The 144,179-nt window shown below is 37.7% G+C and overlaps 1 protein-coding gene, 1 long non-coding RNA gene and 1 other non-coding gene across 3 annotated transcripts; 2 read left to right on the forward strand and 1 right to left on the reverse strand.

Moving 5' to 3' along the window:
* The first annotated feature begins 14,548 nt into the window (after window positions 1-14,548).
* Window positions 14,549-119,685, forward strand: CYYR1 (cysteine and tyrosine rich 1). Its single transcript, XM_004757447.3, has 4 exons — window positions 14,549-14,942; window positions 19,887-19,989; window positions 101,990-102,147; window positions 113,335-119,685. Exons 1-4 carry the CDS (start codon window positions 14,870-14,872, stop codon window positions 113,517-113,519), a joined length of 519 nt encoding a protein of 172 aa, XP_004757504.3. The 5' UTR covers window positions 14,549-14,869; the 3' UTR covers window positions 113,520-119,685.
* LOC123393402 lies at window positions 34,650-34,756 on the forward strand. Its single transcript, XR_006608167.1, has one exon. It is a non-coding gene; the product is annotated as a U6 spliceosomal RNA (small nuclear RNA).
* On the reverse strand, window positions 73,473-78,627 carry LOC123393390. The gene is made up of 3 exons (XR_006608161.1): window positions 76,261-78,627; window positions 75,556-75,692; window positions 73,473-73,668 (listed from the first exon to the last, which is right to left on the reverse strand). It is a non-coding gene; the product is annotated as an uncharacterized LOC123393390 (long non-coding RNA).
* Window positions 119,686-144,179: the final 24,494 nt, after the last annotated feature.

The raw sequence follows: 144,179 nt of genomic DNA on the forward strand, positions 1-144,179 counted from the left end.
GGTTGCAAGGAGACTGAGAGTGCACCCTCTTTTATATACCCTCTTCACCCAATCCTTCTTGTTTCACTCCTGCTTCTGCTTCCTGCTCTCAGTTTCTCAAGTTCTGAGCTTTGCAATTGGGTTACCTTTTACAGATACTTCAGCTGAGGTGTCTTTTCTCTCTGCTAGGTCAGGTACTTCTTTAACTGACTTTCTAACTTCCAAAATTCATAGCAATCTCTTCCACAGATGTCTTCTTTCCTATTATGTTTGACCTTATGAACTGATACACTTTTAAGGTGTAACTGACACATAACATTATGTGTCAGTTTTTTCTTTAATGAAGTTTGGGAGTGTGGGTAGACGCATGCATGTAATCAATCTGCCTGATTTATGGAACACATACCCACCATTTACTTGATTTCCCTTTTCCAACTCTTCCATTGTAAATGGCAGAAAACCCATGGATTTGAAACAAAGAAAACATGATGTCATCTGTGTAAGAACAATGAATGGGGTAATAGGCTAGAGTAGGATTTCTCAACCTCAGCAATATTGGCATTTGGGGCTGGATAACTCTTTGTTGTGGGGAACTGTCCTGCACATTGTAGAATGTTTAACAGCATCTCCAGTCATAACCCACACTCCTAGTCATGACAAACAAAATGTCTCCAGATGTTACTAGATTTCTCCTAGAGTGGTAGTGTGGGGAAGATGTCCCCTGATGGAGAACCACTTATTTAGAGAAAAATTAGAGCACTGTTACCAGGCTAAGGAAGAGAAGGTGACAAACATAAGAAAGATCCTCTGCTCTTTGATTTAATCAACAAAAACAAGACTAGGAAAACCTTCCAGCAAGATACATCCTCATTCTTTTCACCCTACCAAAAGAAGATAAACTTCTAGTTATAAAATAATTAAGTCATGGGGATATATTATTGTACAACACAGTGACTATAGTTAATAATACTGTGTTGTATATTTGGAAGTTGCTAAGAGAGTAGATCTTAAAAGTTCTCATCACAAGAAAAAACATTTTGTAACTACATGTGATGGTGGATGTCATTAGACACAGTGGTGATCATTTTGAAATGTCTGCAAATATCGAATCATCAGGTCATACACTGGAAACTAACATAATGTTATGTGTCAGTTACACCTCAACAAAAAATCTTTTGATTCTAAATTATTGTATGATTATTTAAGACATAAATAAGGAAAAAGAAATCAGACCCCAGAAAAAGCAGGAATGGAAGATGCGTAGGTGGCTCTGAGGAACTCAGCAGTAGGATCCTTTGATTGTCACACAAATATTTCATTATTTACATCGTTCAGTATCTCTGCAGCACAAACTGTCTCTTTTCTACCAACATTCCAGTATATATCATATATAAATTTATATTTACCACACGTTCTTTCAATGAATATTTGTTTCCCACCCTCAGTATGTCAGAGACCACTGGGGGCATTGTACATACAGCCCTGTGTGTGACATTCAGGGCCTTACCCTTGTGGTGCTTATATTCATGCTAGGCAACTGATAAGAAATAGCAAACTGACCAGTAAATAATTAACTCGGGTGGTGATAAATGCTGCATGGAAAATAAGAGAGCATAATGTGTTAGAAAAGAATGCAGGGGCCAAGATTAGACTGGTAAATTGGAGAAGACCCACTAAAGAGAGAACAACTCATTCAAAACTCAAAAGATAATTGCAGGAGATAATTAAAGGTTTCCCATAGGAAGTTCCAGAAAGAGAAATCTAGAATTAAAGAGTCAGTGCCATATGTATGTGGTGTGGATGCGTGTATATGTGTGTGCATATCTGTGCCATGATCTGAATGTTTGGGTCCCCCCAGTATTCATATGTTAAAATCCTAACCCTCCAAAGGTAATGGCATTAGGAGGAGGGGCTTTTGGGAGATGACTGAGTCATGAGTATGAAAGCTTCATGAATGAGATTAGTGCTCTTACAAAAAAGACCCTCCAAAGTTCTCCAGCCCCTTCCACCATGTGAGGACATGGTGAAAAGACAGCCAACTAGGAAGTGTGTTCTCCCCAGACACTGAATCTACCATCATCTCTATCTTGGACTTCCCAGCCTCCAGAACCATGAGAAATGAATGTCTATTGTTAATAAACCACCCAGTCTGAGGTATTTTTTTTTTTTAATAGCAGCCTAAGCAGATGAAAGCCATTGCACAAATACATACATTTAAATGAACTCCTCTACTTCCTCGCTGCTGTTCTTTCGTAGGAACTCCTCCCTCATTGACATAGGCCAGCAAATGGTCACCAGAGATGCCAGCTCCCTCCTCATATCACCTCCTCTATCTTCAGTTCCCACCCTTATCTGCCTCATTTTTGTGGTATTTCCAAATTTGAAATTATCTAATGGGCTGAATTTATCTTTTTGTTCCAAAGAATGCCATAAACTGCTTGCCAGTCCAGGGATTGACTTGTAGATTGGATACCCTCCCCTAATCTTATCAAGTTCATGACCGAAAAAGACCAGGTAGCCGCGGAATACCTTCCTGCCATTTTCCAAGAGCCGAAATGTAGTCAAGTCAGCTTCTCTTTAAAGAGCCTGTGGGTAAGCAAGCTTCCTGACTGACATATCTCCTGAAATCACCAGCTGAATCGTCCTTCGCTGTGTAGTCAAGGCCACTCTGCCCTTCAGCTCTGCTATCATTCATGTTCCATTTTTAATTTATCACCCGGAGAAATCCCTGGAAGATATCAGAAAAATCATCCTGGAAGGAGCAGAGGTTAAAAGCAAAAGATAAGTATATGTCTTCCTCACAACAGTCCAAGATTGAAACTTATTTTCTGTGGACACTGAAATGAACATATATTTTCTGTTTCCTAGTTCACATTCTATGGTGTGAATCATAAACTCATGTATTAAATAAAAAATTGTTGCACAGCTATTTGAGCCAAACTATGGCTCACAAACATAATAGATTCAATTCCTACCTTTAAGAGTTTATATTGGAGTGGGGACATTCAATGGCTATTTACAACATCTCTGTGACTGCTCAGAACTCTTTTGAGTAGCCTTCTGGTGTTTTTCAAAATTTTCACTTAAGTCGTCTGGTTCCCCAAGGAAGATGCCAAAAACTTGATATCCCAGCCTCTCTTGCAACTAAAGCACAGAAGCACAGGCATATGAGTGTGCCCTTCTGGTCACATACATTGATAAGATAGAAAATAGAAGGTACCATGATGATGAAGACCTAAATTTTTTTTTTTTTTTTTGGTGAGGGTGGCATGGCTTTGCAAAGTCATCCAGCCCAGAGAGGGATGACTTATTAGGATTTTCACAATAGTATTTAGTGCCCAAGATGTGGTGTCCCTAGTTAAGAAGCCTTATGGTATAATTTTGCCATTTCCTAGATTTGTACCATTCAATATGGTAGCTAATAGCCAGGTGTATTTATTGGGCTCTCACAATGTGGCTCATAGAACTAATAGTAAATTTTAAAATTAATTTAAATTAGTATTTTATTTTATTTTTTAAGGATTTATATTTATTTATTTGACAGACAGAGATCACAGGTAGGCAGAGAGGCAGGCAGAGAGAGAGGAAGGGAAACAGCCTCCCTGCTGAGCAGAGAGCCCGATATAGGGCTCAATTGATCCCAGGACCCAAGGATCATGACCGGAGCCAAAGGAAGAGTCTTTAACCCACTGAGCCACCCAGGCGCCCCAATTAGTATTTTAAAACAGCTGCTTCATTTAGTTATTGGAAAACTTTTAAGTACATTTGGAAAAAACTGTGTAATATCTACTTTTTCAACTGTAAATTTTATGAAGCCAAAATCCAGATTTTCTGATAGAAATTTACCAAAATATCAGATTTTCTGATAGAAATTTACTATGCAAATTGAAACAAATTGTTGAGGATAAAATATACACAGGATTTTAAAAGTTTCATAAGAGATAATGTAAAATACTCCATTAATATTATAACTGATAATTAGTTGAGCAGTAGTACCATGCATTGATGACATATTTTAATAATATTTTGGATTGAGCAAGGTAAATAAAATATGTCTTTAAATTAACTTCACCTCTTTCATTTTACTCTTAACATGACTACAGAAAACTCTCAGTTACATATGTGGTTCATGTTATGTTTTTATTGGACAGAGATTTCCTAGACAAATGGCTCTCAGATTTTAATATAGAACAGAATTATCTGGAAGGCATGGTAAATATAACGTTTTAACTGAGAGTGACAGGAGGAAGTCAAGGACGGAATCTGAAGAAGTGACCTTTCTGGAGAGGTCTGAAGGTGAAGATTTGGGAAGAAGACTGCTACAAAGAGACAGAACAGCGTGAAATGGGATCTGAGGCAAGAAAATGATTGGTATTTCTGAGAAACTCCTAGAGGTCTTGTGGCAGAAGGAAGAAAATACGGGGAGAAATCAGAAAAGCACGTGGGAACCAAATTCCATGGCTCTGTAGGTCTTGTTAGAGAGTCTGAATTTTATTCAAAGTGCGAGGAAAATACATGAAAGACTATCAACCTGTGGAATATGGAGAACTGATAATATCTCTAAAAGAATCCTCAATACCTGGAAAATGGATTGAACATGAGCAAAGTGGAAATAGGCAGGACACAAAAATGCTATTGCAAGGATAAAGGGAAGGTGAAGTAAAATAGGCTGAAACAATCCAATGGAATTTTAAGCAACTACTGACAAAAACAATTATGAAAACTGTCCAAATACTGAAAATGTTTGGAATTTGATGTCAACTGATACAAACGCTGAACACAAAATTGAGCAGACACTACCCTTCAACTATGTGAACTTATGTGTTTATACAAAAACTAAATGATCACATAGCCCACGCACCTCAAAGAAGAAGAAACTGGCAGGAACATGGATGACAATTTTCTTTTTCCAAAAAATAATTTAATGTATTATTACCTCAGAGTAACATAAATTGGGAAACTTCCTTCAGTTAATTGAAAGATTTCTTCTGCCTACCCTCTTAGTAAGGTGAGATCTTTTTATCAGCCCAGAAGATAAAATTGTTGCTAATATGAACCACATCTGCATCTGTGCTTAACCCTCCAGAGTGAGTTTCCATTTATGTTTTTACTACAGAGACATTACGTTAGTTTTCCCATATCAGTCTCAGCACTACACCACAAAGAACATATTATCCACTTAAAAAATTCCAAGTTCCATTAAAAATAAATGCACCAGATTTCCAACTGCAAGACAATGGTGGCCATCTGATTTCAAATCTCCACATACAACCTCACACCAACAAAGACAACTGTAATATTTTCTAGCTGGTTATGATTTGTGTATTAAATGCTTAATGATTGTTGCATGCTAATTTTTTATCCTGTTACCCTTGTGAAATATGCACCTAATAACAAAAGGACCTAAATGTATAAAATGAAAGCATTCGAGGATGATTACTGAAGGTGCTCTCCTCTATAACCTGGGAGTAGGAAAATGTTTCCCAATCATGACTTTGAAAGTCAGATACTAAAAAAAAAAAGAAAAAAAATTTGACCTCTTACAAATTAAAATAATTTTCATGGCATAAGCAACACAGACAAAGTCAAAAGACAAAAATCTGGCAGGAAAAAATTGCAAAATGTATCACTTTAAAAGATCTAACATAAAAAACTTTCTAATTGATGAAAAAAACCACCAAACTCCTATAGAAAAATGGGCAAAGGTTTGAGTATATAATTTACAAAATGATTAAAAATAGCCTATGGAATGATGTTCATTTTCACTCATAATAACAGAAATACAAGAGATCACACCTATCTCATCAAACTGACAAAGCAGACAAACTTGAAGGCTTAACAATGCATTATACTGGAAAAGGTGGGGAAAAACAGGCACTCACATGTACTTCTGGTAGAAATGGAAAAATGCGCATTCTCTCTTTGAGAGAATTTAGCAATATTTAACAAAAGTACATATGCATTTACCCTTCAACTCAACAATTGCACTTCTGTGAACTTAACCTGCAAATACAGTAATAAGAAGATACATATTTTCAAGGTTATTTATTGCAGCATCATTGGAAATTGTGAAATATTGGACACTGTAATGCCCCAACATATTAGAAAACTATGGTACACACCTACAACAGAATACTACACAGCAATAAAAGATGATGGAGGGTATTTGTGCTGGTTGTTGCGGGTAGCCATGTATCTAAGCTGGGGGCAGGGGTAGGGAGGAATGGTACCCACCAGCTCTTCTGTTCTTGGAGAATTTTCCTAAAGATCCCCTTCCCTCCAGGATTTGTTCTGAGTTTAGTAAATAAATCTCCTTCCTTATACCCCAGGACCTTTCAAATTGCTGTCTCTGTGTAGTTCCTGGGAGGTTGTTTGTTATACTGAATCTTTAAGGGGGGTGGGGGGGACTGTTTTCTACCATCCTCCCTCTCTCCCAGGCTGTTCTCCTGTGCACTGATTTCTAAAGTTCCTGGTGGTAAGGCCCACTGGTTATAAAAACTTGTAAAGTTAAGGCTCACTGGTGTTCAACGCCAAATGTTTTGAAGACTTTGTCTTCTGGTGCAGGTCCCCAGTGCCTGAGGTGCTGGGTGTGGGTCTGCTTTTGTCCCCTCCCTGTGATTGTGGGGTTCCCCACATTTGTGATTAGTCTCCCTAGGAATTTAGTTCCTGACCATGTCTCCACCCTTCTCATCCTTTTGATGTGGCCTCTTCTCTGTGATTAACTGTGGAGGGTCTGTGTCGCCAGTCTTCATGTCATTTTCTGAGTTGGGTGCACTGATGTTGTTGTTGTCTAGGTGTGTCCAAGGGATGAGATGAGTTTATGATCTTCCTACTCTGCCATCTTCCCAGAAATCCTGGATCAATAAAAAATGAATAAAAACAATACCTATAAACTCATATGGAGTGATTTCCAAGATGTATTATTCAGTAACTTACTTCCCTATAGACAGACTTTTTAAACTAAAATAATATTTCAAAGCATATGGTTCTTACATGAACTCTCTCCCAAATTTCCTTTGAATAGCTAATATGGCCATACTGAGGGGCACCTCCACAAACTCAAAACTCACTTTTGATTTTGAGACATCCATAAAATATCCTCGGGAGACATACAATGAGGACTTTTTAAAATATATATATATTTATTTATTTATTTATTTATTTATTTATTTATTTATTGGAGAGGGGTGTGGGCAGGAGGAGGGAGAGGGAGAAGCAGACTACCTGCTGAGCAGGGAGCCCAATGCAGGGCTCGACCCCTAGACTCCAGGATCATGACCTGAGCTGAAGGCAAATGCTTAACTGGTCAGACCACCCAGGTGTCCGCAAATGAGGATTTTTAAAGGGCAATTTGCCTAAACCTAGTGAATCAGAGGTAGGTCTGGAGATTTGTGTTTTAACAGATGTTGCACGTCTTTCTGAAACCCACGAAGCTTTCAGAACTATACTTCTAAACTATAACATAGTTATAGTAATACAAAACAAAAAGAAAATAATAATAATAGACACACAGTCCATTTTAGGATTGTTAGGTTGACTAAATGAGATCATACACACGTGGGAATGATTTTCCAAAACATAAGGAACATGTCATCATAATGAAGATTATTATGGTGTGACATAGAATTGAGGGAGAAGTCCTACAACCAATAGTACTTTGAGCTTTTGTCAAACTGCTCTTCCAAAAAGCTTGAAAGAAGGCTCTTTCTTTAAGCCTTCTCACAGTTGGTACTAGGTCTTGCACACTAGAGATGGTCAGTAAGCTTTACTGAAACTAATGCAAACAGTTGCCATTGAGAAAGTTCATCGGCCAAGTACTCTATCTCTTGTTTCTGACATGGTCAAACTGGGAATCTTAAAGTTCATCAAATCTAAACAAGCTCTTAGTTTTGAAAGATAACTTAGCCTCTATGGTTAAGGGTACAGGCTCAGCTCTGAAGTTACATTATCAGGACACCACTTATTTCTGTGTGACCTAGGGCCAAGTTATTTATCGATGCTTGGTCTCAATGACTCTGCTCATACAACAAGGGTCATAAGGATAGTATCCCCTTCAGAGGGATGTTGAAAATACTAATTAAAATCTTAGAGAACCTAGAATGGTTCTGGCATAAAATAAGCCAACAATATTCTTTCTATGCCACAAATGCCATATTTTAGGGCATCTCCCTTTTTTTTCTTCATGCTGTTGTTTTGGTGGTGGTGGTGGTGGTGGTTCTGCTTGCTTCCAGATTTTTTGCCTTTGTCTGCATCTTACTTTTCTTGGCATCCAGACATCTTCTAATGAGGATAAAGACCAGACACAACTAGAAGATTTTCATGTACACAGAATGTTAGACTTTTTTTTTAACTTATTAATAAGTAACTAATTGTGAGAAGTTATACTAGTTGGACTATATAGCGAAATAAATTATTTGAAGAAAGAAAGTGTGGATCAGAAGAACTTAAAGGGAATTATTATCAAAATCAGGCATTCTCTATTATGTCATATCAAAATCTGATATGTGATCTCTCCACAGGGGAACTTGCTGAGCCTCTAACTGACTTGGTAATTTATCTGTAGTTTTCTCATCTATGAGACAGGGAAAATGACCTGGACAATCTGTGAAATCCTGTTCTGTTCTCTCTAGTTCTAAAATAAGCCTATAGGTTAAAATGACTCACCTCTCATATATCACTTACAACTTTTTAATCATCTTCAGATATTTAAAATGTTGGTTTATACGTCACCCTAAGGCAGAACTATAATATAAATGCAGCACCAAATTACACATGATATACTAATAAATGCTCATTGATGAATATGTTTCTTAAAGTTTCAGAACTGCAGCAGAAATTAAAATATCTTTGGAGATAAAACTGTTCAATTTTCAAAATGCACTACTATCTACTTTCATATTAGTTGTTAGGAAATATCCACTCTAATTGACATGATCAGACTAAAAGTATGTTTAAAAACCCATTGTTCTCATTATAAAAGAATACATATTTATTATAAAGTATTTTCAAAACACATAAACAAAAATAAAGAAGTACATATCTATGTAGTCACTAAATAGGTTTCTAAAGGAAATGCAGTTTTGTTTCTTCCTTAGACCTTGAGATTTTTCTGTATTATTAAATCTTCTCCACAGATATGAGTTTAATGATGAAAATAATATTGCAAAAGATGGATAGTTCTTTTTAAAGCCAGCATTTATTGTATGTTTAGAGCCATGTAGAGCTGTAGTAAAAATTTGGGGAAACTATTAAATAATGATTAGAACTCCAGGAGTCAAAAAATAGCTATTTTTTACAAATTTATCTGTACTCTTATCTCCCATATATATACACTAGTGATAGCTTTTAAAAAATCAACTTCCTTGGGGTGCCTGGGTGGCTTAATAACCTGAGCAGCTGACTTGGTTTAGACTCAGGTCACGATCTCAATGTCCTCGGGTCAAGCCCCATGTTGGGCTCTGTGCTCAGTGGGGAGTCTGCTTGGGATTCTCTCTCCCTCTGTCCCTCCCCTAGCTCTCTCTCTCTCTCTCAAATAAATCTTTAAGAAAAAATCTCTGCTTCCTTGAGGTATAATTTACATACACTGAAGCATGTATTTTAAGTGCACTTCTCCATGACTTCATTTGTCATGTACATTTCCATGCCTTCAGCACATGCATACACCAGGGTAAGGGCCACCATTACCAAGATATAGAATATTACCATCACCCCACAAAAGTTCCCTCATGTCCCTCTGCCATCAAATTTATATCCCTACCACCATTCCCAGGCAACCACTAATCTGCTTTCTGTCGTTATAAATTAATTTTGCCTTTTCTAGAATTTCATGTAAACAGTATTAGGCAGTGATTTGTTTGTGTCTGGCTTCTTTGCTCCGCATACTCTTCCACAGATTCACTCGTGTTGTTGCAAATTCTTCAAACTTGTTTTCACTGTCAAGCAGTGTTTCACTGCATGGATATACAGCACAATATGTTTATCCATGGGTTATTTCCCTTGGATATTTTCCTCTCCCATTTTTCCTCCTAACTATATATCATAAAGACTTTCCTCATTATTTTGAAGTATTGGATATTAATTCATAATTTGCATGTATCATAATTCACTTTACTGTTCTACTTCTGTAGGATATGTAAGCTCTTTATCATGTCTTAAAATTATAACAAATAATGTTATAAACATATTGGAATCTGATTTGGAAATAAGATTCTTGGTCTATAGTCTTTATCTTCAGAAGGTGTAGAAATATTTTCACTCTCTTAAATTCTAAGGTTCCAAATGAGAAATCTGATGTCTGTCTAATTCTCTTCCTAAGAAAAAATTTTGTATTATATAGAAAAAATTATGTGATTTTAAATTTATACTAGTGCAAATAGGTGTCTAGGATATGTATATATGTATGTCTCTTTTGAAATTTTTTATTTTTAATTTGTTTTTTCATTAAAACTTTATTTCATTAATATACAGTGCAATATCATTTCTAGAGTGGAATTCAGTGATTCATCACTAACATACAATACCCAGTGCCCATCACCCATCTAGCCCATCCCCCCAGCATGCCTCTTTAAAAAAAAAAAAAAAAAAAGTTTTCTTGGAACTAACTCACCATTTTAAATTTGAAAATTCAAATGTTATTATAGCTTAGAATTTAAAAAAATAATCTTTTAAATGTTTACTTCTTCACTTGCTGTTTCTTTGAGAACTGTTTCTAGCTTGCATATTATTTCTATATTTGGTCTCTTCTGTGTGCCTTAGCACTTCTTATATTTTTATTCATCATCTATTTCATTGTATATTTTTCTGTTATGAAATATGCTCTCTATTTAATCTAACAGCTTAAGTGGTTTTTTCTTTCATCTGTGACAATTTTATAACTTTTTCTGTGATATTTTTAAAATTTCAAACCAAGTTTTATTTCAACTTCCAGAAACTCTTTTCTGACCTCTGTTTTAAGGTCTTTCATTTCATTTTTTGTTTATACATGTCCATCCATATATACATATGTATTCTTTCTTTTTTTTTTTTTGAAAAAAAAATTTTCAAAAAGAATTTTTTCAAATTCTTTTTTTAAGCTACCACATTTCCTTAATTTCCTTAAATGGCTTGATATCTTTCTTTGTCTTTGGATGTCAATTGAATCAGGTCTTCTTAGCACCTGACTACTTTAAGGTGGAATTTCTTTTGCAATGGTGAACCAGCAAGTAAGCTTGCTTGGTCGCTCCATTGAAGAGTATGAGGAGAAGGCTGTCTGTTCTCAAAAGCAAGCTGGAAGAGGCCGCTCTGATCAACACTTCAACTTCCTTCTGGCAGCAGTGGCATTGGGCAGTGTCTCCCAGAGCTGTGTGCAACAGTTTGGCAGGTGTAGTCCTGTCCTTCATCACTAGATGCCTGCTCCTCCATCCAGGACTGGGATTCCACAGCCGGTTTCATCTGCAGAGGCAAGCATCTTTCTATTCCAAAAGCCTTCAGTATCATTCTCCAGCTCTGCAAACACTGACTGACAACTGCATCTTCTCTTATAACTCGCAATCCAGTCTCTCGAAGACTTCCTCCAGTTACTCTCCCAGTTCTTTAGACATTCTCCCAGGTATTCAGAAATCGTACTCCTCTGCAGAATGTCGGGATTAGGATAAGAGCAACAGGACCTAGTGATAAAGTTTCTGAAAACCAGGGATTAAATGTCTGGATTTTAACCCAACACTGAGAAGAATGAACTGGGTGTTAAACAGGTGAGTGAATATGATAAAATCCGTAGTTTAAGAATAAATATTCTAGCTCGGGTCTAGAGAATTATCCTCAGAGGCAGGGAGACTGGTTGTAATGGAGACTCTAAGAGCCTAGATTAAAGTGGAGATAGATCCAGAATGCAAACATATGTGAGTGTTGTTCAGGTGCACAATGAGTAAAACTTGGTGATAGATCAGCTTTCCAGATTGAGAGAGAGAAGGAGCTGACCAGGCTGCTGCTGCTGCTGCTGCTGCTGCTTCTTCTTCTTCTTCTTCTTCTTCTTCTTCTTCTTCTTCTTTTAAGATTTTATTTATTTATTTGACAGAGAGAGAAATCACAAGTAGGCAGAGAGGTAGGCAGAGAAAGCAGCTCCCCACTGAGCAGAGAGCCCAATGCAGGGTTCGATCCCATAACCCTGAGATCATGACCTGAGCAGAAGGCAGAGGCTTAACCTACTGAGTCACCCAGGCACCCCACTGACCAGGCTTCTTATTGGGCTGGTGGGTGGCTAAGACTTCAGTGAGGCTTAGAACACACTAAGGATCTCAGGTATATATATTTTGAAGGCCATTTTTCCTCCCATCTTCTTACATTCATGCAACAGCAAATTTATAGGACTAAATTCCTAGAGGAGGACTGATTACATTGTAAGTGTATTTGAATCTTGATGCATATTGCTACATTTCTCCCTTAAAAGTTGGGTTTTTTTTTTTTTTGGTTGATCTGACATATGAAAAATGATGTCTCACTATCAATTTGATTTTTACTTTTTTTCTTTGGGGGTAGATAGGATGTTTAGAAGACTAGAGATAGGTAGGTAGGTAGATATAGATAGATTTATTAATATCCCTGGTCAGTTTTCTACTGGCTTTCTTTTCCTTATTGATTCTTTAAGTTCTTTATATATTAAGGAGATCAGGACTTTGTCTATCCTATGCATTATAAATATTTTTACCAGTTAACATTTGGCTTATCATATATACAAAGTTTTAATTCTTATGGAGTCAGATTGGTCAATTTGTTTCTTATGGAGTCAGATTGGTCAATTTGTTTCTTTTATAACATCTGAGATTTTTATAGTGCCTAGACAAGACTTCCATAATTGTTCCATAATTATTTACATGTCATCCTCTTATTTTTTATCTAATGCTTATAATTGCATCTTAAGCTTAAATTTTTAATTCATATGAAATTGATATTGATGAAAGGACATAAGAATCCACAGATGCCTACTTAAATCCCCAACACAATTCACTGAATACCCCATCATTTCTTCTTCTGCTTTAAAACTATCTTTTTTAAAAACAAATTTCCATATATAAATATCTCTATTTTTATATTCTCTATTCTGTTCCATTGAGCCTATCTATTCTTGTATCAGTCAAAACTTTTTCGGGGCGCCTGGGTGGCTCAGTGGGTTAAGCCGCTGCCTTCGGCTCAGGTCATGATCTCAGGGTCCTGGGATCGAGTCCCACATCGGGCTCTCTGCTCAGCAGGGAGCCTGCTTCTCTCTCTCTCTCTCTCTCTCTGCCTGCCTCTCCATCTACTTGTGATCTCTCTCTGTCAAATAAATAAATAAAAAATCTTTAAAAAAAAAAAAAAAAAAAAAAAAAAAAAAAAAAAAAAAAACTTTTTCAATTATTGTGATATTACATTTATTTTCTGTTGATGCCTATCCCATTCCAATCACTCTCATTTTTAAGAGATTTTATTTTATTTTATTAAGATAATAATAATAAATAATAAATAAAATAAATCTCAGGCTCTCTGCCTGAGAGCCAAGGGTGGAGACAAAGAGAAAATCAAGTAATTGATTTATTTTATTTATTTGAGAGAGAGAAAGGGAAGAACAGACTCCCCACTGAACAGAGAGCCTGAGGTGGGGCTTGATCCCAGGACACTGAGATCATGGTCTGAGCCTAAGGCAAATGCTTAGCCAACTGAGCTACCCAGGCACCCCTACTCTTATTTTTAATAGATATGCTTACAGGTTTTATTTTCTACATAATCTTTAGAATAAGATTGGTTTGAAAAAAGTTCATGTTGATATTTTTATTAAGTTCAGTTTAACTCCCAGACTTCTAGATGAATTTAGAAAAATCTGTTATCTTTTGGTATTGGATTTTCTTTAATAAACAATTATCTTTATTCACCTATTCATTTCTTTTTTTCTTTCATGCATAAAACTGAGAACTTTCTAAATTTTTTTTTTGCATGAATGAAAATGATTCTTTATTCACTTAATTCTAGTTAAGAGTAGTAGAGCTGTTCTCTTGCTTTTCCACATACACAAGCATATCATTTGCAAATGACAATTTTGTTCCCAATTTTTATACCTCTCTTTTTCTTTCTCTTGTCTAATTGCATAGGCCAGTAACTCCAGAACAGTGTCAAATAACAGTGATGACAGTGTACATTATTTTTTTGTTTTCCATGACTTTACTGACAATGTTTTAGATGTTTAACAAATAAACATTTTTTTTTTTTTTTTTTTTTTTTTTACCTTTCAGGAGAAACATCTTACACCATTTCTGTACTTGCCAGTTCTCCTTGGCTTTCTTTATTGACTTTCTTTGTCCAGTACCTTCCATCCTGAAAATTCCCTACATTTGTTCAAAGATAAAAAACTAAATTCTTCTTCACCTATTTTTGCTTCTAAAGGAAAAACTGGAGTCGAGGGCAGGAAGAAAAAGGGAGCTTTTTAAAATGCACAGCAATGGTCAAAACATAGGGTTAGAAAAAGTTCCATCTAGCTAAGGGAGTCCCTCTCTACAGAAGCAAAAACAGGAGGGTAGGGAGGAGTCGGGGCCCCCCCCCCCCCCCCCCCCCCCCCGCCCCACGGCGGTGCCACCCGCGGAGATGAAATGTGAGCCCGGGTGGCCCAGGACGCAGGAGCGGGCTGCCTGGTCTGCCGCCTGAGAGCCGCGGGCGGAGACAAAGAGACCTCGGTCCCAGCGCAGCCCTGCGCGGGCCGACCCGGGCTCCCCTCGAAGGCTTCCAGGGCAATGGCCCGGTCTCCCCGCGAACCCCCTCTCGGGAGTGTTGCCCTCTTCCTCTGAACGTCCTCCAGCCGCTCCGTGTCTGGGGTTCTCCCTTCGCTCCCAGCGCCCTTTCCAGTGTCTGTCCGTCGGTCCTGGCGCGCAACCTCCGGCCACCGGCTTGGATGGACGCGCGGAGGCTGCCCGGGTGTCCAGGGATCTTGCTTCCGAAGTTGGTCCTGCTTTTTGTCTACGCAGGTCAGTGGCTTGGGGTGGCGGGAGAAGGGAAGGGGACTTGGGACTGAGCCTGGATCACCCTCGGGGCAACGCGGGTTGGGCGGGACGCACAGGGACCTTTGTGGGAGGGCGAAACTGTGTGGTCCCCGCGGGGCAGCCACCGAGGCCGGCGCGCCGGGACCCTGGGCTCGACCTCCACGCTGTTTTGTTCTGTTCCTTTTCTTTAACTTTCCCTTTTTCCTTTTCGCTCCCTTTCCCTCTCCGCAAGCAACTTAAAAACCCCAGCCCCACATTTACAGGATTTTACTCTCTGGAGAGCATAAAAATTTATCCCACCCCATCCACGACTCGGGAATCTGAGGGTTGAAGCCAGAGGCTGAGAGTGAGAGAAAAGCATCTTGAAAAAGTACCTGAGCTTAGATGTATTTGTTGAAGTTTTAAAACAAGGTAATGTGGTGACTTTTCCACGCTCCTGCTGCCCCCGCAATCTAAATATTTCAAAATAAAAAGCTTTAGATCTTTGGGGTTTTTGTTTTTTTGTTTTTTCTTTAGATCATTCTCAAGTGTAGTAGTCTGGGCAGTTGGATGCTTTGAGTTCAAATATAAGGCTTTTGAGGGGTGAAAATTCACCCAGAGACTCATCTGTTTTCATTGATTTCGTTAAGCACTGTTGATAGGTGAGAGGAGTTTCATTTCTCTCCTCCTAATTATTCTTCTTGAGAATTGCTAATAATTGATGGAGCAAAGCGGTTTTCTTGTTTTGTGACTGAGAGGGAGCTCAAAATGGCCTTTCATTGGTTATTTATATATAAAATTAATTATACATTTGGCCTTGCATCTGTTTTGTATTCATAAAACAAGCTAAAAGCAAAGTTGTTTGCAAAATGTTTTTATGTCTCCCGCTTCCTAGGACACAAATCACAGGCACTAGTAAGTTTAGGTAGCACTGATTTAGCTTCTGATACAAAAATATTGCAACTGAAATGAACAGGTTCTTCAACATTGTTATTGGAACATCAGAAGAATCGAACCCATTCAACCATGCCAGAAATGACTCCCCAGACTACTATAGAAATTTTCCATTTGTACATTAAAATGTAAATTAGTGATACTTTATTGCAAGGAAAATATTGACTTTCAAACACAAACATTTATAAAAGTAGGAAAAGTACTTCCTATTCAAGGAGGAGAAGCCACATTCTAACCTGCTTACAATGGTTATTTCTTTTACTTATAGTGTGTGTGAGGTTTCCAGAATTTGAGAGACTGAAAGAAACAATTGCATTAATATTAGTTTTATATTAAAGTCTTACTGGTTCATTCGAAGCAATGATTCTTTCTACATCCTCTGTTTATCCAAAGAAAACAAAAATAAGAAAATAGAACACGACCTCACTCATCTTTACTCAGTCACACCCATGAACAACAACTTATTCTTTTGTCTTTTTTATTCCCAGGGGTAAACCGAAAGCTTCTAATGTGCACACTTTTCCTTCCTTTCTCCTGTGCCCCCAGTGCTAGGTGCACAGTCCCTGGGGTTCAGGAAATCTGCAGGGCTGGCTGGTAACAAGTTTGGTTAGTTTAGAAAAAGTTTTCCTCCATTCATTTCTTCTATCTTCCTCCCTCCCTAGTAAGTTACAAAGTAATCACAAGCCAGTAATACTGAATTGAGTTATTGTCTTTGATAAGAAATGTTTAGTGTGTTCTTTTCTGTTAATTCCTGAACTCGTTTCTTCAGAAGCCCTTTTATGTGTGCCATATTTATTTACCCAGTATTTGTTGAGTGAAACATTTTGTGTGATGTATAAGACAGAAACCATGCTCTGAGTCTTGTCTGGGAGACGAGGTGTGTCTACTTTAAAATATAGAAGGCTGTGCCTAGAAGAATGGTCGTGCACTATAGGTGTTCCCAGGAGGGGACCTCATTTCTGGCTCAGGAGTGTAAGCTCTATGAAGATGATGTCTGTCTGTTTTGTTCAGTGTAATATCCAGAGACTAGCAAAATACCTGACCCATAAGAAGAGTTCAGTAAACTTGCTCAGAAAAATTGAATTAAGGAGGAATTTGAGGAACTAGACCTTTGATAGGGAAGCTTTGGATGTAAGGGAATGAAGTAGGATATAATGTGGAGGTATCCATGAGATACCTATTTGCAAAACTAGATAATTGCAGAACTAGATAATTCATTTTGGTTGGAACTAAGAGATGTGGCTGGAAATCAGGACTGGAGTTAGGTGGGGAGAAAATGCAGCTGTACTAGCTGAGACACTTTGTTAAATGAACTGCCAGCTTTCATGGGACCAAAACCTAAGTAGATATATTACCCCTAGCCTGAATTATTTTCCTCCAAAACAAATGTATTAAATTCATGTTGCATTCATTAATGAGGTAAGAGCAGAGTTTCTTTACCTAAAGCATCATGTTTTGCCATGGAACCACCTTTGGAAAGAGACCCCGTAAAGTTTATATTATTATCCAACTCCCACTGCAGGCGACAAAGACAGGATCTGGCCAAGGTTTTACCTTCCCGGCCTCAGCCAGTGGCTTCTGTCCCCTCCTGTTCCTTCCTCTCTTATCCTCAACTGTAGCTTACAAGAACCATTTCTGAACAAGTGCTTGAGGCCAGATGTTGCTTTTCCTGTGCTACACATTCCTTAAGGCGGGGTGAGGGTTGGAGAAACTTCTTCCAGATCATGCCTTTAATTAAAGTCACTGAAGAAAGTTTCAACTGGCTATTTTTCAAGGATATTAACTTTAATATTAGAAGTAATATCATTTATCTTCTGAAACAATTGGAATGTTCCATTCTTTACAGGAAAATGCTCTGGCATCTTCCAAATCTGATCTTCATAGAATTATTCTCAAATAAACTGGAGAAAGTAACTAACAGATTAAGATTTGAGGTCTGATCAAAACCTCAATTTGGAAATGCGATTGTGAATGTATTTACCGTACTATTAAATCTGCCCTTTTCAGTTGTTCAGTTATGGGAAGTGGACAGGAGTGTTGGAAAATGCCATTAAACATAATGAACAATGTGTGACATGATCTTGATGTTTGCTGCAGGTATAATCCAGCTTCTTGGCTACAAGATAGTGGGCTTGGTTTCCTGTAACATTGGTTCAAAATATTTTGATAACACTGTGTCCTTATAATAGTAGTAATTGGAATACAATAATAGTAATTGGATCTTTGATATTCACGGAGGGCTGAGTAAGACATCACTAACAAGGGCATCATTCATGTCCATGAAGCTACTTACACAGGGGTTGTCTTGCTCAGACAGAAGTGGGGACCTTAGCTTTCCCACTCTCTAAATGGCCTTAAAGAACATGGAGCAAAACATACCTATGAAACCTCTTGAGACTACGAACTCTCTTGAGACTACAAACTAGTCTAAATATTTGAATTCACTAAACAGCACTGAAAATGAGAGCTATAGAAATGGTAAAATAAATAACCTTAAAAAGTGTGATGTACTCTGCAAAAAGCATACACTGTCGTGACATTATTAGATTGTGTTTCTGTCTTGAAAATTTAACACTGGTTTTAAGTAGAGTTACTGAATCTACAAGTGTAATTATTTTTTTCCTCTTATCTCTTCTTATGACATCTCAGAAGAAAATATTAGAGTAGAAATAAAATTGAGGGGGAAAAATAGGAATGTTTTCACTTACTCTATAAAAGCCATGCGGTATTGACAAAGATGAAGGAACTTTTGATCACATCCATTTGTCAAAAATCATCCTGCCAGGGAGGTGATTTAAAAACAAAATATGAATTTTCCTTTCTAGATAAATCAATCACGTGGACATACAGACACAGTATAACATTGTGCACCTTTCAGTTATGATCTGACAGTAAAGCAAAAGTGTTATATAATTTAGAACATAGTTGATGTTACCATTAGAGAATGAGCTGGAAAGGAATTATGTTGTGGTTCTTAAACATATAATTTAAATTACCAGCTTATAATTTAATGTTTTCCTACTCATGTACATGAAACTCACCTATCCATTATAATTTATACCACTGAGTATACTTAACTGACAATCTTAACATAAATCATTGAGGTGGCACAAAGAATTTTTAAAAACTAGGTAACTTTTATTCAGCATTTTGGGTCTAATTTTCATTACCAAAAAAAAAAAAAAAAAAAAAAAAAAAAAAAAAAAGGAGAGGGAAAGGGAAAAAAAGACAGTAATTTGGTTATATCAGTTCCAACATGTCCTTTTTACTCAGAAAATACCTTTCCCCCTTTTCCACAGTGCTTCTTCATAACTTATTGATTCTTAAATCTGGCACTAAATAAATTCTTAATTATTTACAATTTAGTTACATACAGGAATGTCTTTGTACAACTAACTCATTATCTTCCAGTCCAGATGGATTGACAGGTTGTGCAGACTCATTCGTGTTACCTTATGTGTGCAAACTGTAATTATTAAGATAAGAAATGTAGAGAAAGGATAACACATAGTACACTGTCATGAAAATATATATTATTTTAAAATTATCTCCAGTTGACTTTATAATGTCAATAACACTTTCTATAAAATGAAGCTAATTGTGGGTACTACTCTCAAGTCAAAACTTGATCATTTCAAAATTATTATAAGACTTCTATTGAGTAAAAAAAGAATTCTATTGAAAAATTGAATGGCTGATTCGCTGGATCATTCATTTCTCCTTTCAGTGTCTCGTTCAACAATTCTGACTACCAGTTATGGTGCTTGATCAGGAAATTCAAAAACAAATGATCTTTGCGACTTCTAGATTGATGGCCAGGAGGGAAGGAAGACTAGTTTTGATGCTTACACGTGTCTTAGAATTCTGATGACATAAAATGAATATCTAAACGCACTGAAGAGTGGTCGTTGACTGAGTGAGATGTGAAATAGAAGACTTTTTCATGAAGCTGTGATTTCAGAACCATAAAGGACTTATGAGGTGTTTATCTTGCAGAGGATTGCCTTGCTCAGTGTGGGAAAGACTGCAGATCTTACTGCTGTGATGGGACCACACCTTACTGTTGCTCCTACTATGCTTATATCGGGAATATCCTCTCGTGAGTACTGGTCAGATTTGGCAATACTGATGCTCTTTCATGGCTTGGTTGGGCTTTCACAAAATACTACGTTATATGTAGGGGCAAGAAATTTTGAGAGTCATTATTGACATAAAATCTTCATGGAGATAGTAATGCTCATCACTATCTCATGTGTTATATTATTGACAAAAGGTACGAACTGATATGCAAAATTAGCTGCTTTTATTAGAAGGGAGTTTAAAAGTATTCTTTTACTGCTCAATTTGTGTTCCAGAATACTAATGGTTTTAGTCATCTGCATTCATATTGTTGATCATTTTTTAATATTATAAACCTGTCTGCCGAAGGTTTTTTAAGTTGAATTGGTCATTTAACCATGGATAGTTTATTTTGCCGTATATTTGTCTAACCCATTCAGTAGATACCAGGGAAAAGAGATATTATGAATAAAAAAACAGTTGGGATATAAAATGTCAATTTTCTACATAATGCATATTAAACAACTTCAGGAAAAAGTTTAGAGCCCAAGAATGACCATCAACAGTATAAAGGGGTAGCCAACTATAAACATCAATGAAACATATACACCTGGGATGTGTTGAGCATTTCCCCAAAACAAATTAAGAATGTATTTTGGAGGGGTGCCTGGGTGGCTCGGTTGATTGATTAAGTGTCTGACTGTTGATCTCAGTTTAGGTCCACATCTTGTGTCATGGGTTCAAGTCCCATGTTGGGCTTCCCACTGAGTGTGGACTCCACTCAAAAAAAAAAAAAAAAAAAAAAAAAAGAATGAATTTATTTTGGAATTGCTTCTGGGGAAAGGGAAATGAAGAAGCAAGAACTGCTTTCAGGGTTGTATGTCTGAAGGGTGTACAAGTCTCAGTTCTTGTATACAGATCTAGAAATCAATCAGAAAATTAGAAAGATTAAGAATTTCCAAATTCTTAATGTCAAAAATCTTAATGTCAAATTCTAATGTCAAAAATTCTTAATGTCAAAAATCACCCATGGATTTCCAGGAACAGTAAGAGTCTAGCCTCTTGGACTAGCTCCTTGGTTTTTACTTTTCAGGTGGATATCAGGGTGATTTGGGAGATGATCTGTTGTGGCTTAACCCCTGTCCCATGAAGGCGTTAGTAGAAACAGGAAAGATTAGACATGAAGGGAAGTGTTCCTGGCTATTTTAGGCACATGTCCACTGATAGGGCTTATAACTCATCCTCCATTCTGAGGATAGAAAAGCTGGCACCAGTAAACTTTCAAGAATCAAAGTTGGAGCTGATATTAGAGATCATGTCTCTCTGAATAAGCCCATAAAGAATCATATTTCAGGATAGTCTTGAAATCTATCATGGCTATATAAGAAATGTCAGGCAGTAATAAAGATTGATGAGTGGAATTTTAAGCATTCTTTGATGCAAAATAAACTCTAAATAAAATGTTTGAATTTTTTCTCATGGGAATCTTGTTGAAAAGGGATTAAGTCCCTTTCTTACATTAGACATCAATCAGAATGTTATTTATAGGAACTAATCAGCTCAGAATATTCTGAATATAAATATATAATGGTATTTCACATTTGTATATCACTTCCCACTTTTAAAGCCATTTAAAATACATTATTACTGAATCCCAGTTTTATTTTTGAGTGAATTCCACATGCTAACTATTGCTGTTTTGAGTTGATGTATATGTGGGCTGAGTAGGTGGTATAGATTTAAGGAAAGTGGCTTCAGAGGGATCTGTGATTCTCTGGTCCCCCGGCTCCTGGTCTCATCTGCTAATGTCCACCATGGTATATGTTGTGCCCTTACTTCTCAACTCATAGCTACCTCTACCCTGGTAAATACACAGAGAAGACAAAATTACTTAATTAGAACTTAAGAAATTTAAATATATAGGTGCGCCTTGTATATATTGTATTTGCACTCACATTTACATTTTTATGGCACATACTCTACTCCTCTTTAATTGTACCCTTAGTTAAAGTAAGGAATCAGTTGAATTGATGTATTTATCTGGGTTATTTGGGCCATGTACTTGTTACATTTGAAAAAGAGAGATGAAGAAACACAGATGGCATTATATTTCAGGCTGTTAAAACTGAATTTTCAGTTCAAAATAGAAGCCACTAAGTAAATCCTTTGCTAAACAATTCTTAGGAGGAAAAAAAAAAAAAAGAGAGAGAGAGAAGCTTTAAAGTGTTTTCCCCACTGAATAAAGGAGAATACATTTTCAGGATTTCCACTTATTGTTTAAGATTTGAAAAGAGTTCTTAACTCCACCCATGGTTTTTTTTTGTTGTTGTTGTTTTTTTAAGTTGTGGTGAGGGGGAGTAGATAGGGGAAAAAGTCATTCCAAGAATGCTTACAGAAGTTCTTTCATGTACATGTTTTCAAATGTTACTATTTTGGAACTCAGAAACTACACTTCCTCTCTTCCAAGTATCCAGGCACAATCTTACTAAAACCATTTTAATCATCTTAACAGAAAATTAAATCTTTGTAGTTATTAGAACAGTAATAAGGAAGAGAGCAATAAACATGATGGAATGTTACGTATCCTAAATGACTAATTTTATAAATTGTTTATAATGTGGTTTCTATTTTTGTTTGTTTTCAAAATAGAAGCTATCTTGGCTCTGTGTAAAAGCGGTAAAAGTGTGCAAAATGCAATTTGGGTCATTCTAGACTGTTCACAAATCGGTAAGGTAAGGTACAGTCAATCCTCATTGCTGAAGCCCTTCTACATTGATCAGAGTAGAGATGTTCTGACCTTGACTCTGCTTACTTCAACCAACCTTTCTGTTCCACAAATTAAGGACATTAGCTCATTTTATAAAGAGATCACAAGAGCTAACTTTCAACCTACCTTTTATTTTTTTTTTGCAACCTAACTTTTAGTTGCAAAGGCTTATTTTACTCAGGTCCCTCCTTTGTAGACATTTTGTATTCTAAATATGGTTTAATTTTGGCAAATAAATTCAGATTGTACACCCCCCACATGTTTTTTTCCTTTTTTCAATTAGGGATTCTTAATTTTACGTATGCCTCATGAAAAACTTTAAAAATTCAACTTTTAAAACAGCATATCAACCTGGTGATTCACAGACCTGTACCCCTGGGGATAAAAATATATGTTTATAAAAAATAAAAAATTATAAACAAAAACAAAAACAAAAACAAAAACAAAACAGCATATCTACTTTTTAATTGAAATACAGTTGGCATATAACATTATATTCGTTTCAGGGGTACAATATCATGATTCAGTATTTGTATAGATTGCAAAATGATCATAATAAGTCTAATTAACATAAGTTGATTTAAATAGCATATTTAGGAGCGCCTGGGTGGCTCAGTGGGTTAAAGCCTCTGCCTTCGGCTCAGGTCATGATTCCAGGGTCCTGGGATCAAGCCCCACATCGGGCTCTCTGCTCTGTGGGGAGCTTGCTTCCTCCTCTCTCTCTCTCTGCCTGCCTCTCTGCCTACTTGTAATCTCTGTCAAATAAATAAATAAAATCTTTTAAAAAAAGAAATAAATAAAATAGCATATTTACTTTTGCTCATTATGGTTAAAGATAATATGCTCAATATTAAAAAAACACCATTTTCGGGACGCCTGGGTGGCTCAGTTGGTTAAGCAGCTGCCTTCGGCTCAGGTCATGATCCCAGCGTCCTGGGATCTAGTCCCACATCAGGCTCCTTGCTCAGCAGGGAGCCTGCTTCTCCCTCTGCCTCTGCTTGCCATTCTGTCTGCCTGTGCTCGCTCTCTCCCCCTCCCTCTCTCTGATAAATAAATAAAATCTTTAAAAAAAAAAAAAAACACCATTTTCCAGAATTTAAGAATGCTTATACAGAAATTAGCATATACTATGCAAATTTGTTATTTACAAATACATATGGTGTGCCCATTAATTACCATGACAGTACTGAACTAGATTCTGGGATCCAAAAATGAATAAATGGTATACCTTGATCTCTAAGATTTCACTACCTAATAAGAGAAGAAAGTGTAGACAAATAATTCTAAAGCAATGAATTAATCTGTGAAGTGCTATAGGAGGGCCCAGAAGACAGAAAACAGCTATGTCTTTGTGTGTGTGTGTGTGTTTAGAAAGTAATGTTTAGAGAAAGTCTCATAAACATGACATTGGATCAGCATATTGAAGGAAGAGTAGATATTTACATAAATGGACAGTGAAGAAAGGGAGGTGCATTCCAGAGAGAGAGTCTCAGTTACAAAAGCAAAGATAGAAGAAAGGAAATGATCAGTTTGGAAAAACCCAAGTCGTTCAACGTTGCTAGAGAGTGAAGGTTAAACTTTGAATATGGCAAATGAATAAGTAGGGAAGACAAAAGATAGGTCCTTTTGATTTTCACATACTTTTATTGATAGACGTACTTTTACTGACTACACTTATCAAAACTGAAACGAAATAATCCATTATTTTTCTGGAAATAAGATAGTTCATTTTATATAGAAATGACACATTCTTAGACATCGCTATGGCAAGGAACGCAGGTGAGAAGGTGCCCAGTGGACATTATTTTCTTTATGCCACAGAGAATGCACTTGGAATAAACACTTTGTAGCGTTGCACTATTTAGAACATGACAGATTATGTGACCTTGGAATTATTTCTCCATTTTTGGCATTTTTCATCTCAGGGGTAACTAACTCAAGATTGAAAGCTTCACTATGCTTGAAAGTGAGGACCAGGCCAATTCGAGAAGCAAATAATTTCTCATCAAATTGGTTCTCAAATATTTCATCCAGCCACTCTTGCCATGAAAAGTAAACATCTGTGATGAATATGGAAAGGGATATTTCCATTCTTGCTGTTGATGAAGTTTAATTGACATTCTCAAGAAAGAGGATCCAGCACGAAGATGTGGTCGTAGAGTACCCTTCAGAATTGGAAGAATTTAAGGGGAGAGAGGAGGTGACTTAGTGCCTAATTACAATCAGTAATGCAACAGAGTAAAAACAGGACTTTACTGGAAATGCAGAGAAACTGCTACATGAGGAAAAAAAGGACTGCCCAATATTGAATATGAACCCAATAATACCTAGGTTGGACTAGTGAGCCAGATAACAAGATATAAGATTTAATCCTTTTACTCAAAAATAGATTTTTGCTCTTCCAGTTTGCCTCTGTAAAGTGCAGCTCTGTCTAGGGATTTCAGAGTACCTTCCAGCTAACACAAAATCCCCATGAGGAAAAAATTATCAAAAGGAAGAACTAATAATGGAGATCCTGGTGGGGTTAAGTTTCTTTTCTTCTCAATGAAATGTGAAAGATGGATTGCCCACATTTTCTCACAAGGACGGCTAATAAATATCACCACTGTGATTTTAGACCCATGTTATGCATGGAAGCAAAACCAAGTTAAAAGAGAAAAGTTTCATATTTTCAAATGGCATTTGAAGTTGTATGCTCATTAAGTAGCTGAGCATTCTGAATTAAACACATGAGGCTCTTCAAATACTGACTAGAACCTAAAACATTTTGAAAGGTTTTTGGTATTGGTAAGAACATTATTTAAATTAATCAACTTAAAATATTCTTAGTATTTAGATATTAGAAAAACAACTCTGCAAGGTGCTTACTGAGCAAATAGAAGTTTGTGGGGGGGGGGTCTTCTTTTTAATCATAACACAAAGATAAATAATTAATATAATGTTAAAACAAATATGAATTTGCTTTCAAATATAGTAACAAATTATGTGTAATTTAAAAATTAAGCCAGTGTTTCTCAGGAGCCATTTATATTTTATGGGTTATTTTATTAAGAGCAAATATAAACATCTAGAAATCTGAAACTCTTTTCAGTCAGATTTATATTCTATTTCATCATAATTGCCTTTGTAAATTAAGCTTAAATGTCAGAAGCATAATTTGTTTTTAGAAAGGAATGAAGTTTCTAGAATATGTTCTCAGGAAATTATATCTATAAATATGTATACAGATATTCTATGTTTTACACCAGGTTCTGGGGGATTTAGCCGTGAATCAAACATGGCTGTTGTTCTTGAATTGTTAATAAGCTCCTGGGGAGCGTAGAGTAATCTCCTAGGAAGAGCACAAAATGTGGTGGAAGGAGAGAGAAGGCACTTTTAGTCCAACTTTAGGGTCCTAGGAAGTCTTCTTAAAGGAGAGTAATTCTACGATTAACCTTGAAAAGAAAAGCAAGTGATAAAATTCATTGCTTATTTAGAGTTAAAAGAAAACATTTAACAAACTAAGAATATGGAAGAAAATTCTTCATCTTATAAATATCTCAACAACAACAACAAGAACAAAAACCAAAAACCACACCTACCTCGAACACCAGACTTAGTGATACAATATTATAACCTTTCCCTTTAAAGGCAACTGTAAGCTAGCATCTAACCCTTCTATTCAGCATCCTACTGTTCTGGTCAGTGTAACAAACAAGATAAGCTAAAAAGATGTGATAAGAATTGGAAAATAGGGGTGCATGGGTGGCTTAGTGGGTTAAGCCGCTGCCTTCGGCTCAGGTCATGATCTCAGGGTCCTGGAATTGAGCCCCACATCAGGCTCTGCTCAGCAGGGAGCCTGCTTCCTCCTCTCTTTCTGCCTGCCTCTCTGCCTACTTGTGATCTCTCTCTCTCTCTGTGTGTCAAATAAATAAAATCTTTAAATAAAAAAAAAAGAATTGGAAAATAAGGAGCTAAATCATTATTATTTTTAAATGATATGATTGCCCGTACTCCTCAGACCATAAAAATGAATGAGAACTCACCAGGACTGCGGCATGCAAGATCATTGCACAAAACTCAGTGCATCCTATATATCAGCAACGTTCAGACAATGTAATATTTATATAGCACAAAAATCTCACTTACAACATCAAAAAAAGTAAGATACCTGGTAAGAAATACAGCAATAATATATGTGTGGCATTTATAGAGTAATACAAATATATAAAAATTTCAACAGATGAAAGAGACCCCTGAAGAAATTAAGAGATCTATCAAATTGTAGATGGGAATACAGTAAGGATGCCAATACTGGGATATGTCAGTTCTTCCTCAACTCTATGTAAACTCAGTGAAATTATAATTGAAACCCATTTTTTGGGTCGTTTTTTTGTTGACTTTGACAGTCTGAGCCAATGTTTATGTGGGACAGTAGGGGGGAAAAAAAGACAGATATGAGAAAGAACAAAGTGAGGAGACATGCCTTGGAGACATCAAGATTTATTATAAAGTTATAGAAAATAAATCATGTGATATTGGTTCACAGATAAACCAACAGAATATAGAACTTAGAAATTGACTCATGTATATATGGGAATTTGATAGATAGCAGATGGCATTACAAACCAGTGGAGGTGGATAGATTATTTAATAAACGGTGCATTAGCTATCCATATGGGTAAACATTAAACTCAATCACTTCATCACACCACACCCAAGGCCTATTCCTACTGGATTAATTAAACCCAAGAAGCAAACGTTCACAGTTTTTTAAAAAGGGAGAGAATGACATTATGGTATCAGGATAGGAAAGATTTCTAAAATAAAAGAGGAAACACAAGGGTGCCTGGGTGCTCAGTCGATTAAGCAGCTGCCTTTGGCTCAGGTCATGATCCCAGGATTCTTGGATCAAGCCCCACATCAGGCTCCTCCTCAGTGGGGAACCTGCTTCTCTCTGGCCTGCCATTCCTCCTACTTGTGCTTGCTCTTTGTTTCCAGATCACTCTCTGTCAATATATAAAATCTTTAAAAAACGAGAGAGAGAGAAAAGCACAAATAAAACTGCTAAAACTAAAAACCGATACGCTGTATACTTTTTAACAAACATTTTTATCTCCATGACTTATTTATTTTGTAAGTGGAAGTTCATATCTCTCAATCCCCTTTATCTGTCTCATCCATCTCCAACCCCGTGAACCATATACTTTTAAGTGGTGAGTTTTATGTATATGAATTATATCTCCATTGAAAAAAATTTAATATACAAGACAACAGAATTCCATAGACAAAGCATAGGCAAATCTCTCACTTGGAGAAGATACTTGCGGTTCATATGACTCACAAAAGATTAATAACCAGAATGCTCAATAGGAAAATGGGCCATGTGTGTACACAAAAAAAGTAATAGAACAGAAAAGTGAAAGGGCAGTAAACATGGAATATGCTCCACCTGGCTCATTAAGCAGGGACCTGAAATACTATCTCGTACTTGTCGGGCTATCAGTGCTCTTAAATCAGAAGGTATTGAGCCATGTGAGCAAGGTGAAGGGACTCACACTGCCCGTGGAAGAACAGAAACTGTTGCCAATACTTGGGGAGCAATTTGACCACGTGCAGTCAAGAGGAAGACGGGCACATGTTGGGGTTTAGCAATTCCTCTTCCACATATATTCCCTACAAAACTCCCAGATCTGCAAAAGGTGATATTTATCATATCGGTGGACACGTTAAACTGGCAAAACATTGGAATCAACCAAAATTTCCATCAGAAGAAAATGGATAGAGTATGTTCATACAATGAAATGGGATACATCAATGATAATAAATCAGTGCATGGTAATGTATCCTTATAGTAAGTCTCAAAACTGGTAATGCTGTGTGGGAAAGAGTTCACAGGAACAGAATGTGCAAAACATGGTACTATTCGTGTAGAGTTAAACACGTAAAATAATTCTTTGTATTACTGGAAATAATGGGCATGCGGTAAGTGTGTGATTATCTGGGGGAGAGAAAGGTACACATGAATTTTAGGATTTCCCAGAACTGAAAGATTTCCTAGAATGCAGAATTTTCACCGCTACAATAGGGACAGTCCTTGGCAAACTGGGACAAGTTGCTCACTAGGGAGAAGAGGGAGGGGACCTTCAACTGGACTCTTTTATCACTGAAAATATTAAGCAACTGAAGCAAACATACATTATTAACATGGAATGAATCTGGGTGGGAAGAATGCAGGTGTTTTATATCCTTATCTGTAATTCTTATGTATTTGAAAACCTTTCAGTAAAATAGAAGGAAGCAATGGAAGTCTGATGATAGCAGGAATGGAGTCACCAAGACACCTATGATTCTGAGACCAGTTCCATTGTGTGGGTTTTCCAACGCCACCATGCAGTTAACTCAGTTCTGACCCTGTCGATGCGGAGGCAGCATTGGATCCCACAGGTGAAGGCCTCAGTCCTCCAAGACCCCCTTCCACTTCAGCCATCAATGGCCAGTACAGGTTGTCACCTTTGCTTCTGACCGACCAGGCATAGCTTGGAGGTTCCAATGACCCCCTCCTCGGGTTTGAATAATTTGCTCAAGTGGTTCACAGAACCCAGAGATACATTTTACTTACTTTATTGTAAAAAGATATAACTCAGGAAGAGCCAGATGGAAGAAATGCCCAGGGCAAGGCAGCAGGAAAGGGTTCAGCGCATCCATGTCCCCCTAATACTCCACTCTCCCCAATCTCTGCATGTCCACAACCTGGAAGCTCTCCAAACTCCTTTTGGGGTTTAATGGAAGCCTCATGACACAGACATGATTGAACACAATCTCCAGCCCCAGAAGCTGGTGGATAGGACTGAAAGTTCTAACCCTCTAATCATAGGATTGGTTCCTCGAGCAATCAGCTCCCATCCTCAGATGCTTTCTGAAAGTCACCTCATTAACATTAACAAAAGACACCTTTAGGAAAATTCAAGGATTTTAGGAGCTCTGTGTCAGAAATAGAATGAAGACCAAATGCATATTTCTTCTTGTAAGTATCAAAGCCTCTTGTTAACATACACCTTCTGGTTTGGTAGGTGTGGGGTGGGATCTGAAATTCTGCAGTTTGAACAAACTCCCAGGGATGCTGAGGCGGCCCATCCTCCAAGCACACTGGGTGGGCAAGGTTGATCCTACGTGACAATGCCGTGTTCTGTGCCATGAAATGAGAGGAGAGATCAGGATTTGCGAACTGATGGAATGTGGAGCTAGCAATCGGGACTGAAAGAAAGGAACAAGCCCAAATTTAATTCTGGAGCTTTCCCTTTGAATGATTGGGTGGATGAGAAATATATACTGAGAAATACTCAAGAAGGTTCGGAAAGGGGAATTAATTCCACTTTTAATTATGTTGAGTGGCGGAGAAGCAGGGAAGCAGTGGTAATAGGCTTCATAGCCTATAGGCTAAGTTCAGTGGGCCGTCAACTGGTGAAATGTACTAATCTGAACTCAGTGGGAAGCCTGGAGCACTCACAGATGGATTTGAGAGTACAAAGCCTAGAGGGCCCTGTTGAAAAAGGTGTACAAGAGAGGTGTATAAAAGAGAACAGGCAGCCAACTGCGGAGCCCCAGGGGAATTCAGAAAGACACTGTGATTTCTTCCCTTTCTATATTTAATCAGCCTTTTGAAAAGTGTTCTACATTTATTTCAGCCGCCCATAAAGTATTTTCTATCCCTTCAAAATTTCTGCACCTCTATGGAAATGGATCTGTTCTTCACTCATCAGCCTGAGTATACCTCCTGTGGTGTGGACAGTAAATGCCTTTATTTTCTTCTATGTGCTTTTTGTGTTTTATATCATCTAAAACATAGGGTGCATGGCATTTCAGTTCATTCTGAGTGGATTATGTTGTCAGAACAAAGCAATTTATGTACCGATCCATCTTTATTTACTTGGATCATGCCCAAACTGGATCCACTCCATCTGGTCCTATATCCCAGATTTTAGGGACTACCTTCATTGGATAGCAATCCGAGTTTGACGTTGTTAAGAGTTGGGCATTGTTTCGTGGTGGCAAGTATTATCAGAATGAAAGGAATGACCCTTTATTTAATGGGTTCCCTGTTCCATGTGCTTAAAAATATATTAGTTTATTAATCTTCAGAATAGCTCTCATGGCCAAGGTATTATTATTCTTGTCTGTGCAGATGAGAAAGTTAAGGCCCAGAGCTAAGTAATTTGTCTAATTTTATACGGCTACCATGTAATGAGCTGGCACTTAAAACTGTGTGTTTGACTTCTTTCTCCCACTCTCCACTGGCTCCGGAAGATCTGAAGATTTCCAAAGGGATGAAAAGAAACTATTCATGGCTGTAAGACTTTATGAAGATCTAAGCACCATATTTTGGGGGAAGCCCTTTTTTGCTCTCAATATCTGGATTGAATTCCCTCCCTTACGCTGCCGTAACATGATGCTTTTTCTACTCTGTTATTATTTATCAGTTTATCCCAATTCCTAAATTATTTGTCCGCCCTTCCGTGCTCTAGACCCTGCGAGGACAGGAAGCCAGTGTGACAAGTGAGCATGGAAAGCACAGGGCGGAACCAACTGTGTGATCCAGAACAGACTGTTCAAATGCAGGTCAATCCTCCATTTACTCATGAAAAACCTGAGATTTTGTGGGTTCTCCCTAAATACGTTATCACCTGGGTAAATATTTGCTTACATAAATCAAATCATAATTGGAAATTGCTGTCGATTTCAGAGACTGTCTTTTCAGGGAGTATAAATCAGGGATCATTGATGTCATGGTTTCTGTGTAGCCAGTCATCACTTTCCAATCACACAGTTTAGGATAAATTATAATCAGATGAGAGGGATAAGACTTCAAAGACCGATTTGATTATAATGATTTAACCTCTTGTCGCATTTCTGGAGTGACCGTGCTCCTTCAGTGATGCCGTGTGATTCGCCAGCCTGTGATTATTAAGGGAATGGCCTCCTGTGTAGCTCTCACTTGCATAATTTTTGGCGATAAAATGTTTTGTTGACAAAATTGAGGAGGGAAGAATTATGCATGCACAGTGATTTTTATTGCATCCTATTGGGAGAACTCTGGGGGGCAGCTACCGACCAGAACACAATGTCTTTCAGCTGTCTCCCAACTACCAAACGTTAGGATGAGCACACCCATAACTAATGAGAATTTCAGAGGCCAATAATAACCTCATAAAGTGTAATAGGATTCCATCTGAATGTGCCATGGGTAAAAGCCTTGGCTATTTAACCCACAGTAACTCAGAGACCAATGGAATTTAGAGTTTCCACATTCATTTTTAAGGAAAAAGGAATAAGATCTATCTTACAGGTAACAGGAAAAATGCTTATTTTATGCTTCTGCACAAATCTGCCAAAAATAGAGAAAAACATGACAAATTACTTCAAACATACTTTGTATGAGTTCATGCTGTTAAAAAGGTGAGCAGAACTCTGTCTTTCTATGCTGCATTTTGCAAAAACTAAATGCTACCTGTGGTTGCAAATGACCACCTGCGCAGTGTTAATACATTTTTCCTCTCAGACACCAGGAATAATAGATCAACCTCCAAAGTGTTATACATAGAGATATATTTGAATTTAAATTTATCAAGTAAATGGCGATTGCAGTCTCAAACAATACCCATCTTTACATTAAGTAAATAGACCTCTTTGCCCTTGACCAGGTGGAATTAAACAAAAACAATTCTTTGTCATTCTTTTATTAATCAATAGTAGTCTTAGTGATAGAAGTCATAGAAGAAAAACCAAGAATGTTTGGATTCACTAAAAATGCATTTGATTTTTTTTCTTTTATGCTGTGTAAACTCTGTTCTGCTAATATCACTGAGCCCCAGTTTATTAATTTGTAAAAAGGGAACAGTAGTAACTTCTTGCTTACCTCTCGGAATTTGATTAAAGAATATATTTGCGGGGCGCCTTGGTGGATCTGTGGGTTAAAGCCTCTGCCTTCGGCTCAGGTCATGATCCGAGGGTCCTGTGATCGAACCCCACATTGGGCTCTCTGCTTATCAGGGAGCCTGCTTCCTCCTCTCTTTCTGCCTGCCTCTCTGCCTACTTGTGATCTCAGTCTGTCAAATAAATAAAATCTTTTTAAAAAAAATTTTTTTAAAGTCTTTAAAAAAGAATATATTTGCTCATAAAAGCATTTAGAAGGGCTCTGAACATTTTTCCTGTTGTTAATGAAAGCACTGGGCTTTGAAAATGTCTGGAGCTTTGGAAAAGAGGAAACAGGTGGGGGAGCAAAGTGACTTCTCCAAGGTCGTTCAGAAATCCATGACGGACCAGCAGAGTAAATGCTACTTTGGGTGCAGAGCGCCCACTGGTCCACCAGGCCAAAACATAGGCTTCTCTCCTCAGGAGAGCACCCTCAGCCTTGAGTGAAATAAACAACCTTTTTAATCAAATGTGATTGCAGTATAAAAACTGCAAAAGCAGCTAATTAAGTACTGTGTTCTGCTGTCCACCAAATGTTAAAAGCAAATTACAGCCCTGAAAGTCATGTGCATTAAATAGACAAATCTGCCATGTTGCCCTAGGTTGACCTATGAATTAGAGAAACAAAAGAAAAAATGGGCTAAACAAGTCTAAATAAAAGTATATAAACCTGATTCATTAAAAAAATCACACATGTAATAGCAAATATCACGGGGGCAATGATTTGCTTTACTAAATGATTCATTATAGAGCTCCAAGTAATTCACCTTTCAAAATTTATTTTATTTACAACTTTGTAGAAATATATATTTTACGTAAGGCTGGTGCATCTCCATTGATGATATGTCAGTAATTAAGGCACAAAGCAGTGTTCTAACTGCTGGCCATTTCAACAGAGTGATCACAGTACTCTATAGATTGGAGTGTGCCTTTGCATGTAAAAGTTTAGAAATGCTCTGATTAGGCTTTTTAAAAAAATATCTTAATCAGCAGTTCTTTCAATGTAAGTCAGTGCTTATAAGACAAGAATAAAAAAGGCAGTGACTTGACTCTGATGATATTATACATAACCTACATTTTGCAACAATCACCAGATTGAAAATATTTTCAGTGGTAATGAATAAATGCCAGATGGCATGCTAAACAAAAAGTCATTGATCATAGCAAGGATTCACTGAGGTCTATCGATTCTAAAATGAATTTCTTTATACTCAGTCTGTTGCTCTTAAACAGCCAGCCTATTGTACATGCTATATATTTTGCTTAGTATTTGTGGCAAAATAGTTTTTGTCTCATTACCTTTCATCACGAGAATTGGATTCAGTTCTGGGTAAGAAAAGAGAAAGTATGCTCCTCTCTCTGCCTCCCACTGAATGCAGCTATAGAACTTGGGTGGAATGCATAAGCAGTTATTTCGGGTATACGGAAAATAAACAGTAGCAAGCGGACTGGGGAACAAGACCAAAATTCAAAGTACTGCCTAACTAGCCAAGAGTTTGCCAGTGTTTTTTCCCTCTGTTTATCCACTCTGGACTAAACGTAGCCCAAAACACATAAGTAGGCTTCAGAATATGAACACAGAGAGATACAGGGGAATCCCTCCAGCTCTAGCTAAATAAGCACAGTCTTTTCATGATGAAAGACAGTGGGGAAAATACCCCGGTATTTTTTTCTCTTCTCTGTTCTCTTGTGTAGCTAGCTTTTTTGGTTGCCGCAGCAGTGGCATTGACAATGACAGAAGCTTAAAATTCTGAGACTAGGCAATCTTCCTTACTGATCAGAATGATGTAATGCCAGAAGGATGGGGTGAATCCCCACTGTGTTTTTTCTGCCTTTGTCCTCCTAGTATTCAACCCTGGATATGAGCCCATTTTTGAAGTATGCAAAGAACAGAGTGAATAAAGTAAATAAAGCCCATTTTTTTCTGACCAGAGAACCAGGAGTGTTGCTCCATGGAACCAGAAAGTACCAGTGAGATCTTTGTACTCACTTCAGCAGCACATATACTAAAATTGGAATGATATAGAGAAGATTAACATGGCCCCTGCACAAGGATGTCATGCAAATACATGAAGCATTACCAGAAAGAAAGAAAGAGAGAGAGAGAGAGAGGGAGAAAGAAAAAGAAAGAAAGAGAGAAAGAGCTAGTGAGATCTTCAAGATAGAAGAACTCAAAAAAGTGACCCTAAGGTTTGTTGTGAATTCCTGGGCTCATCTCACGTTGCACGTGCATGGATCCAACCCTAAAGAGTATACATAGAATTTGAGAACTGAATATAGGTTAGGCAGCTATCCTTTTCCCGGTTTGGCAGTTTGGGTGGTATACACATGGCTCAGATCTAAACCTGACTGTAAAGGCTCTGAAAATGGAACTGACTGGAACTTGTGGTCTAAATTGAACCTGATTCATTGCCTGCTAAAACAAAAATCTCAAAATTTTTCATCCATTTAAACAAAAACTTCATAACTTAATACTCAAAGCCCAGGATACAATTCAAAATCATCCAGCATACAAACAAAAACAAAAACAAAAAGAATCTCAACTCAAAAGGCAAGTACAATCACCAAGCAATAGAGATGTTGGAATTATCTCATGGAGCTTCTAAAGCAGCTATTATGAAAAATGACCTCAGAAGTAAGGGCAGGTACTACTTGAACCAAAGAAAAGACCAAAATAGAAAAAAAGAAACAGACAACAAGAAGAACTAAACAAATTTCAGAATGATAAATACAGTAGCTAAGCTTTAAAACATTTGCTGGATGGACTCAATAGCAGAATGGAAAAAAAGAATGAGTGAACTTGGAATAGAGATTATATTCAATCTGAACAAGAGAAAGAAAAAATATTGAGAAGAGGAGAAGAGGAGGAGGAGGAGGAAGAAGGATGGACAGGGTCTTACGGAAAAGTCCAGCATTGATGTCACAGAGCTCCAGAAGAGAGGAGAAACTGATTGCTTAAAACTTTCCAAATTTGGCAAAAGAGAGAAACCAAATGCAAGAAGTTCAATAAACTCCCCGAAGGTATAACTTAAAGAAATCCATACTCAGACACATAATAATCAAACTATTGAGAACTAAAGAAAAAATCCTGAAAACAGCTAAAAATAAGCAACAGATTACCTATTGAGGAGCTATGATCTGAATGAGTCCACATTTGTCATCAGAAACCATGGAAGACAGAGAAGTGGCACATTGTTTATGTGATGAAAGAAAAAAAATGGGAAATCCAGGCTGCTGTAACCAGCAAAAATATCCTTTAGGAGTAACAGTGAAATAAAGACATTCTCAAATTAAAACAAACAACAACAACAAACAACTAAGAAAATATTTAGCAAGCAGACTCGGTCTAAAAGGATTTTTAAAGGAAGTTCTTCACAGAGAAGGCAAATGACGCCAAAGGAAAATCTGAAATATCAGGAAGGAAAGAAGAGTACAAAACTGGCATGGACTTGGGTTAATTAGTAGCTCATTTTTCCCCTTTTGAGTTATTTAAAATAGGTTATAATGTTGGCTATAGGAACATATAAATTGTATGTTAGGGTATTCAGTGGGAGTAAACATGATACATAACACAACCATTCCATAAAGGGGAGAGAGTAAAGAGACCTCTAAGACAACGAAGTTCTGCTTTCTAACTAAAGTATGAAAGTGATTCTCCATAATGATGAAAAATATGTGTTCTGTAATCCTTAGGGCACTCACCAAAAGGAAAAGCAAAAACCAATATACAAGCACCCAAAAAAAAACCCCCACAAAACCTACAGTACAATATAGTTGAAGTAAGGCAGGTAAGGGGAATGAATTGAAGGAATGAAACACAAAGGAAACAAACAGAAAATAAATAATAAATGATAGACCAAACATAGCAGTAATTACATTCGTGGTCAAAATGCATCAACTATAGGACAGAGAATTGATTGTTTTTAACTGACAGAAATTTTTCTTATCCATGTGATACTCATGTCAACTACAATGACATTGGTAGGTTAAAGTATGAGAGGAAGAAAAAATGGGGAGATATTGGTACAAAGAAGTACAATTATATAAGATGCATAAGCTCTGGGGATTTAATGTGAAACCATGTGACTCTAGTTAGCAATACAATATTGTGTAATTGAAATTTGCTAAGAGTAGAGATCTTAAATTTTTCTCAACACACACAAAAGAAAGAGGTAACTGTGAGATGATGGGTATGTTGATTACCTTGATGGTCATGATTATTTTACAATGCATGTGTATATTGAATAATCAAGTCCTATACCTTACATATACATAATTTCTAATTAATTATATCATAATAAAGCTGGGGACAGAGGAAGAAAATGAGCTATCAAGTCATGAAAAGAAAAAAATGTAAAAGGATAGAAAAAAAAATATATCATACAAACATTAACCAAAAGAAAGCTAGAGTGTCTACACTAATATAAGACAAAGTAAAGTCCAGAGCAGAAAATATTACCAGAGATGAAAAATGTTATTGACTAATACTAAAGGGTCAGTCAAGCAAGAACACAAAACAATCAAAAGGAGAAATTCCCAAAATTTTAATGTTTCCTTTCTATGAAGAGCAAATACAAAAGCTAATTTTGTTTGTTGAAACATCTTACAACAGAAGAACAGTATGTGTGCATATTGACTTACATAGAGAGTTAAATAAAATTATTTGCACTTTCCATTTTTTTTTCTTCATTTTTAATTATGAGTCATGTCAGTGAATTGCAGGTAATACCATGGAAGTTTAGGTTTATTCTACTTCTAAAACAATCTACAACTTGGCAATCCCTGGCATTTTTATGTATAAATACCTCAACTAGGAAATGAGATATTTAAGTGGATGGCCCACACATAGGCTTTTTTTTTTTTTTTTTTTTAGTGCACCAAAAACCTGTTGTAGTGATGGTAGAAATATTAATTTAGCAGAATGGATGAGGAGTGCGTCTTTGAAGTGACACAGAACGAAGACAAAGATAAAAACAACAGAAAATTGTGTCGGTAATTACATTTTGTGATAAAACTGACTAAAATAATAAATTTCAACTTGTGTTTATTAAGGGAAATATATTATTTCATGAAATGTGGAAGAGAACTTTAGAAGGGAAAAGAATATAATATTAAAACCAAGACTTGAATCACTGGCAGGCTTTCCCAGCTAGGTTCATGCATTTAAAAAAAAAATTCATTAAACTATTTAAAAGAATCATCTTGGCTTTTTCCTTCTAATCTAAATATTTATGAGAAAGGAGAGCTCACAAAGAACTGCAAGACCCTAAAATTCGTTCCTTTCCTGATGCAGAAAGAATGTAGTTCATGAGGGAAAAGAGCTTGTCCTGGAACGATTTATCCAAAGCCAGCAAAATCTGTTCGCTTTTTAGATTATGCTATTAGGAAGACTAACCGCAGGTGTTTCAATAATCGATAGCATGATTTAAAGATCTGCAAAACTTCATAGGTCCTTTTTTTTCCAGTACTGCATCATTTATTTCAAATAACACTTTTAAGACTATATTAGCATAAAAGAAACTGAAACATATTTTTTTGTTTCTTAAATCACATCCAAGCTTTTCAATGTCTTACAGTTGTAAACACCAGACATTAATTTTGTCTGTTCATAGGAAAGGAGAGGTTTTCCAGCATTTACAATAGTTTAAATTAGAGATTCCTAAACTTGAGTATGCATGAGAATCACCTGAGAGTGCTTGCTAAAAATACATTTCCCCAGGACCTATCAAGAAATTCAGGTTCAGTAGGTCCAAAATGGAAGCCAGAAACCTGTACTTTTAATAGCCTTTGGACTACAATGGTCTCAACTAACTATACCAAAATACATTCCATTTTGGGTTCCTGTTACCCTGTTTAGTTATCAAATTAAGGCATAGAATAAAACTGCCATGGAATGAACTGTAACTTCATTACCTTTCTATAAACTTACATAAAGACTTGTTTTAAATCACTATACAAGATACATTCAGGAGGAGTGAAAAAAAGGCTATAAAAATTCGTTGGTGTTTGATCAAAGTAATTGAATAGAGGGATAATCAATGCCTTCTTAGACTTCTAGGTCCACAACAGTCATATTTATAAATCTTTTACCTCTACCAAAAATAGGGTTGTAAAATGGTGATTACATTAGAACCTGGCCCATGGGTGGCTACAAAGAATAAATTAGTATTAATTTATGAACCACTGAGAACAACAGCTAGGGCTCAGTAATTTCTAGCTACCGTCTATTCTCCGTAACTATCAGTTATCTCATAAACGATGGGCAAAACGGGGAATAGAAGCTGTGTTGGTTCAAACATTTTTCCTTGTCAAAGGGAATCCAAAAAGTGGGAATATAAGTGCAGTCTTCCCCAGGAAAGGATAAAACCCTTAGCTTAATTGCTGTCCAGGCTAGACCCTTTCTTGCTCAATTTTAAGAAACATTAAAATAAGTAGCTGTGTTCGGGGCTCCCTAATCAGAAAAACGTACCCTCAGCCTTGCTCAGCTCTCCACTTCTGGCAGATTGCACTGCCATCTGCATTGTCTCAGTGCTGGGAAGCTGGCATTTCTTCCTGATTGTTTTTGTGCCTTTTTAATATCCTCTGAGACAGCCTCCAGCCACAGTGAGCTTCCTCCTTGAGCTGGGCAACTTTTTTCCAGAGCATCCATTATCATGGCTGATGTACCCACCTCTCTCTAAGCTCCATAGAATCTATTGTGGCATTAGTGAAGCTTTATTTTTATTGCATGGGCACTTTCATTGCATCTAAGAGGGTACATTTTGTAACACTTGCAAAGTAAGATATTTTGACTGTTTTTCTTTTTAAGATTATTATTTATTTATTTATTTGACAGACAGAGATCACAAGTAGGCAGATAGGTAGACAGAGAGAGAGGAGGAAGCAGGCTCCCTGCCTCACAGAGAGCCCGAAGCAGGGCTCGATCCCAGGACCCTGGGATCATGACCTGAGCCAAAGGCAGAGGCTTTAACCCACTGAGCCTCCTAGGCACCCCAATATTTTGACTGTTTTAAAAATCTCTAATATCTGAAGGTAGCAAGGGCCATGTCCAACCTAAGAAAACACCTAATGTCTGCACCTATTTAAGTACTTTCAATTATCTGTTTAAGAATTCATTATTGAAAAGTGGATAAGGTAAACCATCTTTAACTTCATTAAGAATATTGAGTTAACCAGACAGTGGAAACTACACCCTGCAACTCTTTGCATGTTATCACTCATTAACTTTGCTATCCTGCAATTACACTTTCAGTTGCTTCTTGGTATCTTTCAATGAATAAATGAATGAATAAATGAATGAGCATAATGGAGAGTGATTTGGGTGATACTTTACATTAGATAGTTGGGAATGAACAGATAAGGCGCCCTGGGAATGTGATATTTGGGCAAAGAAATAAAACCAAATGCAGAAATCATCTATGTAAATGCATTTTTAATTTTTTTAAAGATTTTATTTATTTATTCATTGGAGACAGAGCAAGAGAGAGGGCAAGCATGGGGAGGAGCAGCAGGAGAAGAACAAGCAGACTGCGCTAAGGGAGCCCAACACTGAGCTCAATCTCATGACCCTGGAGATCATGACCTGAGCTGAAATTAAGAGTTGGAAGCTTAACTGACTGAGCCACCCAGGTGCTCCAGCTATGTGAATATTTTAAAAGAATATCATTTTACCAGGTGGAAGGCAAATCTGGAAACCCTAAACATGATGTGATAAATGAGAAAACAGAACAGAAATAAGAAAATAGTAAAATATTTTGAAATAGTATAAATTTCTTTCCTGTAATAAAATCAACAATTTTAACATAGAATTATTTGCCAAATTCGGAATTAAACACAGACCAGGATTTATAGTACAGAACTGTTGTTTTAAATGTTTTCTGAAACATTTAATGTGTTCTGAATGGTTTTGCCATTTAGCTAAATTATTTTCATGTCATTTTTTAACTCAAATTATAATTTATTTTATTTTCTATGTAAACCATATCTCTATAATATTAATATTAAAAATATATAAATAGATGCTATGTTTGATTATAAGATTAACCTTCAAAGTATATTTAAATGTTAAGCAATTTTAATAAAATGATCTTTCCGTTAGACACTGTCATTAATCAATGACTCCAGAGTATTGCCAGCATACATCACAATATATACCCATCAAAAGTGTCATTAAAGGACTCTGACTACAAAGAGCTTATAAAGTTAGTTCTCTAAGTCAAAAAAGATTTATAAACATTGCATTCTTATGGTAGACATTCAGCTAATAAATCCTAAATAAGTTTTGATTTATAAATCCTTTTATTGCCCTTGGGATTCAAGGGACTGATTTATGAGTCAGTATGCTAAAATCTATAATTTGATCAGGCATAAATCTTACTTGGTGATTTCTGTTTTAACCTGTAATTCATAAATCCTGGTCAGTGTAGGTTTTCAGTTTTCTAAGTGCTCTGCATTTACCAGTGGGTCTCATAAGTGCATTTTAGGATGTTGATGATTAAAAGTGATAATTTGCATGTAATTCAGTTAAATAAGCACAGCAGCTGAATAGAAACTTTTTTGTATTGTAGGGGTGAGTTACTAGAAGTGAGTTCTAAACCCATTTATGATTTCAGAATGTTTGAGCTGGAAGAACAATAAAATATCGTAATTAAATAGGACTGGTGTGCCAGAAACCACCAATTGTCTTCTAATATCCGATCTCTCTTTTTCTATAGTAATGTAATTTTCATATAGCACATTATCTGCCCAGGATAAACACTACATCTCCCAGCCTTCTTTGCACATGTGTGACCATGTGACTAACTTACAGCCAATGGTATATGAGTAGAGGTGATAACTACAACTTCAGTACACATACTTGCGCTGGAATGCAAAAGTAGTTCAGGTCCAAGTGGGGAAGGAAAGGAATGTAGACCCTGACATAGGAGTGCCATCCTTTAAGATCTTGGTATACTTATTCCATAACAGATAGAAGAGAGAGAAAATAAGTTCTAATATTTTAAGACATTAGTTTAAATCTCTGTTATAGCAAACATTTATTAAATATTGAATTTTATTTTATTAAATATGTTATTTTTATATTGTAATTTTTTTAATGTTATTTGTCAGGAACTCTGCTAATCACTATGGAAGTAGAGGTAAACATGATTCAGGTCTTGCCTGTGTTACATATACTCCTAAATAGTAAACTGTTTCTTAACACTCAAATATTCAGAATTCTTCTTAAATTTGTTTTCTGTTTGCTGAATATAAAAATATAATTAGTGTATGTATATAAATCCTGTATATGACCTTATTAATTTCACTTTGTACCTCTGGTAGTTACTTTATACAGTAGTTAGGATTTTCTTTTCTTTTCTTTTTAAAGATTTTATTTATTAAATACAGCAAGAGCAGGGGTGGGGGGAACAGAGAGGTAGAGAGAAGCAGAGTCCCCGCTGAGCGAGGAGCCCAAAGAAGGCTTGATTCCAGGACCCCTCCCCGCAGTTATGACCTGAGTCCAAGGCAAATGATTAATCCACTGAGCCACCGAGTCACCCCATATTTGCTATGTAAAAAATTATCATATGAAAACAGAGAAAGTTATACTTCTCCCTTTATGATCTGTATATGCCTTTTTTTTTTCTTACCTTATTGCCTGGGAAATATCAAATAGAAGTTACATCTTTGCCTTGCTCCAGAACTTAGAGGGAAGCATCCATTAAGTATTACAACTGAAACTTTTTTCATCAATCCTCTTTGTCAGATTGATTTTTTTATTCTTTGTATATGTTCCCAACTTTAATTTAGTAAAGATTTTGTTATGGATCTTTGCATCTACACTCATAAGGGAAATTGGTCCATAATTTCATTTCTTTGTAAATGTCTAGTTTTGTGCTCAGCATTATACTAGTCTCTTATAACAGCTGAGGACACGTTCTTTCCATCTCTCTTTACCGAAAGAATTTGTGTGAGATTGACTTATTTCTTCTTTAAAGCCTGAATGGAATTCATCAGTGAAGTCATCTAAGGTTCTATTTTAGGGAATATTTTTAATAATGACTTTAATTTTAATTTTTAATAGTTATGGGACTATTTAAATTTTCTATTTCCACTTATGTATTTTAAAAAATTCATTTCACCTAAGTCTTCAAATTTAATTTTATTAAACTCATAATATTCCCTGATTATCCTTTAATATCTGTAGGATTTTTAGTGATAAACATTCTTTTATTCTAGATATCACTAATTTGTATTCTTCTCTTTCTTTCTTTTTAAAATCAGCCTATCTCATCTAGGAGTTTTTCAATTTTATTGGTATTTTCAAAGAAAAAAAAAATTTTTGAAGACGGGTTTGCAAGGGTGATCTTTCAACATGTTTCTTGACAGCCACATCTCTTAGATCCTGAGATCCACACAGTCCCTGCCCTGGTGGGCTTAGATCAGATCCTGGCAGAGGCTCTGCAGAAAGGCTTTGAGATAGGGAACTGAGCCAGCAGGAAATGCAAGGGGCAGCTTCCTTTTTCTGGACAATGTGACTCGAGGATCTGAGGAACAATGGCCTGAATCTCATTAAGTCTCCTTGCCTAGTGTCCACACAAACCTTCAGTCCTTGTCCCCCCCCCGCCTTTGGGCTTTGTTGATATTCTCTCTTGTGTTCTAACTCACTGATTTCTGATCTTAGTCATCTCCTGTTTAAGTTTGTGCTGTTCTTTTTTCCCTAGCTTCTTGAGTTGGAAGCTTAGATCATTGATGCTATAGCTTACTTCTTTCCTAATCTAGCCATTTTAAAAGTATCAGTTTTCCTCTAACCACTGTATAGCTATATCCCCCCATACATGTTATGGTGAACTTTTGTAATCATTGACATGAAAGTTTATTCTAATTTCATTTGTGATTATTTTTGACTCATCAATTACATAAAAGTATGTTTCTTGAATTCCAGATACTTGGGAATTTTCTTAATACTGTTTTATTATTGATTTCTAACTTAGTTCTATTTTGGTTAAGAACATACTCTGGAATATTTCAAATTTTGAAGTTTAATAAGATTAGTGTTTGGCTCAGCATATGGCCTGTTTTGGTGGATGGTCCATGTGCACTTGAAAAGAAGGTGTCTTCTGCACTTGTTAGGTGTAGTGTTCTAGAAATGTCAATTATGCAATGTGATTGATAGTGCTGTTTAGGAGATCTGTATCCTTTCTGACTTTTTGCTGTTGTTCTATTAATTGCTGTTAAGTATTGTTAAAATTCTAACTGTAATTGTGGATTTGTCTGTTCCTCTCTTTGACTACCATCTTTTGCCTCATGGATCTTGAAATTTTTGTCTCTAAGTGCAAATGCATTTCTGAATATTAAGACTTCCTGATGAATTGAACTTTTAACATTATGAAAATATTTATATATTTTCTTCCCTGCCTTTAAGTGAGTTTTTGAATTTAGAGTACATCTAACTGAATTTTTCTATTTAAAGTACCTTCCAGGTAGACAGCATATGATTCATGCCTTTTAATCTATTCTGACAGTTCTTGCCTCTTCATTGAACTACTTAATTTCTAATTAATTTACCTGCTGATGTGGTTAGATTTAGATCTGTCTACTTATTATGTGTTTTCTGTTTATCTCATTTGTCTTATGTTCCTCTGTCCCTCCTCTCCTATTATTTTGAGTTCATTGAAATTGTTTTGGAATTCAATTTTAATTATCTATTTGGCTTTTTTTGCTTTCCACTTTGTACTATTACTTAGGGATGTTCTACAGATTACAATAAAAATTCTTAATTTTTTAGAAAGCTAATGTTGTCATAAAATGTAATGGACATTGGGGAGGGTATGTGTTTTGGTGAGTGCTGTGAAGTGTGTAAACCTGGTGATTCACAGACCTGTACCCCTGGGGATAAAAATATATGTTTATAAAAAGTAAAAAATTATATTTAAAAAAAATGTAATACCTTTGCAATCTTTTTGTTTTGTTTTTTAGTTCAATCCTCTAGGTCTTTTTACTCCCTGTAATTTATGCTGTAGTTTTCACGTTTATTACATAAGCTACACATGTAATGATTTTTCACTGTGTACACTGTGTATGGTCATGATTTTCTTTTTCTTTTTTTTTTTCTTTCTTTTTTTTTTTTCTTTTTGAGAGAGAGAGAGAGTATGAGCAGGGCATGGAGGGACAGAGGGAGAGGAAGAGTCTGAAGGAGGTGTCACACCCAGCATAGCACCAGATGTAAGGCTTGATCTCATGACTCTGAGATCATGACCTGAGTTAAAATCAAGAGTCAGACACTTAACCAACTGAAACACTCAGGTACTCCTATAAATATCTTTTTAAATTAAGATCTGAATTTTTACTTAGAATCATTTCTCTTGGGCTTCAAGAACTTTCTTTAGCTTTTCTTGAAGGGAAATTCTGCTGGAGAAGTATCTTTGTTTTTGTTCATCTGAAAATGCCTTCATTTCACCTTTATTTCTGAAAGTTACTTTTGCTCCATGGAAAATGCTGGGTTAGCAGTTTGTGTTTTCATTTGGCATGTTAAAGATGCCATTCTACTGTATTTTGGCCTCCAGTGTTTCTGCTGAGAAGTCACTGGAAACTTGTATTTTTTGCCCTATATATGTAATATTTTTCCCCCCTCTGGAAATGTTCAAGATTTTCTTTTTTATTTTTTGTTTTCATTAGTTTAATTGTCACCTTTCCAAGTTTTCTTTTTTTCTTCTATTTATATCATATAGGTTCTCAGAATTTTTTGAATCTATAAAATTTTGGAAACTTTTGTCCATTCTTCCTTCAAGTTTTACCAGTTCTCCTACCTTCTTCTACAACTTCATATGCATTTGCTCTTTTGATATAGTTCCACTAATCATTGAGACTCCTTTTTTTCTACCATTTTTCCCTTTGTTCTCCACATTGCATAATTTTGATTGAGTGATCTTCAAGTCACTGACTCTTTTTTTATTTCCAACATAGTGTTAAGATTATACAATGACATTTTTGTCTCAGACACTGTATTTTTCATTTCTAGAATTTCTAATTGGCTTTTTTATTATCACAAATATATTTTCCTTTTACCCTTGAGCATACTTGTAACAGCTAAATTAAAATTCTTGTTTTCTAATTCTGGCATCTGGGTCACCTCAGGATCGGTTTCTTCAATTGCTTTTCCTCTTGATTATGTATCTTATAATTTGAGATGTGTCATGGACATTGTAAAAAATACATGGTATGTATTGAAATCTGTTATTTCCTCAATTTGTTTGTTTTTGTATTTGTTGTTTTGTTTGTTTGTTTGTTTTATCAAGTCCCTGTCTTTATCACCTCTGCAGTGGGTGGCTGCTAAAATCTCTATTCAATTCTTTTAGCCTCAAAGAGGCTCACAGTTTGTTACATGCATGCATACCTCAGAGGCCATAATGAGATTTTCCTAGAATCTATGTGCACAATTTGATGTTACCCTTCCCCCTTAACCCCAGAATTTCTCCTTTTCCTGATTTCTTCCTTCATTTTCCATCTACTTTGACAGTCCTAATCTCTGTCCTCTTATTCTTAAAACCAGTAGACTCAAAGGATTTCTATCCTAAGACTAGTGAATCTGCTTAATCTGATGGTGGGGGGAAGTCTGATCAACAGGAAACTCACCCAGTCCCATTTTCTTCTTCCAGGTCTTGGCTTTCTTCCAATTTATGCTTGTTTTTTGTTTCTCTCCAGTGACTTTGAGGAATTGTTTTTATATTGACCAAGAATTCAGCTGTTACCTGTGGTAGGGTTATACTCATAGAAGCTGCTCCACTTTTACCATTGCACCAGAAGAAAACACTGCCCACATCCCTGGTTGTTGACTTTGAGAAACTCGGTCTAGTGTTTTAAGCAGAGATGCTAAAAGCAATTAGGGAGAATTTAAGAAAATTTCTTTTAAGAAACGATTTCCTTAAAACACTTAATAGATGTCTTTCTAAAGTGGCATTGCATATCAACCTGTTGTCTCACTTACTTTTATGTTAAATCAGAGAGAAGGTGATACGCTATTATGAACAGAAAAAAAAAGATGTGAATCCCAGACATAATAAAGTGCTACTTATGAATTTATGAATGCATCAAAGTTCTGGTTAAACAGCATAGGCTGAATGCAAATGTCTATCTGAACTTCCTCCTGAAGCTTCACAAAGCAATGACAGTAAAGGAATTAAGAGAAAAAAAAATCACAAGGACAAAAAGAAGACAGCAGCCAACAAAAGTAACATTTTGAAATCTGGGAAATAGTTTAACCACTCTTAACTCCTTTAGACTGGAGAATGCAGTCATCTGAGTCTGTTGAGGCAGCAAGCCAGAAAGCCAGTCATTTTCACATAAAACTATGAAAATCCTCAGAGACTGTAGGAACTGGTGCTTGCCAGGCAGGTGTGCAAAAAAAATGGGGTTGAAAAGCAGAGTGTGGACTGAACATCTTTAAAAGAGAAGTTAGACTTCCCATCTTTCCTCTCTACCCTGCTCCATCAAGAGAAAACCTGAGGTCTGTTTTTGGAGAAGTAGTCTCTGATATCAGGGAACCTTTGGATATGGAGACAGCAAGAAGAGTTGAGGCTGGAGGGTGAGTTATGATGCTGAAATCGGAGGGAGTATGCAAAAGTCTTCCCACTGAAGAGAGATTTATTCCCTGCATGGCTCTGGAAAGGCCAGAGTCAAGCATACACACTTGAGGTTAGAGATTGGTGAGCTGCCTTCTGGAGGAAAGTTGATCCACCCAAAAGTATAGACCTATGATAGGATTTTTAACAAGAGGGTCTATGAACTTAAATGAAAAAAATAATTCATTTTTTCCACTAAGCTTTTAAAATTAGCATCTCTCTCTTATTTTTGAATGTAGGTAACAAACTGTTATTAGCAATACCTGTAACCTTGTCATCAACAGGAACCATGATAATTTTTTATCATGTTACTCATTGCTTAAATCTTGAAACAGTATTTGCACTCATCATTACTTCAACAGTTATTAGATACTAAAGTTTACAATATGGTGCATTACTGTTATTGTATCACAATATTGCCATAAGCATATATTGTATCACAAATTTAATTTTTAAAACTTTCTAATAATTGGTTTCATGCATTTAAAAACTTTTTGAAATAGGGCCACAAGCTTCACCAGACTACTATGGCAGAAAGTAAGTTAAGAACCTCCAAACCATGGATACAGGCATTTGGAGATTCCCCCAGCCAGACGAACAATCCCATAGTAGCAACACTACAGTGAGACTCACAGATTGAGAAGCTATATTCACGGTTCCCAATCTGGTTCATTTAATAGCTAAGGAATATCAGGCATTAGAGGACAGCCTCTGCTATGAGAGGTAGAGCCAGAACAAAACAAAATAAAATAGAGTCAAATAAGGAACAAAGAAGGGAGAGGAACACTGTGGTGAGAAAGTAAACACATGAAAACAGCATCATGTGTAAACACATGAGAACAGCATCAGAATCAACATCTTAAGAAAACTAAGAGACTGTACTGCATCTGTAAAACAAGACCAGATACAGCACATACAAGGGAACAAGGAATACAAAGGAGTTCTCGGAAACTCAATTAAGATAGCTTTGGAGTGCCTGAATGGCTCAGTCAGTTAAGCCTCCAACTTTGGCTCAAGTCATGATCTCAGGGTCCTGGCATCAGACAGCTTCAGGCTCCACACTCAGCAGGGATTCTGCTTGTCCCTCTCCCTCTGCCCCTGCCTCTCCCACTCCCACCCCCTACTCGTGCTTTCTTGTGCATTCTCTCTCTCTCTCTCTCTCTCTCTCTCTCTCTTTCTCTCCACCTCTCAAATAAATAAATAGTATCTTTTAAAAAGGGTAACTTCAATAAAAAGTTCAACAGATACATGGAAAATAATATTAAGGACATTACTCCTTTCCTTCTTCCAGGAAGTAGAAGAAAAAGTCAAAGAAATGAAAATGGTATTTTATCTGCTCTACCTAGTCTCCATTTACAAATCATTGTATGGCTTAGTGAACGCCTTCTGACTTCCACTTCAGCACAGTCACTAACTACAGTGCCCCCTTCCCCCACCCATTCTCCTATTGCGTGACAGCTGGCTGAACATGAGAGGGCAGAAAATGGGTTGTTTGGAGCACCAGTAACCAGTAACTTGCTCCTTCCGTAGACTGCAGTCTCTGATAAATGAAGGTTCGTCTCTATGGTGATCACTACTCTTGTTTACCAGATATTCCTAGTTTTCTACTTACCAGCCTTATGGTGGTAGACTGCTCTCCTATAGTTTGAGGTTAAGCACTGCCCTGTGGCTTATTTTGTCCAGTGAAATGTGCAGCAGTGTTGGGAAGCCTTCAAAGGGTTCACTACCTGGTACATGCTCTTCTCTCTGTTGCAATGAAACCTTTTCTAGCCTGGGTCACTGAGTGCTGATTCAGGACAAAAACCCCTTCTTGCCAACACAACCTGGATTTGAAGCCTGAGCACATAGATAGACCTTACTTGGGCTAAGCACTGACTGCTTGAGATCATGGCAATGTAAACTAGAATCTCTGCTGTCCGCATCCCTGCATCTGCCCTTTATGTGTTCTGAGTTCTGAACCAAAGGGGAATAGCACACAGAAGAACAGGATAGAGGAAGCCAACTTGCACCTTTTAATAGAGCCTCAATCTCATGCATAAGTTACCTGGAGCTCAGTGGTTTTAAGTAAAATACTGTGTATATTCATACATGAGTCCCTCCATATGCCATTCTTTTTTTTTTTAAGATTTTATTTATTTAATTGACAGAGAGAGATCACAAGTAGGCAGAGAGGCAGGCAGAGAGAGAGAGAGAGGAAGCAGGCTCCCCACTGAGCAGAGAGCCCGATGCGGGACTCGATCCCAGGACCCTGAGATCATGACCTGAGCCGAAGGCAGCGGCTTAACCCACTGAGCCACCCAGGCACCCCATATGCCATTCTTTCTACCTGAGGAACTCTCCCTAGATCTTCTTGTGTACTCTCCAATGAACTGTTTAACGTGCTCATCCACAATGATCCCTTTCAGTCATTTCCCTAGGAAAATTTCTTGGAATCCACACATCAGGGAAGATTCACTGGCTTTCTGCTTCTACACTGGTACTTTTCCTTCCTGGTATTTACAATCATCAATGTTTACAAATTCTTGGCTCTTTTGCTTGACTCTTTGAGGCAGAATCTTTGGCTGGGCCTGGTACGCAGTAGGTGCTCAATAAATATTCATCAAACAGAGAAACAAGGGAATGTAGCATCAAGAAAGCTGAGAGTAAGTCTGGAGAACATAGAAATAATGTAACAGGGGAATGCAGAAGTAAAAATGAAAGCTCAGTTGAAAACAAGAGCCGGTTAAAGGGCTCGAGTTTATTGGTGCTCAGGTAACATCAGGAAGCAGGTACATTTCCACTCCGGCGTCTCAGGGCTGCTGGTGTTATAAAAATAGTGACTCAAAAATCAAAGGGGAACAGTTATCGTTTTCTTTCTACCTAAGTATTGAATTTTAAAAGCAAAGCTTCAGGCCCTTTCTAATCACATTAGAGTGATTCCTGCTACGCTTTTCTAAAATGAAAACCTCTGAAGTGTGGAGGAAATGGTGTTTAAAATGTACTAGGTAAGGTGACTTATACCATCCAAAAAAAAAGTCTGAAGTTCCTACCATTCCTCATTTTGAAATGCTATAATTTGACGTTTCCTTCCTTTGGTAATGTACACTATTTCTTAATTCATATAGATCACACATAAACCTAATTGGTAAAAGCATTATGAAGCATCTCAAAGAAAAGCAGAGCTTAATACCTGTGTAGTTTTCAACAAGATATATTGTATCTCCCTTCTCTTTCATGCTTCTCTGGAGACTTAAGTTGCAAGTGGCCTTTTTTAATGAGACATACAAAGTCATTGGTGGTCATTAGATAGACAAGTTACAAATATTCCCCAGGGGCAGGACCTCAAGATTCACTTAACTCTTGAACCTAATGGAGAAACTGAGGCAGCCCTTGGAGGGTGAGATGTGAAAGTGGTCACTGAACGAACATGGCAGCACACATAAGAAGGAAAAGCTGAGAACGCCAACATTGCGTGTAACGGAAATGAAATGAGAGAGCGCTTTAAATTTTAGAGGGTGCTATAACAAAACCCGATTTAAAAGTCATTGACTTCCCTTTGTGGCCATAGTAAAAGTCTCATCAGCCTGCCTCTCCACCCAAATGAACAGAATAAACAAAACTTCAATGGTACAGTTCTTTATAACAGCAAAAGTATTCTGAGCGGAGCCTACATCATTCCTCCTTTTGTAACTTTCTGCCCACCCCCTTTTTGACCTCACTCAGCAAAAAGCTCTCTTAAACTAGTTTATTCTTTTAACTGAGATTCTCACTTTGAGTCAGGCTGTCCCTGCACCACTTTGCTTTCACAGGAATTACACCTAGCAGTTGCAATGTCAATACGCAAAAATTCCCAGTGACTTATGGGGAACAAGATGAACGAAGAATGAATGCATAAATGAAAATAATAAAAGTTCCAGGTAAGGTGGGTTTCTGTCTCAAACATTCTGGTTATGGGAATTGTCCTCTTTTCCTTGCAAGTGTGAAAAGTAAAATTAATTACTTGAGATTTACGCAAACAGCTATTATGGTACCAAAGGTCCCAGCTAGGAATGGCACACTCAGACCAGCAATTCAAGAGAGTTTAATAAAAGGAGCCTTCGTGAAGGTGCAGATAGGGACTGGAGAAACCAACGAAAGATGGTGCAGTGTTCCAGGTTGTCAACAGCTGAGAGCATCCCCAACACGAGGAGGGGGAACAGTTACCCAAATTCAGAGAGAGTAGCTCTGTGAACCAGGTCTCTCACTAGAGCTGTGGCTGCCTTTAGAAGGCAGCCGACTGGCAGCAAATGACTGGAGGCCAAGCTAGAGCATCATCGGGCTCACTCTCACTTTTCTTCCAACCTCCTGCAGTCAGCTGTCATAGTCCCCTGCAGTCAGCTGTCTTTGCCCAAACCCAGGCAGAAGCCAGAAGGCAAGTTGGTCTATTGTTAAAATTGTTATGGGTGAGCCTTCCTGACTACTGAGACAGAAGGCAGGTCAAGAGGGGTAAGAAAATATCCCCTGCATTAACACGTAGTAGAGATGTGGTGAGTGGCCACCAGCTCTGAAGCTGGGTGTAATGGAATGAGAAAGCAGTAACTTGTATCCCTTGATTTACTCATTTAACATTAGCCCTTTATGAAACCCCTACCATGTAAAAGAACTCTGTTAGTCCCTGAGCGTACAAGAAATATGATTGCTGCCTTCAAAGAGTTGTAATGGAGAAATCAGACAATAAATAAGCAAATGACAATGCATCATAGTGATATTAGTGAAATATTGACAGACTATTTTCCAAGGCCATTATTTTGAGATTCTGGTTAATGAATGCCTTAAACTGATTTGAGACTAATGCTGACATAGTGACAGAAATACTGGTGAATAGCATGAAAAGGTTACTTGAAGCTTCATGTATTTAGAATTTGATACTGAATTTTATATGATTTGAATCAGTCTTTTAAGATTTATTTATTTATTTGAGAGACATAAAGCAAGCATGAGCAGAGAGGGGAGGAGCAGAAGGAGAGGGAGAAGCAGACTCCCCACTGATCAGGGAGCCCGGCTTGGGATTCAATTTCAGGACCCTGGGCTCTGACCTGACCTGAAGGTAGTTGCCCAACCAACTGAGTCACCCAGGAGCCCTATTTGAATCGCTCTTAAAGCAAACACATCTGATTCCTAAATTCTTAACAAAACCTTCTAGACCTTTTGCCTTGAAGAGCAAGTGGCTTTGGCTGGCTATATTATATAAACTAGTGTTTTCTAACTTTCACTTTTGTAATTGTTGCACTCTCAAAAACCATACCAAGCATTATACAGAAAACACACAATATAACAGGACATTCAACTTCTGGATACCAGTAAAATTTCTCCATTAATAAAACATAAATCTATTATGGCAAAAAACAATCATGCAGGCTGATTGTGAACAGCTTGAATTCTATAAGTATTCCTCAGTTCTGATGACTTATAACACACAAACATGAACAAATTGACTGACAAACCTAAGCTTCATAGTGTACCTCAAATGATATAGTATGGATTTGTTCATTAATTTACCATCATTGTGGAGCTGCTTGCAAGTACTTCCACGTCAGTATTCCTGAGAATATGTATTAGTGTTGTATTCCTGAGAATATGTATTAGTGTTGCTCCATAATTCATCAGTATCACTAGAAAATATGGGTTTAGTACAGTAACATAAAATTCTCAAGAAAGGAAGCTTTATGGATATTTGCCCAAAGAAAATAAAACACTAATTGAAAACATATATTCACCCATATGCTTTGCAACATTATTTAACATAGCCAAGATATGGAAGCAACCTAAGTTTCATAGATAAAGGAATGGATAAAGATATGGTATATACATGCAATGGAATATTACTCAGCCATAAAAAGGAATGAAATCTTGTCATTTGCAACAATGTGGCTGGACCCAGAGTATTAAGCTAAGTAAAATAAGTCAGAGAAAGACAAACATCCATATGATTTCACTTACATGTGGACTTTAAAAAAACAAGTGAAAAAACAAACCAAAAGCAAAAATAGGCCCATACATAGCGAGAACAAACTGGTGGTTTGCCAGAGGGGAAATGGTGGGGAATTGGCAAAATGAGTGAAAGGGAGTAGGAGGTATCAGCTTCCAGTTTGGGAATGAGTAAGTCAAAAGGATGAATGGTACAGCATAGGGAATATAGTCAATGATTTGGTAATATCATTGCATGGTGACACATGGGAGCTATGCTAGTGGTGAGCCCAGCCCAACACACAGTGATGTTGACTCACTATGTTGTACACCTGAAACCAATCTAACATTCTGTAACACTATACCTCAATAAAAAATTAATTTTAAAATAGGAAAGGAAATTTCAAAGATCCTTGTTTCCTCAATTTTTTTTTTTTAAAGATTTTATTTTTTAATGTAATCTCTACCTCCAATGTGGGGCTCAAACCCACGACTCTGGGGTCAAGAGTCACATGTTCTACCAATTAAGGCAGCCAGTCGTCCCTCCTCTATTTTGAAGATCCATTATTATCAAAGGCCTAAGAGCTAACTCCTTTTTTTTTAATTTATTTATTTGGCAGACAGAGATCATGAGTAGGCAGAGAGGCAGGCAGAGAGAGAGGAGGAAGCAGGCTCCCTGCTGAGCAGAGAGCCCAATTTGGGGCTTGATCCCACGACCCTGGGATCATGACCTGAGCCAAAAGCAGAGGCTTTAACCCACTGAGCCACACAGGCACCCCTAGCTAACTCCTTCTTAAGGCCTCCAAATATACCTCTGTACCTTGGTTATTCTAGAAAGTAATTTAAGTGCTTAATAAGATAAAATCCAATAACATTGAGCGACAGTGACCTCTGTCAAAAACATTACCTGCAGCTGATAATTTTAAATTAAGTAAAATAGAGACTGATGATATTGGGCTCTGTGCCTTCGGGCTGTGGGTATGTACATGCCATACTCTTGGTCCAGCCAGCCCCCAACTCTCAATAGTGTCACTTATTCCTAACCCACGCCGATGGCTGCTGCTGGCTTTAGCAAAGTCATGTTTTGTACAGGTCTAATCCATTTTTAGGCAAAGCCAAGAACGACCATTTGTATTTTAAGATTTAAATAAAAATTGCGGTTGCCTCTTTTCTTCATGAATTTTATACTTTGCAAATGTAATGCATGACACTCATTAATTCATTATATGAACTCTATATGTTTGTTATATGTTCATATATGACTCTATAAAAGGTCATTTATACCCAGTTTATCAGAAGCTCCTTTATTTCATAAATTCTTCTACCTTTCTAAAACTACCCAAAAGGAAATATACATAACAAATCTGATGTGATGGACACAGAATGGGCTTTGAACAGAATGGGCATTCTCCTATTCAAATCGCCACCTCTGCTTCCGAGATCAGATGAGATCGGGCGCGTTCAGGGTGGTATGGCCGTAGACACACCTCTGCCACTTAATAACGCAGGGACCTTCAGCAAGTTAATAAACACCTCTAAGCCTTACCTTCTTTGTATGTTAAGGAGCAATGACAATGCATAACTATTGGATTGTTGAAGAAATAAGTAAAATATGTAAAGTATCTTTGTAAAGTATAGAGAGGAAAGACTCAATAATTGTTTTAATTTCACTATGCCCCTTTGTTTGGTCTTAATAATGGACTAGGTATCTGTGAAATAGACATCAAGCCAACAATACTTTATGGTGTTATCCTGCCTGTCCCAGAAAACTTTTGTTGAAAAGGATCATAAGAGATTTATTTGAATGTTCTTCCTTCTCTTGCACACTTTCTTATCTGATGGCCACAGATTATCAGCAACCAAGCCCCTCAAAAATAGGTCAAATTGATTTCTAATTAGGAAATTGCTTCTCTCTGATTATATAAATAATGGTATCATCCCAGTAGATTGAACTGAATCTTAGATTTTATTTTCACTTTTTCCCCCCATTTTAGGGTCTTTCCAAAGTTGCATCAACAGATTTCTTGTAGATATTATTTAACAGGAATTTCTAAAAAGAAACCAAAGGCTTTTAACTAGAAACCTTTTGAGCTAAAAGCAGAAATTCAGTTACTAACAAAATGATATTTGGGTATAAAATTAATATTCCTATTTCTATTCTGGCAAAATAGTTTGCCTTTTTTCTGATTGATAGTTAACCAGATTTTGAACATTTCCAGATTTTTAAGCTTTTCCTTTACCTTTTTTTTATAGAATTGCTAGAATTTATTTCTTGAAGTTTCCATATGTTTTCATAAAACAGTTCTTTCCTTTGACTGAGCTTTTTTTTAAAGGGTAATAATAATGCCTTACTCTTCATTACCTCTCAGACTTTGTAGAATATCATATTTCTGGAGACACAACAGGTGAACAGAACCTCTGATCACTGAGCTGTTTTATTATTTGAACGAAATATTCTCCCAGGACCTATAAAAAGATTCTGATACCTAAAACCTGAATTTAGCTTTGAATTTGGCAGCAGAGCTCTTTGTAAAACCGCAGTGTTCTGGAGGAGCTGAGCTTTCTTTATGTATGATTCATCTGGCCATATTCATGCAAAATAAAAGAAATGTACAGAAACAGCAATGAAATGGAATATATTCATCCCAACATAGGGCAGTTCTACTTGATGAAAACAGAACTATTCAACAATCAAGTAACTGTCCATAAAAGGAAAGATTTCTAGATTCGTGGCAGATATAAAGAGCTCCCTCTTAGATATTCTTTTTTGGTTGACTTTCTAACCTTCAAGGTTTATACAACATTCATTGAGAAAAATAAAAGTAGTTTGACTTTAATTGGTTATGTAAATTGGGTTATTTTACATAATTAAAATATACTGAGCGCACACAACTTCATGCTTGAAAAAACAAATTAAAACACCATAATATTTTAGAAATTGTACTTGCTCATTTCAAATTCCAAGCCCCACTTTATTGACAGGACTACTTATTTTTGTCACATTTTGGCCTGTGGACAAAGAGAAGTGGGAAACTGGCCGTGCTTCTGGCCTTTGCTCTGGCTCTAATTTGCTTCAAATGTCCAAATGACATTTTCTATGTTTCCTGGGCAGAATAAAGTTATGGGAGGGCAGCCTTTCCCTGACTTCTGATCATTCATGTCAAAAACACAATATTTGCAAGAAAAAAAAAAAAATAGAGGAGTCCAGAGCTGCTTTGTTGAAGGGGTCAACTTACTTTATTACCTAATTCGTTATGACTGATTGACTTGACCTCTTGGCTTATTTTGTGAACAGAAAGGAAGGCCTTCGTTTGGGCAGATTTTAAGAATTAACAGGGACATAGTGTTTGGAGAACATGTGACTTGTCCCTAAGTGGGGTTCCTGAATCTTAAAATGCCTTCACCTTCTTCTGATGTCTAGAAACCTGAAGAAAGCTCAAGAGTTATTATACCACTTGAAAGATGAAAATGAAACAAACAAACAAAACCAAGAGTCAGAGAAGTGAAGGGCCTTCCACAGGGCTTACAGAGTCACTTAGCCAATAAAAAGCTGTAGTAGGGCTCAAAAATAAGACCGATAGCTCCACCTACAAAATAGGAATAGGAATACACAGACATTAGTCAGGGCTGAGGCCTCAGGAGAATGATTTGATTTGTAAATTTTTTTTAAAGGTCACCCACTTTCATGCGGCCACCAGATTGTGAAGGGCAAGAGAGAAAGCAGGGACCCCGCTTTGGAGCCATCATAGGCAGCAGGAGAAAGGATGGGGATTTCTCCTCAGGTAATGGCCTGGCAAGAAAGAGAGATCAGATTCAGAATATGTTTTGGAGGAAGAAACAATAGTAATTGTTGATAGATTAGATGGACAATGCTAGGGAAAGAAAACTTCTAGACTAGAGGTGTTCTAGACTTCCTCAACGAAAGTGAACGTACCTCAATCTTAAATAACCAAGGAAGGACTGCAATGAAGAGAATCTTGCCCATTCTGCTACTACTCAACCTTCCTTCTGGACCATGGAATTGTTTTGAAAGCTGGTTGGGACCCTTCCATAGGCTATCATAAAGAAGAAATGTGTATATATAAATAAACTAAATAGAGTTAAAAATAACTATAGTCTGTTATGAATTCAAGCACATCTTTTTTTCAGTAGCTTCTGGTATTATCCATCTGGCCTCATCTTATTCACCGGAATTTGATTTCTAAAATAATCGGATTATATCTCTCCTCTGTCTGACACCTTCAGTACATCATCACCTGACATATGCAAGTCCAGAGGCTTAGGATGGTCCCAAGGCTCTTTGTAGTTGGGCTTCATCTTATCAGGCTTCCTCTTGGCCAACAGCCCCCCTATACAACTCCCCAAGCCTCTGTTCTCACAAAACTGAATGTTCTCACTTTCATACCTATTTTTTCTTTGTGCCCAGAACACTCCAGGTTTCTTCCTGGGTCTGGAAAAACTTCTTCATCTTTCCAGTACCAATTCTTTCCCAGGAATTCAGTTATGCCAGGGGTAAACCACACTTGAATTCATTTCCCTGATCATATTTTTCACAATTTATGACCAGTCACTGTGCCTCCATCTCTCCTGATAAACTGTGAGCTTCTCAAGGGCAAGAACCTGGTCTTTTTATCTTTTTCATCATTGTATCTCCGAGTGTATGGTAGCTCCTCATCAGTGCTGATTGAACTAAATGAAGATCTATCTGCTTATAAAAATATATAGCAGCTAAAATAAAATATTTTCCCTAGAAAATCAAGGATGTGAAAGCAAAAAGTCCTCTTTGGTCAAAACAAAATTAAATTTTGTGAGCAATCAAACTGCTCATGAATTGGGAGAACACTCTTCTGATATATAAATAACCCTTAAAAAAATATTATCTGTGCACTTTCCTAAGTCAGTGTTTTTTTTTTAAGTTCTTTGTTTGTTTGTTTGTTTGTTTTTTCCAAAGATGGGTGCTTTCACAGGTGCCTTTAAAATTGTTAGAAAAACTGTTGGATCATTTAACAGATTCATATAGATACACAGCTTTGCAAATAATTTTGGAGGCTTTCAAGTCCACTAAAATTCCTTCATGGAATAGATCAAGATGAGGTTAAAATATCTTCTGTAAGCTTTTAAAAATAATATATGGTAAATCCTCTCTATATTGTTACAGTATTGTCCACATTGTCACTTGTCACTATTCTCATAGTGTGGGTATCTAATACTGTGGTTGGTTTAGTTTTTTTGTTTGTTTGTTTGTTTTGTTTGTTTGTTTTTAAAATTCTATGTATTTATTTGTCAGAGAGAGAGAGAGAACACAAGCAGGGGAATGGCAGGCAGAGCTGGCAGAGGGAGAAGCAGACACTCCACTTAGTGAGGAGCCCAGTGTGGGACTTAATCTCAGGACCCTGAGATCATGACCTAAGCCGAAGGCAGACGCTTAGCTAACTGAGCCACCCAGGCATCCCCTGTGGTTAGTCATAATCTGTTAATAGATGTAAATATTTGTCATAGACAGCATAGTTTTGACAAAATACCACAGAAAACAATAAGACATTGATGTAAAACTATGTGAATTTTCATTCCAGACAGAATTCATTTGCAAATGATGACAGTGTCACCTTTTCAATCCATACCACCCCATATCCTTTCCTGAAGGACAAAACAGCTAAAAAAGAGCTCCAAAAAAGGCAGGGTGGGGGAGAGAGAAACATCTTAAATCTTACCTTAATCTGCTTTAGCAGATGAATTGAACTTCTTTCCAAAGATGAACAAATATTTTATTCTATCTCTTTCTGTTTTCTTCTTTGCCTTTAATTCAGAAGTTGTGTCAAAGATGAGCTATGACTAGGTTTATCGGGATGTATAACATGTATCCAGGACCCAATGAAACAATATTCTGTTGATCATTCTCTTTGGAATGCGCTATACTCAAGAGTTCAACAGAGATAGTAGTCCATCAGGGGTTCTTTAAAAAAAAAATAGAAGACAGTATTATTACTTGGTCAAAATTAGAACAGATTAAAGGAGGCAATTATTAGCTATTATCAATTGGTGTGATTTTGAATGTTCCTTTCAGATAAATTAGTCTTGATGATTCTTATTGGAATTTGTTTAAATTTAGTGTTCATTCACTTTACCACCTGCTTACAAAATTTAAGAATTAAGAAAATACCCGAGCATATCTCTAGGTAAAAATGTATTGGCAGAGTTCTGTCTATATAACTAGATTTATTTTGTATACATATAAAGTAATTTCATTTGGCTGGATAGCATCAATAGGTTAATTCATACAGAAGCAAGGTTGCTGACTTCATTTCTTGAAAATACCTCTCACATGGAATACTGCAGTCGTCTCCTGCTTTACTTTCTAAGTTTACCTTCCCTCCTGGCAGTCTCTTCTCAGCAACCAGAAGGATTCCTTCCAAAACCCAATGTTGGACCATGTCAGTTCTCTGCTCAGAACTCTTTAGCAGCTCTCTATGCGTAGTAAGAGTCAAAGTTCTGAAAAGGTCTACAAGTCCATCTAGACTTGACCTCTTAACCTCTGGCCTCGTCTCCCATCATTTTCTTCCTGAGGCACTCTCCTTGCTTAAATGAGACACAAGATATAGTCCCGCATTAGCTGTGCCACCTGCCTGAAATGTTCTTTTCTGGCTATCTTCTTGATAACTCTTTCACCACCTCCAAGTCTTTGTATGTCAACTCACTTGCATCCCTTCCTTTGATCCTCCTAATCCGGCTGACTTATTCTTTTATTCCTTGTACGATTTAATATCTTCTGACAATATTTATACTTTATTTTGTTTATTGCTTGTTCCCCTACTCCTTCCAAAATGTAATCTCTTCAAGGACAAGAATCATACTAATGTATTTCAAACATCTGAAATAGTACTTGGCCCATGGTAGGCTCTCAATAAATATTTGTTGAATCAAAAGAATGAATGGATTGACTATATAGCCTAAGATTTACATATTAATTTATTCTGAGGCTACAAAGATGAATAAGAAGACATGATCTGTACAAAAACTGACGGTGCTTCTGATGTTAGTTTCTGTATTAAAATGTTTGCCACTGATCACAGACAGTCCTGAGTAAAGGAATAGGGATAGTTCTACCAAATCTATTCTGTCTAGGGAGAAAAGACATCTGTTGCAAGGATTTCAATGATACTTCAAGAGTATAAATTACTGCTTAATTTTTAAATTCAGACTGACACCTTCTCCAGAACGCTTTCCCTTTCTTAAGATAATCATTTGGTGAGGAACCAACTTGAACTATTTGTTGCTGTGTCAGAAGGCTGAACGTTAAGAAGGGAAATAGTTTGAGAGCATCATAAAGTTTGGAGCTACAAAAAATAAAATTATTTCTTCTTTTCACAAATGAGACTAAAACAATAGCTTCAAGAAGTCATTGTCCTGGACAACCACGTCAGGTGTCTACATTTGGATCTCAGATGGTTGCAGATACTTAGGACCTGATTCACAGACCATAAATGTAAACTGAAACTGTCTCAGCATTGCCCTCACAAATGCACAGAGATTGGCCCTACCCACAGAGTTAAAGATCCAATGTCTTCAGCAAGCTGTATGCAGATAGCACAGGTTCTGTGACACAAAGGTTCATTAATGTTGTTGGCCAAGAACTCAGGGCCACATGAGAGGAACACTGACATTCATTCAAGTTATGGTCTGTACATTCTGCTATAACAGAATACCATACAGGGTAGCTTAAACAATCAACATTTCTCATAGCTCCGGGAACTGGGAAGTCCAAGATCAGTCAGCATGGTTGGGTGCTGATTCATTCGCTGCTGTCTTCTTGATAGCAAGATGGGAGACAGGGTGGAGAGAGACCAAACTTTCTGGTCTCTTTTTATGAAGGGATTAATCCCATCATGGAGGTTCTACTTCCATGACCCATCTAAATCTAATTTATCTGCAAAGCCTCCCTTCAAATATATTGCATTGGGAATAGACCTTCAACATATAAATGTGGAGGGGACACAAATACTCAGTCCATAGCAGTTTCCAAGCAATATCTGTATGTGCCTGTGTGGGAATTTTCGGGGTCTCCTAGAAGTTCAATGAAGAATTGTCGAGACTATTTCAAATTTGAGGATTCCCTCCCCCTCCTCCATCCACCGTCACACGTACCTTTGCCAATCAGTCTGATTCCTCATTCACCTGAGTCCTCTCCTTCTAAAGAAAAAATAAAGAAGAAAAAATTTTAATGTAAACTAAATATATCTAAATGGGCGAATACGTTTTCTGCTGCATTTTTCTTTCAGGAGCAGGCCGCTTCTAGGAAATAATTAGGTTTATCTGACAGCAGTACTTGAAAGATTAGGAGTAATACCATATTAAAACTGCATATAATAACATGAAAAGTAAAAAATGGATTCTAGAAAGAATTGGCTCAGATAATCCCATACAGGGTGTTCTATTTCTTTCTTGTAATTCACTTTATTGTTAGGTACATTATTTTTAGCCTCAGTCGTAGTCAAATTTATAATTGGATAGATTATCCTAGTGAATTCTTAAATCCTGGCTAAATATTTCTTTTATTATTCCCTAGAATCCCTTCTTTACTTGCTAGCTTGTAGAATCGTCTTAATATTAAGTTAAGCAAAGAATTTTAAAGCAATATCTCTTAAAATATTTAACACATTCTAGAGGGCAATATAAGTGGCTTTAAATTGACCATTATCATACTTAATATACACAGCTACTATTGTCTATTTACACAGATCATTAAAAGTTGATTACATTTTGGGAAGCCTCTGTAAATATGTCAAAACTAGGGAACTTATCATCCAGCAGAAGCCATCCACTAGATATTCTGTCATTAATATTTTTAAGGGGAAATTTCCAGAAGACTATATTTCATATTTTTAGCTTTAGTAGTAGTTAATTTTCTTGTAATCACTGCAAACTCAAGATTATTTTTTCATAATTTAGGACCTTTAGATTATCCATTAACTAATGCATTAATATTTATCAAATGAGAAAAAAATCCCCTTTTTATATGCTTTTAAAATGTCTTATATTTTAAGACTTATATATAATATAAGTCTTACCCTATAATCCAAACTGGCTTTCAAGGGACCCCTATGAACTCTCAGACTGTCACAATGATATAAATTATATAACAAAAGAAATTATACAGTAATTTAAATAGTACTTCTAGAAAGAACATTTGATCATAGGATCAAATTATTATTTTTATTAAAAACTTTGAAAAACAGATTGTATGCCAACAAGCCCATATATCTGACTAGCAGTGAAAAGTACTTTTATTTTTTTTATCAATTAAATTTTATTTTTTTGAGTGTTCCAAAATTCATTATTTATGCACCACATCCAGTGCTCCATGCAGTACATGCCCTCCTTAATACCCACCACCAGAAAAGTACTTTTAGACTCAGATCCTTACATTGACTGTGCAGGTGGTATAAAACAAAGAGCCATAGTGTACCTTCAATATGTCATCTTCTTCCATTTCATATAACTGCTTCATTCTAACGAATTCCAGTGACCGGAAAGAACCAGTCAAAATAAGGTGAGTGTGGGAACAAACCTTTGAGGAAAAAAAATGCCCAGATAGAGGAGTCTAGGAAAATAAAATTTCATGTACACATTGTTCGTTAGTACTTTTTTTTTTCCTCAAGATTTTATTTATTTATTTGACAAAGATCATAAGGAGGCAGAGGGTGGGGGGTGGGGGGCAGCAGAGAGCCTGATGTGGGACCCAATCCCAGGACCCTGAAATCATGACCTGAGCCAAAGGCAGAGGCTTAACCCACTGAGACACACAGGCACTCCAGTATTTCTATTTTTAAACACTTTTTGTAGGAATGCTATTCTAAAGCTTGGGGGTGAGAAGTCCAAGTTTATAGTGTGTGTGTGCAAGTATTATTTCAGGTCAAGTATAGAGCCACATAAATGGCATAGAAAGAAATTCTGTCAGAGTGAAAGAAAGAAAGAGATAGCATTTCTGATTTAAGAGATCAAGGAGGGTTTTATTGAGGAGGTAACATTTAACAGGCAGGGAGCAAGGTATACAGGGGTTCGCTGGAAGACAGTCAGTAGCTCAGGAGGATGGAGCAAACTAAAATAAGTCTAGAAATGAAGTTTGGGCAAGTCTGTGAACGGCTTGGAAAGCCAGAAATCAAAGCAACTGACCAGAGCAAGCCAGTGGGTTCTGCGGGAAACAAAGTATCCGTGAGTGACTTTTGAGTTCAATGGGCCCATGATGAAACAAACAAGAGCCATCCATCCGTGCTATCATGTCCACCATGCTGAATGGTAAAAAGACGGTCCATTTAGAATTCCTCTATCTTCATTATTCGCTGAAGAGATATTTCTTGAGGAAGTATGGCGGGTAAGTGGTAGGGAACAGGGGAATTGGTTTGGGTTCATTCATGTCTGCTTTCAGACCTCAGCTTCCCGAATTATGTATAATTTCTTTAAACCACAATTTCCTCTTTTGTAAAATGGGGATATGCTGCTTCCTTGCAGAGCTCCTGTGCATATCAAATGAGGTATTGTAAGTGAAAACCTTATCACAGGCCTGATGGGTGGTTAGTGCTCCTTTAGTTCCCTCTTACCCTGGCCTTTCCCAAGCTCTGTTCCCATCCCTCCCCTCAGGTCTCTTGTCTTTCTCCTCTGCTAGCACCACAGAAACCTCCTTCTTAGCTTCCTCGGTTCTCTAGATCCTAGAATTAGATCTAAGCCTCAGTAAGTATGATTTAAGGCATCCTCACCCAAGATTCGGGGCACAGCTCGAGTCATCGTGTTGGTAGCAGCTTAGCTCTGACCTTGAGTGTGATTTCTGTCTTCGAACTTTTGCCCAGTTACTTCTTTAGAACTCCGGTCTTTCTCAGACCTGGCTTCAGTTTTCTCCTGGCCAAACTCCACCGTCTCATATTATCCCCTTTTCTATTGGCTCTGTTGTCCTGGACCCTGGTCTGGTGAATGGAATCTTGCTACTTCTACTGAACTGTGACAATGTGTAGGGCCTGCCTGTTATTCAGAGTAGCTCCCGAATCTGGATTAGGTCCTAGGCTTGTGACCTTCCAAGATTTTGTGTGCTTCTACAGAACTGAACCACCCCTCCCCACGTCCTTTATTAGAGCACTAACTTGGGTCTTTTGCCATGCTACTGGAATTTCCTTGGACCCCTGCAACGAAGGAAGTGTGTGATTGTGTGTGTGCTGAGGCCTGGCGTGGTTCCTGGCACTAGTCTCTCAGTCTCCTGGGATCAGTACCAGGCCTGTCCACACCCACACCATTCTTAAAAGGTACAAAAGTAACTAAGGCAAGTCCTTGCACTTCAGGATTGCATGACAAAGCAGGGGAAATGACACAAGTGCATGACGAGGTATAGTGCGAGACAGGCTATGGGAAGTGTGTCAGACAACATCCAAACCCCGTGTGAATTCATAGAGGCAAGAAGGCAAATTAGGTAGGCATATTTCTGAGCTGCCATGTTCAAAGTGACTTCTGAGCTGGGCTTTCAACGTTGGATACCAACCAGCAGACAAAGGAGAGCACACAGCTAGAACACGGTAGCAACATAAACATACGCAGGGCACCAAGAAAAGAGTAAGTAGAGAATGGGAATGCTAGAGAGAATCTGGTCTGGGTCTGGCTTATGGAAAATCTCAAATGCCTGGCTGGGGAGAAAGCACTTCATCTGATGAATATTAGAGATCAGGGTTTATTATACAGCCACACGGGCTAGGTGCTATCCAACCCCAGGAGGTCCATCCTCACAGGCTGGGAGTTGGCAAACTTCTGTTTTACTTGGCCAGAGAGTCAATATTTTAGGCTTTGCAGGCCATGTGTTCTGTGCTGCAAGGACTCAGCTCTGCCTTTGTAGCTCAAAAGGCACAGACAGTATGTAAACAAATGAGTATGGATGTGTTCCAATAAAACCTTATTTGTGGACCCTGAAATTTGAATTTTACAACATATTATTCGTTCGATTTTTCACAACCTCTTAAAAATGTTTTAAAAAAAAAAAAAAAAAAGGCATACAAAATAGACAGCAGACCAGATTTGGCCCTCAGGTTATTGTTTGCTGGGCCCAATCTAGATTCAGTATGAATGATACAGAGGCCATGGCAGAAACCATTGATGGTGTTTATTAAAGACAAGCATGATACTGTCAAATCTGAATAAGAAATAGATTCGTTGGGAGACAGATTTGAGATAAGAGACTATAGTTCAAGCTGTGTGTATCTGTGTCTATGTCTGCATGTGCACACACATTTGAATTGCCATGTACAAAGGGACCTTTGACCTGGACCATTTATTTTCCTACACTCTCTATTTCAAAATGTCCACACAATGTATGATCATCAGTTTGACACTGTGACCAGCTCTCTGAATGTCTTTTATAAAAGAGGGTGGCAGAAGTGTCTAAAGAGAAGAAAAGAAGAAAAGTAGTCCTTCTCAAGGCTGTAATCTTTGTGGGGAGTGGGAAGTAACCCAGACCCTAAGGTCAAGGCAGTAGTACATAAAAGTTGTTGGCAAAAGGAAACAAAAGAGCATTCATTTTGCAATAACCTGGCCCTGTTTTATCATAACATTGCCTAAAACATCCTATAAATATGGATCTTTTACCATGAAATCCACTGTGCTTTCTCCTACTCTCCATTTTAAAAGCGAACACTTGGATAGGTGTCAGAAACCTTGGTTCAGTGCCCTTCTGCTTCAGAGAACGTTATCTCATTGTTGATATGCTGTCTGCATTCCAGCATGTGGCCGTGGGTATCTGTTTGCAGCTGGCTTTATTGGATCCATTTCTTTTGTTCGTCACAGTAGAGTTATGTGGGCCAATGACTAGGCAGAAAAATTCCATGACAAAGTTCAATTAGAAGCTTCTTCTATGGATTTTCATGTCTCGGTTACTGTAGTACTGACTAGTTTCTGGACTCTTCCTATTTTAAGCTGTCGATCTGTGATCTTTAAATGACAGTCAGGATGTCCCTAATGTTTAGTGTGTGTAGACTACTGTTACTAGAGGTAAGAAAAAAAAAATCTTGTGAACTAGAATAATGGGTGGAAGTTCCACAGAGGCAAATCTGCTTAAGGTAGGAAATACTTTTCTATCATATACAGATACAAATAAGTAGAAGGAGCTTTCTCGGAAAACAAATGGCAGGCTGAGTCAAAAAGCAATTCTCTATAGGGACAGTTTGATCATTTGGAACAAGTGACTTGGACTCTTTCTATCCTAATGCTATAGATTCCACTGAGTTTTCCAGAGAACCCAAAGCATATTTTAATAGAATTCACACCTTTGAGTATTTCACATTACATGGATTTAAAAGATTAGACTTGCTTTTTTTTCTTAAAGATTTTATTTATTTATTTGACAGACAGAGATCATAAGTAGGCAGAGAGGCAGGCAGAGAGAGAGGAGGAAGCAGGCTCCCCGCTGAGCAGAGTGCCCCATTCGCAGCTCCATCCCAGGACCCTGGGATCATGACCTGAGCCGAAGGCAGAAGCTTTAACCCACTGAGCCACCCAGGCGCCCCTAAACTTGCTTTTGATGAGGTTTTTTTGTTTGTTTTATGGGTTTTTTTTTTTTTTTTTTTTGCATCTAGAAAACTGATAAAGAGCATACCACTATTATGATCATTACCATTACCATTTTGCCACCATCGACAATCTGGAGGTGACCTGCAAAATAATTACATATGAATTCAGTATTTTTTTTGAAGTCTGACAACAAATATATTCATTAATTACCCAAATCTACAAAAAGTAACATTTTTAAAAGACTTTGATATATCCCTAAATACATTATAATGGAATTTTTCAAACAGCTGATAGCTGGTCAGTCTGATACCTTGCGCTAACTACACATCAACCCTTGGGACTTAGGGTTGGCCTGGTTTCGTAGTAGCTGATCCAGGAGGACACCCTCCAGCAACAGAGCATAAGGTACCATGCAAGCTGCCAATATTGGATTCATTCATTTTTGAAGGCAGTGATAACACAAAAGTGTCTTCAGAGACTACAGACTTGTGCTTTGGGTAATCTTTAATGTTTATCATATATAATGTTTATCATATATCACAGTTTCCTTTGCATTTTCTTCCTGCTCCATACATAGAAAATATACCAATGCTGATATATAAACAGCTCCTTCACTGCTTAGGTGTCACAGCTGTTAAGCAGCAAGACTGAAAGTGGTACACTTCTCTACAACTCTAATAAAGTCGATGTAAAATAGTATAATTCATGGTATCTCATCCAGGCAGGCTTTCTAGGTTTCATACTGCATTATTTAAGTACTTGCATTTGAATTATAGCCTAAATTTGGTAATTCTGCCTGCAAACTTTTATACTTGAAAATAAAAAATCCCTTTGATACAAGCAGGCTATGTATTTTTATTTTCCCCATCTTGTGGATTTGAAAACAGAGACACAAAGTTAAAAACGGACTCACTCAAGGTAACGTAGGTAGAAATTGGTTCAGCCAGATCTGCGCTCAGCTCTGCTGGATCCTTCTGCTATGCTCTCTCCATTGCTTCAAGCTGCATCTTAAGAAAATCATTCCAAAGCTGTCGGCTGCGTGAAACTTGAGGAGTGTTCACCAGGGTCCAGGTTTTCTGTCTTTGAAGGGCACTTAGAAGACTGCACTTCCCAACAAGACCTCTCATATTTAAGTGAGTCGATGGGACTAGCTGACCATTGAACTACGAGCAGATGTGATGTACGTCACTTCTGACTTAACTTAGGTAGCTCCATGGGTCCTATCAACACAGTCCCTTTGGGAGCAAGCGTGGAGGCCATATGTTGAGAGAGCAGGGCCAAAAGATGCAAAGAGCCTAGATCGCTGAGCCACTGCCTGGAGGAGAGTCATCACGGTGAGTGACCTGACTTAAGCAGACTTTGAGGAAGAACTAAGTTTTCTCAGTTAAGCCACTGAAATCTGGGGCTTGTTAGTCATGGCAACATAAGCTCAGCCTATTCTATATACAACCATCTCAATACTATCTTCAGCTGCTAACAACATGCTAACATTCTCTCCTACTATCATGTCCAGAGGAAGGATACAAACTGCTCTTTAGTGCTATTGGGACAATAAAGCAGAAGAGGATAATTGGGATTGTTTAAAATTTAGTTGCCATAATTTCAAATCAAGAGGCAAGGAAGAACTCTCGTAAAAGATACCATTTGACCAATAACTCAAAACCATGCAGATAAATCTGCAGGAAATGCATTCTCAGCAAAAGGGAATTGTCAAGGGTCTGATATTTGCAGAGCAGCAAAGACTCCGGTGTAGCTGGAATACAGTGATTGGGGGAGGACAGTAATGAGACATGGGGAGAGATGAGGAGAAAGAGGTGCATCATAGAAGGCTTTGTGGGCTATTATAAGGACTTTGGTGCTTACCCTGAGGGAAAGCGGGAGCCACTGGGAAATGTGTAGTGGCATGGTTTAATTCATATTTTTGAAGGATTGTTTTCTAAAAGCCTGTCAATGACACTAAAGAGTTATTTGTGATGGATGATGTTGTTGCGATGTGATCCTGACTTCAGGATGTGTGGTTTTGATCCATGACTAATTCTTACCAAACCAATGCTGGTGGTGTTAACTCACACTGCAAGTTACATTGATGGCAATCAGACTTCTATCAAGGTTCCCAGTGATAGCCTAGGCTGCAGTACCCTTATTTGAAATACTTGCTATAAAGCTATCAAGGAAATCCTTGCAGGAGTCCTTATTCTCCTGAACCTCCCCCTGTAAATCATCAAAAGTAGTTGCATATAATTTCATAACAAATGAAACTAGCACTTGGAGTACCCTAGGTAATGACAGAATGAATACATTAATCTTACAAATTCTTTGCTGTGTCATTTCCTTCTGGACACTCAAAAGTCACTTTTGCCTCAGTATCTCCAAACATAGAACCATTCCCCATCGGCATCAGCCGATTCCAGAATTTATGCCCATTGTATTCCTGTTCTCAGCTCAGAAAACTCTCATTAGCCCAGTAGCTCAAGTCAGAAATCCCAGAGGTTGGTAACCATTTATAAAGATTTCTTGGTCCTACATGAATCCACTTTTCTCCTCTCTCCCTGTCCTCAAATCCAGCCCGCATTCCCTGGTAGATGAATTGCCAGAAAGCCCCTAAAAGATCTCTCAGGCCCCATTCTGTCAATGCACACAGCTCCAGGAAGCATCTTTCTGACACACAAATCTGGTTGTGTCACTCTTCTGTCTTCAAGGGGTGAGCTGACCTCTTTGGACTTAAAGATCCCTTACCATCAAGTTTCTGCCACCATTTGTAGCTACATCTCTTGTTACTGCTAGCCTGCAATTTCTGCAGCAGACCCACAACACTGGTTATTCTCCAAACATCCAAAGCTACTTCATAAATCTGTGACTCTGCACATCACATGCCCTCTGCTGGAATATTTTTCACCTTGTCTAACTGGCAAATTCCTACTGCTTTCAGCCCTTGCTTATATGTCATGCCATCTGTGAAGGCTTCCCTGAACCCATCTTCAGGGTCCCAGAGATGTAACTCTATTTCAGTGATGACTTGGAACTTACACCTCTCACCCCCACCACACAATGCTTTGTACACCAAGCCTCTCAGACAGAGGAATAGAAGGTGCATGATAGGTGCTCAGTCCACACTGAATGAATTAATAACTCTCCCATTCTGGCTCTATTACCTAGTATTTAACATAACTAAGAGGATGTCATATCTGTATGTTGGCACCCATCCCGTGATGTTCAATGGGTAGAAGATGGCATTGTATCACCATTCCCTTCTTTCAGCAATTTTTTGGGTGAGTTGAAAATAAACAGTATTTTAATGTTGAACTTGTTCTTACTCGGGGTTTTTTGGGGGGGATGGGGCTTTTTATTGCACCAGATTGGCTTATTTTTGTAATTCTTCTTTGGCTTCTAGACTGTGTCATTGAATGATTGCCATACTTCTTAGGTCTGACCTCATTTTCTTTTGCAGTGGATGCTTTGGCTATGAAGGGGAAACCTATTGAGAAAAGTCAGCCTCTGGTTTCTTGGTTCATGTGGGGATTTGAATTCTGAAATTTGTGTAAAAATAGATTTGATGTAAGAGAGCAGCTATTCTAAAATTAACAACCAAACAATGGGAAAAGTAAAGCTGTCTGACTTTTTTTTTTAATTTTTTTATTTTTTTAAAGGGATTACATTTCAATGATATTGTGTTATTTAGTAGTTGTATTTGGTTCTCTCCTCCCCACCCCCATTACAGGACAGCATATGTTCTATTGGGACATTGCTGTTTTTGCCTCATTAACTTGAAAGCCCTCTCTAGTCAGCATAAGGCATGTTTGGATGAATACTGCAATAATCTGCTGTTATAACTGGTGGCTGAGTCATCTGTTTTTACAGAATTGGTACTGTAAAGAACTGAGTCATACGTCTCGTGTCACAACTGAGTGTGAGTTTTAAAGTCAAAAGTAAAATGAACCCTTGAGCATACTCAAGTGAAAATCACAGCAACCTGTGGGCTGAGGGGTTTTGTAGCCACTATTCGATTTTTTTCCCCCAGTCGTATTATTATAGTGCTCGTATTTTCATGCAGCAAGTGGAAAAATCCAAGCTCAGGGCTCACTAGTGCTATTATGAAAAGGATAATATTAGAAATGATTCTAGTTTCTCTGTGATTAGCTATAAACCTCGATCCTTTGCTTATTATGGGCTTCATTTGCTGTAGAGTTATTAGTGGGCAAGGGTTTAAATGAGGCGCAAGAGGCACTGTAGCAAGTGGGCATCCACCTAGATGGGGTAGAGAGTCTACAAAGGTCCATGTACCTTTTGCACCTGTTTCTCTTCTCTAGAATGGAAGGATTCCCAGCATAGGCACCTGGGTCAGGTATCCAAGGTAAGATTCAGAGCACAGAACAAGCTGATGAGAGAAATGTGGAGAGCTTCAGACCAAGGGCACCAAATTCATTCTGCTGTTGCATCGTGATTGAACTCGGAAACTCAGACCAGAAAATCTTCTTTGGGGAGGTTGAGTTTGAAAATGTAGCTGCTCCTACAGTTCACCTTCAGGTCTTTTTAAAACTGGTTTTCTTTGTCTCCCTACTTAACATTGGCCCGGGATGCTTTGGAAAACACAATTATTTGCAATCATAGCTGAGAATAATATTTATGGAGTTTGTGAATCCAAAAATGCAGTGGAACATCATTAACACAACAGTGGAGGGAAAGCCCCCTGAATGTCAGAAGAATGTCACAGTTCATAAGCTGTTCGTGTCTGGAGAACAGGTAACTTGGGCAGATTGATTAGATTAAGGGCATGTTGATGATATGGTGATTCTCAGGTAGAAGCAAGGTGACATGGAAGGGGAATGAAGGAAAGACAATGAATTAGGAGTCACATCTAGTCAGGGTAGAGAATGAGGGCTTTGAAGTTCTCATGAGCCCTTTTTCTAGATTAGGAAGAGAATCGTCAGCTGCAGAAGAGTGATTGCCAGTGGGGAGTGGTTGGTGTATTGACTGTGAACGGGCACAGAGGGGCTTACTGAGAAGGAGAATAAATTCTGTATGTTCATGGGTGGTAGTTTACTTGACATATGCACAAAATCATTAAATCCATCAATCAGCATTTTTAATAGCTATGTACTGATTTGACTTGTATCTCCACGAAAACCAAACAAAACAGAGATGGGCTAAAACTATGCAGGACCTTGATTTCATATATTTTCCAGGAATAACTAGCTGCTAATGCAGTCTTACCTCCATTTCTTCTCTCCCATCTACAAAGAGCATTAAAAACATTTTTGTGTATTTTTTATTCATCTTAACCTAGCTTCTTCAGAATGTACTTTGTATGGTGCTAAGGAGACAGTAACTTCCTTTTATTTTCTTAAACAGCAGTTCACAATTAGCTACATGGCTCTGTGATTGCCCTCAGACGCAGTCTCAGAAATTTATGATCTTCTTGGCTTTAACAGAAGAACTTCATTGGAATGATGATGATAACAGCTCCTGCTTATTAAGCACTTATAGTGTTCCAGGTCTGGTTATGGACCTACTTATTTCATCCTCATAACAACCTTAGGAGTTAAGACAATAAATACATGCATTTTTCCTGCAAAAAAAATTAAGTTTAGTGAAGTTGAAAAGCCAATGCACGGTCACATCATGAAATGTAGCAGAGATTTAGTTCTGTCTGTTATCATAGCACCACCTAAAGCTCTCTAGAACGTACCACCTCCCAGCAGCTTCCAAATGCTCATGGAGAGGCACTTCTTAATTACAACTCATGCTTGTATTGCTTTTTACATGATTGGGCATAAAGATTTTTGGAGGAAATATTAATTCTAAATAATTTACCATACCTTGGTGACCACGAGGCTCCAAATGAAAAACAAAGTGTAATTAATAACATCAAAACTATAAATGTTGGTTAAGCATCTGTCTTTGGCTCAGGTCATGATCTCAGAGTCCTGGGATACAGCCCTGTGTGAGGCTCCATGCTCAGCAGGAAGCCTTCTTCTCCCTCTCCCTCTGCCCACTCCGCTCCCCCGCTCATGCTCTATCTATCTCAAATAAATACGTAATCTTTAAAAAAAACCATAAACGTTTAGCAAAGAAGGATCATTTTTTTCTTTTTAATTTCATCCCTGAGCTGTGTTTTAATTCAGAGTCTACAGAAGTTTTTTTATTCCTTTAAGCATAAACATCTTAAAAATATTTTCTTTCAAAAATGCAAAATAGGACTCAAATACATCATTTTTAAACAGGGCACACCTTTTACCATTTTTAATTAGATTGTTAGCTTTTTCTTTTGCTGTTAAGCTGTATGAATTCTTTAGTATTTTTGGAAATTAACCTCTTATCAAATATATGATTCGCAAATATTTTCTCCCATTCTGTAGGCTGCCATTTCATTTTGCTGATTTTGTAACGAGGAGTTCTCATAGCCGTGTTTTGTCTCCTTCACCATTGATTTTTTTTTTTCAGAGTTGACCTTATGTCATTTTATTGAATTGGCTGCTTCAAAATTCCTTTGGGCTCAAGAGAATGTTAACAGACAAATAACAGAACTAAAAATACAGCTAAAAATAGAGCCTTTTAGAATAGTTTAAAAATTAGAATAAATAAGCAATGCGGGGGGAACTGAAAAGTTCCTCCATTTTTAAAAAAGTGCACATTTAGGGTTTTTTGTTTTGTTTTGTTTTGTTTTGTGCCCCACCTTCTTTTTGCATAGATTTGTAAAATTTAGATTTTTCCAGAGGTACTTCTTTTTTCTCCTTTGTACCTTGTACTTTAATTATAAAGATTACTCAAAATAAGTAATATCCAAACAAGTGCTTTATTGTGACTTTTAGAAGATGCTAGTTTCTCAGGGGCAAGCTGATGATTTCTATCAGCTCCTTTTTAGATGTCTTAAATCTCCACGAGGCCATGGCAGTGGATATTCTTCAACAGTGGTCTCCAGGCAACAGGATTCCCGGCATTACTGCAGAGGACACAAAAGTGAACAGAAATGAGATGAGATGGTTAGTCTGAAGGAAGGAAGAATTCAGAAAGAAATGTAGATGTATTTGGGATGGACATATCAGAATGTTCTAGTGTCTTAGAGAAGTTAAAAGGAAAAATTTTAATCAAGACTTTCTTAAATTAAACTATGAAGTTTTTAGCTATTTATTTGGGGCTTGTCTAATAACATTCAGATTTTTATCAATAAAATGTAATGCAAATATGAAAATACATTTTTTATTCAGTTTGACTTTTTTTTCTTTTTAAAGACTAAAATAAGCATTTTTGGAAGACAGGACTTAAATATTTGAATGTATGTCCCACCACACAGGAGCAGACACCAAATTATCTTACCAAAATCCTAAATAAATGAGGTCCCTGAATGTTCTCTCCATTATTATAGTATTTCCAAGTGTTTTGAATGGTGGTAAAATTACCTTACTGAAATTAGAATCTACCTACTCTTACTTTTATTTTCCTTATCCACTTACCTCCAGAATCAAGTATAAAATAGACACTTTTAACTACATCAAATACACTCAGATCATTTTCATAAGGAAAAATGTAAACATTTGAGGAAAAAACTAGCACATATGAGCAAAAAATAAGAGGGAAAAATTATCATAAAAAATATTAATCCACAAGAGCACAGCATGACTGGTTCCACATGGTATTAAAGATTAGAGAATTTAATGTCTTAGTTTTAATGTTAGCTACAACTCACTGGTGTATTACAACATAGAGACAAACAAAATGGAAAAGAAAATAAACTTGGAGTTAAAGACATTATGAATGGATCTAGGACATTTATACAGGAATCTCTTTAATGTATACAGGAATCTGAGCCCTCTCAAAAAAAAGACAGCATGGCAGCAGACATTAATCCTTAGAGGTACAAAGACCAAGAGAAAATTGAAGGGTCAAAATAATTTAATCATTTGCTATTTGCTGGAGGGTTTACAGTGTGGAATAATTTGTGTACAGGAAAGAAACCATGACTTTAACTTTCTTTAAAATACTCAAATTCAATACATTATATGTTTATAAAAAATAAAAAACTACACAGTGCAAAAAATAAAATAAAATAAAATACTTAAATTCATAAATAACATAATCCTCTCTCATTGCTCTATAAATGTAACTTACTCCTGTCAAACTTGCTATGTATTTTCATCTGCTCCCTGACTACCCTCCAGAGCAAGTAATATTCATATTTCCATTTCATCTCTTTTTGCAAGACCAATAACAAAAAAAGCAGTTATCAAATTTATACATAGCAAATGAATTCTGCCCATGCTGCATTTTGAATGCAGGAGGAAAGTATCTTTGATCTCTTTGCCTTGGTTTTATTTCTGAACATCTCTGTCTTTGGTCCCTTGCCTCCCTGTATAGACTATTCTAAAATTTCAAGGCATACATTATACCCTGGGTGTTAAAACTAGGGCTTTATTTTAAAAAATTAGCTGGATTTTTTAATATGTGAAGAATATTTTACTATTAATATGTTTATGGCCTTGGATTGTCAGGTTTTGTTATTGCTTTTATTTTTCTCCCTAGATATTATGCATATTCCTTTCTACCTTAATGCACTGAGGTACGAGGGCAAGCAAGCCAATATCCTTTGCTGTAACATTTTTCCACGTTTGTTACGATACACTTGCCCGTTGAGGGATGCCTGGGTGGCTCAGTGGGTTAAGCCGCTGCCTTCGGCTCAGATCATGATCTCAGGGTCCTGGGATCGAGTCCAGGGAGTCCCTCAGCAGGGAGCCTGCTTCCTCCTCTCTCTCTGCCTGCCTCTCTGCCTACTTGTGATCTCTCTCTGTCAAATAAATAAATAAAATCTTTTAAAAAAAAAAGATACACTTACCCGTTGATACTTATCAAAAATACTCATCAAATCTCAGTGTTCTCTTCTTTTCAGTACATTTTACAGTCCATCATTAATTCTTCCAGTACTTCAGAGAGGTAGATAAGTGGGCATTACTGGTCAGATTTTCATTTGGTCTGTCCATCAAGAGAACAAAATGAAATTGAGACCCATTACTGCCACTGTACAGATGAAGGAAATGAGACCAAAAGAGTAAGTGGAACCAAAAGGAAAAAGAGTGTCTGTGTGAATGGAGTGGAAAAGCTTTTTAAATTCCATCTCTCTGTCCTGGGCCTTTTGTATTTACCTGGTTACAGGCCGTTAGCTCTTGGCCAGGGAAAACAAATGGAATCTGTATGTAATACATTCTGTACAGAAATTTCTCTAAGAATTATAAGATGTGACAAAATGAAAGAAAAATGTTGTTTAATAACCCCGTGATTTGTGGAACCTAAATTTAGCATGAGGGAGCAGGGGAAACAGCTATGCAGAATGGTCCTTTGCCACCTTGTTGATTGTATTCTGAGGAAATACATTGATTATCAGGATTTCTCGGAGGAAATGTCTGCCCTTTTCTTTGTCTAAACAGTACATTGAACAAGCCTGATGTTTCATAGATAAGCAGAATTCAACTCTATCCCACTACCATTTTACAGGAAGCTTTTCCCCTGCAAAGGCTGGAAATTTGGCAGATCTGTGACTTACCTATTCACGCTTAGTCCTCAAGTCTTCTAAGTCCAAAGCACTCTCCTTTGGAAACTGTAAATGTCTAACCTAAGACGTGAACATTTCAGACTCAGGCCAGGCTTCTCCCCGTCTTCTAGCTGAGGAAAGTATTTGGCAGGTTGACTGTGTTCAGGGGAAGAAACATGGCCAACTGATCTTTTCCACTCATTTCTTACCCAGCGGGTCCCCTCCTCCCAGTACATTCCCCACCTGTGAAAGCTCAGGAGGAATGAGTGAAGAGAAGAGCACAGGGAAGTTCTGTCACTTCCTGATGCTTAGCTTGCTTCTAACCCTGCGTTGGACCTCTCTGACAGCAGTCTCCAGGAGTTAGAGCTTCTCCCCTGCTGGTTTGGTAGGCTTGCGGGCATCTCATGCAGGTGACCGCTGTCCCTTCCTTTCTGCACCACCTCCTGGCTTTTCATCATCCATTCCACACACAGACTTAGCAACCTCCCCTCTTACAACTCTGTTGCCCCCATGTGGACTTCTCAGGACCTAGAACAGCTCCCAACTGACTCTATCCCCCATGGCCCACATTCAGTCTGCAGATAGTCAATTCCTTAACTATTATGGGCTGAATGTTGTGCCCTGACCCCAACACACACAAGATTCATATGATGACATCCTAACCCCCAATGTAAGGATATTAGGAGGTGGGGCTTTGGGGAGGTGATTAGGTTAGAAGAAGTCATGAAGGTGAAGCTGCCATGATGAAATTAGTGTCGTGCTAAGAAGAAGACACACTAAAACTTTCTTTACCTGCCATGCGAGGGTACAGTGAGAAGAAAGACAGGAGCAAGACAGAAGGAGAGCCTTCACCAAAAACTGAATCTGCCAGCACCTTGATCTTTGACTTCCCAGTATCCAGAATGGTCTGATGAAAAAAATAAATGTCTGGGGTTTAAGTCACCCAGTCTGTAGTATTTGTTATAGTCGCCTGAGCTGAGCTAAGACAGGGTTCTGTATTTGCCTAAGCCCTTCCCCCCTCCCTCCCCGCACTACCATAGACCCCTCCTCTGCCGAGAAAATATTGCATTCATTCCATTTCTTCCCTTCCCAATATCTCTTCCCATTCTTCGAGACCATGATTCTTCTTCCACCAGTCTGATCCATTCACTGATATTTTAGCATTCCATGTGCATTCAGACCCAGCAGTTTTCACTAATATAACCCCTAGCTTGGCTGTCCAACCTCATTTCTGGTCTCTCACTCATGAATGCCCTTGGATCCTGCTCTCCTGACCTTTTGCAGTGTCTCGGAGGCACTGTGTTCTTTCCCACCTCGTGCCTTGTTATATTAGTTATTTGTGAATGCTATAACAAATGATATAAATTGTTGCTTAACACAACAGAAATTTATTTCCGTATTTCTGGGAGCAGAAATCCAAAATCAAGGTGCCAGCAGGGCCATGCTTCCTCTAAAGGCTGTTAAAAAGGAAATCTTTCTTTACCTCTTCCAGTTTCTTGTGGCTGTTGACATTCTTTGGGCTCATGCTCAAACCTGTGTCTCCGTGGTCACATAGCTGCCTCTTCTTCTGTCTCCCAAATCTCCCCTATGTGTCTCCTGTAAGGATACCTGTCATTGGATTTAGAATTCATCCAGAAAAATCCAAGGTGATCTCTTGATCTCAAAATCCTTAATTTAATTACATCTATAAAGACTCCTTCCCAATAAGATAATGCTCACAGATTCTGGGAGCTGGGACGTGGACATATCTTTTTGAGACCACCATTCCATACACTATACTTTCCAGTGACTTCCTTCATTTCTTTTGTAATTTCCCAGTCCCGATCTCCATTTTGGCCTTTTGTGATTGATTTGTTATACTCGGACGTTTTCCTGAAACACTATTCCTGCCACCAACCCTTCTGCTTTCCAGCCTCCTCTTTATTCAAGCTTTCAAACCCCTTCATGATCTCATCCAAGTTCAGTTTAACAAACTCACCTGCACTAGTCAGATCTTTCCTGCCATCAAAACCATATTCAGTGCTTGCGCTACTGAACTTTTCTTTCTTAAAATGTGCCCTTTCTCTCTCCTGCTTTCCCATGGGTCGTTTCTTCTTTCTGAGTACTTTCTTTTCTTCCTTGGCTAACTCATCTTTGAAATATCATTTTAATTACCACTTCCTTAATATTTCTTACTATCTTGTTGTTTATCTATCTCTCTTCCCTGGTAGAGAAGCCAGTCAGGCACCTTCCAAGTCACCGTTGTGTCCATAGCTCCTAGACACACACCTGAATATGTACTTCATCCACAGGTGATGAATATATGACGAGATGTGTCCCTCACTCTTGTTCAAGAACTTATCAGAGTAAAAGATGGAAACCTTATAAAGCTGATGACAAATTTAGCTGCTTGAAATATCAAAGCCATTGAAAATATATGACACAAGTGAAATAAGGGAAGTCAGTGTGAGATTCAATTCAGACTTCTAATTCAGTGGAGAGCATAAAATCAATATTTACACCTGAGTCTCCTGAAAGACCCATGTTTTGCTTGTCTTCCAGTGTAGAAAAGAATGTGTGTTTCTTCTACTTAGAAACATAATATTTAGGCACCTTGATCTTAAATTGACTCATCTCCCAAAAAGCAATTATTAGTTTCCCACTGTCATATTATTATTTTGGAGGGGTCATATGATATGAGCTTGGTCATATGACATGAGCCACACTTCCCTGAGTCCAAAGCATTTTAATAACTTGAACTTAAAATAGTGAAAAACCAAATTATATTTGTTAGCCTCATGTGGTGCTAGAACTTCCCTTAGGGAATGATATGAGAAGCAAACTTTCCTCTAGTAGCAGAAGGGAAAAAAGAGGTCAAGATTTATGGAATGGAGCCGAAAGGTTCTATGACTATTTTTCTCTGTTGGCATGTTTCTCATAGCACTCCCACTAGCTTATTTGCTTTAAAAAATGACCTTGTCTGTCTTATAGAATAAAACCCAAATTCTTGTTAAAGGCTTTATTTAATGTCCTATGACTCGAGTGATAGAAGATTGATGAAACAATCTTTGAAATCATGAAATGGTGAATTGATTGACATAATCTCAAATTGTTTAGATAGAATCAGTTATTGTTCTTATTCCCTAAAAATATTTACGATTTAGATTTCCTCATGAGGGTACACTGATGGGAAAGGGATCACTTTTAAATTAAATATGAACATACATGTGAATATTTTAAAGATCACTCAAAATCATTAAGACTGTTGAATTAATTTCAGGTAAAGAGGAAAAAAATAGAAAGGTTTGACACAATGCAACTTAGTTAGTGTACCTAAACTGAGTATTCTTTAGTAACCTTTGCACAGTATCAAAAGCAGGTGATTAATATGTTACTGTCCAATCAATACCTGTCATTACCCGCAGATATTTTCAAGTTTGTGATCTCACTGAAACTTAGCAGTCCAAAAACAGAAGAAATTTGAGTAACAGTTATAAATGACTAAAGGAAATTAAGGGACCCCTTCTTTAAGATTCATTTACATCTGGTAGGAAACTGATCTTCCTTGCTAAATGTGGGTTAGATCATAAATAGAATCGGGCATTGGATAAACAGTGGGTCAGAATCGACCTGGCAGTTTTTAGGTTGCTGGGCTAAACTTTCTCCCCATTTGGGAAGCATTGATCTGCCTCTTTTCATGGTCAAACATAACTTTTAATGGTTATACATGAGGAGAAAAGGTTACAAGTATTGTTTAGTTTCTGGTTTTTGTTTGTTTGTTTGTTTGTTTGACAAAGAGAGCAAAAGAGCACAAACAGAACAGTAGAAGGAAAGGGAGGGGGCAGGGAGCCTGATGTGGGGCTGAATCCCAGGACCCTGAGACCATGACCTGAGCAAAGGCAGACACTTAACCATCTGAGCCGCTCAGGCGCCCCTAGTTTCTATGTTTCCGTAGCCTTTTGTTACTAACTTTGTATATTACCAATCAGAAATACTTCTTTTTTTTTATTTGTGTATTTTTTTTAATTTTTAATTTTTTATAAACATATATTTTTATCCCCAGGGGTACAGGTCTGTGAATCGTGAATCGCCAGGTTTACACACTTCACAGCACTCACCAAAGCACATACCCTCCCCTATGTCCATAACCCCACCCCCCTTCTCCCAACCCCCCTCAGAAATACTTCTTTATGTTAAATATCAATTTTGTGATTTCTTCTCACACTTGAAGTGCATTGGTCGATTTGAGAATATGAAATAGAATGAGGCCTGGAAGGAAAATAATAAAATAGTATTCATAACAATATCCATTCCGTGTAATCTCTGTAAGTGGAAATGTTTTGACTTCAACTGCTATCTCCTTTTTGTTAGGAAACTGTTGCTAAAATCACCTTTCCTCCCCGTTCCACATAACTGAGTCCACCTGACTTTTTCCCCCTGGGCTCCGACCTTTACCTTCTGCACCAATCCCAATGGAGACAGAAAGCCCTTAAGCAGCTTTAGACGCTCTTTGTTACTCTAAGTCGTTGATTCTCCACTTGGACTCATATTAACACCACTATGGTAACTTTGAAAATATAACACTATCTGGATCTCATCCCCAGAGATTCTGATTTAATTGATTTGGGTTAGGGCTCAGGCCTCAGTATTTTTGTGATTTGATTTAAATCTAATGTGAATCCAGAGTTGAGGACTACAGCCTTTATTCCAAGACAAAATGAGTTTGGCTTTCATAGTCTATACCAAATCAGGTGTCCTGTGGGACCTATTCAGCTGTGTAATTCTGGGATCCAGATAAGCACACCTGGGTCCTTGGAAGTTTCATCTCTCTTGGCATGTAATATTCCCAGAGTCCACCAGCAGACTTCATTTTGTTTCCTGAGTTGAAACTTCTTACAGTGTGTCGTTCTAAGAACAAGATTCTTGCTCCCAAAACTCAATCTCAGAGAGGTCAAGTCACAGAGCTCGTTAATAACGAAAACTGGATTTAAACACTGGTGTTCTGAATTCACAGCCTGTGCTCTGATGCATGCCAACGCATTAATCAGGATAGTTAGGCTATGCAGAAATTGAAAAAACGTGAAATCTCAGTGGCTTGGCCCAACACCATTCTATTTCTTTTTTTTTTTTTAATTTTTTTTTTTTTTATTTATTTGCCAGAGAGACAGTGAGAGAGAGCATGAGAAGGGAGAAGGTCAGAAGTAGAAGCAGACTCCCCATGGAGCTGGGAGCCAGATGCAGGACTCGATCCCAGGACTCCGGGATCATGACATGAGCTGAAGGCAGTTGTTTAACCAACTGAGCCACCCAGGCGCCCTCACCATTCTCTTTCTTAATCACATCAGCAGCTCACCTATGAGCCTCTCTCAAGCATGATTCGTGATTCAGGCTCCTTCCATGTTGTGAGCTCACCATCCCAGAATCCTTTGCTTCCAGTCACACAGACAGGTTGGGGTAGTAGAAGCGGGGGAAGAAACACCAAATCTTAACCAGCCATGAGAGGAAGTGACACATTGCTTCCCACAGCCCTTCCCCTCCAAGATGCAGGAAAAGCTGAGAAATGCAGAGGAGCACATGGCTATTACTGTTTCTACAGCAACCCTGCTGTCCACAGATGCTGCCTTAAGTGGATCTGCAGAACTAAAGATTATTACTCCCTTAATTCCCTATGACTGTGTAGCTCCCTATTAAATCGGCTTCCTTCTGCACAATCAGCATTAATTTGTCAGAGGAATCTTTAGTCCATAGTAATCACTTACACTGTAATTTGCTATTCTTCCTTGTCCACAGAGGCAATATAAGCTACTTGAATAAGTACAGTTTGCCTTATTCTGCCACGCTACATAGTTTATATTGGCTAACTTTCTTCTTTCTCAGTAGGAGAATTGTTATTTCTCAGGCCATTCCTTCTCCCTTCAGTCTGTCCTAATAGATGGGACAGGATGAAGGTTACCCGAGACATGCAAAAGAGACAAAACCATGGTGAGGACATTCTGATGGTTCAAGCCCAGTATCATTCCCTCCCTGCAGGTTGCATTGCTGTAAGAGTGAGTAGACCCCTGACCTACTGGAATTTCAAAGAATGCAGTGAAACATTCAAGCACATTATAACAGCTACTCCTACAAATAGACTCTACCTGATTTTTGAATCTTTTATTCTCTTTATTTTTTATATGTTTTATATTTTTTATTTTTTTAATATTTTTTAATATTTTTTTATATTTTTAAGTGATAAAAAAATATCACTTAAGATATCATCCATACTAACTATTGCATCGTGGCATAGGCATTTTAGTCAAGATGCTTAAGACAATACTATATCTATTCAAATAGAAATAATTTAAAGCAGACTAGATAATATTAATGAGTACATGCAGTTATAATTACTTATGTATGGGACACCTGGATGGCTCAGTAGGTTAAGCCTCTTCTGCCTTTAGCTCAGGTTGTGATCTCAGGGTCCTGGGATCGAGCCCCACATCAGGCTCTCTGTTCAGCAGGGAGCCTACTTCCCCCTCTTTGCCTGCCTCTATCCCTACTTGTGATCTCTCTCTGTGTGTCAAATAAAGAAATAAAAACTTTAAAAAAATTACTTATGTAATGTATGTAATAGTACCTTGATGATTTATTATCTCTCCAGACTTGAGATTGAAGCTTATATTGGCAGTAAGTGAGATAAGAAATACTGTAAAAAAAATTATTCTCTTTCCACCTCAGAACTGGAAGTGATGTTGGAAGAAAGATTTGTTTGAATAAATACAGTTTAAATGGCAATTAGCCAGTACTCATAAAATTCTCTTCTTGTTGGACTGTAATTAATTATCACACTGAAATTTAACTCTTCTAATCTTTTCTCAATGTTCATTAGGCTGAGATTTCCACTCTGGTTTGCATTCCTTTGCTGGACCTGCAGCAGCTGTATTATTTAAGTGGAATTTCTGCTAATTGGCTGTGGTAGTAGGGAGCTGGAGAGGACCTCTGGCCTCATCTGATCCAATTAGATTCTAACTGCACAGAGACCTGAATCAGATCAGACCTCATGAAGCAAACTAAAAATAACTCAAAGATTATTATTTTTACTATACATTTTAGAGGTTTCAGGACAGTTGTGTCAGAGGACAGTTAAGAGTTCATCGATTATATAAATAAAACAAACCTCCTATCCATGCATGTTCATTCTGCTAAAAATGTATGTAATACAATATTAAAGAGTAGATATGCCTTTATAAACATATTCATCTTTGGAAAACACACTTGGTTAAAGTCAGACCAATAGTCAACAAGGTTAAGCACAGTTTATCCCCCTGTCCTCTATATGGCATCTTCTGGGCTGGACACTTCCTTTCTTCCCTATGATGGATCTCTTCTTTGGGAGAGAGAAGTTCTGGTGAACTAAATCCCACTGAAGTGTCACACACTTACAGGATATTGTTCCACCATGGAATAAGCTGTTTCCAGATTCAATGATTTATAAGTCCTGGGAGTATCCAAGAGCTTTGGGTGACTGGTTGAGGAGGGACCCAGAATCATGATAATCCTTTTGGAGTTTGAACTTGATGACTTTAAGGTACTAATTCTACCTTCTTTGTTGTTCTTGAACTCCTTCCTCTCCACCTTCCTCCTTACCCCACTACCATGGTCAGGTTCAGTCTCTCACCATCTTTTGCCCAGATAATTACAATGATCTCATAATAGGACTGCCTGGTCACAGCATGGTACCCAAAAACCCCACCCCACGTTACTCTTAGACTGACTTGTGCTTACAGCTTTTCACTTGTTTTCCATTAATCCCAAGAAAAAGGCCAAGTTCTTGAGAGTGTCATTGAAAATCCTCCCGATCTGCCCCCTAAACCCTGGCACACTCACCAGCTTCACCTCTTTACTATTCCAGCAGCCCTTGATTATTCATGGTCCCTTAAATACATCATGATATATGACATTCCTGTAGTCTTTTTTTTTTTGAGAGAGAGACAGTGAGAGAGAACATGAGCGAGGAGAAGGTCAGAGAGAGAAGCAGACTCCCCATGGAGCTGGGAGCCCGATGCGGGACTCGATCCCGGGACTCCAGGATCATGACCTGAGCCGAAGGCAGTCGTCCAACCAACTGAGCCACCCAGGCGCCCCATTCCTGTAGTCTTTATGTCTTGTTCTTTTGATCTTAAATAAGCTTCTGCCCTAATCCTCTCAATTCCCTTTAAGTCCTAATCTTCCTTTTTTTTTTTTCTTAGATTTTATTTATTTGTGTGACAGACAGAGATCACACGTAGGCAGAGAGGAAGGCAGAGAGAGAGAGAGGAGGAAGCAGGCTCCCCGCTGAGCAGAGAGCCCAATATGGGGCTCGATCCCAGGACCCTGAGATCATGACCTGAACTGAAGGCAGAGGTTTTAACCCACTAAGCGACCCAGGCACCCCCCTTTATTTATTTTTTTTTTTTTTTTAGAGATTTCTTTATTTATCTGCGGGGGGAGGAGAAGCAGAGGGAGAGGGAGAGAGAGTCCGAGCTAAGCAGATTCCCAGCTTAGCACAGAGCCTGTTGTAGGGCTTGATCTCACAACCTGAGAGAAACCAAGAGTCAGATGCCCAGCTGCTGTGAGAGCACAACCTGAGCTGAAACCAAGAGTCAGATGCCCAGCTGCTGTGCTACCAAGGTGCCCAATATTGATCTTCTTTTAAAATTCAGAAGAGGTTTACCTCCTTCAGGAATCCACCTCCAAACACACTTATATATTTACACCCTTCTTATTCACACTCTGTTATACACCCAATCTCTACTCACACAACACAGCACACATGCTGTCGCATTTGGATTAGACACTGTCCTCTGCTCTTGTAGAACCTGGTCTGTGCTTCCCCATTTGCATTTAATGTCATGCATTATAATTACATGCATCTGCGTCTTCCTCGGATTTTGTCTTTCTTGAATCTCCAACATCATATCTAAGCTAGAAGAAATACTGAAAGGAGTTTGATATTGCATAGTTTATGATTCTCTCCAACCTTGAGTTAAGTGATTTTTTTTTTTTTTTGAAATAAGGTCTGCTAGGATAGAAGGCCACTAGAAATTTTCATAGTTCTATGCCTGCAAACCTGCCTGAAGTTTACCTCTTTGTGGCACCAATTATATATTTAGGTGGAAGACAGACAAAACTGAGATTTGGGAGCATTTGTCTCTTTCTTTATAATTGTAGCTGATATCCATAAATCCAGACTTGGACCTGGAATCCTAATAATGTCAGCTACACAAAGTTATGTGAATACACAAAGTGTATGTGAATATCTGTGTCATCATATGCCAAACCGCATGCCTCTGCTCCTGAATTTACCTGACCATTTCCCCCCATGTCTTTCCCCATTGGTTACAGATCAAAGGTCTGGAAGCAAACATGTGACCTAAGGTGGGTCAGTTGAGGTATTCCTGGCTGTGGCACCCCTCCACGTGGGTCCCCAGCTGCAGCTCGGCCAATCACTTTCCTTCACTGGAGTTGTATATACTGGAATGAGACATGGTTGAAATCAGTTTTTCTCTCATGGGTAATTGCAAGGCATAAAAATCCTCAGAAACTGTTGACGTTATATAGAGGTGCCCACCTACAGTGGGGAAGAGTACTATTAATGAAATGATAAGGATGTATTGCTTGTGAAAGGCTTTAAGAATCATTGAAATAGGTATGAGGTTAGATCCTATGAGGAAGCCAAAGTTCTCACTTCTGATCAACCACATCAGGCTAGCACAGGTGAGGTTGTGAGCAAGGCCTGCCGAGAGCTGTGATCTAACAGCAGCTCTTGGGTCTGGGCAGTTCCAGGCTCCTGAGAGCTGTTGCAGGTAATAAATATCAGAACAGAGCGAATCATTGGAAAATCATTGGCAGGCCTAAAACCAGAGATGGCCCCAGCAGACAGTGACCAATCGAAGGCTTGCCTCAGGTGAGGATGGCGTCTTTCTAAGGTCCAGAAAGAGGATCACAGTTGTTTGGGTGGGAAGGCCAGCTGGCAATGTAGAGTTTAGCAGTTGGTAGAATCACATGAAGAAACACGAGGTTGGGCAGCACGTGGGCTCACTGCCAAGGACCCATTACATTATCAAGGTCTGTTACCTGCTTCAGCATTTAATCTGGAAGGGTTTACAACCACCAACACACACCCAAGCCCTATGGGAGCATTAAACGTTAAACGTCTAGGCTTGGAGGGTAGCTGTTAATCTGCCAGGTCAATAACTATGTGAGCTTCCATATTTATTTGAAACTCTCCAAGCTGGAGTCAATGGAAAGGAAAACAGATTACTCTAAGGACTCTGAATCTTGGTGATCAGATTCAATCTCTTACATCTTATACAAATCTCAGCAAATAGATTTTCAGTAGAAACCCTTACAGTCACTGTTAAAAAACTGACTTGTGATTTTTTTCCTACTCAAAATACAACTAAAAAAAGGTACAGAAAGAAAAAGATAGTCCTGCCTAAAGTAATTATCATAAGCAAGTTAAGGTAATTAGCTCAGTATGAAGTTTCAGCAAAGGTTACTTCAAAAGGGTGAACTGTGCCAAAGCAATATAAATGAGTGTTATATCTAGAAGCAGTTGGAAATTTTTTTAGATTTGAAAAGCAAAAGGCAATAGAACCTGTGTGCAGTGGCAGTATCTATTTAAATGTAGCTTATGATTGCATATCTGCTATAGTCTTGATTTCAGCACATTTTTATGAACGGCATATTGTGCAGCAAGCAGCCATTGCCCACAGGGAAGACATTCTGCACTCTGGCCTCTGGCTTACTCCCCTATTCATTCAGTCTTCAGAGCTTCAATTTCCGGCATATTCCAGCAATCCTCTCTTTCCCCTTCCTCTCCGCTTTCTGTTGAGACTTTGTTCGTCTTTCTATGCCTAGTGCTTAACAGAGTGAAGAGACTTCATAAACAGTTGTTGAATGGATGAGAGAAGGAGAGAGGGCAGTCTGCTGGAATATAACCAGCTCTGTGGTGGGAATTAGGACCCCTGAGCTCTATTTTTTACCATGAAATTGGCTAAAAGACCTTTATTTTCACCTCTCACAAATCTGGTTTTCTCACCTGCAAAACAAGTGGGTCCGTTTCTATTTCACAACAGTACCCTGCAGATCAAAAACCTTTTATATGCAGCTAAGAGGTATTAAGAAATCATTACTGAGGGGCACCTGGGTGGCTTAGTGGGTTAAGCCTTTGCCTTCGGCTCAGGTCATGATCTCAGGGTTCTGGGATCGAGCCCTGCATCAGGCTCTCTGTTCAGCAAGGAGTCCGCTTCTCCCTCTCTGTCTACCTGCCTCTCTGCCTACTTGTGATCTCTCTCTCTCTCTCTCTCTCTCTGTGAAATAATAAATAAAATCTTAAAAAAAAAAAAGAAACCATTACTGTTCTCTTTAGTGTATGACATATTGTCTAAAAAAAAAAAAAAAAAGCTCTCTTTTGCTGAGTACAATCAAATTCTATAATTATTTTCTTGTCTTAGTCTTATATACTTAGACATTGGCTCTAAAATTCCTGAAGGCAGGTGCCATGTACCATTCAACTTTTATCTCAGCACCCAGAATCGTGGTTAGCACACGGTAGAGGCTCATTACCTATTTTGTGAGTAAAATGTGGATGTTGCTCCTTAGCGACAACCATTTAGAATTGCAGACGATAATGACAGAACTAAATCAAACACTTCAAGGGCATGACTGGAAAATAAACTGATCTATGTGTGGGTCAATACTACTTTTCTAAATATTGGTGTCTAATAAATATAAAATGAAATGAAACATGTTCATGTATTTGCATGAAAAAAAAAAGGTCTGGAAACTTTTGTAACTATGAGTTACTGCATTTAGACTTTGACCCACGGTACATTATGCTGTGCTGTCCCAAGGCTCTGTTGGCAGCTAATCAGATAATGACTCTTGGAATCCATGCAGTATCCAGAACATATCAAGTAATATAGTTCAGTAAATCTTCTATTAGATTGCTTTTTTCCTAAAAAATATAAAATATACTCATCTTAAATTATTATCAATATTACTTTTATTTTATTATATGAATTTGATCTTCATTGAACTCACTATAAATCTACTATAGGAATTGGGTACTTGTTCAGAAAATTTGGTCAGTGGAGATAACTGGGACCCAACCACTTCTCAAAGGGTACCTTCTGGTTTGAATTATTCTTGCTTTCTTCATCAATCAAATCATCTAACATTGAACTCCCGTGACAAAATGTTAGTGTGAAGATCACCTACCAGTCACAACACATCCAAGACCATTTGTTATTCTCATTTTGCATCCTCTTTGACATCTAGGCGATGTAGAGATTTCTTGAAGGTCTCTCACTGCCTCATACAAATTTAGTCCTACATAAGATGTAAGATGAATGATCCCAATTTAATCAAAGTTGGATGCAGTCTCATGCTTCCTTAGTTCTGTTATTTTTGGGGAGGGGGGCTTTTCATAGGGATCTCAGAATACCTATATGCTCCTTAAAACTGCTATTCCATATTAAAGATTTCTTTTTGTTTACACTGTATGCTAATCTTGGCAAAGGAGCTATATCAGATAAGCTTAGGTCAAGCATTATATCACACACACACACAAACATACAGTGAGATACAGAGAGAGAGAGAGAGAGAAACTGAAATAACAAAGGTTTTAATGAAATGTTTTAGAAGCTTGTTTCTCTCTAATGTAAAGGAAATCCAGAGATAGGCAATTCAAGGATCACACAACATGTCCATTAAACTCACACCTACTCTTCCCTCCCTAGGAGGGAAACTAGGATGGATGGAAGGTGGAATGGAGAGACAAAAAGCCCATTCAAGCCATCTTTTAAGGAGGTTTCCTGAGAGAAGTCACAAAATATTTTACTTACAACTTACCTTCCAGCATCTTATCACATAAAAAAAAAAAAAAGACTAGCTTTAAGAGTACCTGGAAGATAATAGTCTTTATTTCAGGTAGGCATGTACCAAGTTAACCATCAGGAATTCTTTTATTAAGAGAGGGGAGCCTGGGTGCTGCAGTCAGTTGAGCATCTGATTCTTGGTTTTAGCTCAGGTCATGATCTCAGGGTCAGGAATCGAGCCCCACGATGGGCTCCCTGCTCAGTGCAGTCAGCCTAAGATTCTCTCTCCCTCTCCCTCTCCCTCTGCCCAACCCCTGCAGCTTGTACTTGCTCTCACTCTCAAAAAATAAATCTTTTTTAAAAAAGAGTTATTTTATCAAGGGAAACATAGGAAACAGATACTGAGGTAGACATCTATCTACCACAGGAATTGAGTCAGTAAATTAGGTATATTTATTCATTTAAGGAAACAAAGGGCTCATTTTGGTATCACATATTACTAGAGAAACATTAACTTTTAATTTTATTATTGTGAGGATAACAGAGAAATTCCTTGTAAAGCCCTCCCCTGCCAAGGATCTGTTGAATGAAGTTAGTAAAGTGGGCTAGCATGAAAAAAGGAAAAATGACTACCTTGGACATATTTGAATTTTGCAGGATTATTTTATTTTTTGCAAGTCATATAGATTTATTGGGAGAATCTTATGGATTGATATTTCTATCCTTCTAAAATAAGCATTTTAGGGATTATAACAATATTTGGTTATAATTTAACCACTTGAAATTATAGTAGGCTTATTTGATTTATGTATAGATATAAAGTAGCTAGCTGAAGAGAGATACAGACCTAGACACAGTTAGTTCTGAGATCCTGTTGTTATTAATGGAAGGTATAGAAGTAAATACTCATATTAAGAACCATACTCCATTGAGTTTGTTTTTCTATTCTTACCATTCTGTAATAATTTATTAAAGCAACAGAGAGGAAAATGCATCATTTTTAAATTAAGCAATTCAGAGTGTTACAAAATTATATACCTTACCAATTGCCAGTAGGTTTAAAATAAAATACTGGTTTTAAAGACTTCTGAACATGAAAATATTGTACTACAATATTTTAATGCATTGGCTAAAAGAACAATTGCTGTGCAAATAGAATGGATTGAAGAAAAAAATTTGCCAAGTTTTATTCTGCTCATATATGCATTTTACTTTCAGTACTATAGTTGGAATATTTTTTCATTGCTTTAATTCATCACATATGGATTATCATAAATAAATAGGATTATTTAGTGTTCCTTCTTTAATAAAAACATAAAAATGCTTCAGCTTCATACATATTTTCATTAAAATAGATGAACCCATTTTAAGTTTATTCTTTGGAAATTGTGGTCTTTTTTTTCTAGAAAACTCCAAAAATTTTACCTCTCACTTATTTTTTATGTACTTCTTAAAAACTCTTTTGTCCGTATGAAAAGTTTCTTCTAATGGAAATACTTTGTAATTCTGCTTGCATCTTATATAGGCGTCAAATATCTCTGTGGTCCTTTTTTATTTTCCTATTTTATTAGGACTGGTGTTAATTAAATTATTGCATAGATTATTTATAAGTCCTTTGTATTATGCTGTTCTATAAAATACATTTGTAAGTTGGTCGTGTCAGTGAAGAAGGGAAATGATACAGTAGTATCCTTGTCATATCTCTTATTTACCTGAAACATTATTTAATTGGAAAACCCGGTCAAGGTAGCTGTATTAAGTTGCTGTATAGCAATGCTGAGCCTAAAACTGTGTTGCAAATATTACTGTACCAATTGCAACATTATCAGAATCTCTTTTTTCTTATGAAAAGCTATTCACGGAATGAAGTATATTATCTTAGAGCCTTGTTATAAATCACAGATTCACAGTATCATTAGAGCCACTACAAATACATTTATTATCTTAATTACAGAGTCTCATTCTGGTACAAATTTTCAGTCTATAATTTCATTCAAAATTTTTTCATTATCAGCGAGTGATCAGTATCTACCTATGGAGCTAACAAAAGACACTAACAGACACAAAGATTTTGGGAGAACAGAGAAGGAAGCATATGGCTTGTTTTCCCTCCTGACAAGAACCAATTCTCTCTCTAAAGGAGTCCCTTACAATTCAATTCAATCCTGACACTAAGTCCCTGGAGTCAGCGTCAGACTTCACAGGTTTAAGGACTTAGTCTCACAAGACTGCCCACGTTTCAGATGCCAGTCACAAGTTTCAGGTCCCTGAATTACCCACACTTCCATCTAACTTGGTTGCAAAATCAGGGACTCCCACAACCCCTTCCTTCAGGTTTCAATCAATGACAGAGGTCGCAGGACTCAGGAAAGCACTTTATTTACTATTACCAGTGAATTATAAAGGATGCAATTCAGAAAGAACAAAACGAAAGAAATGCATAGGGCAAGGTTTAAGGGGAGGGGCCTGGAGCTTCCAGAACTTCTAAGCCCTTTTCAGGAGCTCCCCGCATCAAAGCACTGTCAGTGTGTTCACCAACCCAGAAGATCTCTGAAACTCATCATGCAGTGGTTTTTAATGGAGGTTTCCTTGTGTGTGTGTATGTTTGAATCACTAGTTACTGGTGATTAATCTCCAGCCCCAGCCCCCTTTCCCAGAGGTTATAAATGGGACTGAAAATTCCAACCCATTAATATGCTTAGGTCTTTCCAGGGACCAGACCCCTTCTTAAACCTGTCTAAGTGGCCTTCAGACACCAGTTATCTCATTAGCATACAAAAGACACTTTTATCACTCCAGAGATTCTGAGGGTTTTAACAACTGTGTGCCAGGAACGGGGGAATAAGACCAAATATTTATTTTTTACTAAATCACAAAGCATGAGTAATTTTTTTATTGAAGTAGCATCAGAAATGTACTACAATAAGTATCAGTGGGGGTAATCAAAAAGAATATTTAAGACTTGCAATTCTTGTGAGTTTCTAATTAATAGAATTAAAAGATCTTCCAAATACCATAGACTGTTAGATTTTCAGTACAAATTGCCCTGTCTATGCCACCACTTGCTCTGTCATAATATCATTAGTAATGCTACTAATTTTTTAGAAAAAGTCATTTAGGGAAAGGGAACATTAAGTTATTAGCAAGTGAATCAAATCAGAGATCAGTACACTTTTTCTACAACAGACGAGAGAGTAAATATTTTAGACTTTAAAGCCATGTGGTCTCATAACTATTCAACTTTGACACAGCACCAAACCAGTCAGACAACATGGAAACAAATGGGTTGAGCTTTATTCCAAAAAAAAAAACTTTATTTGCTAAAACAACCTGGGGCCAGGAAGGGGGGGAGGGAGGGTGTCTGCCCTATGTGGCCCATGGTCTTAGTTTGCTTACTCCTGGACTAAACTGAGTACAAAAGTATTTACCATAATATATGATTATAATGGATAATTAAAAAGATAATTTGCTTTAACAACCTTGGATTTTTGCATATTGATCACTGTATATAACAAAAAAACCTATGTTTTTGTTTAGTACTAAGTTTATAGTTTTTAAATACCATAAGAAGATAATTATTTCTGAAATTTTTTAGAATTCATGAAAAATTGTGTAGTAGCTTCCTGAAGACAGAAAATTCTCTTTGCATACATACTTAACCAAATTGTGCTTTATAATCCAGAAATCATCAACTAAAGTTAAAATAATTAACAGCATTAAAAATAAGTTAGATTTCTTTCTTTTGTCAAGAAAAATGCCCTTTTGGGTTTAATTTAATAATAAAGAGGTATAAGAAATACTTCCACTGATCTCTATCTGTCAAATAAATAAATAAAATTAAAAAAAAAAAGAAATACTTCCACTATATTACAGATGACCAACAGACACATGTAAACATGCTCAACATCACTAATCAGCCACTAACCAGCCACTCTGAGATATAACCTTACACCTGTCAGAATTGCCAGTATCAAAAGGACAAGAAATAGGGGTGCCTGGCTGACTCAGTTGGAGGAGCATGTAAACTCTTGATCTTGAGGTTGTGAGTTTGAGTCCCATGTTGGGTGCAGAGATTACTTAAATAAAGAAATATTTTTTTAAAAAGAAAGAAAGAAAAAAAAAAAAAAGAGGACGCCAAGGTGGCTCAATATATTGAGTGGCTGCCTCTAGCTCAGGTCATGATCCCGGGGTCCTGGGATTGAGCCTCACATGGCAGGGCTCCCTGCTCAGCAGGGAGTCTACTTCTCCCTCTTCCCTTCCCTCTGCCCCAACCCTGCTTGTGCTCTCTCTCTCTCTCTCAAAGAAATAAATAATATCTTTAAAAACAAAAAAAGACAAGAAATAAAAGAGTTGGTGAGAATGTAGACCCAAAGGAACAATTGTGCACTGTGAGTACAGCCATTATGAAAAATAGTATGAAGGCTCCTTAAAATATATATTATTTTTTGCATTTATAGATATTATATATAATATGTACCTTACACATTTATGTATATTATGTGTTTATGTATCTAAATACATATACATATGGTGGAATATTACTCAGCCACAAAAAGAAAGGATAAGATTTTTGTCATTTGCCATAATTCTTTATATGGAAAACCCAAAAGACTCCACCCCCAAACTACTAGAACTCATACAACAATTCAGCAATGTGGCAGGATGCAAAGTCAATGTACAGAAATCAGTGGCTTTCTTATACACTAATAATGAAAATAAAGAAAGGGAAATTAGAGAATTGATTCCATTTACTATAGCACCAAGAACCATAAGATACCTGGAAATAAACCTAACCAAAGAGGTAAAGGATCTGTACTCAAGGAACTACAGAACACTCATGAAAGAAATTGAAGAAGACACAAAAAGATGGAAGACCACTCCATGCTCTTGGATCGGAAGAATAAACATTGTTAAAATGTCTATTCTGCCTAGAGCAATCTATACTTTTAATTTTTTATTTTTTATAAACATATATTTTTATCCCCAGGGGTACAGGTCTGTGAATCACCAGGTTTACACACTTCACAGCACTCACCAAAGCACATACCCTCCCCAATGTCCATAATCCCACCCCCTTCTCCCAAACCCCCTCCCCCCAGCAACCCTCAGTTTGTTTTGTGAGATTAAGAGTCACTTATGGTTTGTCTCCCTCCCAATCCCATCTTGTTTCATTTATTCTTCTCCTACCCACTTAAGCCCCCATGTTGCATCACCACTTCCTCATATCAGGGAGATCATATGATAGTTGTCTTTCTCTGCTTGACTTTTAATGCTATTCCGATCTAAATTCCACCTGTATTCTTCAAAGAGCTGGAGCAAATAATCCAAAAATTTGTATGGAATCAGAAGAGACCCCGAATTGCTAAGGGAATGTTGAAAAACAAAAATAAAACGGGGGGCATCACGTTACCTGATTTCAAGCTTTACTACAAAGCTGTGATCACCAAGACAGCATGGTACTGGCATAAAAACAGACACATAGACGAGTGGAACAGAGTAGAGAGCCCAGATATGGACCCTCAACTCTATGGTCAAATAATCTTCGACAAGGCAGGAAAAAATATACAGTGGAAAAAAGACAGTCTCTTCAAGAAATGGTGCTGGGAAAACTGGGCAGCTATATGTAGAAGTATGAAACTTGACCATTCTCTTACACCATACACAAAGATAAACTCAAAATGGATAAAAGACCTCAATGTGAGACAGGAATCCATCAGAATCCTAGAGGAGAACATAGGCAGTAATCTCTTCGATATCAGCCACAGCAATTTCTTTCAAGATATGTCTCCAAAGGCAAAGGAAACAAAAGCGAAGATGAACTTTTGGGACTTCATCAAAATCAAAAGCTTCTGCATAGCAAAGGAAACAGTCAACAAAACAAAGAGGCAACCCACAGAATGGGAGAAGATATTTGTAAATGACAGTACAGACAAAAGGTTGATATTCAGGATCTATAATGAACTCCTCAAACTCAACACACACAAAACAGACAATCATATCAAAAAATGGGCAGAAGATATGGACAGACACTTCTCCAATGAAGACATACAAATGGCTATCAGACACATGAAAAACTGTTCATCATCACTAGCCATCAGGGAGATTCAAATTAAAACCACATTGAGATATCACCCTACACCAGCTAGAATGGCCAAAATTAGCAAGACAGGAAACAACATGTGTTGGAGAGGATGTGGAGAAAGGGGAACCCTCTTACACTGTTGGTTCGAATGCAAGTTGGTGCAGCCTCTTTGGAGAACAGTGTGGAGATTCCTCAAGAAATTAAAAATAGAGCTTCCCTATGACCCTGCAATTGCACTACTGGGTATTTACCCCAAAAGTACAGATGTAGTGAAAAGAAGGGCCATCTGTACCCCAATGTTTATAGCAGCAATGGCCATGGTCACCAAACTATGGAAAGAACCAAGATGCCCTTCAACGGACGAATAGATAAGGAAGATGTGGTCCATATACACTGTGGAGTATTGTGCCTCCATCAGAAAGGACGAATACCCAACTTTTGTACCAACATGGACGGGACTGGAAGAGATTATGCTGAGTGAAATAAGTCAAGCAGAGAGTCAATTATCATATGGTTTCACTTATTTGTGGAGCATAACAAATAGCATGGAGGACATGGGGAGATAGAGAGGAGAAGGGAGTTGGGGTAAATTGGAAGGGGAGGTGAACCATGAGAGACTATGGACTCTGAAAAACAATCTGAGGGTTTTGAAGAGGCAGGGGTTGGGAGGTCGGGGTACCAGGTGTTGGGTATTACAGAGGGCACGGATTGCATGGAGCACTGGGTGTGGTGCAAAAACAATGAATGCTGTTATGCTGAAAAATAAAAAATAAATTTAAAAAAAGATTTTTGTCATTTGCAATAACATGGATGGAGCTAGAGGATATTATGCTAGGCAGAATAAGTCAATCAGAGAAAGATAATTATTATATGATCTCAATGATACCTGGAATTTGATACCTGGAATTTGAGAAACAAGACAGAGGATCATAGGGGAAGGGAGGGAAAAATGAAACAAGATGGAACCAGAGAGGGAGACAAACCATAAGAGATTCTTAATCTCAGGAAACAAACTGAGGGTTCCTGGAGGGGGTTTGTGGGAGGAGTGGGGTAACTGGGTGATGGACATTGGGGAGGGTATGTGCTATGGTGAGTGCTGTGAATTGTGTAAGACTGATGAATCACAGACCTGTACCTCTAAAACAAATAATACATTATATGTTAATAGAAAAAAAATAAAAAATAATAATGACAACAAATGCTAGCAAGGATGGAGAGAAACTGGATGTCTCCTACTGTACTGGTGGAAATATAAAATAGTACAACCATTCTGAAAAATATTTTGGCAGTATTTTTCAAAATATTCAATGTATACTTATCAAATAACCCAGCAATCCCCCTTTTGGGCATTTATTCCAGAGAAATGAATATATACATTAACACAAACCTGTATACGATTATACATAGCAAGCTTAACTGCAAAAGCCAAAACTGGAAATAACCAAAATGTCCTGCAAATAGGTCATGGGTAAACGAACTATGCTATTTCCATATCAGGAAATATTAATTAATAATAAAAAAGGAATGTATTAGTACACAGAAAAGCTAGGATAGATTGCAAGGGCATTAAGCTGAGTAAAAAAAAAAAAGTCCACCTCAAGAAGTAACATACTATATGATTCCATTTCTATGACACTCTTGACATGAAAAAATTACAAAAATGGAGAACAGAGTAGTGATTCAAGCAGTTATTAATGGTGAGGGGAAGGCTGTTGGTGTGACCATAAAGGAATAGCACAACAAATCTTTCTGATAATGGGTTAGTTTTGTACCTTGCTTGCCATAGTGATCCCATGATCTCTGCATGTGTTCAAATGACACACAACGACCCTCACACTTTATTCTAATGTCAATTTCCTGATTTGGGTGTTATACTCTAGTCTCCTGAGATGTAACGACTGGAGGTTACCGGGTGGAAGATACACAGGACCTCTCTCTATTCCTTTTATAACTGTCTGTGAACCTGTAAATATTTCCAAATAAAAGCTTAAAAAGAAAAATATGTATATTCTGCAATCCATTCTTTCAAAGAAAGTACGTTCCCTACATTTTTTCAAGATGTTTATGACGTTAAATTTCTTAAGTTAATAGCTTCTCTCTTTCCAACAGTTGATGAAACCAAACTACTTATATGCCAGAAGGTTACTATTTGTTTATTGTTTATCTTAATTAATAATGGAGTAAATAATTCTATAAATGTTATACTTGCCATGTCTTTAATAACTAATTTACAGTTACTAATGGGTATCAAAAGATCAAGGACACCAAAATCATGATTTAATCAGAAACCTCATTTAACACATTAGTTGAAACCTCATTACTGACCTCACAAGCAGGCACTTTGCTGGAGCTGCCAACAGGAAAACAAAATGTGACTAATTTTCTACTTTCCTCTATTTAAAAAATGAATTAATGAATATAAATATGTCCCAATTTAATATCTTAACAGCTTCCATAACACTTACTTTGGAAACTCTTTGCCTGAATAATTGGGCCATTGATTATTTCTGGAACATAAATTAAGCCCTCCAAATCAATCTTATTTGGACTTCAAAACTACAATAAAAAGGTTTCCAGATTACTTTGGGTTTATGTATTTCAAATTATCTTCTTTGATAAATCTCTCTTTTTTGAAAAGGCTTATTTCTTAAGCTGCTGGACTCAGCCATTCTTTAATCATTAATAGCAGCACACCCAAATATGTCTCACATTCTGCTTTCATAATTTACTAACATAGTTAAAATGTGTGTACGAATATTTTTAAAGAGTCTATTGGAATTCTTAGTGGTATCGTTTTCTTAAGAGTGCGAAAAGCCATAAAAAGAAAATCTCTTGTGAAAAGTACAAATACAGGTTCACAATTCCTTATCTACAATTTTGAAATCCTCAAAAACAAACAAACAGCTATGGAAACCGAAACGTTTTATGTAACTGACTTGGTGGCCAGACTTGACCCAAAGGAATCGGGCTTTTTGCGAGTCTCTTTGTAATCCATGGCTGTTAGTATTCTCACCTTTACTACAGGAATGTAAATGTATGTATGTGTGCTCAGGATGCTGGCCTTGGAAGTATCCCTCAATATATGGCATATGTACTATATTCCCTTGCCAAAATCTTAACATTTATGACTTATGAGATAGACCTGGCCCCAAGGGTTTGGGATGAGAATTACAGACCTGTCATAGAAAAGTATAGATTAGGGGCACCTGGGTGGCTCAGTCATTAAGGATCTGCCTTCTGCTCAGGTCATGATCCCAGGGTCCTGGGATCGAGTCCCCCATTGGGCCTTCTGCTTGGCGGGGAGTCTACTTCTCCCTTAACGCCTTCCCCTTACTTGTGTTCCCTCTCTCTGTCTCTCTGTCAAATGAATTAAATCTTTTTTTAAAAAAGAAATAAAAGTATTGGATAGATATTTATATAGCACAAAAGTAAGAAACTATTTATCTGACAAAGGAGTCCAGGAATACAGATATTTCATGATATGAAATTTGAGAGGAGAATCAGATAAGTACCAAGGTGACCTTCATTTAATTAGTAAGAAAATTAGGGGGCTGGGAGGCATTCAGCAACTTGTGCAAAGAACAGTTGGAACCTAGGCATTCTGATTTTAGAATTCGTGCTTTTAAACCACAAAAATGTTATTGCTGAAAACTTCTGAATGGCTCCACTGTCACAGCAGAGTGAGACTGAGTCTCTGATCTAAAAGTAACAGGATTTTATGGAAGTTCATACTCTTATAGGCAAAACCCTAGGCTCCAGCAGAGTGTCAGGCTGGCTCAAACTGGAGGATCCTTTTAAGGAAAAAAATGAACAGCCCCAACAAAAATACTATGAGAACTCTCAGACTGTGGATTTCACCTGTGCAATGGCCACGGGCCACCGTGAACTTCCAAGCAGCTCCTCTGTGCCTCTTTTTTAAAGAGCAGAAGATTCAGGATCACCAGACATGTAAGGAAAATACCAAACATGAGACAGATCAAAATAAAAAGGAAACTAAACAGGACAGGAGGTAATACAGAAAGTAGAGAAAGTTTAAAATATGTGTGTGTGTGTGTGTGTACATATATATATGTGTGTGTGTGTGTGTACATATGTGTATATATATGTACACACACATTATATATGTGTGTGTATACACACATATATATACATGTATGTGTATATATATGTGTATATATATACACACACACACACATACATATATATATATTTCATTAGTACCTTCAGGGATTAGGAAGAGAAACCATATCAATGAAAGCAAAACAGGACTCAATAAAATAGGGAGGTGGGTACTTTCGAGGATAAGATAGAGCACCCAGAAATTAAACATATAATAGCTGAACATGAGAAGTTCAACAAAATTTTGGAATGTGAAGTCAATGAAATTCCCCCGAAAATAATTCAAGAAAACAGAAATCAGAAAAATTAGAGAAGTTATCCCAGAAGTGCTTTCAGAATAGGCTTCCAGAAAGAGAAACAGATAAAATGATGGAAAGGAAATTATCCATTTATGGCACAGTTTCAAGAACTGAAGAATGAGTGTCTAGACATGAAAAATCCTAAGGGCCTGGAAAAAGAATTTTTTTTTAAAATCCAAGTGCATTATGCAATTTCATAGTACCAGTAGTAAAAAGAAAATGCTAAGAACTTCTGATAATTGTTGAAAAATTTTCTAAAACTTTGTGGAGGAGGGTATCAACAGACATAGGGAAAGATGGGATCTCAGGGAAATTGCTTAAACAAAGTAAGTGTAACAGAAATGAGAGGTAACCATGGTGCCTTGCTTGGCTCAGCAGTAAGCAATGACGTGGTAATATAAATCCTGATGACGTGGTAATATAAATCCTGATGACGTGGTAATATAAATCCTGATGACGTGGTAATATAAATCCTGATGACGTGGTAATATAAATCCTGATGACGTGGTAATATAAATGATGACGTGGTAATATAAATCCTGATGACGTGGTAATATAAATCCTGATGACGTGGTAATATAAATCCTGATGACGTGGTAATATAAATGATGACGTGGTAATATAAATCCTGATGACGTGGTAATATAAATCCTGATGACGTGGTAATATAAATCCTGATGACGTGGTAATATAAATCCTGATGACATGGTAATATAAATCCTAAAAGGATAAAGTTTGTGGGATCTAAACTCCCAAATACTATGAAAGTAACCAATAGATACTTCTGGGGAGGGGTTACCCAAATTAGAAAGTGAAAATTTTCTTCATTGTCCCCTATCTATAAAATAATCACATATACATTCAAAAATTTGAAATGTAAGAATATAACTTTCTTCTTGCAATCATTCTATTAATAGATAATATAAAATTTTAAAAAACTAAAAGAATGTAATTGTATTACAAAGAAATAGGAGGAAAGTTACTAAAACAGGGGTGCCTAGGTGGCTCAGAAGGTTAAGTGTCTGACTTCATTGCAGGTCAGGATCTCAGGGTCCTGAGACTGAGCCCCTCATCCAGCTCCAAGGTCAGCAGGGAGTCTGTTTGCCTCTCCTTCTGCCTTTCCCCCTTCCCCTGCTCGTGCTCCCAATCTCTCTGTCTCTCTCTCTAATAAATGAAACATTTAAAAACTTTTTTTTAAAAATGGGGAGAGCACTAAAACAATGTTTGAAAGAGTCAAAATGGTTACTTCTGGGGAGGGGTTACCCAAATTAGAAAGTGAAAATTTTCTTCATTGTCCCCTATCTATAAAATAATCACATATACATTCAAAAATTTGAAATGTAAGAATATAACTTTCTCCTTGCAATCATTCTATTAATACTGATATTTTGTTAATATCTGCCTTTTCATTCGTGGTGTTATTATTAAGTTAACCAGGAATCATGAACATTTCACCTCAATCCATGTGGACTACTTTATCCTTTTAAATCACCATATAGGATTCCTTCTCTGGTGTATTATTATTATTATTTTGTCATTTGGATATCAGGGTGTTTCTGATATCTTGCTATTAGCAACAATACATTGGCAAACGTCTTTATTACATTATTTGTGCCTACATGTGCTGCATTTCCTCAGAGCGCATTGCTAGAAATGATACTTCTAGCTGAAAATCTGCATCTTTTCACAAAGATTTCGCCATTACTTTCCAAAATGTGAACAAATGCAGACTCCTACAAATCATATTGTCTACACATAATAAGGTTAACTCTTTTATGCAGTATTTTTTTTCTATGATTTTGTTGTGAGAGATAAAACCTTCTGGAAAAAAACATAACATTAATAGAAGACAGGTTTTTCTTGCATTATTACTGAATTTAATGAGAATACAGTTTGTCATAACTGTTTTCTGAATAGATTTTTTAAAACATTTGGTTTATCTTTCTCTATTCTGTTAAGAAAAAAATTCCAGTTCTATTTTGTGAAGAGTTTTAATAAAGATAAATGTTAAATTTTATTTAATATTTTGACATTTATCAAGTTGTTTTCAGTAAATGTGTACTCACAGACAATAAGTTCTTTGAAGTTTAAATAAGCAACAGAATGGTTTTTTAATTATTATTTTAGAGAGCATATCTAAATAATTGTGTTTTGTATAAATATACATGGATTTCTAAAGCCAGAATCTGAATGATAGGTTTACTGTACTGGAAAAAGATTCCCTGAAAGCTTATAACTTTTTCTTATCTATTAAAATACACAAGACTACTTACTTGACTGATTCAGGGAATTACTTTTTTTTTTTTTTTTTTTAATATCCAAGGAGATTTGCCAAAGAGCATTTGTCATTTAGCCATAGAGCTGTATTTGAAAGGCTTATGAACCTTTTCAATAAATGTACTTTTGTTTTCCTTTTTTAGGGGCACGGCAATTGCTGGCATAGTATTTGGAATTGTATTCATCATGGGGGTCATCGCTGGAATTGCCATATGTATCTGCATGTGTATGAAAAACAACCGTGGGACCCGGGTGGGCGTCATCAGGACCACTCACATCAATGCCATCTCCTCCTATCCTGGTAAACACAATCACTCTCTCCTTCTGAAGGAAGAGTCCGATTCATTAGTTATGCTCTCCTGCTTGGATAGAGGAAACATTGAAGACTTTCAATGCAATGGTCTCCAAGAATATAGGGCATTTCTAAATTAACACAGACTGAAGCTCTAGATTTCAATGGAGATTACTTAGGTCCAACTAATAACATCTAGCTCACATTTGAAGGTACAATTCCCAACCAGCCAGAGTTAAGAGAACTACACAATTCATATCCACTGTATCTACCCACCAGAGTTCTGAGAAGTAATTATAGGGAAAGTATAAGTGACATTTCTGATTTAATAGGTATGTATGTCTTAAGAAAAAGGATGGAATAAAATTTTTATGTGTACTCTCTATGCAAAGAAAACAGTTTTAACATAATATGAAAATTCTCAACATAGAGCAAAGGTAATACATTAATAATTTGACAGGTATTTGGTGAGAGTCTGCTAGAAGTTCTACATATAAATATACTGAATACATAGGATTCCATAAACAAAATACTGCAATTTGCATTAGGTGATTGCTCAGTAGTGCTTTCTAAGTCAGTCTGTATGTATATGTGCCATTTGACATATAAAAGCCAGTCAAAAGTTGGGTATTCATCCTTTCTGATGGAGGCATAATATTCCATAGTGTATATGGACCACATCTTCCTTATCCATTCGTCCATTGAAGGGCATCTTGGTTCTTTCCACAGTTTGGCGACCATGGCCATTGCTGCTATAAACATTAGGGTACAGATGGCCCTTCTTTTCACTACAGTTGTATCTTTGGGGTAAATACCCAGTAGTGCAATTGCAGGGTCATAGGGAAGTTCTATTTTTAATTTCTTGAGGAATCTCCACACTGTTCTCCAAAGAGGCTGCACCAACTTGCATTCCCACCAACAGTGTAAGAGGATTCCCCTTTCTCCACATCCCCTCCAACACATGTTGTTTCCTGTCTTGCTAATTTTGGCCATTCTAGCTGGTGTAGGGTGATATCTCAATGTGGTTTTAATTTGAATCTCCCTGATGGCTAGTGATGATGAACATTTTTTCGTGTGTCTGATAGCCATTTGTATGTCTTCATTGGAGAAGTGTCTGTTCAAATCTTCTGCCCATTTTTGATAAGATTATCTGTTTTGTGTGTGTGTTGAGTTTGAGGAGTTCTTTATAGATCCTGAATATCAACCTTTTGTCTGTACTGTCATTTGCAAATATCTTCTCCCATTCCGTGGATTGCCTCTTTGTTTTCTTGACTGCTTCCTTTGCTGTGCAGAAGCTTTTAATTTTGATGGAGTCCCAAAAGTTTATTTTCACTTTTGTTTCCTTTGCCTTTGGAGACATATCTTGAAAGAATGAACACCCAACTTTTGTAGCAACATGGATGGGACTGGAAGAGATTATGCTGAGTGAAATAAGTCAAGCAGAGAGAGTCAATTATATGGTTTCACTTATTTGTGGAGCATTAGAAATAACATGGAGGACAAGGGGAGTTAGAGAGGAGAAGGGAGTTGGGAGAAATTGGAAGGGGAGGTGAACCATGAGAGACTATGGACTCTGAAAAACAATCTGAGGGGTTTGAAGCGGCGGGGGATGGGAGGTTGGGGGAACCAGGTGGTGGGTATTAGAGAGGGCACAGATTGCATAGAGCACTGGGTGTGGTGCAAAAACAAGGAATACTGTTATGCTAAAATTAAAAAAAAAAAAAAAAGCCAGTCAAGTTTGAATCTAACATATTATTTGAAAGATAATTTCCTATTGACAGTCACGTCCTTCCTTAGCCCCTATAGAGAAGAAGGTCCCTTCTACATGCAATCTGCCCCATGTATCAATTCCTTAATACCCTTCCTCTCTTAACATTTTCCCTATCAACTTCAACTTGAAGGGGCAAAAGTTAGATGAATGTGAGAATGATCATTTCTTCTGTTCCTCTTTTGTCAGTTCTTCCTCTTCTCCAAGTGTCTAAAGGGTCAAATATTTGTGTCTTTTCCTAGACTATATCTACACTTACATCCTTGGTTATATCATTTGGTCTCACAGTATTAAGTACTATTTATATGTTAATGCCTCCCAAAGTTATAAACCTCCATTCCAAACCTCATTCCTGAATTTCAGATGCATTTGATCCCACTGCCTGCTGGACATCTCAGCTTGGATGTCCTATAGATATCTCAAGTTGAACATATTCCATGCTATACTTCTGATCATCCCCCCAAACTTCCTCTACTCACAGCCTTTTTCCTCTCAACTGATGACATCTCTGGACTTCCAGTGGCTTAGGCCAAAACCTTTGAGTCATCCTTGACTCCTTGCCTCCATCAAACCTCCACACAAACTATTAGGAAAACTTCAAATTCCATCTCCAAGTATATACAGGGTCTGACTACTCACTGTTCCCACTGCTCTTTACTCATGGGAACCACCTTCAGCTCTCACCTGCATTACTGTGATTATATCCTAACTGCTCTTCCAGCAGCCACCTTTGGCCCCCAGGGGTCTATTCTAAACCCAGTAGCCAGATTGAACCTTTTACAGTAGATGCCAAATAATATTATTCTTCTAGTCAAAATCTTCCAATGGCTTTCCATTTTCTCCAGAGAAGAGTCCAGCCAGTGGTTCCTCATTTTATCCAGAGTAAAAAAGCAAATACTTGACCAGGGCTTGCAAAGCAATACATGAATTGGCTCGTCTTTTTATTTCTCTGACTCCATTTCCTTCTCTACTCCCTCTTGCCACTCTGCCTTCAGGCACATTCTTCTGTGAATGCAAACACACTCCATGAACACAACATGGCACACTCCCATCTTGGGTCTTTGCCTAGAATATGGACCCTCACTTAATTCAAATTTTTGATCAAAGATCACCTCCTGAATGAAGCCTACTCTGGTCTATTTAAAATTGTCTTATGTCCCTCCTTATTCTACTCTGTATTTTTTTTCCAGAGTGCTTTTAATCTTCTAAAATACCATATAGTTTGTCCAATTTTTACATTTATGGTTCAGTTTCCATCCCCTTCTCCTAGATCCACAAGGCAGGGATCATAATCTATTCTGTTCACCATCCAGTCCCAAGTAAAATACCAGGACTGGCACATAATGGGCACTCAGCAGATACAGCTGAACAAGTAAGGAGCACAATGCATGATAAGATTTGATTTAATTATATATCAAAATCCAGGGAATTTACCTTACAATGTACCCTGGAATATGAGCTTTTACTCAACTACGAAAGCAACTCACAACTTTGTATCTTTCCAACTTACTAAAAATATTGTTGAGATTAGTGTAATGATATTAGAAATAGGGTACAAGGGAAAAAGAGGGGGAACTATTTTTTATTATTCACATCTCCTGTTTGTTTTTTGAGTTTTTTTAACCTGGTCAACCCATAACTCAAGGGAACAGAGGAGGGTCAGACAGATACATTATCTGAAGAGATGGCAAGGAAAAGCCCTCTGTAGATAATATTCCAGATACACTTTTGCTTGATCAAAAAAAATTTAGTTAAAATTAAACATTAAACATTTTAAAACGTTAAAAGCATTTTATAAAATTAGAATAGAAGATACAAAATACTTTAATGTGAGAGTTTATGTCTTCCTGAGTTTGAGGTTTCTCTTTCATGCATGGAAGCATGTTTTTAAAACTTTAGAGTGGCATCCTTTATACTGGCAGATCACACCAGCATGTTACATTTTCAGTAAATGCATTGTTCTGGGAACTGAATAATGTGATAAACATAATAAACCTTATGGTGGAAGCATTTTAACTACAAAAAAGCTGGATCTTCAAAAAGTATAATGTGCTTGATTACTTCTCATTTCCTTCTCAAAATCACTAATTGAGCTTTTACTTAAAAGATAGGAAAAAACACAGAGTAGTATTGAATGTTTTTCAAAGTCTTCCATACTTAGAAATATAAAATATTTTTATCCACATGAATTAATTAGCCTTGTGACAAATGAGATAACAACCTAATCTATTGTATAGTCCTTCAGCTTGGGGGCCACATACATGAGTAGAAAATAATTTAGCCAAGGTCATATTCTTCGGTGAAAGCCTTGTGAAAACCCTGGTGAAAGTGCCCAAGGGGAATACCTCCAATAAAAATTATTATTGTGCACTGGGAGGGAGATTACTGAAAAAAGTTATCTTCTATACCTGATTATTTGTTGGACGGTGACCTTCCAAAATAGTTTTTTATTCCTCCCATGTTGGGTAAAATGAACAGTTTAAATATTTTTAAAGCCATTAGGGTGAAAATAAAAATTATTTGTCAAGTCTTATACTTCCACTACTTTCCAGAACTTAACTGTAAAAAAAAGAAAAAAAAAAAAAGAAAGTGATCATGTTAATCCTTTAAAAAAATATAGGTTTAGATGATACACACTGAAAGAAAACAATATGTAAAGACTATAACAGAAGGCTTGGCCAAAAAAAAAAAAAAAAAAAATCAAATGACAACCAAAGGAAAGCAAGACATTTCAATACTATCAAGATATTTGTGATCTAAAGTCTATTATTGATTCCCCTGGTGACTGGTGATAGATTAGATAGATAGATAGATAGATAATAGATTGATTTAGGTCAATCCTGGAAAAGCAGGGGAGGTTCTTGGGAACAGAAAAATTATAAAAGATACATGTACAAAGGAGTTGTGGAATTGGAAAAATCATCATTTTAAAACCATCATGAAAAAAGCTTGGAACAAGAGTCATTAATGGTGTTAAATCTGGGAGGAGAAGTTGCAGTGGAACAGGTCATTTGCATGGTCAGAAAGTGTCTAGTCCCAGATTTGTTGCTAGGTATAAGGAAAAAATAGTAATTACACAATGGAGAAACCAGACAACATCTTGACCAGGTGGTAAAGATTAACATCACCAAAAATAGGATAGATGGACATCTTGCACCTTTGGGTGTTAATTATTCTGAGGATGACACAACTTCATGTATGTAGGATTCTGGCTGAAAGTTCACAGCCTGAATCTAAGCATGAGAATAGATCTGGCAAAGCGAGGTTAAGGAACATTCTATAAAATAACCGAGTTGTAGTCTTTAAAATCTCTTGGGAATATTTCATTAAGAAATCAATACTCTAGGGGCACCTGAGTGGCTCAGTCAGTTGAGCATCCAATTCTTGGTTTTGGCTCTGGTTATGATCTCATGGATCATGGGGTCAAGCCCCAAGTAGTGCTCCATGCTCAGCAGGGAGTCTGCTTGAAGATTCTCTCTGCCCCTGATCTCTCTCATGTACATGTGCACACTCTCTTTTTCTCTTAAATGAATAAATAAATCTTTAAAAAAAAAAGAAGTAAAAATTCTATTAGCATCACTGAATTCACAAATGAGGGCTGCCTTATTAGTAAATGTACTGAACATGTGAAGACTTTCATGTACTCATCAAAGGATTTGGTGATATGAAGATATTCTCTTCTGATTGTGCCTATATTCTTACTGAAATTAGAAGCAAGTCTTCTCCTGAAAGTGGGCTGAGGGGATGCTTATAGGTAAGGAATCTCAGAGAATGCAGGGGGAGTGGTGAAATACCTATAGGAATGCATAATTTTCAAACAATGCCAAGAGTATCAACACTGAAGAATATAGTCATTCATTGAAAATGTTATCAGTCAGTATGATTGTGCATTTTTCTCTAGCCACCCGAAGCTCCTAGATACAAGTCTGGGAGAGCCAAAGTGTTGAATTTAATCAAGATTGGAGTTTTGTCAGGCACACGGGGGAAAAAGAGATAAGAAGGTTGATGATAAATGCACAGAAATAATTTTAGTGGTGGACCATAAATCTAAGCTGAATAAAGAAAGACATGAAGACAGGAACGAGGTGACATCAGTTTAAATTAACTTTTTAAATGTCATCAGTAAAATTGGAAATCTAAGTGAGATTCAAGATACACTGGAATGTGTATTCTAGAAAGATAAAGAGTAGTGGTCAGATTTACATAGGTACAGCAAGGGTGAGAAAACGATTTTTAAAACAAAAAAATCCGATGTTAAAAAAATGCTTAAAGAAAACAATTAAGGTGATACAAACACACTGTTTAACACTTCATGAAGTGGACAGTCTTTGTATGGAGAACAGTAAAGAATGTGGAAAACAGGGAGCTTTTAGAGGATAAAGAATAAAAAAAAAAAAAAACACAAGAGAAAAGTAGAAAATATCTGATTGGCTTGTTTGGGGTGAAGAGGAACATGAAATAAGTATAGAGCTTAGAGTTGGCTTGATGTCTGGGGATTAGCTGACTGGATATGTGAAGCTTCCCATCAAGTGAAGCTTCACAAGGACATGAAAGTTATCTAAGTTTCGGTTTGCTGCTGTGGTACCTGGGGTAGGAGAAAGCTCCAGCTCAGGGCTAGAAATTCACCTCAACGTATGAATGATGAAATCATCAAGAATGCTAATAAAAGTCCTTTTGCAGAGAAAGATATCAGGACTGATGCTAAACCATCAATGAGTGAGAATCTAGGGCAGAGCAGACCAGAGGTATTAACAAGGAGGAATCGAAAGTAGTATAAACTCGTGGTGTGTGCTAAAATAGAGCTTGGGTTTTTAAGGAGAGAACATAGGCCATGGTTTGAAAAATGGCTATGAGAATCCAAGAAAGCACCCAGTGCATCTTCTGGCACTATAAGATGTAAGATGTTGGGGGCTGGGGAGTGGGGAGAATACTTCTGATTTAATACTGCTGCAGAGGAAGCTGCGCTCTCCAAGGAAAATCTGACTTTAATGAAAATAGATATGTTCAGTGGATGTCCACTTCTCCCTGACACAACTATCTCGTGCATTCTTCTCTCTTCTCAAAGTTCAAAACCCCCCTTACTTTTCTCACTCTCAGTAAATCTTATTTCTCTGGAAAACCGACACAATTAGAAGAGGACCTCTCATATTCTGAGCTAGAGTCACATGTAAACAGATGGAAAGAAGAGTATACGAATGACAGACTTTGTGATCTCCTGAGCACAGTGAAAGGTGGTGCAGAAAGTTTAGAAAATTAATGAGATTTGCTGTGTAAAGGCTTTCAGAATTAGAGGTCTACAGTGAAAGATATTCTAAGAGTTTGTCCTCTTGGTTACAGAAGAATGTGGAACATGACTAGACTTGTCTGGATGTAATCTGAGGGGAAGGGGAATGATAGCTTCTAATAATATCATCCTTTTGGGAATTGCATCTTGGGCCACTGTTGAGGAGAAATGGGCATGATTGGGCTTTGTGGTGGGGGTGGAGACAGTGGAGGTCTTCCTAGGAGCCATGTGGCCTTCTGCTCTGAGAAGATTCAGGAAAATTGTGAGTAGGTTGGTTTGGGGGATGGTGGAGGAGAAGGTTTGCTCCTAGCAATAATATTAAAAATTAAAATAGTCTTTAAAAATGTCAAGCTCCAGACACCTGGGTGACTCAGTAGACTAAGCATCTGCCTCCAGCTCAGGTCATGATCCCAGGAATCTGGGATCAAGTCAAAAGATCTGGGATCTTTTCAAAAATGTTATAATCTAATGCTAAGGTGTATGAAAAGACAAATTGAGGCGTACTAGAATTTTTAACAAAAATTTTGACAAAAATTGATTTGAATCAGACAACACCATACTGGAAGTAGTTAGGAGTACCATGCCTAATACAGAGCAATTGTAGAAGCAAAGAAAGGAAATTATTTCACTGGCTATAGCTTAAAGCATATTTGACAATTTGTGATTGGTCGTCCTTAGCGTTTTGATTTTGTAACTTTGAAGCACTTACAGGCTTACATTTTGGTTTGATCATTATGAGAAGAGAGCCACCTCGGTCTGATGGGCTCCTTGTTTAATTAATTTAACAGGTGGTAATCATATTATAGTATATAAGTATATCAAATCAACATGTTATACACCTTAAACTTGCATGATGTCATACGTCAATTATATCTCAATACAAAAATTTTTAAACATGTTGAAAAAAGTAATGAGATTCGCCTGTCCTACTACATATTAAAACCATTTAAAATCAATAATAATTGGGGCACTTGAGTGGCTCAGTGGGTTAAAGCTTCTGCCTTCAGCTCAGGTCATGGTCCCGGGGTTCTGGGATCGAGCCCCGCATCAGGAATCTCTGCTCAGCAGAGAGCCTGCTTCCTTCCTCTTTCTCTGCCTGCCTCTCTGCCTACTTGTGATCTCTGTCTGTCAAATAAATAAATAAAATCTTTAAAAAAAATAAAATCAATAATAATTAAAATGGGGTGTTAATCGTATAAAAAGATATGCCTTGGTTATTGAAACAGAACTAGTACATTAAAACTTTAGGATTGGTAACAAAACAGTGTGATAAATGATTTTTAAGAAACCACATAGATAATTTCACCTAACCAAAATAATAATAAAATAACAGATATAAGGAAGCTTTAAATATATAAACTTAAATGAAAAAAGCTCAGAAATAGTTTGGCTATGAATCAGATATCCAAAAGACAAGACAAATTTTTACGTTTAACAATAGAAAAGAGATAAAAAAGGTAACTATCCCTATATTTTGTAATATTGTAGAAAACTATAATAACATTAAGGATAAATGGTATATTTGCTATCCTTAAATCAGAGAGTTGGAATATTGATGATGAAAAAATTTCAAAGGCGCCATATCTCTAGCTGCATCTATATTTCTTTAAAGATGTTTTGACCTTTAAGAAAGAACAAAATCTTTTAGGGTTAATCAGGACCTTCCTAAAATTGATACCTTGAAAAGTTTACTTCCTAGTGAAACCTTATTATCGGCAAGAAAGAAGGATAGCACAGTCTACAGTTATACAACACTTATTTCAAAATATCTTCCAGTAGCTGATGCTATAAAAGATGTGCCATGTTTATTTCATGATGAATAGTCCTCAAAATATTGGTCTTCTGCATTATATAATCACTTTATCAAAATTCAAAGGCTATATAAGTAGAAGGCTATATGAATCTAATCATATCTTAAATTTTCATGTTCAACATGCAGCTGCATAAACCATAGGGAATCTCACTGAAATGTCCTCTAGCAGTTTTGATGCAGACAGCAAAATATGAATGCTTTGTTACCAAAGCATAAAGAGACACCATGGTTTCATGACAGAGAATGATGCAAAATCAATCTGTAAACTCATTCAGCATGTGCTCCTCAAGTGGGAGGCAGGGAAAACCTTCAATACAAAAACAGCCTAGAACCACACACTTATAAGAAACAGTTCAATAGGCATCCAGCAGTAACTGCCTATTTTACATGGAGCCTGTATTTCTCGGCTTGGATGAAGTATATCTAAACCTCTTTGTCTTAGTCCTCCTGGATATCATGAAGCAAAGGAGTGGGTGTAATGCAGAGGGAATGTGTGTTTAGACTCCACAGGAGTCATTCCATTTTGTTATAGAAAACAAAGCTTTTGATAGCACAGCCTCAAGTGTTTAAAGCAGCCTTAGAGAAGCTGGATACAGCTGTGTCCTCTGCCACGAGCCCTTTGCCTGCAGAGCCCACTGAAGACTTTCAAAGCCTTTGCTCAGTAGAGCAGTCCCCAGAGGACATCCCACCTAGTTCTCTCTCTCCATTTTCCTCTTCGCTCAGGTGATCCAATTCTGTGTCCTCACATCCCTGAGTACAGGCTGATCAGTAAGTCGTTCAGATCATCAAGCTCCTGGTAAAGCAAGCCAAGTTAAAGGGATCCAGAAGAAACACTGTTAGTATTTGCATATAGGGTGAAGCCCTATGTTTGTGCATGCATATTGATCAGAACACTACCATATTCTCCCATCCAAGTACTAACCAGGCCCGACCCTGCTTAGCTTCCGAGATCAGACGAGATCGGGCGCGTTCAGGGTGGTATGGCCGTAGACAGAACACTACCATATTCTTATTGGTAAGAGCACTATTTAGATTTTTTTTTAATTTTTTTTTTTTTTTGAGATTTTATTTTTAAGTAATCTCTACACCCAGTGTGGCCCTAAGATCAAGTGTCACATACCCCACAAGCTGAGCCAGCCAGGCATCCCTGGAAGATATTTTAAAAATAAGTTTATTGAAATGTTGTTTGTTCTTTTCTGCCATTCTATTAAAACACTTGGCTATAATATTTGCCTTATTATGATACTAGTCTTGTAATTTAGGCTACATTCATAGTAAGCAATTAAGACATGCTAATTTCTAAGTAGAATCATGATCTTGCTGATAATTCAAATCTTAGAGGGGTTGCCAAGATGTTGCAGGATGGTTGGTTCTTGAAGACATGGAACACTCAAGGGATACCTCTCTTCCACCCTTGACATAGGATTGAGATCAGTACAAAATAGACATCCTTACATAGTCATAATGAAGTGCCTTAAATGTGATTTAAAACACTCTGAAATATATTACAGTGAAAAAAATTTTCAAATAATGTTTAGAAAACTAAATTCTTCATTCCCATTCACAAATGTGCTTGCCCACCCTTGTTTTTTTTTTTGTTTGTTTGTTTTGTTTTTTTCTTATTCCTATAATGGCTCCATAACCTTCTAAGTTACAGGAGCCCAATAACGAGTGCCCAATACCTGGAGACCTTCTTTCACTCTCCACCTCTTTCTCTACCTACCTACTCATCAATGAAGCACTCACTTGCTCTTACAGTCTCTTGTGATTTTTTCCTCCCAATGCCACGAGTCCCTTATAACCCTTCACATATGCTATTACATCATCTCTCCTTTTCTTCAGCCCACTTCCATCCATACTGCTGAGAAAATCACCTTCTCAAAGCATATTCACTAGCATATTCAAAAAAGCTCTGGTAATTGCACATCACACACTCCTTATGTGACAATCAAAGCCCACCAGGATGATGATACCATAAGATTTCTCAACACTTTTTCCCATTTCCCGTTCCATGTACTTTTTGCTTTCAACAAAAGTGTTCTCCTGCTTCTGTGCTTTTGTTCAATCTGGAATTAGTGCCTAGTCTTTTCTTAATCTGCTCGTTTGGCATCAGATTTCCAAGAAACTTTTCCTAAGCAACCAATTCTAAACATTTCTGCCAATGCTACCACTTTTTGCCTTTTTATACACGTGTCCTCAACACAATAAAACTAAGATTTTTGCAGGCAAAAATTATATCCTTTCCCAATGTATTCAGCCCAGTGGTTTAAGCATAGTAGACACTCAAATATTTGCTAAATGCCTGATGTCCTTTACTTTTTTCTTTTTCAGTGGCACCACCGCCCTACAGTTATGACCATGAGATGGAATACTGTGCCGACTTGCCGCCTCCCTACTCCCCGACCCCACAGGCTTCAGCACAGCGTTCTCCACCCCCTCCTTACCCTGGAAATTCAAGGAAACCACCCTTCTCCCAGACCAGAATATGTGCCAATCAGAGATCTTGCCTGGAATAAAATGTCTCTATCAGAAACAGGGAAGGACTGCTCTAAGGAATACCTTTTTGGGCCCAACAATATGTCAAGTGGAATATCCGGGCTAAGAAATACTGAGTGTTTACCCATCTGTGAGCTGACCACATCTGGAGTATTATTTGGTTCGATGATATCACATTTGAAAAGATGTAATGATCAATGCAAGCACATTCAGAGAAGAGTAATGAGACAGACAAAACATCGGAAAATCATATTGCTTAAGGAAACTGTAGTCCTGATCCTGGAAAAGTGAAGAATGATGTAAGAGAGGAGAACAGCCTGGACTACATAAGAAAACAACTATATTCTGTGCAGCCTTAGAAGTCAGAATCAGAATTATTCATTCTTTTGTTCATCAATAAATACTGTTCAAGTGCATGAGAGCCTACTCTGTGCCTTTCATTGTTTAAAGCACTGGATGGAAGCACAGGAATTTTGGCTTCTAGATAAGAACAAGAAACTTTGGTTTCAGGATGAGAAAGAGGAGTCAGAGCTTCCTTATTGACTAGATTGTTTTGTGAAGTTCCCTATTACTAACACTTCGAACAGAATCTGTCTATCTGGTAGAGACGTACTCTAGAAAGGACAAGTAAATCAAATGGTAGTGGGATCCACTGGGCACCAAGCATTCTGCTCATGGTTTAGTTAAGTGTGAAGTAAATTTCTATGCCTCCAAGAATGAAAACAACTAGAGTAGTTTAATCTTATATTTAATTTGACAGTTAAAACAGAATTAAAGGGACTCCACAGCTGCTTGAAGCCAGTAACTCTTCAGTGCTAGCTACTGCCACCTAAAAAAATCATCTGACTTTAATTAGTGGTTTATTATAACAAAGGTTATTCCAACTGTGGGGGAAAGAAAACTGTATCAAGTTCCACAAGTAACAGATAGTTTATTTAAGACTGAAAGATTAGAAGCCAAATATTCCCATGGGACTTTACACCAGGGAGTAAAACTGTAGAACTTGACTGTGAAGATATATAATAGTTTATGAAAAGAAGAAGGGAAAATAAAACTTGCATCCTTGTTCTCTGGAATTCCACTCATGTGTAGTTTAGACAGATTTGTTTCTCTTCTGTAATATTGTGAAAATATATTCCCTTGAAAAACTACACAGTTAATAGAAAGGTTAAGATATTGACATCAAACTGTTGCTTTTTGCCAAGTCCAAATGTTATGAAGTGCCTGCCTTCAAGCATAAAATTTTTGGCTAGGTAATTCCAATGTGCTGTATTTTGCTGCAAGTGACCTTAGCACTTATACTTTTATGTGGGCCCTTTCATGTATTTAAAAATTTACATTGACAAAATATTGGGGGAGACTGATATAACCCAAATGGTGATGCACATCATTCCTGAATTTGCTCCGTCTCATAAGAAGAACAGCCAACAACTATCCAAAAACGAGATACCACTGAGAGAATCCTAGAATGCAGGATTGAGGCTGAAGAACCACCCTCCCCCGACCACCACCCCATGCAATTCAGAGATCAAGATAGACTGAATTAGAGAAGTTACTGTATCTTGACTATAATGCCTATTCCCCAGGACAGTGCAGCACCATGGTGAGAGGTGTCTCCTGAGCCTCCAGTTCCTCCAGTGGAAAAGAGAACCTAAGAGGGAACAACTAGTCCTGCTCCCCCCAGCATTGTGGGTCATTCAGTGGGCACCCATACTCTCATTGCATACTACTGGAATTGCAATTTCAATATGTCAAATATATTTCAATATATTTCAATTTCAATATATTGAAAATATAACTATGACAGAGAATGAAAGAGGGGTTTGCAACAACCAGCAGACAGATCTTGGCAGACCAAGTTCATATGGGCAGTGCCCAAATAGTTATCTCAACCAGTGGCTTTGCTCATCTGCAGAACCAAGTTGGGGGTACACTCTGACCAGGGAACATGGAGGAGATACAGGTCTGCCTGATTGAGATCCTCAAACAAGATGTTTGCCAGCCCCACACCCCAGTTTGCTCATACTGAGGTAGGATACTGAGTCACAGCCCCACCGACTGGGGGAGAGTGCCTTCAGCCCCATCTGACAAGAAGTCTAGAGACAACTCCTGGAAGCTATGTGGTCCAGTGGCACTTGAGCTGAGAGAAGAGCAGACAGAACCAATAGTTTGCAGAGCCATTGGCCTCATTTGGCCAAGGAACATAAGCCTGGGTCTTCTTGAGTTAAGACAACAAAGACCTCTACTAGTTTTACAGCTGCTTCTCCAGTTGCACACAGGAAGGGAATCTAATGCATGGCCTTGCTCATGGCTAAATGTAGCCTTCAGCTATCTGACCAGGAAACCTAACCAGAGTACACAGGAAACCACATAGTCCATCTAAAATCCCTACGTACAGTGGCAGTTAACAGTGAGCACAGCCCGTGGATTCCTCCATCTGCAGACCATCACCTGATCAGGGAATTCTGCGGACACTCAGGCCTGATTTGAAGCCCATAAACAATGATCTCTGTGAGCCCTGGACTTTCGCTGCTGCCCTACCAGAGCAGGGAAGCAGAGAAAATAACTTCATCTACTACTGAATATAGACCCAGTCCCAATCATCTAGTAAGTCTGAGCAGAGAACTGATGACCCCATCTTACATCATCACTTGGATAGGGAACCAAGCCAGCAGTCATATCCAACTATTTTCAGCCAGTGGCACAATACTCCATCCCTGTCCTCAGAACTTAAATAGTTGCCTCACCCAAAATAGTCCATAACAGGCCCCATTTACCCAAAGACATTACCAACAGACACACCCGGGGTGGGGGGGGGAGAACAAAATGATATGACTAGTGAATAATTATCACTGCCAAAACAAACCTATAAAGTCTAGAAGAAGACATTAATTACTCAAATACTCATGCCAATGCAAGAAATCAAGGATCATGAAAAATCAGGTAAATATGACACCACCAAAGGAAACTAATAAAGCTCAACAACGGACCATAAAGAAAAAAGAAACCTATAAAGTATCAGACAAAGAATTCAGAACAAATCTCTTAAAGAAGTTTAATGAACTTTGAGAGAACAGAGACAGACAACTAAACAAAATTAGGACAACAATATATGAACAGAAAGAGAAGTTTGACAAGGAAATAGCCATTATCGAAAAAACAAAAACAAATCTCAGAGTTGAAAAATTCAGTGAATGAACTGAAGAATTTGATAGAGTTTCAAAAGTAGATTCAAACATGCAGAAAAAAAATCATCAATCTGAAGGATAGAACAATGGAAATTACCAAAAGGAGAAAGAAAAAATAAAAACAGCAAAGAAAGCGTATGGAAATTATATGACAATGAAAAGAAACAATATTTGCTTCATAGGAATTCCAGAACGAAAAAATAGAAAGGGACAGAAAGCAATAATGGTTAAAAACTTCCTGAACCTGGAGAGAAAAATGGTTGTATAGATCCATGTGGCCCAAAGGATCCCAAACAGATTGAACCTAAGGATAGAGGGCTACACTGAGACACATTATAATTATATAACATATAATTATATAATATACAATGTAATTATATTTTGAAAAGTCAAAGACAAAAGATTTTTTAATAGCACTAAGAGGAAAGAGAGAACTTACATACCAGGAACCCCCCATAAGATTGTTGGATTTCTCAACAGAAACTCTTCAGGCCAGGAGAAAATGGGATGCTGTATTCAAAATATTGAAAATAAACTGTCAACCAAAATTCTATACTATACCTGGCAAAGCTTTTCTTCATAAATAAAGGAGAGATAAAGACTCTCTTAAACAAACAAAAGCTTATTTACAAGAAATAAAAACACAAAAAGGTAACATGAACCTCACTGGCAATGGCAGAAGTAAAAGTACAAAGTATTAAAAGTGTATTTATTAATGGGCTTAATGTAGGTTTAAAATGGGGTGTTATCAATTTAAGATATATTATGCATGCCTCATGGTAACCACAAGGGATGATCTTGTGGTAATCACACAAAAGAACATAATAAATAGTCAAAACATTTTGATACCAAAAAAATCAAAACACACAAAAAGACAGCAGGATAAGAAACAAGGAACAATGGATCAACCAAAAAATAAAAATGAGGAAAAAAATTAACAAAATGGCAACAGTAAGCCCTTACCTATAAACAATTACATTAAATGTAAATGCATTACATTCTTCAATCAAAAGATGTAGAATGGCTGAGTGGATTTAAAAAAAAGATCCAACAATATCAACCGAAAAGAGACTCACTTCAGCCTTAAAGACACAATATGGACTGACACTGAATGTGAACAGAGAGAAAAAAGACATTTAAAGCAAATTGTGATCCCCTCCCCCCCAAAAAAGGTAGGGATAGCTATATTTATAATCAAACAAAATAAACTGAAAATGGTTAAGAGAGAGAGAGAGAGTCAAAAAATGTCATTATGTGATGATAAAAGTGTCAACATATCAAAAAGATATAACAATTGTAAATATTTAAATGCCCAAGATAGGAGCACCTAAATATATAAAACAAAAACCAACAGAACTAAGAAAAAAAAAAAAAAAAAAGGAGAAATAAACAGTATTACAATAATTGTGAGGACTTTAAGACCCCATTCTCAACAATGGATTGATCAGATAGAAAATCAATAAGGAAACAGTGGATTTGAACATCACTATAGGACCAAATGGATCTAACAGAAGTGTACAGAACATTCTAACCAACAACAGCAGAAGACACATTCTTCCTAAGAGCACATGAAACATCTTCTTGGACAGACCATATATTAGGCCTCAAAACAAGTTTTAGCAAATTCAGAAAGACTGAACTCCTACCAAGTATCTTCTCTGATCACAATAGTGTGAAACTAGAAAATCAGTAACAAGAAGAAAACTGGAAAATTCACAGAGACATAGAAATTAACAATGTCCTCAACAACCAGCAGATCAAAGAAGAAATTAAAGGGGGAACAAAAAAGCTTATTGAGACAAGCAAAAATGAAAACATAACACACTAGAACTTATGGGATGTAGCAAAAGCAGTTCTGAAAAAGAAGTTCATAGTAATAAATGCCTACATTAAGAGGTAAGAAAGATCCTAAATAAAAAACCTAACTCTATGCCTTAAGGAACTAGAAAAAGAAGAACAAATTAAGCCCAAGGTTAGCAAAAATAAAGAAAATAAGATTAGAGAATAGAAAAACAATAGAAAAAATAAAGCAAACTAAGAGTTGGCTCTTTAAAAAGATAAAATTGACAAAAGCCTGGCCAGACCAACTAAGGAAAAAAAAAGAGAAAAGACCCAAATCAACACAATTATAAATAGAAAAGGAGACGTTACAGCTGATAGCACAGAAATTCAAAAGATCCTAAGAGATTCTGCTGTGAGACTGTAAACTGATGCAGCTACTATGGAAAATATTATGGAGGAACCATTAAAAAATTAACAATAGAACTATCAAATGATCTAGCCATTCCACTTCTGAGAATATATCCAAAGAAAATGAAAATACTACCTCAAAAAGAGATCTTGTACCCCCATGTTCATAGCAGCATTATTTACAATAGCCAAGACATGGAAACAAACTAAGTATCCATCAATAGATGAATGGATAAGGAAGTTGTCGTGTGTGTGTGTGTGTGTGTGTGTGTGTGTACAAAAATGAATGTAATTCAGCCATTAAAATATGAGGAAATCCTATTATTTGGGACAAAAAGGAGGACCTTAAGAGTAAGATATTAAGTGAAATTATTCAGACAAAAAAAAAGACAAATCCCACATGATCTCACTTATATATAAAATCTTAAAGAAAACAGTGACAACTCATAGATAAGGAGATCAGACTTGTAGTTACCAGAGGTGGCAGATGGGAGGAGTGCGAATTAAAGGAAGGTGGTCAAATGTCACAAACTTCCAGTTATCAGATAAATAAGCACTGGGGATGTAATATGCAACATAAGGACTAAAGCTAACACTGCTGTAGTAAATCTGAAGAGTTCTCATCATAAGAACAATTTTTTCTTTTATTTTTCTTTACTTGCATTTTATTGTATCTATATGAGAGTATGGATGTTAGTTAAACCTATAATAATTTTACAACAAATGTAAATTAAACCATCATGCTTTGTGCCTTAAACTTATACAGTGGTGCATGTCAGTTATTTCTCAATAAAACTGAAGAACAAAACTGTGTATCACTTCTGTTCATCAAAAGAACACTGTGATGAACACAACTCGCTAGTAGCTGGTTAGAAAGATATTTGATTTTTTCTAAGATTTTATTTATTTTTTTTTTTTAAGATTTTTATTTATTTATTTGACAGATAGAGAGATCACAAGTAGGCAGAGAAGCAGGCAGAGAGAGAGACGGGGGGAAGCAGGGTCCCTGCTGAGCAGAGAGCCCGATGGATGTGGGGCTTGATCCCAGGACCCTGAGATTGAACCCAGTGCAGGACTTTATCCCAGGACTCTGAGATCATGACCTGAGCTGAAGGCAGATGCTTAACTGATGGAGTCATCCAGGTGCCCAAGAAAGATCTTTATTACAAGTCTGCTTAAACACTGTACTGCATGCATAAAAAAAAAATACTGGGAAGAGATGTTCAAATTTTTATGTCACTTTGCAATTAAATCTAAAATGTCTAATCTAACATCATCATCATAATTCAATGAAGTCCCAAAATGATGCTACGATTCTTTGCAGAATAAAATAATCAAAAGAAATGTCTTAAGGTATAAAATTATAGTTTCCTGTCCTTGTAGTTAGGAAACTTAGTAGTTCACATAAATAGCACATTTTCTTTCAAATGCATTGATCTAACTGAAAGGAGGTCTAACTTTCAGTGAGATCTAAAAGCTAGATTTGTTTTGAATGACTTGCTTGATTTGTAGGCACTGATTATTTTCTGACTTATAAGGACACCAAGAATTCAAGAATTCCAACCTATTCTAGGGACTGGAATTTTAGCACAATTTTGACAGTACATATGCTTTCTCTCTTCTGCAAGTGTGATCAGATCCAATTACACGGCAGCTCTGCAACTCAAAGTGTGGGGGTCTCTGTGACATTCACAATGTTGGTTGCAAATGAGCCATAAATTCCTTAAGAAAAATGAAGAGGAAAAGACCAGCACAAATTGAATTCTCATCATCTTTGCTGTCAATAAACATTTATTGCATACTTCCTATGTTCTGCAAACATTACCCACATAGGGAGCCATCTGAGTCCACACCATTCCGCCTTTGAGTTGTTTTATGGCTTCCCTTAAGGCACAGCACAGACCCAAAGACTTCTAAGCAATGACTGTTTTTACTATTTGTATTTAGTGTTACAAGAGCATTAATGAGCACATTACCCATATAGACTTTTGGAGTTCACTGACATTTTGTAGATCTTACACACTGAATGAAAATGGTCTATAATGTGAAAGCTTTGAATTATGGTTATTTTAAAACTAATGTGTGTTCTGCGGCCAGAGGGTTTACAATAAGCAAAAAAATGAAATGACTCATTATAACAAGGGTTATATTTTAATTGTTTTGTGCTCATTTTGTTTCATCCTTCATTTCTGCTGCTTTAGCCTCGTTCTTTTGTATAGAAACACAGGACTGAAGCCAGATAGACTTTCTTTTGAATCCTCTCTCCTGCCTGTATGATGGGAGAAAGGCCAGTTCATAACTATGAAATTTAACTTTCTGCTCCGGAAAGTGTAAATAATATAATGAGATTAATCAGGTTTTGTGAAAATTGGATGAATACATGCAAAATTCTAAGAAGAGTGCCCCGCACATAGGAACTGTTCTATAAATATTAGCAAAATTAACCAAAGAGTACCATAAGAATGACAGCCTCTGGAATTGTGCTATCCAGCACATTAGCCATCAACTAACATATGGTTATCTGAATTTAAATAAACCAAAATTAAATTAGATAAAAAATCCACTTCTTAGTCTCACTAACCACAATCCAAACGCTCCATCAATAGCTTTGTGTAACTAGCGGCTAGCTCACTGGGCAGTGCTGCTCAAGAAACATCAATGTAAAATGCAATGAGGTAGCAGGAAGGAGGTAAAGAAGCAGCATCACAGTCATCTGGTCTAGGAGAAACGGTGCGCTTTGTCATTAACTGTGATGTCCTTCACAAATAGGTGTGAAGAGGCCATGGCTGTGGAAGTAAGACTGTGATCTGGAATGGGTCTCTTCTCAGGGCCAGAAGCAAGGAAGCTATTGCAAGAGCTGAAGGGCTGAATCTAGAAGAGGGGCCCTGGACCTGGCCCAGGATACAGCTCACAGTCTACTCCATTCTGTAGAGCTGCTCTGCTCTGCTGTGCTCTGCTCAGCTCTAGAAGCCACTCTAGGAGCCTCCAGGACCAAACAAATCTTCCGAGGGTGCAGCACTGAGCTGTTCTCTTCCATTATTTCGTAATCTTGTTCCTGCCACCAGATGAAAGCAGCACATTCGTCCATTCTACTCTCAACCTGTCCTGGTTTAGCCAAACCCGTTTCAGCAACTTTTGGCTCTAACTGAGATAGAGTGCAGGATGCATCAGACTATGTGGAGCCCATCGAAAGTGAAGCTCTGAGAGCTACTGCTTTATTTGTAACTTAATTAAAACAACCTACTATCAGACTGCCCACGTCACGTGATCATGTACTAATTATGTCACGGAAGCTGCTAAGGACTTCCAGATCCTCGGTCAGAATGTAGTTGAAATGTGGAATTTTAATTTTCTAGTTATAGGCCCAAACTGCCGGGGGGGGGGGGGTAGCTGAACTTGTAAGGTCAATGCTCTTCTGCTACAACCCCACTGTGTGCTATGATTTATTTCAAACTGTGTTGAACCTCCAGAAAGGAAAGCACCATAACCAGCTTTGAAAAGATCTCCAGGTGATTCTGATTTCTACCTTCAGCCCCACCCCACCCTTGCCACCTATGATGGTGAAGGCAGAGGAAGGATCAAAGCTTCAGTGTAAGAGAGACTTTGTTTCTCTCATCTCTGGCACCTTCTAGCTATGGGCTCTGAGCCAAAGAACTCAGCTGCCATAACCTCAGTTTTATCAGAAATATGTGAAGAACACCACCCTTGCCAGGTTTTGCAATGATTATAAACAGTATCCTGAAAACATTTGTCATAAAGATTCCATCAGGGTTGGTGACTCAGAGAGACACACACATATATACCTGTCCTCTTTCCAATTTCTGTACTCCCACTTCTGAGCCTTACCACTTCTATAAGCAGATAAATAACACAGGTGTGTAACAAACTAGCTTAGAATTTAGCTGCTTGAAATAACACCATTAATGATCTCAGTTTCTCTAGGCCTGGAACCTGGGTGTGGCTTAGCTGGAGCCCCTGGCTCAGGGACTCCCACAGGGCCGTGGTCATTTCAATGTGTAACTGAAGGTCTGCCTCCAAACTCATTCACATGCGTGGAGGATTCTGTTGACAGGATTCTATTCCTTGTAGGCTTTTGAACTAAGATCCTCATTTACTCACTGGCTACTGGCCAGAGACCACTTGCAACTTGAAATATGTGAACTTGCTTCCACAGCACAAGCAAGCAAGTCAAAATGAGAGGACGTGCTAGCAAAATCTAGTGCCAGCAAGGGGATTCACTGACTTAAAACCCAATCTTGGAAGTGACATCCCATCACTTTTTCCATGTTCAGGTCCTTAGAATCAGGTCACTAGGTCAAGTCTGCACAAAAGAGGAAGAGATTACATGAGGGCACAAATACCAGGAGGCGAGAGCATTAGCGATCTTAGTAGTCAACCTACCATGGCAGGGATATTTCATCTCATTCTCTGTAAGTCCATTATTTGGAGTTCAGGCAATCTTCCCTCTAACAGGAATATACCAGCTCAACAGCTGAACGAATTGCAGGGCCAAGCTCGGCTTTGATCAAATTGCTTTTAGTGAACTGACAGGTAGGACACAGTCAGTGACAATCACGGGGCCATGCTAACCAGGGCGTGCTGCTCAGGAATACTGAATGGAGACTTACCACGTTTATGTTTCTCATGAGCTTCATTTATGAGCTGCACTAAAGCACATCGCATTTTGGCACAGAATGAAGTAAACCACACAACACATACCTTATAGACAAGTCTTAACGTGGCGCCAGGTCTAGCCTTCGTTTCAACTTCGTTCCAAGATACTTAATCTCCATCAAGAAAAGAATTCAGAGACAAGTTTCCAGATGAGTGTTCAAAGGATCAAGTTGCCACCTAACCTAATCTTGAATACCTTCACTAAAAATGGAAAACAAATGTAAAGGAATGTTTGGAACTGCAGAAACATGTGCTGGGAATTTTGCCTTTTCTGGATGCCTTAAGGAACACATTGTGTATTATTTTCTCTGTCGACTGGGAAGAACTTGAAGGCAGTTCAGAAGAATTAAATAGTTAAAAGTCCAGTTTCTTCTGCTTTGTGAAAATGCATTCGGATTCCCACTCCCTGGGTCTCTCACCACCATGTGAACACGCAAGACCAAATTCTTTCTTCAAAAAGCCTCTGACTTCTGTGAAACACCTGCTTTTCTTCCCAGATGTAGCTAAAGGATTTATACTCTGAGAGCTGTGATGATTTCTCCAGTCAGAAACCATGAATTCTCACCTCTACCCCTTTGGGTGCCTATTTTGTGCACTTCTTATATACCTTGTCACTGATTAGTTAAATGTCTCTTTTTAAGAATTAGAGGAAGAGAGTTTAGAGTGAGCAGCATATTCTCTGTGGGGTCCATCATCCAAGATAGGGGTCAGAGAATTGGATAAAAGGCTATAGTTTCACAGTTTTTAACTGATGATATATGTCAATCCAAATATAGCTGAATTGTATTATTAAGCACTGTATTAATACATGTCCTCTCAAGTAAATTAACATGCTCATCTTGACTGACTCAGTGAAATAAGACAACATGCCAGTTTGGGAGTGGTGCTCTTATAATTCTTCAGATTAAAACTGAGCTCATTTTTTTTTTTTTTCAGTGATTATTTTTTTTTTTTAATTTTTTATTTTTATAAACATATATTTTTATCCCCAGGGGTACAGGTCTGTGAATCACCAGGTTTACACACTTCACAGCACTCACCAAATCACATACCCTCCCCAATGTCCATAATCCCACCCCCTTCTCCCAAACCCCCTCCCCCCGGCAACCCTCAGTTTGTTTTGTGAGATTAAGAGTCACTTATGGTTTGTCTCCCTCCCAATCCCATCTTGTTTCATTTATTCTTCTACCCACTTAAGCCTCCATGTTGCATCACCACTTCCTCATATCAGGGAGATCATATGATAGTTGTCTTTCTCTGCTTGACTTATTTCGCTAAGCATGATACGCTCTAGTTCCATCCATGTTGTCGCAAAATGGCAAGATTTCATTTCTTTTGATGGCTGCATAGTATTCCATTGTGTATATATATACCACATCATCTTCTTGATCCATTCATCTGTTGATGGACATCTAGGTTCTTTCCATAGTTTGGCTATTGTGGACATTGCTGCTATAAACATTCGGGTGCATGTGTCCCTTTGGATCACTACATTTGTATCTTTAGGGTAAATACCCAATAGTGCAATTGCTGGGTCATAGGGCAGTTTCTATTTTCAACATTTTGAGGAACCTCCATGCTGTTTTCCAGAGTGGCTGCACCAGCTTGCATTCCCACCAACAGTGTAGGAGGGTTCCCCTTTCTCCGCATCCTCGCCAGCATCTGTCATTTCCTGACTTCTTGATTTTAGCCATTCTGACTGGGTGTGAGGTGATATCTCATTGTGGTTTTGATTTGTATTCCCTGATGCCGAGTGATATGGAGCACTTTTTCATGTGTCTGTTGGCCATCTGGATGTCTTCTTTGCAGAAATGTCTGTTCATGTCTTCTGCCCATTTCTTGATTGGATTATTTGTTCTTTGGGTGTTGAGTTTGCTAAGTTCTTTAAAGATTCTGGACACTAGTCCTTTATCTGATATGTCGTTTGCAAATATCTTCTCCCATTCTGTCAGTGTCTTTTGATTTTGTTAACTGTTTCCTTTGCTGTGCAAAAGCTTTTGATCTTGATGAAATCCCAGTAGTTCATTTTTTCCCTTGCTTCCCTTGCCTTTTGCGTTGTTCCTAGGAAGATGTTTTGCTGCGGCAGAGGTCGAAGAGGTTGCTGCCCGTGTTCTCAAGGATTTTGATGGATTCCTTTCGTACATTGAGGTCCTTCATCCATTTTGAGTCTATTTTTGTGTGTGGTGTAAGGAAATGGTCCAATTTCATTTTTCTGCATGTGGCTGTCCAATTTTCCCAGCACCATTTATTGAAAAGGCTGTCTTTTTTCCATTGGACATTCTTTCCTGCTTTGTCAAAGATTAGTTGACCATAGATTTGAGGGTCTATTTCTGGGCTCTCTATTCTGTTCCATTGATCTATGTGTCTGTTTTTGTGCCAGTACCCATGCTGTCTTGATGATGACAGCTTTGTAATAGAGCTTGAAGTCCGGAATTGTGATGCCACCAACGTTGGCTTTCTTTTTCAATATCCCTTTGGCTATTCGAGGTCTTTTCTGGTTCCATATAAATTTTAGAATTATTTGTTCCATTTCTTTGAAAAAGATGGATGGTACTTTGATAGGAATTGCATTAAATGTGTAGATTGCTTTAGGTAGCATAGACATTTTCACAATATTTATTCTTCCAATCCAGGAGCATGGAACATTTTTCCATTTCTTTGTGTCTTCCTCAATTTCTTTCATGAGTACTTTATAGTTTTCTGAGTATAGATTCTGTGTCTCTTTGGTTAGGTTTATTCCTAGGTATCTTATGGTTTTGGATGCAATTGTAAATGGGATTGACTCCTTAATATCTCTTTCTTCTGTCTTGCTGTTGGTGTAGAGAAATGCAACTGATTTCTGTGCATTGATTTTATATCCTGACACTTTACTGAATTCCTGTATAAGTTCTAGCAGTTTTGGAGTGGAGTCTTTTGGGTTTTCCACATATAGTATCATATCATCTGCGAAGAGTGATAATTTGACTTCTTCTTTGCCGATTTGGATGCCTTTAATTTCCTTTTGTTGTCTGATTGCTGAGGCTAGGACCTCTAGTACGATGTTGAATAGCAGTGGTGATAATGGACATCCGTGCCGTGTTCCTGACCTTAGCGGAAAAGCTTTCAGTTTTTCTCCATTGAGAATGATATTTGCGGTGGGTTTTTCATAGATGGCTTTGATGATATTGAGGTATGTGCCCTCTATCCCTACACTTTGAAGAGTTTTGATCAGGAAGGGATGTTGTACTTTGTCAAATGCTTTTTCAGCATCTATTGAGAGTATCATATGGTTCTTGTTCTTACTTTTATTGATGTGTTGTATCACATTGACTGATTTGCGGATGTTGAACCAACCTTGCAGCCCTGGAATAAATCCCACTGGTGTCGTGGTGAATAATCTTTTTAATGCACTGTTGAATCCTATTGGCTAGTATTTTGTTGAGTATTTTCGCATCTGTGTTCATAAGGATATCGGTCTATAGCTCTCTTTTTTGGTGGGATCCCTTGTCTGGTTTTGGGATCAAGGTGATGCTGGCCTCATAAAATGAGTTTGGAAGTTTTCCTTCCATTTCTATTTTTTGGAACAGTTTCAGGAGAATAGGAATTAGTTCTTCTTTAAATGTTGTAGAATTCCCCCGGGAAGCCGTCTGGCCTGGGCTTTTGTTTGTTTGGAGATTTTTAATGACTGTTTCAATCTCCTTACTGGTTATGGGTCTGTTCAGGCTTTCTATTTCTTCCTGGTTCAGTTGTGGTAGTTTATATGTTTCTAGGAATGCATCCATTTCTTCCAGATTGTCAAATTTATTGCCGTAGAGTTGCTCATAGTATGTTCTTATAATAGTTTGTATTTCTTTGGTGTTAGTTGTGATCTCTCCTCTTTCATCATGATTTTATTTATTTGGGTCCTTTCTCTTTTCTTTTTGATAAGTCGGGCCAGGGGTTTATCAATTTTATTAATTCTTTTCCTAGTTTCGTTGATTTGTTCTATTGTTTTTTTGGTTTCTATTTCATTGATTTCTGCTCTGATCTTTATGATTTCTCTTCTCCTGCTGGGCTTAGGGTTTCTTTCTTGTTCTTTCTCCAGCTCCTTTAGGTGTAGGGTTAGGTGTGTACCTGAGACCTTTCTTGTTTCTTGAGAAAGGCTTGTACCGCTATATATTTTCCTCTCAGGACTGCCTTTGTTGTGTCCCACAGATTTTTTGAACCGTTGTGTTTTTCATATCATTTGTTTCCATGATTTTTTTCAATTCTTCTTTAATTTTCCGGTTGACCCATTCATTCTTTAGAAGGATACTGTTTAGTCTCATGTATTTGGGTTCTTTCCAAACTTCCTTTTGTGGTTGAGTTCTAGCTTTAGAGCATTGTGGTCTGAAAATATGCAGGGAATGATCCCAATCTTTTTGATTACCGGTTGAGTCCTGATTTAGGACCGAGGATGTGATCTATTCTGGGAGAATGTTCCATGTGCACTAGAGAAGAATGTGTATTCTGTGCTTTGGGATGAAATATTCTGAATATATCTGTGATGTCCATCTGGTCCAGTGTGTCATTTATCCTTTATTCCTTGCTGATCTTTTGCTTGGATGACCTGTCCATTTCAGTGAGGGGGGAGTGTTAAAGTCCCCTACTATCATTGTATTATTGTTGATGTGTTTCTTTGATTTTGTTATTAATTGGTTTATATAGTTGGCTGCTCCCACATTGGGGGCATAGATATTTAAAATTGTTAAATCTTCTTGTTGGACAGACCCTTTGAGTATGATATAGTGTCCTTCCTCATCTCTTATTATAGTCTTTGGGCTTAAAATCTAATTGATCTGATATAAGGATTGCCACTCTGCTTTCTTCTGATGTCCATTAGCATGGTAAATTCTTTTCCACCCCCTCACTTTAAATCTGGAGGTGTCTTCGGGCTTAAAATGTGTTTCTTGGAGGCAACATATAGATGGGTTTGTTTTTTTTATCCATTCTGATACCCTGTGTCTTTTGACAGGGGCATTTAGCCCATTCACATTCAGGGTAACTATTGAGAGATATGAATTTAGTGCCATTGTATTGCCTGTAAGGTGACTGTTACTGTATATGGTCTCTGTTCCTTTCTGATCTACCACTTGTAGGCTCTCTCTTTGCTTAGAGGACCCCTTTCAAGATTTCCTGTAGAGCTGGTTTGGTATTTGCAAATTCTTTCAGTTGTTGTTTGTCCTGGAAGCTTTTAATCTCTCCTTCTATTTTCAATGATAGCCTAGCTGGATATAGTATTCTTGGCTGCATGTTTTTCTCGTTTAGTGCTCTGAAAATATCATGCCAGCTCTTTATGGCCTGCCAGGTCTCTGTGGATAAGTCAGCTGCCAATCTAATATTTTTACCATTGTATGTTACAGACTTCTTTTCCCGGGCTGCTTTCAGGATTTTCTCTTTGTCATTGAGACTTGTAAATTTTACTATTAGGTGACGGGGTGTGGGCCTATTCTTATTGATTTTGAGGGGCATTCTCTGAACCTCCTGAATTTTGATGCTCGTTCCCTTTGCCATATTGGGGAAATTCTCCCCCAATAATTCTCTCCAGTATACCTTCTGCTCCCCTCTCACTTTCTTCTTCTTCTGGAATCCCAATTATTCTAATGTTGTTTCGTCTTATGGTGTCACTTATCTCTCGAATTCTCCCCTCGTGGTCCAGTAGCTGGTTTGTCCCTCTTTGATCAGCTTCTTTATTCTCTGTCATTTGGTCTTCTATATCACTAATTCTTTCTTCTGCCTCATTTATCCTAGCAGTGAGAGCCTCCATTTTTTGATTGCACCTCATTAATAGCTTTTTTGATTTCAACTTGGTTAGATTTTAGTTCTTTTATTTCTCCAGAGAGGGCTTTTATATCTCTCGAGAGGGTTTCTCTAATATCTTCCATGCCTTTTTCGAGGCCCGGCTAGAACCTTGAGAATTGTCATTCTGAACTCTAGATCTGACATATTACCGATGTCTGTATTGATTAGGTCCCTAGCCTTCGGTACTGCCTATTGTTCTTTTTTTTGTGTTGAATTTTTACGTCTTGTCATTTTTCCAGATAAGAGTAAATGAAGGGGCAAGTAAAATACTAAAAGGGTGGCAACAACCCCAGGAAAATATGCTTTAACCAAATTAGAAGAGATCCAAAATCGTGAGTGGGGAGAAAGGGGGATTAAAAGGGGATCAAAAAGGAGGTTCAAAAAAGAGGAAGAGAAAAAAGAAAAAAAAAAAAAAGAAAAGAAAAGAAAAGAATTTAAAAAAAAGAAAACACCTAAGAAAAATGTAAAAAAAAAAAATATATATATATATTAGATAAACTAGTAAAAAAAATCGTTAAAAAAAAAGAAAAAGGTAACAGTTAAAAAAAAAAAAAATTTTTACCCGAAGGCGAGCAAAGAAAAAAAAAAAAATGAAAAAAAAAAAAATTAAATTAACTGCAAGACTAAAAAAAATCACAGGAAAAAAAGCCATGAGTTCCGTGCTTGGCTTTCTCCTCCTCTGGAATTCTGCTGCTCTCCTTGGTATTGAAACCGCACTCCTTGGTAGGTGAACTTGGTCTCGGCTGGATTTCTTGTTGATCTTCTGGGGGAGGGGCCTGTTGTAGTGATTCTCAAGTGTCTTTGCCCCAGGCGGAATTACACCGCCCTTACCCGGGGCCGGGGCCGGGGTGAGTAATCCGCTCGGGTTTGCTTTCAGGAGCTTTTGTTCCCTGAGCGCTTTCCGTAGAGTTCCAGAGGACGGGAATACAAATGGCGGCCTCCTGGTCTCCGGCCCGGAGGAGCCGAGAGCCCGGGCCCCACTCCTCAGTGCGCCCTCAGAGAACAGCGCCCAGTTACTCCCGTCTGCCTGACCTCCGGCCGCGCTCCGAGCTCACCGAGCCTGCGACCGGTTCAAGGTAACACGGAGCTGCGAGCTTACTGTCGGCTCTGTCTCTGTAGCCGGCTTTCCCGTTCCAATACCCGCAAGCTCTGCGACACTCAGACACCCCCCGATCCTTCTGTGACCCTGCGGGACCTGAGGCCACGCTGACCCCGCGTGGGCTTCGCCCCGGTTTAGCCTCTGGAGCGATGTCCCTCAGCGGAACAGACTTTTAAAAGTCCTGATTTTGTGCGCGGTTGCTCCGCCGCTTGCCGGGAGCCGGCCCCTCCCCCCGGGGTCTATCTTCCCGTCGCTTTGGATTCACTTCTCCGCCGGTCCTACCTTTCAGAAAGTGGTTGTTTTTCTGTTTCCAGAATTGCTGTTCTTCTTCTCTTCGATCTGCCGATGGATTTTCAGGTGTTTGCAATCTTTAGATAAGCTATCTAGCTGATCTCCGGCTAGCTGAAGCAGTCTCAGCTTGCTACTTCTCCGCCATCTTCCTGAGCTCATTTTTTTAAACAATAGCCAATGATTTAGCATTTATTATGTGCCAAACTCTGTTCTTTTACATTTAAATTTAATTAGCCAACTTACAGTACATCATTAGTTTCAGATGTAGTGTTCAGTAATTTATCTGTTTCATGTAACACCCAGTACTCATCATATCATGTGCCCTCCTTAATGCCCATCACCCAGTCACCCAACCTCCCCAGCCACTTCTCCTCCAGCCACCCTCAGTTTGTTTCCTGTAATTAAGAGTCTGCCATGGCTTCTCTCCCTCTCTGGTAACTTCCCATTCTGTTTTCCTGCCTTTCCCCTACTGCCCTCTGCCCTGTTTCTTATATTCCACATATGAGTGAAACCCATGTGATTATTTTTCTTTCTCTGGTTGACTTATTTCACTCAGCATAATACCCTCCAGTTCCATCCACATTGATGTAAATGGTAAGTGTGCATCCTTTCTGATGGCTGAGTCATAGTCCATCGTATATATGAACCACATCTCCTTTATCCGTTCATCTGTCGATGGACATCTCAGCTCTTTCCACAGTTTAGTTATTGAGGACATTGCTGCTATGAACACTGGGGTGAAGGTGCTGCTTCGGATCACTACATTTGTATCTTTGGGTTAAATACCTAGTGGTGTAGTTGCTGGGTCATAGGATAGCTCTACTTTTAACTTTTTGAAGAACCCCCATACTGTTTTCCAGAGTGGCTGCTCCAGCTTGCATTCCCACCCCCAGTGTAAAAGGGTTCCCCTTTCTCCACATCTTCACCAACATTTGTTGTTTCCTGTCTTTTTAATTTTAACCATTCTGACTGGTGTGAGGTGGTATCTCATTGTGGTCTTGATTTGTATTTCCCTGATACCAAGTGATGTGGAGCATTGTTTTGTGTCTGTTTTCCATTTGTATGTCTTTTTATGGAGAAATGTTTTTTCATGTCTTTTGGTCACTTCTTGACTGGATTATTTGTTTTTTGGGTGTTGAGTTTGATAAGTTCTTCATAGATTTGGGTTATTAGCCCTTTAGATGATATGTCATTTGCAAATATGTTCTCCCATTCTGAAGGTTGCCTTTCAGTTTTGACTGTTTCCTTTGCTATGCAGAAGCTTTTTATCTTAATGAAGTCCCCAAAATAGGTCATTTTTGCTTTTGTTTCCCTTGCTCTGAAGACATGTCTAGCAAGAAGTTGCTGTGGCCAAGGTCGAAAAGTTGTTGTCTGTGTTCTCCTCTAGGATTTTGACGGATTTTTGTCTTACATTAAAGTATTTCATTCATTATGAGTTTATTTTTATGTATGGTGTAAAAAACAATGGTCCAGTCTCATTCTTCTGCATGTGGCTGTCCAATCTTCCTAGCACCATTCATTGGAGAGACTGTTCTTTTTCCATTGGGAAACTGTCTTTCCTTCCTGCATTGTCAAAGATTAGGTGACCATAGAGTTGAGAGTCCATTTCTGGGGTTTGTATTCTGTTCCATTGATCTTTGTGTCTATTTTTGTGCCAGTACAACACTGTCTTGCTAATTACAGCTTTGTAATAGAGCTTGAAGTCTGGCATTGTGATGCTTTGGTTTTCTTTTTCAACATTCCTCTGGCTATTTGGGTCTTTTCTGTTTCCATACAAATTTTAGGATTATTTGTTCCAGCTCTGTGAAAAATGTTGATGGTATTTTGACAGGGATTACACTTAATGTGTAGATGCTCTGAGTAGCATAGACATTTTAACAATATTTATTCTTGCAATCCATGATCATGGAATTTTTTTTTCCATTTCTTTCATAAGCTTTCTGTAGTTTTTGGAGTATAGATCCTTTACTTCTTTGGTTAAGTTTTTCCTATATATTGCAGAGTTTTTGGTGCAGTTGTAAATGGGATCGATTCCTTAATATCTCTTTCTTTTCTCTAATTGTTAGTGTATTCAAATACAACTGATTTCTGTACATTGATTTTGTGTCCTACCTCATTGCTGAATTCCTATATGAGTCCTTGCAATTTTTAGGTGGAGCCTTTTGGGTTTTCCACATAAATTATCATGTCCTCTGCAAAGAGTGGAAGTTTGACTTCTTCTTTGCCAATTTGAATGCTTTTTATTTCTTTTTGTTTTCTGACTGCTGAGGCTAGGACTTCTAGTACTATGTTGAACAACAGTGATGAGAGTGGGCATCCTTGTCATGTTCCTGACCTTAGGGGAAAAGCTCTCAGCTTTTTCATTCATTGAGAATGATACTCACTGCATGCTTTTTGTAAATGGCTTTTATGATATTGAGGTATGTTCCCTCTATCCCTACACTGTGGAGAGTTTTAATCAAGAAAGAATGCTAATACCAACCAAATATCAGAAAAGAATTGCCTCATAAATCACATTCTAGAACAGATTACAATGTAATTTAGACTTCAGAAGCAGTATCCAAAGGATTCACTAAAGGCATTTTTACTAAAATAAGATGTCATAGTTTTCACACTGCCATTTCTTTGGGGTATGTTAAAAAAAAAAAACACTGAATATTCAGAAATGAAACAAAAAAAGAACTGCTGAAAATAGGATTTTAAATGGCTACCAACTTTTGTGCTGTTATTATTTGATATGTATAGAGAACAACTGTGCATTTATCCAAGTTCTGAAAAGCAGTAATACCACTATGAAAAGATTCTCAATGAAATGGTCCTTAGAAATCTATTACCTTATATCATCTTTGTGTGTGTGTGTGTGTGTGTGTGTGAGTGTGTGTGCCAGGCATTGTTCTAAGCACTTTACAATTAATTACATTGAATCTTCCAACCCTGGGGTATACATATTATTATTCCCATTTTTCATATCTAGAAACTGTAAATGGATCACTTTATAGTCCTTAAAAAAGTTTTCTAGTGAGAATAAATTTCTAATGATCCAAAGAAATATCTCCAAATTTACTCTTTGCTTATAAGAACTAACCATGGTGATCCTGTTGCTGGTCACAAAAGCTACTTTTCCATGGCTGGAGTTCCAAGTGGATGATTATACGTGTTTGAACAATCTTAATGACTCATATCCTTCCTGTTGGGTTTCTTTTGCTAATTCATCACTTAGTCTTCTTTAGTTCCGGTTTTTTATGTACACAATGGATGAAATGGAGAGTGAAAGCACTCTTCAATCTCTGATACAGCATCTGGTCCCAGCAGACATCTTCACCCAATTATCTCCCAGGGCATGACTTTCACCAGTACAGAAACCATTCTGAATTTTCTGTGAATGCTCTATATTTTCTTTTGACCAGGATAAAGGAATGAGTCAATATTTATGGGAAAAAAATAAGTAAAGGAAGGGAACATCTGCAAAATGATGTGAACCTTTAATTGATTTTGAAGGGACAGTAACAAATGTAGGTAGCATGAATGAAAACTACAAAAACTTGTATCTACTTTGTTCATATCTCAGTATTCCTATAGAACTGGTTGTTAGCTTTCTGTTACACATTTTTTAAAAATCAAGATCTCTGCAGAATTTAAAAAAATACATATGAACAATAAATTATTAAATGAGACAATAATGATAGGATAGGGAAAATGTTGAAATTTAAAAAGGCAATAATAATCTTCTAAATAATTCTGCATAAACTGCAAAGTCCTACAGTAATTCAGGAATAAAGTAGCTTTGCCTATCATGAAACTATATATAAATGAATGTCAAAATTAAAATGTTTATCTGTCTTGCTCCAGGCCACAGCAGTCTAATAAATGGTACTTCCCCATCCTGGGCTTCATCTGCTACTGTAGGAGTTCCAGAATCCTGCAACGAAAGAGGATTCCCCAGAGAATATTTCTGGGTCTGCTTATCAGGTTGTATCTTCCAGGTTTTTTCTCTCCAGCTCCCCTTGACTGATGTTATTGACTGGACATATGCCAACCACTAGATTGCAGGAAGGTCATTTGGCACTGTCATACTGCTAAGGACCACCATTAAGATGGTTTGGCCAGCTACCAGTACTCTTGTTACTGCAGGAAATTCTGTGTTACAATGTCGCTGTCCACTATTGCAGTAGCAGAGCTATCCTGGAGAATGACTGGGGTGCCATATCTGTCTCTGGCTGTTGCTAAAACATATTAGCCACAGATATCAATAGAGTTAGGGCATACACACCTTGAGGCATGGGCCACTGAAAGGGTAGAGTCTCCAGTATGCCAGAGCTTCCTATGGTCTCTCTGTCTCTTAACAAATGAATAAAATATTGCACATTGAGCAAACCAAGAAAATAGCTCTTTCTTTTTTTTTTCCCACCACCCCCACCATTTCAAACCCCTCAGATTGTTTTTCAGAGTCCATAGTCTCTCATGATTCACCTCCCCTTCCAATTTACCCCAACCCCCTTCTCTCTAACTCCCCATGTCCTCCATGCTTTTTGTTATGCTCCACAAATAAGTGAAACCATATGATAATTGACTCTCTCTGCTTGACTTATTTCACTCAGCCTAATCTCTTCCAGTCCCGCCCATGTTGCTACAAAAATTGGGTATTCGTCCTTTCTGATGGAGGCATAATACTCCATAGTGTATATGGACCACATCTTCCTTATCCATTCATCCATTGAATAGCTCTTTCTCTGAAGATGCTAAGTTCAAACCAGCAATACTGAATGTTCCCAAGATCTCAGGGGCTATCTTGTGAAAATATTTCTTTCATTTTTGACCTAACATTCTCTCCTCTCCCTTAAACTTAGACATAGATCTACAAGGAATGAGCTTTAGGACAAATTCTAGTGATAGACATTGTGCTCTTATTATTTAAAAAAAAAATCCATTCTTCTTGGAAGATTGGGACACTTTATGGGAACATAATTCTGCCCCTTTCCTCCCTATGGATGAACCTTACCCAGGAGACTTCATCATCTCTCATACAAATAAAATCTCAGTGGATCTGCTCCTGATGTCTACTCAGGCTTTTGGACATTCTGAGAGCGAACAGTTGACATTCAATGTGGGCAACTGCCTGTGCTCTACAAACAAAATACAATGGTTTCAATGACTAGCCCATGTCTCCCAGTAAAGAATAAATAGCTCTAAAGTAGAACTTAATTGAAACTAGTGTTTGGTCAAATTCAAATGAAGAGAGAAAATAATTTCATCAAACTACTTAGATGAACTCAGTACTTATTATACTTTTTTATGTGATTTGACTGTCATTTTGTCAATCTGTTGACAAGTTCTTAAGGATAGGTCCATAGAAACCAAGTAAAGGCCAAATGTTTATTCATTATATAATAATTTTTGAGAAAATATATGGCATGATGTGAGATACCTAAAGTGTTGGATGAAATACTGATTAGAAATAAAAGGTAGAGGTCTATTGCATTAAACCTTCCTATACTACATACCTCATATCTTGTTCTTCCAGGTCAAATCTCCATTCCTCTTCCCTGTATCTCTTCTCAGGGAGTCTACACTGCATGGACTGTATCAATGAGTTCCCCTGTCTACTCGGTTTCTGGCTGAATTTGGTCAACAAGAAGACCCCATAGGAGATTAGAAGGAAAACAAAGAATAGGATAGGGTATTTACTTGGAGTATTTATTTGGGCTGTGACTCTCAAACAAAAGTTTTAATTCCCATGGGATGTCTTTGCCCAACAGCTGTTTCTGCTAGCTCCCTCCTCTTCCCCATTCAGGTCCAGGGCTGGTAACATTCTCCATTGATACTAGCCCAAGGATACTGCAACATGCTTTGTAGTTTCCCTAAACTCTACCTACACATTTCACTAAACTCTTTTCCAATTACCCAGTTCGAGTGTGTCATTTGTATCTTTCCCTGATTAAAACACACTCCTTTTTTAAAAAAATATTTACTTATTTATTTGAAAAAGAGCATACATGAATGCAAGTGGGGGAAAGGCACAGGGGGAGGGATGGAGAGAGAAGCAGGCTCCCCACTGAGCACAGAGCCCATCTCAGGGCTCTATCTCGTGACCCTGTGATCATGACCCCAGCTGAAATCAAGAGCTGGGCACCTAACCAACTGAGCCACCCAGGTATCCCTGAAATACTCATTCTTAAGAAAACATATCCAAATATAAATCATTTAATATATTAAATAGACCAGAGTCTCTTCTTGACTGCTCTGGATTTCATTACCTATTTATTTGAGAAAGCAGGCAGGAGACCTGTGTTCTATTCCCAGTTCTACCACTATAACCAGTTTTAGGACAGTGAAGAATTTCCCAGGGCCACCATTTTCTTAAAAACAAATTAAAGGTGTTAGACTAAATGATCTTTAAGATCATTATTAGCACTGTGATTGTATGAGGAACTAATTGCTTTGTGGCAACTTCTAAGAATGAACAAACCAATAGAAACTATTCAATAGACTCAGAGCTATAAGACACCATAGGAATATTTCTATGTAACATCCTTATTTCTTAGGTGAGGAAACAGACACAGAAAAGAGAGAAGACTTCTTCAAAGTCACTGGTGATAAGCATACTTCTTAGAGGCAACCAGCAGGACCTCAACGTCCTTGCTTTTATTCAATGCACTATGTCACTTCTCCCCATACTTGTTGATTTGTGTTGCTATTGCCACACTCTTTCATGCTCTTTGCACATGCTGATACCCCATCTTTCTCATTTGGGGGTACCAAATAATAAAATAAGGCTTCCCTAACAATGTGATCTGAGTAAGTATCCAATGACCCTTTAACATTGCTCCACATCACAATTTCCTGTGTGTTGCCTTCATGGAACACAAAATGTAATTAAATATTGTTTTTCTACCTATTTCTGTTCTGTCCCCTTTCTCCACTAGACTGTAAGCTCCCTGAGGCCAGCAGCATGTCTGTTTAATGTATAACTCTATACCCAACACCCAGTAAAATGTCTGGGGCAATACAGGCACTCAGTAAAAGTATATGTTGAATTCATTAGTGAATGTTTTATAGAACTACAAACTAGGGTATAGGATATAGTTGCCCAAATGCTGTAATAAAAGTTAGATTTAATCCCAAGGTTTTTAAATTCAAAGTGATCATCTCAAGAAACTATTTCTCCTCCTCTCTATTCTTTTTCTATATGGCCCTCCCTAATGGGCATGATTCACCATGAGAGGTGGTACCACCACCACCACTAAGAACCAGGGAGTCTTTGGAACAATGTGGTAGCATTTGGGGTGACACTGTGTCTAAAGAGATGCTACTGGCACTTAGTACAGCACAAATGGCAATTGTGTAAAGCAAAGAATTGCCCTGCCCCAAATGCCACAGGAGCCAATGTTTTCTCCAAGAGTTTCCTTCCTCAGGTACCTCAGAGTCACCCAAAAGACACAAATCCATGAGGACATGAAGTTATCATTAATTTTTAATGTTTCAAATAGTCAGTGACCCTAACACATGCTATTGGCAATGAATTGCTCAGCTGACTGCCTGGTCTGAGGAACAAAGGAGTATTAATAAACATTCTGCCTCTATCCGCTTCTTCCAGCTCCAGAGACTGGTGGTTACACAGCAAGAACATCTCAAGTAGTGTTTTAGCTTCCCTCACTGTAATTTTGCTTTGACAACCATGTTTCAACTAAGTAATGGCCTGGTGCTATCCCCAAGGGTATGGATGCAAATATCCATAGTTCAAGCCAGGATATATTTTTACCTGACAGCAACCTGCATCCTATTCAAAGCAGAGCTTCATTTTACTGTTGGTGAGAAGGGAAGTGGTAACTTGTAAATGTACAAGTTGTTGGGAGTATGAATAAATGATATTGAACATAAGTCCCTTTTATGATCTCCATTCATTAGGGGAAAATCCAATCAGGCAGCACTGTTTTCATGTCACTAGGCTTGATGTATGTCTTTGGAAAATTAAACATTGGCTTTTACATGTCCAAAGCATGGATTTAAGTAAATCAGGCCCTAAAACTATGAGATAGCATTAAAGTTAAAATAGTAGAGGCAATATTTCTACTTAATACTAAAGAGAACAAAACAGAAGAAGTCTACCAGGTTACTAAAAAGTAAGCCTGGTACATTTGTGGACACCCACTTTAGAATAGCTTTCATTCACCTATTCATGAATTCAGGCATTTATTCAATCAACAGATTTTTATTGAAGACCTATTTTGGATCAGCCACTAAATGCTGAGTTCATTGCAATGAAGCAAATGGGCCTCATACTTTGATTTATAGAAATTACAGTAATCTCTACATTCTGTACCAGAAAGAAAAACACCAGTCACTACAAAACTAATTTACTAAATTCAATTGTAGGAATTTATCAAATGCACCTGTCAAGTCACATCAGTCCAAGGAGCAACCCTTAGAGGACATTAAGCTTGAATGTGTTATCTCAAAGGTACATATGCTAAAATTGTGGGAGGTGAAGTGGCCCAGCTGAGCTGAGAGTACACAGAGGAAGTTGCAGGCCTGGGGCTCATACCAGTTAACACAGGGGAAGTTATAGAAGATCTTCATCCACACATAAGGCTGACAGGACCACTAGAAGACAAAATAAAACTGTGTGCACTTTAGCTAAAGTTAGGCTCACAGTTCATGTCATCCAAAGATTCTTCCTCAAAAATAACTATCTTCTAAACCCAAGAGGCTTCCTTCTGTATTGCTTTAATGTGACTTAATGTTGGCTGTTTCATTCAGTTTTATGAGGCCTATTGGTTATTTATCTACAGTTCATTTGCTTGTTGGTTGATTTTAGCAAGACCCAAGTACTTCATGGTTGGAAAAGCCCTTTCTAGAAGCCAATCTGAAAAGGCTACATGAGGCATGATTCCAACCATATGACATTATGGGAAAGGCAAAACTATGGAAATAATAAAACAATCGGTAGTTACCAGAGGCCAGGAAGGAGGAAGAGATGAATAGGTGAAGCACAGAGGCTTGTTAAGGCAGTGAAACTACTCTGTCTGTTACTATAATAGTGGGTCCATGTCACTATACATTGTCCAAACCCATAGACTGTACAGCACCAAGAGTGAATCCCAATATGAACTATGAATCCTGAGCGATGATGAAATGTTAACATAGGTTCATCAAGTGCAACCATTGTACCACTGCGGTGCAGGATTTTGATAGTGGAAGAGACAAAAGTCGGGGCAGAGGGCATATGAAAAATCTTTCTACCTTCCCCTTCATTTTGCTCTAAACCTAAAATTGCTCCAAAAAATAAAGTAAAAATCATCAGTTCAGTAAACAAGAAGGGATGAGTAGTGCTATCTGGCCCAGCTTTACTAATTAATCTTCATTCAACAGACATTGCATTTGTTATCAGTCATGTGCTAGCGCTTTGCCAGGGGACAAAAACTCTCTGAAGCTTCATTCTAATAGAAGGATAAGGACACAAAATAAAAATAATAAACAAAGCATTGGCTGTGGAACACTCCGAAGAAGATAAGCAAGGTAAAAGGAGTCGGGGAACAAAAGTCTGTGTTTTGGATAGGAAAATCTGGGAATTTTTTTTTTTTTAGCAAAAAGTATTTTTTTATTTCTTTTCAGCGTAACAGAATTCATTGTTTTTGCATCACACCTAGTGCTCTATGCAATACGTGCCCTCCTTAATACCCACCATCTGGCTCCCCCAACCTCCCACCTCCCGCCCCTTCAAAACCCTCAGATTGTTTTTCTTTCTTTCCTTTTCAGCATAACTCTACCACACCCAGTGCTCCATGCAATCCGTGCCCTCTCTAACACCCACCACCTGGTTCCCCCAAACTCCCACCCTCTGCCCCTTCAAAACCCTCAGATTGTTTTTCAGAGTCCATAGTCTCTCATGGTTCACCTCCCCTTCCAATTTCCCTCAACTCCCTTCTCCTCTCCATCTCCCCATGTCCTCCAAGTTATTTCTTATGCTCCACAAATAAGTGGAACCATATGATACTTGACTCTCTCTGCTTGACTTATTTCACTCAGCATAATCTCTTCCAGTCCCATCCATGTTGCTACAAAAGTTGGGTATTCATCCTTTCTGATGGAGGCATAATACTCCATAGTATATATGGACCACATCTTCCTTATCCATTCATCAGTTGAAGGGCATCTTGGTTCTTTCCCCTGGTGCTGGGAAAATTGAACAGCTATATGTAGAAGAATGAAACTCAACCATTCTCTTACACCGTATACAAAGATAAACTTGAAATGAATGAAAGACCTCAACATGAAACAGGAATCCATCAAAATCCTAGAGGAGAACATAGGCAGTAACCTCTTCAATATCAGCCACAGCAACTTCTTTCAAGATATGTCTCCAAAGGCAAGGGAAACAAAAGCAAAAATGAACTTTTAGGACTTCATCAAGATCAAAAGCTTCTGCACACCAAAGGAAACAGTCAACAAAACAAAGAGGCAACCCACAGAATGGGAGAAGATATTTGCAAATGACAGTACAGACAAAAGGTTGATATCCAGGATCTATAAAGAACTTCTCAAACTCAACACACACAAAACAGATAATCATATCAAAAAATGGGCAGAAGATATGAACAGACACTTCTCCAATGAAGACATACAAATGGCTAACAGACACATGAAAAAATGTTCATTACCACTAGCCATTATGAAGATTCAAATTAAAACCACATTGAGCTACCACCTTACACCACTTAGAATGGCCAAAATTAGCAAGACAGGAAACAGTAAGTGTTGGAGAGGATGTGGAGAAAGGGGAACCCTCTTACACTGTTGGTGGGAATGCAAGTTGGTGCAGCCACTTTGGAGAACAGTGTGGAGATTCCTCAAGAAATTAAAAATAGAGTTTCCCTATGACCCTGCAATTGCACTACTGGGTATTTACCCCAAAGATACAGATGTAGTGAAAAGATCTGGGACTCTTGATTGAATGCTACTTAAGCAGAAAACGTAAAGAGATGAAGGAGTAAGGCTGGTGAATGTATGGGGAGAGGGAGGAGCAAAAGCTTAGAGTCTGAGATGAGAGGACACCAGACCTAACTGAGGAAGAGCAAGGAAACCATTGTGGCTGGAGCAGAGTGAGCAAAGGGGGATTGGGTCACATAATTAATGGAGCAAGTTGGGCAAAGATTTATACCATGGTGAGAATTCTGGATTTCATTGAATGAAACAGGAAGTCACTGAAAGGCATGTGTGTGTGTCTGTGTCTGTGTTACTATACTATACATATGTATGGTATTACTAAAATGTGCTTAATTCAAATATTTAGATTGTATAATATATCCTTTTGCCACAATGTTTAACACTTGTGTTTTGCTCTTCAAATTTCAAAGTTTTTTCATCTATATAACTGCATTTTTATTCTCAGAGGGGAGCTCTGTGGTGGAGTGTGAGGGAAAGCTATGAAAAAGAGATATATGTGTTAAGGCAAATATGCGAATATGCAACCTGAGACCATATCAAATTAGACCTGGTTATCTGTCCCATCATAACACGCATTAATTTATCAGCACAGAGCTTCAGCTAGCACATCCCTAATGGATATGTTCAGACTATAGATGAAAAAGAAAATTCTAGAAATTGGGTCACTGCCATGGACCTTGAGGGGACTGGAGCATAGCTGGGGTGTTGGGTAGCAGGGGGAAATGGTTTGCAGAGAAGTGGTACTAGGATAAAATTAAGAGGACTTCCAAGTGAGGCTTTATGGTTCCCTGAAGTTTTTTTTGTTCTGTTTTATACTTCTAAATGTCCCCTGATGGTATGCCTGGAGAATACTGGTCAAGTTCTGTCTTGCCTTTCTTAGTCAGTCTCCCAGAGGCATGCCAAGAAATAAAATTTTACAGCATTTACAGGTATCCAAATTCATTTTCACTTTTAAAAGTCTTTAGATCTTCTCTCTGAAATGTTCTACCATCCTATTTATTGTTTCCTGAACTAGAGAATCAGTCTCGATGTGTGGTTCTGTCTATGCATCTGAATGCCTATAATCTCTATTACATTACACAAAAATATACAGTTGATTTTACCCATTTTTGGGACTGAGGACTAGAGACAAGAAAGGTTGTGACAACTAAAAGTATATGAGGACTGTTAAGTTCTGTAGTTCTTGTGAATGTTCTTATGGGAGCTTTCTGTCGGAACCAACTTGCAGCATGGGACCTTTCACTTCCTAAAGGTATTGTATTTCATGGTATATATTTAGCATTCTTTGTGAATGCTTTTGGGCAGATAGAAAGTAAAAATGGTAAATTTTATCTTACTACCTTTCCCCCTTTAAAATGAATTTAAGGAATGCATGCACATCCAAAGTAGAAATTTCTAGTTTGTTGCTATAACTTTTCAATAATCTCTACATTTCCAAAGATAAGTAATTTGTTCTATGTGTCTGATGCTCACTTAAGCATTCATAGCAGATGGATGTGGAGGTAATGTCAAAATCTAGAGAATTCATCTTATATTTATGGATATAAATCACTGTTAGTTTCAAATTAGTCAATTACTAAATAAAATTTATAAACCAACCAAATGTCTCCTATGTGAATTACCAGATTTTAATTGCTCACCTTCCTAAACCATTCAAAGGAGAAACTCCAATTTGAAAATGGCTATGCTGTTTTTCACTATAGGATTAGCATTTTCCTTGAATAATAGTTCATAGTATTTTCCAGCTTTCTCTTAAAGCTATCCTCATAAAATGAGTCAAAGGAAAAAAGAAAAATGTGGACATTTTTTCCAAAAAACTGTTATTTCTGCAATCAAACTTCTTTTTACTGAAATAACAATGCCACCTCCTTTTTTTTGTTTGTTTTATGTTAGTCACCATACAGTATATCATTAGTTTTTGCTGTAGTGTTCCATGATTCATTGTTTGTGTATAACACCCAGTGCTCCATGCAATACATGCGCTCCTTAATACCCATCACTGGGCCAACACTTTCCCTCCCCCACTCCAAAAACTTCAGTTTGTTTCTCAGAATCCATAGTCTCTCATGGTTCATCTCCCCCTCCTATAGCCCACCACTTCATTTTTCCCTTCCTTCTTCTAATATCCTCCATGCTATTCCTTATGTTCCACAAATAAGTGAAACCATATGGTAATTGACTTTCTCTGCTTGACTAATTTCCCTTGCCACAATCTCCTCCAGTCTCATCCATGTTGATGTAAAGGTTGAGTATGCATCCTTTCTGATGGCTGAGTAATATTCCATTGTGTATATGGACCACATCTTCTTTTTTTTTTATTATTTATTTTTTTTTTTTCAGCATAACAGTATTCATTATTTTTTATTAAATTGATTTATTTATTTTCAGAAAAACAGTATTCATTATTTTTTCACCACACCCAGTGCTCCATGCAATCCGTGCCCTCTATAACACCCACCACCTGGTTCCCCCAACCTCCCACCCCTTGCCCCTTC

The sequence above is a fragment of the Mustela putorius genome, unplaced genomic scaffold, assembly GCF_011764305.1.
Source record: "Mustela putorius furo isolate JIRA1106 unplaced genomic scaffold, ASM1176430v1.1 tig00000832_pilon_pilon_pilon, whole genome shotgun sequence".
NCBI classification, from domain to species: Eukaryota; Metazoa; Chordata; class Mammalia; order Carnivora; family Mustelidae; genus Mustela; species Mustela putorius.

Bases quoted from the DNA above. Each gene is read 5' to 3' on its own strand.
- CYYR1 (XM_004757447.3), top strand. From the start codon at position 14,870: ATGGACGCGCGGAGGCTGCCCGGGTGTCCAGGGATCTTGCTTCCGAAG. The intron at 14,943-19,886 runs GTCAGTGGCTTG...TTTATCTTGCAG, and splicing joins CCTGCTTTTTGTCTACGCAG to AGGATTGCCTTGCTCAGTGT. The intron at 19,990-101,989 runs GTGAGTACTGGT...TTCCTTTTTTAG, and splicing joins TATATCGGGAATATCCTCTC to GGGCACGGCAATTGCTGGCA.